The following is a 143,701-nucleotide window of genomic DNA, read 5'->3' as shown; positions in this document are numbered from 1 at the left end:
CAGTAACCATGATGACTACGGTGATGTCACAGAAGTGGGTGGATTGAAGACATGTCTCAGGAGAATCTCTGGCAGGAATTGGTGTGTGGAATATGGGGGTAAAGGAAAAAGAGAAATCAAGCAGGAATCTCGTATAGGTGCTTATGGCGTGGTTGTGATACCATTTACCAAGATGGGAAAAACTTGGGAGGTTTTTAGGTATTTTCCTCATAGTTGAGGACGTGGCAAAGGGCAAGAATTTGGTAGGGTGACGGTTTGATTAGTTTTGACATGAAGCCTAAGCAATCAGTGCAGAAAATTCTCTAAGGTTCACATATTGATTACTTACTAGGTGCCGGGAAGTTTGCTAAGTACGTTTCATGCAATATACCATTAAATCCACAAAGCACCACTCGTGAGGTATTGCCGCGCCAATGTCACAGAAGACACTGTCATTTAGATTCCATTTCTGAATGAGAGAGGAATGATGTCAGGACGAGAGCTGGGCCAGGACCTGTCTGTTTGGGAAAGCTCGCCCTCAACTACGGGGCTGTCCAGCGCAACGAGGAAGCCAGATGGGGGCTTCGCTGCCTCGTCTACACATTTAACATTTTTGACTATTTTAGGAAATGTTTTCTAATCCTACTGAAATGTCATTATAAGCACATGCTATTATAGATAAGCCCCACCCCCCAATATATATATTGGGTTGGCCAAAAAGTCCACTTAGTTTTCTTCTGTAAAAGACACAGTTTTCATTTCCACCAATAACTTTAATGATCTGGATATTTTGAGCATGTTGGCTGTCTCCCGCTATTAGCTTCTCGTGGGCAGAGGCCAGGGGAGCTGCTACACACCTTCCAAGGCATGAGACAGCCCCACAGCAGAGAATTATCTGGCCAAAGTGTCAACAGTACCAAGAAACTTCACAAACCACTTTTGGCACGTTCAATCAGTCACAGCACCTTCTCCATACACTGCGCAAGTCTTTTTTTGCATTTCAGTTGCGTTTTTACCTTTATTGAAATTATAAAGCATAATATGCCAGAAATGTTGCCTATATTCTCCCATCTTCAATATTAAAATAGCTGCACAAAAATTCACCAATTTTGATAAGTTTTTTTTTTCAATGCATGCTGATATGGCAGCTGTCACATTACCAACTAACAAAATTGTTTCAGATGAAGTTAAAGACAACTAAGGCCTGCTAGAGCCATCGTATGGAAAAGACTGAATGAACTCTTTGGTCAATTCAATATATATGACAGAGATACGTATTCAACTGGACAAGCAAAACAGAAATGCACATACAGAAATGCTTGAGAAATGTATCAGAGGCAAGATCATTATAGGACTGAGTCTTGAAATAGAAATAAGTAGGAGGAGAAGGCATTGGAGGCACATGAATAGCGCTCTGAAATGGCCTGGCATTTTCAGGAAGTAACTCATTGTGGCCTGATTGCTGTGTCCGTGGGCAAAGTGTAAATGAATGAAGGAGAAAAAAGGAGCGGAGGAAGAGAGAGACAGAGAGAGAGCAAAAGGGGTGAAGAGAGGGAAAGAGAGAGAGAGACTGTACATCATGTCAATTGCTACATCATGGAGACTTTTGTATGAAATATTAAGGCATTTAAGAATTACCCTATAGTATAGACAACGGAGTGTTTTCCTGCAGATTTTAACCTCCTCATCTTTCATCCTGGCTTTTGATGTTGGAGATGGATTAGGCTGGGTCACAACTGCCAAACCAGGGACCGAGAGACTCTCAGAGCAGACACGTAAAGATACACTCAAACAATGTTTGTTAAAGAAACATATATAGATGTACCTGTTCAGAAATTACGCCAGTAACTTTGCACTCCCAAAGGAAGCTTAATAAAATAAAACTTCCCTTGTTTTCATCAACAAAATGCAGAATGCCCAAGCACTAATCATTGCTTACTACCAGGAGGAATTCACCATATGTGTTGTCAGTGTATTATTTTTACCATAAAATTTGTAAACCTTTACACTCCTAATAGTTCCTACACCATTGCAGTGTACTTAGACCTGTTTCCCCCCATTGCAGATTCTTACCATTGATCCAGAATCAAATATCTTAGCTTCTTCTCTCCATCCTTATGCCTGTAGTATATGCATCCTCCCCTAATTTTGTCTGGATTCTGCACAAGCGCAGGTTTCGAGTAATTTAAATTTGAGTAAAACATAACCTTCGTCCCTGCCAAAACGGCAGCTGTTTTTGTAACCCCAGTCACAAATGATTTACCAGGAAGACACACCAGCCTGCAGAACGGGAGGCTGCGATCAGAATCTGGGGCACTTATTTCTGACTCACCACCAAGAGACACCCCTTCAGGGCAGTCTGTCCCTCAGCTCACTGTTCAGCCAGCTACACTTCATGTTCAAAAAATGAGCCTATCAATCGATCGCTGGGAACTGAGTTTGGGTCGAAGAAAGGCATGTGGCAGTAAGATTAAATATTCAGGGTTCAAACCCTGCTGTGCCACAGAGCTGAGTATCGTTAGAAAATAATTCTCTGGGAGGGGACACTTACCTTGATTCAGGAGCCTCTGGTTGGGTAGAATGTGGAAAGAAATTCTTCACTGATTCTAAAATAGGAAGGAGTAGAAAAGAAAGATTCAGGTATTGAACAGATGTGAGGAGCCCACTCTCCAAACCACGGAGCGAGTGGGCCCAGATTACCCAACTGCTGCCGAGTGGACGGCCGGGGCTAGATGAGAGAGGGGCCCAAGACTGGTTCTCCGAGCACCCTGGGACCGGAGCGCGCACGGCCATCCTGGGGAAGCTGCCGTGTGGTCTCAGTCCCCTCTTTGGATTCTGAGGGCTTTATATGATATCAAGACTTACCCTACACTCTGCAAAGACCCAAGAGAAAAGCCCTTGGTGGGGGCAGATCAGGTCTCTTGTGGGAGCCGTGAATAATTTCTGTGGGCCTGTTGTGACGATCTTAGTTGTATTATGTACTCATAGTTCCGTAGGGGAAAATCTACTTACAGCCACGTGCTTTGATAAGAACCACATTTGAATTTATTTTTTTGTTGAAACATGAAGAGAAAAAATTGCTACTTTTAAATCTATTTGCAGATTGCCAATTATTATTGAATCTTTAGCTTATTTGAAACAGAAAGGCCCTATCAGTGCTCCAAGGGAGATATTAATAATCCAAGTAGACATTTATTGCTACACTTGAGTAAATTTTGAATTAAAGGTTTTGTTATAAATGCTTGTGCCGTAATTGTGTATAAATAAACATCATGGGAGGGGATCAGCATGACTTTGTCAACTGCCTTTGGGAGCCACTTGACCAGTATTTCAGGTTCTGGGACAAAACTCTAGTTTACTAAACATTACCTCTCAATAACCTGCTGGACTGTGAAGGAGCCCTAACAGGAAGAAAAGCAGTCACATTCACTGTGGTTTCATGATGGAAAATAGAAATATTAGCAGTCATAAATGATTCAGTCTGTCACACTTGTTAATGGCATAAGCAGCCTTTAATATAGTTTCTCTTCTAAGACTGAAGGATGAACACCAAATTGCAGCAAATAAAAATAAGGCAGTTCTTTGAAAACTCAGGCCTCAATTAGTCTCAAAATCCTGGAAGAATTCTGACATTCTCTAGAATATGTACTTTGATGTCATCCACAATTTTCCAACATGGATCTTAAATATATTGTGATGTGGCAGTTTCTAATAGAAATGGAATCGGCAGTGCCCACTAAAGGACACTTCTATGCTGGCAAGTGGGAGGGAGACGGGATGGAGGAGCACATTTCTCTAAAGACAGGGACTGCCCATCCATTGTGAGAGGGTTCTAGGAGTTACGGTGGCGGTGATCCTTTATACAATGTGGCTGGGCTCCCAGTTTGATACAAATAATCCCAAGCAGGTTGGAGATGCTCAGCAGATAGAAACTGGCTATAGTGCATGACCTGCTGACACTATCTTATCCTAGAATTCAGCTATACAGGCTTTTATGGGAGCTATTTTTGTCAATACCTGTTGACAGTTCTAAGTTGACGAATTTTTCAGATCCTTGCCCAGGGTACATGAGAGAAAATCAGGAAATCATGGAAACTCACTGTCCTGTTGTCCCTCAGGTTCTGGGGCCCCTTGGTTGTCAGCTGCCTTTTTTTTTAGTTTTTTTCCGTTTTTTGTGTTATGTCCAGAATTTTCAATCATAAGGGGACATCTGTATATTTTTATTGCTGAGTAGAATGCTATCACAGTTTGTTATCTAGCCACCATGTGGACAGCAAAGGGCCCTGAAGCTTCAGTTCCTTGACTTGATGGCAAATCTGCTTTTGGATGGAGGAGAGGAGAGTTAACTGCAAACGCAGTGTCCATGAGATGACCACAGAGCACACAGAAGGCGTGATCACACAAGTGTGCATGGAACCTGCGCTGGGAAAGAGGGGTAACAAGACAAGGTATGGGGGGCCGGTAATGGATGAGAGGGATGTGCTAGGCGTAATGTAATAGAGGTGGTGGAGGGGTCAGATTTTGTTGGAGTTACACTCTACGGAGTTAACTGGAAAGATAGGAATCAGAGCGAGTGGTCAGAGCGGGGAACTTGATATGGAGATGTTCGAGGTTGTACAATGATTGGCGATAGAAAGGTCTAGGGTGTAATCACGTAAGTGGGTGACCAAGAGTGGGCTAGAGGTCCACACATTGGAAGGAGATAATAAGTCAACCAACTGAGAGGCCAGGATGGCAGGCGGATCTGGAGATGCAGACATTTTCACCTGTGATGACAGACTTAGTTTTACCAGCGTTGCGTTGGCCAAAAAGTTCATTTTTTTCCATGAGACGGCTCTAGTAGCGCTTAGTTTTCTTTCACTTCGTTTGAAACAATTTTGTTAGACTGTACTGCGATAGCTGTCCTATCAGCGTGCACTTTATAAAAACCTTATCAGAACTGGTGAATTTTTGTGCAGCCATTTTAATATTGAAGATGGAAGAAGGTCCACACCATTTTTGGCACATTATGTTTTACTACTTTTTGTGTGTTTCCGTTTACTGTGCAACTGAAATACACACAGAGATTTGTGCCGTGTATGGAGAAGGTGCTGTGACGGATGGAACACGTCAAAAGTGGTTTGCGAAGTTTCTTGGTTCTATTGACATTTTGGCCAAATAATTCTTTGCTGTGGGGCTGTCTTATGCATTGGAAGGTGTTTAGCAGCTCCCCTGGCCTCTGCCCACTAGAAGCCAATAGTGGGAGACAGCAAACATATTCAAAATATCCAAGTCATTAAGGTTATTGGTGAAAGTGAAAAATGTGTCTTTTATGGGTAAAAACTAAATGAACTTTATGGCCAGCCCAATGAAATGACAAGGACGGACGATAAGTGATGAAAAAAGGGGGGCATGATGGTGCTGTGGTTTAGTAACACATATGTCAGAGGAGCTGGAGTCATTCATAGATCAGTCAAAGGCAATGGTCTGGAAGAAGTAGAGGAGCAGGAAAGACACCCCCTCTCCCTTTCTACCCAGCGTCAGAGGAAGTATGAGAGGTGAAGTGTCTATATCTGAGAGGTCGAGGGGAATCAGAGTTCTCAGGGAACACTCAGATTCAAGTAGAATAAGGACGAGAAGATTGCATTCAAGGAAGACACTCAGAATAGAGAGCCTTTTGCTGAAAACAGACTGCAAGTTTCAGACAACAGTTAAGAATGATGGCGATATCCCAGGAAGTCAGCACTAGGCCAGATTGAGGAAAAAGTCCAGGTGAGGAAGGACAACCTGTGTAGTGTGGACTTCCTGCCAGGCCTCACATCAATGGCGTGGTGAGGCATGCCAAATAGCTTGAGATAGTCTCTTAAGGGAAGGGGATTAATCAGATCTAATTAAACCCACTTCCCTCAAGTCCTAGTACCCCGTAGGGGCAGCAGCTTTATTTCGTACTTACCACTCTGGCTTTGATTTTTAAAGCTTAAGTTTATACTTAGAAGGTGTTAGCTTGTTGCCTGTCCTATCACAGCTTAATTTCCGTGCCCCCAGTCCTTTACTTGAAGCTATTTTTTTGTTGCCTGAAGTAGTTTTCACATTCTTTATTATAATCGTTACAGTCTTTTAAAGGATAAATGGGTCATAATTTTATTGAGTCCTTGCATATGTATTTCTGTCACCATTTTAAAAGTGAAGATGTCAAGACAATGAAAAGACAAGCCACACACTGGAAGAAAGTTTCTGTAAAAGACATATCTGATAAATAACTATTATCCAAAATATACAAAGAACTCTTAAAACTTGACGAGAAGAAAACAAACAACCTGATTTATAAGTGGCCCTATACCTTGACACACGCCTCACCAAAGATATACAGATGGCAAATAAATACATGAAAAGATGCTTCACATCACACACCATCAGTAAAATGTGAATTAAAACAACAACGAGCTACCACTACCCACCTATCAGAATGGCCCAAACACAGAGATCTGACCCCACCAAATGCTGACACAGGCGTGGAGCGATGGAAACCCTCGTGCATTACCGGTGGGCATGCAAAGCCGTGCAGCACTTTGGAAGGCAGTTGGTGGTTTTTACAAAACTTAGCCTACATTCACCATGTGATCCAACAATGATGTGTCTTGGTATTTACCCAAAGGAGTTGAAAAGATGCCTATACAACACCTAGCAGCTTTGTTCATAGTTACCAGAACTGAAAAACAAGCAAGGTGTCCTTCAGGAGGTGACTGGATAAGCTGTCATACGTACAGATAGTGGAATCTTATTCGGTTCCAAAAAGAAATGGACTATGAAGCCATGAAAAGACATGTAGAAAGTGTAAATGTATATTACTAAGGCAGAGAGCCAATCTGGAAAGACTCCATGCTATATGATTTCAATTTTATAACCTCTGGACCTATTTGTGACACCCAAAGATAGGTTTACAGTGATATATAATTGACGTGTTCTTTTGGTATTTCTTTTTATAGCTTTTTCTTCTTATATTTATGGGACAGAAAGAGAAAGTACATTAATAGAATAAACTGGAGAATCAAAATTCAAAATAACCTTGGCAAGTTGGTTTGCTATGTGAAAACAATCACAATTAGCAGAACTAAATATACACATTTACATTTAAGTTTTAAAAAAGACTGTGGTGGTTGTGGAGACTTGATAAGCAGTTTATAGGAAACAGATCTTGGAAAATTAGTTAAATAGAAGGCCATGATCATGAATAATTTTGAAAATAAATAGGGTGATACTTGCATAACACTTTTGAATGGAATTAATGCTCCTGAATTGTAACCTTAAAAGATGGCCAATGTGGCAACTTTTATGTTATATATATTTTGCCACAACAAAAAAAATACATAGTAAAGCCACAGATACTTTGCATATTAAAAGCAAAACTGCTTCTTGAGAAGCAAATGTGATCCAATATGCTGTTCTGAACAAATATTGTGTTCATATATTATTTATTTCAGGACATGATATTACATTCTAGATTAAGACACAAATGGTGTTGGAAGTTTTAAAAATTGCTGTCATTTGAGAAAGAGTTGGAGAAATGATTTCTGATTATCCTGGGGGAAAGAAGGTTGTCCTATAAATAACTGGAGCATTGTCACGTGGAGGAGGGACAGACATTCTCCACTCTGTTCCACGAGGAAGAAGAAGACCTAATCTGGAATTCATCTGTCTATTCATTCCACAAACCAGGTCTTCCTGGTGAAGTCATAGATCCTTCTTTCAGATGTTTGAGGCAGCAGCCAAACCAAAAATGGTCAGATGAAACCTAAATACCACTGGATACCTGAGACAGACGATCTCAGACGAGGCTCTCTCATGGTTCACTGACATAAATGATCTGGCACTGGCCTAGGTAAGGAAACTCACTCATCAGATGGAGGAACACTCCATTCCAGGGCAAGGAGTTGGCCATAACAGTCTTCTTCAGTGTAAAGGGGGGACTCCCATCTACACTAATCTGATCTCCTTCTTGCTTTGATGATAGACACTAAGAAGTTCCTCCAGTCTTTATCTTTCATCTCTGAATTTCTCTTAAGACTTTTTGGAAAGCAGCCATGACATCCTTATTTCTCAAGCTGTAGATCAAGGGGTTCAGCATCGGAGCCACCACAGCGTAGAACAGGGCCACCATCTTCTCCTCTTCCACTGAGGAGGCCGACCGTGGCCCCAGGTAGGTGAAGATGGTAGCCCCAAAGCACATGCAAACCACGGTGAGGTGGGAGGCACAGGTCCCAAAGGCTTTGCGACGCCCCTGAGCAGAGCGGATGCGCAGAATGGCAGCCACTATATGGCCGTAGGAGAATAGGACCAGGGAACACGGAACCATGATCACCAGAAACCCTGAGATGGCCACCATGACCCTGTTGAACGAGACGTCCACGCAAGCTAGCCGCAGCACAGCTAGGGTCTCACAGGCTAAATGGTTGATAATATTGTGAGACAGGGGAAGCCGGAAGGTGATGATTGTTTCCATCAGCGAATTTAGGAAACCAGCCACCAAGCAGCCAGCAGCCAGCCCCAGGCACAGCCCTCCACGCATGATGACCGTGTAGTGCAGCGGGTGGCACACGGCCACGTAGCGGTCATAGGCCATGGCTCCCAGCAGGAAGAACTCAGACCCACCCAACGCCAGGGCCACACAGAGCTGGAGCACACAGCTGTGGGATGGGATGGACTTCCGGGCTGACAGCAAGTGGGCTAGCATCTGTGGGACGATACTGTTTGCATAACAAAGGTCCACAAAGGATAAAACAGTAAGGAAGAAGTACATGGGGGTATGAAGCCTGTTGTCCAGTCTGATCAGAAGAAGAATGAGGACGTTCCCCACAGCAGTCACCAAGTACATGGTCAGGAACAAGACAAAGAGGGAGACCTGAGCTCCTGGGTCACTGGACAGCCCCAGCAGAATGAACTCGCTCATCCACATCTGAGTTTTATTTTCCCGGTTCATGAGTTTCTGAGGACCAGACTACAGATGTTGCTCTAACAAGGCAGGGAAACTCGGGATTGGAAGGGTGAGTTTTAGACCTCATGGAGAGCCTACCCATCTGAACTTGACATTTTCCTACAACATCTCAGCCAAACTGCTTGAATTCACCCACAGGTGGTCAGCTGTGCAGCTGCAGATCAAGGGGAAAAGAGGTTACATTCTTGGAATTCGATTTATCGGAACATAATTTCTCCCAAACATTTATTCTTAAATGGGAGGAGGGAATGAAGTATTCATACTTACGACCCTACTCAATTTAGTTAGTCATGATAGAGGAAATCCCTGTCCTTCTGCTGAGAAAGCGCTTGTCCACGTTAAAGATATAATTCTGAATAAAGGTCAGTGCCATTTAACCACTTTTTGTTTCCCGCATTTCCTCTTTGAATATCTCTGACACAACCCTACTTACCTCTCCTCAGTGGGCTGTATCTATGAAATCCTAAGTGTTTTAAGTAAAAATATTCTTACAGTTTTTGTTACTAAGTGATTTTAATTTATTTTCTATAACTTGCCTTTTTACTTTCAGAGTGTCTAAAGGGAGACCCCCCTCTCTGCCTATGTCAAACAAAATCAACCCAAGAGGGTCTATCCAATCCAAGATTCAGGCATTGCGTAGAGAAGGTATAGAAAGCTTCTAAAATTCATCTCTTATGCCCTCAAGAGGAATTTAATGACATGTTTGTTGATGTCAGGTAATGACTTAATAATGGTGTTTTATTAAAGAAAGGACAGCCCATTCCTTCACAATATAACATCGATATGTCCTCACCAGTGAAGATAGAAGGATAGAAGATCAATCAGGTCGTAATTAAAGAGCACAATGTCATAGACTAGAGTGGTTCTTTGACCCCAAAACAGAATTTCTTTATGTTTGTTCACTTACAGAAGGAAATAAGTGACCCATAGCTAAAGTATACAGACGGAAGCCTGAGGTCTTGGAGACAATTCTGTGGCAATACATGTAAGATCGTTATTCAAATGGCTTCTAGACTATGTGTGCCGTAACTGTACATGGACAGCAGACTACAGTTGTCTTTCTTGAAAGCTTCCTGTTTCAATCTTCAGAATGATTGTTAAATGTCAAACCGCTAATGACACAGGTCGTTTGGGGGACGGAAGGTTAAAGTTCCTTATTATAAAGATAGAACTATTCAGATGGTTAATCATCAAATACGGAGAATTTAGTACTTTTTTGAATAAGATCCAAAATTTCAAGAAATGTATTAAAAACAGAGCTTCCAGAAATTGAGTGTCACACAATAGAAATGATCAACCGATGTCAGATGCCCACATTCAAGGCCTCGCAAGCTTCAGTTGCCCACACCAACATTAACTGGAAAGGTACTAGCTACAAGACTGGCAAAGAAATGCAGAATGCTTAAAGATGTCAGCAAGATTCTTCACTGTGTGAAAAGACAAAATAAAGGATTCAAAATCTTCATGACAAATAGGTAGTTTATAATCAAGAATGATATTTTTCTAGAAGGTTCAATATGAACAAGGTGTTCAGCCTCATGGCTAAAAAATCTATAGCATAGTCTTAAGTTTTTGTAATCCCTTCCTTGTAATTTTATTTTGCATCATACCTAGTTGTACATTGATTTCTTTTTGTTCTACTACATTTGACATTGGAATAGAAAATATTGTCACCCTGGCTGGTGTTGACCTGTGTACTAAAAGGTCACTGATTCAATTTCCAGTCAGGGCACATGCCTGGGTTGCAGGCCAGGTCCCCCGGTTGGGGGCATGTGAGAGGCAGCCACACATAGATGTTTCTCTCCCTGTCTTTACCCTCCCTCCTCCTCTCTCTGAAAATAAATATATAAAAGATTTTTTAAAAGAAAATATTGTCGTTGTACTGCATGGAAAACTTCCTAGTTATGACAGCTCTGATAAAAATATGGACAAGCAATGTTTACAGTGCTTTCTAGCCTCATATAAAAGGACTTCAGACACCCTCATGCTTTTCAGAGATTCACCAGTAGACAAAGAGAACACTACAGAATACAGTTGAAAGCAAGACCCACCCATCCTTCCTGACTCACTGCTTTGTTTCCAACGTATGACTCCCTACACTTATAGTTTTTGAAATATTTGGATTGAGGGAGTGTTGGGTCCATGTTGATAGGGCCAAGTTACAATGCATGTGGAAAATGCATTGTAACTATTTTCCCTAGGGATGTCATTTTGAATCTAAGTATTTGAACTATATTTTCTCCACCTGGGTTAACCTCTCCCTTTATTTTCTCCTTCCCACTTAATATCCTGATGGCTACAGATGGCATATAAACACATATACACACGCATTTCAAAAGTTGCTGACAACATAGATGTTGAAGAAATCAACAGTTATTTTGTGCTTCCTACTTTGTGTTAGATATCATTAAATAAACTAAACAACTATGCAAATCACAAAACCTAAAACCCACCAAAGGGGGTTAAATTGTTTTGAAAAAGTATTTCTGCGGTGACTTGTTCTTTAAAGGCACACCGGTGATTTGCCCAACATTGTACATTGTACATAAGACTTATTCCAAATAACCTTTCTCTGGCCCTGTCTGCCAGGGGCTCAGATGTCACTGTGATGCAGCAACACTCCCCCCCCACCCCAGGTGTATCTGCAGGCATGTGTGCGCACAGGTGGCGTGGACGTGAAGGGGATGCGTATTGGTGGGTTCATTTCCACTCTTTACACTTCCATAACCAGGACATAAAGAAAAGTCATGTTTCCTACCCATTTCCAAGACCGTATCCAAAGGGAAGTTTTGTGCTCAAAGCCACGTTGTCTTTGCTCAGCTGTATAATCAAGCAAGTGTATTTCCAAGGGACACATTACTTGTGAAAGTAGTTTTTTAAATAAAATATATGTGACACTTTTTTCAAAAGTGATCTGTTGGAGTCAAGGTAAAATATGTTTCTTCGTAAAATTGTTTCAAATAGCTTACCCAGCTCGATTGCCCTGCAAATCGTGGAATGGTCAGGTTCAATTTTAGAAAATCTTCTTGGCGGGAAGAAAATAAACAGGCTCCTGAAGGACCCCTGCCAAGCCAAAAGGCAACAATTCCCTGGGGTGGGAAGGATGTTAAGAGAAGAACTTAATACCAAAACAGCACTTTTTTCTATATCAAGTTAATATAAACACTTTATTCGCTGAACACCTATTCTGTACCAGGCATTGTATTAAATACTTCATATATCTATTAATATAATACAATATAATGTAATGTAATGTTATGATCTTCACAACACTGAACTTTGGCTTAGTATCTCTATGTAGAATGAGCAGTTCGTGGAGGAGGCAACAGGTAAACTGATTGATAACCTGGGGCTCATCGCTATGATACTCCTGTACATAGCATGACCCTGTGTATATAGCATGATCGCACCACAGGGATAGTCATTGCTTAAAGGATTCACCAAACAAAAGATTAGGAGACACATCAGAGGACCGAGTTCCTCCTTTTGGTCCCGTTCACTTCAGAATCATGGTAGACCAGAGTAGCCCCCCACCTCACCTGTGAACTTAAAGTCTGACCTTTCAGCCACGTCGCCTACAGGACAAGAAGGAAGAGGAACGAAGCACACGTCCTGCACGAGGGACTCCACTCTTGCAGTGTTTGATTAACGGACCTCTTTTATAAACTTGGAAAGGTGATCATGCTCTGCTTTGTTTCTGATATGGCGGTGGGCACACACAGCTTAGAGTACATCTTTTCTTTTTCCTCTAAGAAAAAAAAAGGGAGCTCTGATTATGAACAATATCAGAAATAGAGCGCTTATTTCTAAAAATCAGCTTGCAATACAAGATTTGAACTTAAGGATATTTTTGTCTAGCTCGAAGAATATCCCTAACAGGTAGAAGGTGAGGCAGGGCAAAGGATCCTGGGCAGTGGGGACGAGCCTTACCTGGCTGGGAAGACTTGTCCCTTCTGAGCTGATTCCCAGCGGGAGCTTGGAATCTATTCTCTGTACTAGCGAGTGCTTATAAACAGTACTTATATATTCCCACTGTTTGTGTAAATAGTTACTGTCACATTAACATAAAAAAGAGATTATGCTTCTGGTTCATTTGGCAGCCACATCAAAGGCAGAGGTAAAATGTTGAGCAGGCATGTAGTGAAGCCAAAATCGCTACAGAGGTGGAGAAAAGAGCCGGGAGTCCTTTCTGTGGCCCCAGGAATATCTCCTTTCCATAGTGTCCCCTTTGGGTCCCACACACAGAAGCCCACTCGCTCACGCCCGAGCTGTGCGCAGACGCCTTCCATGCCTACGTGTACACGCACAAATATAAAAACAAAACAGCATTGGGAAGGCACTCACTGTCCCTGAGTCGCGCACTATAAAATGGTCAGTTCTATGTTATGTGAATTTCCCCTCGAGTTTTAAAACTAGCTTCACAGAGTGGTGATATATACTTTCTCAACGTCTTCCTCAAGAATTCCAAAGTAGCCCAAATTTGAATGAATGAAGAGTAGGCAGATGAATAAATATCTGAAAGAGAAACAGTGCAAACTGGGTAAATGGAAGGAAAGGAGAGGCATTGAGATGCAGAGAAGAATGCGTATGTGAGAGCGGTGATTGGAAAGCTGTCTACGGAACTAAGTAAAAGTTAGAGGATGAGTACGAAGAAAGGAAAAATAATTTAAAAAACCCAGAGAGGAAAACAAAGAAAAAAAGAATACAATGAAGGCAATAAAAATAAAACCCAACGAGGAAGCAGTGGCAACCATGAACATGAAAGAAAATAAAATTCACATTTATAAATACCATTTTCTTGACATTTAATCAATTTGCACATTGCTGGTTATCCAATATTCTATACCCCAGGGCTGTCAATAGTTTTTGTAGCCTGGAATTCAGTCCCAGAGTGTGGTGTATGAGCCTTCCTTGCAGTGACATTTTTCTCGGATTTGGTTCTATCATGGTGGAATCCTTGATCAAAATATATCTCCCTGGGAAATCAATGGATCCCTAGAAATTTCGAAAAGTGAGGTTTATCAAGACAATTGTTCCCACATCCCCACCCACACACACATCCTCAAGGCAGTTTTTCTTTTTCGGTTACATTTCTAAAAGAAATAAAAATAAATTTCCCACCAAAAGATAGAAGACTGAAAAAGCACACATTGGGCATCACTGAATTATTTCCACACAAGCTTGATTTCTGTTCTTCGGCCCCTTTGTGATAATCCGCTCGGTAAAGAGGAGCAGACACGGCGCCAGAATCACCTCCGCGTCGTCAAAGCCCAGGGGAGACGATCGCCGACCCATCCCCCTTTTGCTCAGAGCTCCCAGAGAAGTTCTGAGGGGAGACTGGTGCCAGAGGAAGAGAACAGGACCCAGTAAAGCTCACAGAGTATAGCAGGGGTGCGGGAGACCGCACAGATTTGAGGGGGAGCAGGAGCAAGGGCTTCTGGGTCAATCCACCCCCTGCGGGCGTGGTCTCCCCCACTCCCTGCTCAGCCCCTTTCCAGCCCTTGGCCATTAAGAGGTTATCGCTAGTCTTTGCCCCCCAAGGACTTAGCGGATGGGCATCAGGCTGGAGCCAGTCACGGGGAGTGGCCCGCTCAAACTTCCATTTCAGGTAGAACACCTGCCTTCATCAGTACCAACAGCAGACCTGTTTCTCTGGGTTATTTTTTTTTTTTTTAATGCAACTCAAACATTTTATTTTCATTTTGAAAAGCCCTTTCCATTGGACCGATGCTTTATGAAAAAAAGCATATATTCTCTTGAAATCCTACCTCATCAGCTTTCACATCTGAAAAATAAAGATAATGCCATAAATAATCCCTCTTCCACAGGAAGATCCATATAGTTACCTAGCAATCAATAATAAAACTAATAAATAAATAAATAAATTAAATAAAATAACAAAAACTACTTACTGACAAATAGAATTAAACTTGAAAATATAAGGCTGTTTTAAAAACATGCATCAGCTAAATGACCTACTCAGCATGCAAGTGTGGTCACTGGGATGTAGAGAAGCTGCCTTATGTTTCTGCCCAGCCCCAGGCGTGCAATCAGACAGGGACGTTACCTTAAAAAGGTGCCCCCCAAACAGGAATTCTGTAGGGAGGGACAAGAGCCAGTCTCTGAGGGTCACCTTTCTACTGACATCAGCAAAGCCAAGGCTCAGCAGCACAGGCCTGGCACCGGGCCCTTGTTTCCAGGAGATGGTGAAAAGCAGAGATTATAATGCTAAGTGAAAGAAGCCATGCAGAGAAAGAAAAACACCGTATGATCTGACTTATAGGCGGACTCTAAGGAACAAAATCAACCGGCGAACAAAATGCAAACAGAGGCATGTGTACATGGGACGGATCATCAGCTGTCAGAGGGGAGAGGGGAGGGGCACTGGAAGAGATGAGCCAAAGAACATATATGCATACATGCATCACCCATGGACACAGACAGCAAGGTGGTGAAGGTGGGGGAGGGGCAGGGGCTGGGTGGAGGAGGACACAGGGGGGAAATGGGGGACATCTGTAATAATGTCAACAATAAAAAAGACTGTGGGTCTGGCAGACTCACTACAGCTGGGGAACTCTGGAAGCACTTGAATGGTTCTGGCTCCCTAATCTGGAGAGTCGAAATCTTTTACTTAGGACAAGCTGCTACTAGAGGACAATGATATCACGCCACCACGTTGCTAGGCTTGAAGGCGGCAGGGGTTACAGGACGTGGTTTTGTAACCCATGTTTCCAAGTAAGCGCTGAAGAAAGCCTGAAAAATCCCAGACCTACCTTTGGAGACTGGAGGAGGTGCCCCTGTGCTAGGCGGGCAAAGCTGTGTCATTTCAAGGACCTGCAGTTGGCTAAGGTAACTTTCCCTAACTTTGGTGACGACATCTCAAGGGGCCAATTACGTTTTGTTGATTAAATTTCTTTTATTTTCCCTCCCTCGTCCGGTCACTTCTGCACCTAATACCCTAACCTATATTTCAACTTTGCCAATGGAAGTTTTGTTGGCTCGTCCCTAGAGTGTGGGAAGGAGCTCACCAAAGTTTAATTTCTCAGGAGGGGCATGTCTGAGTCTTCGGTGACACCACCTGTAAATGGTGGAAATTGTGTTTCACTTTATGAGCAGGATGATGTGATTCCATCTCGACATCCCCATCCCAGTTCGCCCATCTCCACATTCCTTTGAGCAATAGCTTCGGGGCAGGCGTCCCTGGGGCGTTCCGTGGGCACGTGGTCTAATCTGAATACGGGCAGGGAGCCCTTGGTGTGCCAGTCCCGAGACAGGTGCTGCTCCCCACCTTTGCAGTTCTACCAGCGCATCCTGCGGCCTTTTGGACCTTAGCCTCTCCTGTCACTTCAAGGAAGACAACCTCCCGTGCCCTGGTTTGTACGGGGGACTCGCAGTGGTGAGAACTGCTGATACAGCACCATCATCCTGTGAGGAAGAGCACTTCCGAGGGTGTTAAGCCCCGTGCAGTGAGGCGCATGGAGGCCCAGGGTATGCCTCTGTCCCCTCCCCCAAGAGGGAGAGTGGAGAGTTCCCCTCGTGGGCCCTGCCCGCCGGGCGATGTCCCAGGAAAGGGTTTGTGGTTTCCGCCCCTTGGCTCCTTCTGGGAGCTGGTGGCCACAGGCAGCCGCATTTCCGAGCACAAGAGACAATCTGCCTGCTGAGGGCCCCCTGTGGGAGTGCTGCACTGGGAAGGGGAAGGGGCAGAGGCTGAGGCAGCTCTGGGCCTGCAGAAGACACAACGGACCCCCAAAACCTTGCTTTCTAGCCCCGACTTGTTACTGGCATTCCCCATCAAATACTACTGGGTTTGTTCATCAGTTACAGCCGACTTCCAATATCATTTTATATTAGCTTCTGGTGTACAGCACAGTGGTTAGACATCTATATCATTTACAAAGTGACCCCCCTGATAAATCCAGTGCTCACCTGGCACCAACCACAGTTACTGCAGTATTATTTACTCAATGCCCTGTGCTGTGTTTACAGCCCCACGACTATGCCGTAACTGCCAATCTGTATTTCTTTTTTTAAGTATATTTTATTGATTATGTTGTTACAGTATTGCAATGTTTCTCCTTTGCTCCCCTCTGCCCAGTACCCCCCTTCCCTCCAGCAATCCCACCCCCCTTAGTTCATGTCCATGTGTTGTGCATATAAGTTCTTTGGCTTCACCCTTTCCTATATTATTCATAACTCCCCCCTGTCTGTTTTGTATCAACCAATTATGCTTCTTAATCCCTGCACCATTTCCCCATTTCTCCCTCACCCCCCTCCCAGCTGATAACCCTCCAAATGATCCCCATACCTATGATTCTGTTCCTATTCTGGTTTGTTCAGTTGCATTTTGTTTTTATTTTTTAGATTCAGTTGTCAATAGTTGTGAGTTTGTTGTCATTTTAATGTTCATACTTTTGATCTTCTTTTTCTTAAGTAAGTCCCTTTGACATTTCATATAATAATATTTTGGTGATGATGAATTCCTTAAGCTTTACCTTGTCTGGGAAGCACTTCATCTGCCCTTCCATTCTAAATGATAGCTTTGCTGGATAGAGTAATCCTGGTTGTAAGTCCTTGCTTTTCATCACCTTGAATACTTCTTGCCGTTTCTTTCTTGCCTGCAAAGTTTCTTTTGAGAAATCAGCTGAAAGTCTTATAGGCAACACTTTGTAGGTAACTCTCTGCTATTCTCTTGCTGCTTTTAAGATTCTTTATCTTTAACCTTTCACATTTTAATTATGATGTGTCTTGGTGTGGTCCTCTTTGGGTATAGCTTGTTTGGGACTCTCTGTGCTTCCTGGACTTCTATGTCTATTTGCTTCACAAAATTTGGGGAGTTTTCCTTCATTATTTTATCACATAAGTTTTCAGTTTCTTGCTCTTCCTCTTCTTCTGGCACCCCTATGGTTCAGATGTTGGCATGTTTAAAGTTGTCCCAGAGGTTCCTAAGCCTCTCCTCACTTTTTTCAATTCTTGTTTCCTCGTTCTGTACTGGTTGACTGTTTTTTCTTCCTTATGTTCCAAATCATTGATTTGAACCCCGATTTCCTTTCCTTCACCATTGGATTTGTGTGGATTTTCCTTCGTTTCATTTAGCATAGCCCTCACTTTTTCTCTTATGCGTTTGCCATACTTAAGGATATCTGTCAAGTCTGTGAGCATCTTTATTACCAGTGTTTTGGATTCTGCATCTGTTAGGTTGGCTATCTCCTCGTTTGTTAGGTTGGCGATCTCCTCGTCACTTAATTCTCCCGCTGGAACCTTGATCTGTTCCCCCTTTTGGGCCATACTTTTCTGTCTCCTCAACTTGACAGGCTCTTGTGTTTGTTTGCCTCTGTGTCTTAGGTAGAGCTGCCGCTCCTGTTACGTTGTAAGGGGCAGAGCCTTAGATATTCATCAGTACTGGGCAACCTGTTTCACCACATTGTGGCGCTGTATGTGGGGGAGGGGTCAGAGAGGGAACAATGACGCTTGCTCAGCACTCACCCCTCTTCCAGGCACCTCTCCCACTTCCGTCTGGGCCTGGCTCCTCTCTAGCTGTTCCCCTGGCCATCGTTCCAAGACTGGGTTGGTCTGCGGACATTCTAGGACCGTGGGAGCCCTTTAAACAAGCGAACTCTACTGAGAGACTGGCAGTTTCTGCCTCTGTCCCAACCCCCACTGGTTTGCAGTCAGAAGCAATGAAGCTTGATTTTCCCTGGTTCTGGGACCGTGAGCTCAGTGCTATGGTCAGGGGCTGGGAATGCTCCCCAGATGTCCCTCCTGACTTTTGAAAACATGTGACTGTGCTTTCCACCAGCCTGCTGCTACCACCGCTGCTGCCACCACCACACCAAGTCCTCTCTGCCCCGCTCCACCCCTGCTACCTGTCTGGATGAGTATTTCTTATCTTTGTTTGCTGGACTTCCATGCAGTTTGATTTTCTGGAACTTCTGATTGTCTCTAGTTCTGAGATAGTTGTATTCCTTCTAGTTGTGGGGGGAGATGCAACCTGTCTGTCTAGGCCTCCGTCTTGGCCGGAAGTCTCCAATCTGTATTTCCCAAAGCCCTTTCTTACTTATTGTCCTCTTTGTAGATTTAGTATCTCATTATTTTATCCTTTTACCATTATTTAGTATGGTTTTAGAAGGGAAGGAAACAGACTTAGACTCATTTGTAAAATGGATTTCCTACCTTTAGATATTAGAAATTAATTTTTATGGCATACAATAGGGTGAGTGGCATTTCTTTTTCCTGTCAGTAGAGCCATTTGTGCCGACATCATTTATTTAGTAGAACGTATCTTCCTTAAGTGATTTGCAACTATACACATCTGATGTACTAAATTCCCATATACAAAAGTTTCTTTGGGGGTTGTATTTTGATTCATTGGTACATGTCTTTTTCTGCACCAATACCACACTTTCATTGTAGGTACTTCATGTTTTGCTGTACACTAGGGCAGACACTCCCGCACTTTATTACACTTTGTTCTCAAAAACTTAACTTAATAAAGTTTAAATACCTTAAATTTATAGCAAGCATTATATTTAATGGAGAATCTATAGATTTGCTTTGGATCAGGAACAAGAAAGGGTACCTGCTATCATAGCTACTGTTTGACATGACATTAGAGGTCCTGGCCTATGAATAAGAAAATAGATGAAAATGAAGATGTACCATGATTATAAGGAAAACTATCACTATTTACAGATGATATGATTACATATCTAGGGAAATTTTTCAACAGTCTATTAGACTTAATAAGAGAGAACTAGGTACAACACCACCTCATAGAAATCAAGCGCATTTCTGTAGGTCAGTAATAACCAACTAAAAAATAAAATGAAATGCCAGTTATAACAGCAACACGAATTATAAAGTACTTAGGAATTCCTGCACAGAGAGCATACACGTACTCCATGGCGCGCTCCGCCAGAACTTCCGGTCACCCCAGGATTCCTTACCCACCTCTCCTATTTTATTTTTCTCTATAGCAATTAACACCGCATACGTGCTACATATATGACTTATTTAGGCTATTTATTGTCTATTTCCTTTAACGAGAATGTCACCTCCATGAAAGTAGATTTTTGTTTGCTTTAAAAAATTTTTTTTATTGATTGATTTGAGAGAGAGAGAGAGAGAGGAAGGAAGAGACTGAGACAGAAAAGCCAATTTTTATTGCTCTACTTACTGATGTATTCATGGACTGACCGGGGATCAAACCTCAAACCTTGGCATATAAGGACGACACTCTAACCAACTGAGCTCCCTGGCCAAGTCTCTGTTTGCTTTTCACTGCTGTACCCACAACACCTAGAAGAGTGTCTAGCATATAGTATGTATTTAACAAATATTAAAACTCATGAGAGGAATGGCGGGATTTGAGGGGATGGCTCTGCATGCTGGGGCGCAAGAGCAGAAGCAGACATTTGTTGTGAGTCTTTGCAGGAACACACCAGCGTGGAAGAGTGGGGATGATGAGAAGGGAGTGCACTCTGTATATATTTTGAAAGTAGAGACAATAGGATATTCCTGCCAGTTTAAGTCATTTGCGAGAGGGAGTGGGAAATGGCCTAATCATGGTGGTGACGGCGTTATCATGAGGTGGGAATCGGTTCAGCCTATGAGGACATGTTCATATCAGTTACTTATTAAGTAATAAGAAATAAAACAATCTTTTAGGCTAGAAATAATTCAAAGCAGGCGGGCAGTGTATTGATAAGAACGCTTGTGCACTAAGGTAGGAGTGTAGACCTTTAAAGCTATTCTGGAGGGATTATCCATGTTCTAGCAACCAGGCTGCTGTGTATGTTACCTCAATAAATCCTCACATGGGTCCTAAACTTTGATATTATGACGTTCAACATGGAGTTACATGAGGTGCAGGGGAGTTGGGTCCCATAGCAAAGAGTGACAGCTAAAATGTGGGGAACCCCATGGATTACTATGAAGTCAGAAGTAATAGATCTGCAATATGTATGTGTCTTTTAAAAAATGTATGAATTTTTAAAATACAGTGTTCTATAGTACAGACCCAGAATGAGCAGTTAACAATATACTTCACTTTTTAAAAATGCATAAAAGTGCCTCAACACCGTTATAGGTGTTAAACACAGTAGAATAACTGTCCATAAGCAAGGAAGAAATAAGAGAAAATGGGATAAAAGAGAATTGAGTTTTAAACATTAATAAGAAAGGCCTTGTGCCATGATTCATGTTCCACATACTGAGGAGTATTATTAATCAATTAACTCAACTCTGCACCTGAGACTTTTTTTGAGGTCTTATTTACTAATGTTATAAATTCTAACATATATGGTCTCTATATACTTCAGGAAAGGCAACTCCCGTGATAGTCAAGAGCATCTCAGTCAGTGAACTATTCAGCCAGCAGGAACGGTGAGCCTTGGGAGGCACAGGAAGGCAGATGTGCTGCCAGGCACTCTTGGCTCTCGGGAAGCTTGTAGGCGTTGCTGCCCCAGACGGCAGCTGGGATTGTCCTCTTCTCAAAGAGCAGGAGATCAAAACGCCTTTGCTTTTGAGATTGTTCTCAGAAATTTGAGCACAATTATTCATGATGGTAGTTGAGAGAACTCAACTTTTCTAGTGAAAGTTCGTATGTATGACTGTGATTAGTATTTATTAGTAACTCAGTACATCGTGTAAGTGTCAGATTTCACACATGAGAAATGTACATGTTAATGGTTTTTTTTCTCCATGAGTATGTGCAACTTGTAGAAAACTAACTTTTCATTTTTTACAGATGTACCTGTTTTCTCTGGACCCTTGGTAGGTAACTACTGTGCCACAAATGTGGCAAAAGAGGGGAGGGGAGGGGCCCCCAGACAAGGCACACACTGCTGCTGGGCCTCACAGGCCGGTGTGTTTGCGGCCTGCATTTGATTCTAAGCAGGATCAAGAGGTGGCCCGATTTACTTTCTAAGATAAAGGTGCCTTCTGCAAGTCAAATGGCCCAGGTCACTCAAATAAATTATTGGGAAAGTAAAGCGCTGGAAGGAACTTGTAGATGAAGGAGAGTTCAAAGTCAGGTCCAGTCGCAAAATGGGCAAGACAACTACAAAGACTAGAGGTGTTTGCCTGGGAATAAAGCCATAAAGTAGTACAAGAAAGTGACCTTTGCTGCAAAGGTCAAGGTAGCAGTTATTTTTGGGAAAAGGGAGTTCTGACTAGACAAGCATACGGAGGGGCTTCTGCAGTAGCTGCCAGTTCTGTTCTTCGACTTGAGTGGTTGTTAAAACGAGTCTTGTCTTATGTAATTCACTAAGTCACGCATTTGTTTAGTGTGGTTTCTGCCTCCGTGTTTCATTTTACAACATAAAGTCAAAAAGATCATAATTAAAAAATTAAAGCTGCTATGTAAATAATAAAATGTAGAAAGAAGAGAGGGAAACAGAGCAGGCTTATCATATATTTTGTTAACAAAGTTCACGGAATCTACTGGTGAACTAGATATAAAAGAGAGGACTCAAGAATTATTCTGAGTGTATGATGGTTCCTTTTACTTATACAGTCAAGGTATATTGGGATAAGAGGGAAAGGAGTAGCCTGCGCTGGAGGAAGCAACAGCAATCATGCTAAGTGTGTTAAGAATGAGATTCCTATGCTATGGAAGTGAAGGTGGTAAACAAGCCATTGGACATTTGCATTTGGAGCTCGTGAAAAACGTCCTGTCTGGACTGGAGATAAAAAAAAAAAAAAAAAGAAAGAACTTCAGCCTTGACAGTTAATAAATGGATTCTAAACAGATCAGATAGATGGACGGACGGGTGGATGGATGGATAGATGTCATGGTTCTGGGTAACAGCACCTGGAGCATAGAACAGTGATCTACTGCAGCCAAAGCAATAGGGAAAAAGGTCCACTTTGAATAATTGTATATATAGAGAAAGCTGCATAATGCTTAGTCCTGTAATTGTGTCCTAAAAACTATTTTAAAAAATAGTTGAATATCTATACCACCACTCTATTGGGTATTTTACCTGGATTACCCATAATCTTCAAGATGATAGCACATACTGGATAGTATTCTTTTTATAATTGAGGACACTGGAGGTAGAGAGGTTAAACTGATTCTTCAGATTGCTGGTGAGGGTTGGGTCCAGGTGGGAAGTGCCTGAAACTTTTCATCGTCCACATTGCACTTCCTGAGAGAACATGCAGAAGGAATGGGAAAGGGAAGGGGAGTATGGATTCCAGGAGGATGGATTACCCAGAAGACCCCTGTTTAATAAACGAAGGCATTTTTTTTGCCATGTGTATAGCAAGGCAACAATACATAGTTAAAGTGTGGACTAATGTGGAAAGTCAGCCTTAAAAAAAAATGTGCTCACCATGATCTCCCTTATCAGCAATCTGAGGAGAAGGTGCCTGTCCATCATTTCCTCTTTGTTTGAAATGTTCTCTGGGCTGCCGGAGGGAAGCAGAAATTCTCTGAATCTTTACCTTTTTTCACTAACTTTTCTCAACGCTCTCCTTAGGGCGCTCATCACCTCCTTGTTCCTCAAGCTGTAGATTAAGGGATTCAGCATTGGAGCCACCACAGCGTAGAACAAGGCGACCATCTTCTCCTGTTCTGCTGGGGAGCCTGCCGCGGGCCTCATGTACGTGAAGATGGCCGTTCCGAAGCACATGGTCACCACGGAGAGGTGGGAGGCACAGGTCCCAAAGGCTTTGCTGCGTCCCTGAGCAGAGCGGATGCGTAGAATGGCAGCCACTATACAGCCATAGGAGAATAGGACCAGGGCACACGGAAGCATGATCACCAGAAACCCTGAGATGGCCACCATGACCCTGTTGAGCGAGATGTCTGTGCAGGTCAGCCTCAGCACAGCCAACATCTCACAAGCAAAGTGGTTAATAACGTTACGGCACAAAGGCAGCCGGAAGATGATGGTTGTCTGCATCAGTGAGTTCATGAAACCAGCCACCAAGCAGCCAGCAGCCAGCCCCAGGCACAGCCCTCCACGCATGATGACCGTGTAGTGCAGCGGGTGGCACACGGCCATGTAGCGGTCATAGGCCATGGCTCCCAGCAGGAAGAACTCGGACCCACCCAACGCTAGGGCCACACAGAGCTGGAGCACACAGCTGTGGGATGGGATGGACTTCCGGGCTGACAGCAAGTGGACAAGCATCTGGGGGACGGTGCTGTTGCTATAACAGATGTCCACAAATGACAGGACGCTAAGGAAAAAGTACATGGGGGTATGAAGCCTGCTGTCTAGTCTGATAAGGAAGAGAAGGACGAAGTTCCCCGCCATGGTCACCAGATACATGGCCAGGAAAAGGAAGAAGAGGGACACCTGAGTCTCCCAGCAGCTGGACAGGCCCAGGAGAATGAACTCACTCACCCATGTCTGGTTTTCCCCACCCATGAGCTTCTGAAGACAAACCCCGAGTTAGAAATCAATCAATCCCAGATACGGAAGGTGGTAGAGGGCTTGGTAAGGTCATTTAGACCAAAGAGCCATCTAATAGTAAATGGTGTGCTTTGCCACAGTGTTTCCTTTGAAGTCTGGGACCACGACAGAACCCTCTGATGGGGCTCAGCTTCAAGGAGAAAACAAACTTCTTCTTTCCTCCTTCCTTAAGTAGGAAAGGTTTGATCAAAATGCTTAGCTGTCTGAGTTAGAAACTTAACTGAAACACTCTTCTCTTCTTTAGAGCCAATTCCTGACCTTGGAATCTGTTCACTTCTCTGCGGGACACCAGTTTCCCCTCCTTACTCTCTCAAAATCCATACGGAATGGGACCGAACAGGTACGAACAGCTTTTTAAATTGGTTTCTTTTATCTCTGGATTCTGTATAAAAATGAAATGCTCAGTTTTCACCCTTTTAAAATCAGAAATTTGGGGGTTACCAATTAGAAGGTGACACATGTAAAACAGGTTTTCTTTAAGTGGCAAAAACAAATTGTCAAAAGTACATTTCAGAGTCAGGGACGTGAGGAAGGAAGACCTGGGCCTTCAGGCTCAGTTTTGAACAATCTTCACCGGCTTGTCTTTCCTCTGGGTGAGAAGATAAGAGGAAAGAATCTGTTATTTCCTCCTCCTTTGGAAGAGCAGCCGATCATGGTTGATAGAAGAGATGGCTGTCAAGAAACAAATCAGAATCAGGGACGCATGAACTTTCTTTCCTAATAAACGAGGTGGCCTCAAATACTTGCTGAACCTATGAGCCTGTTACCTGAGAGATAATGAATGATCGCTACACATTCCTGCTGGTTCAATTTGTATGGACCCTGGTTGGAGACGCTAATGGGACGGGAAATAACTGGAATTAACTCCATGAAATGACTGTTGATATTACGTCTTTTCTTTACTTTTAGCGCTATCTAAAATTCTGGACTATCTCCATCCTCCCACCAGAAAATTGTCTTTTCTCATCCTTGTGCTAAGCTTCCGCTGCTGTGATTCACATGACAGTAGGCGTAGCTAGTCTGACACTCAACACCATCCCCAAACTTTCCAGTCCTGCTGCTATATTAGGAGTCCGAAAGCTCGCGCTCCCGTATTCTCTCTGGAACTCTGTAATCTCATTTTCACCTTATTCAAGTCAAAAATGATTTCCAAAAACCTCATGAGCTTAGTAAAGCTATTCACAGGTCTCACTTTCTCTACCCAAAGGGCAGACTGATTAGAGGGATAATACGGGGAAAATTGAAAGTGGGCTTTGTTGAGTCCATGAGGTTTTTGGAAATCACTTGTGACTTGAATAAGGTGCAAACAGGATTGCAAAGAGTTCCAGAGAGAATAGGAGAGTGCTTGAGTTTTTGGAGTACTAATACGCCAGCAGGATTAGAAAGTTTGGGGACCTGTCATGTGAATCACAGTAGAGGGAGCATGATGCAAGGATGAGAAAAGTCCCATGACGCAAGGATGAAGAAAGTCCCATGGAGATGTCGCCTGCTTGCTGTCTGTGATCAGACAGTGCCCATGAATATGTGATGAGAATCAGACTTTGAGTTCAGGCTGTCCCAACTCAACAGTGAGGGCCGCTAAGTGCAGATAAAGAAGCTGCCAGAGATGCTTGGATTTGCCAGCAGCAAAGGGTCCATGGGCATTTGCATATGACAATCCTTCCTTTGTCTCTGAATACATTAAACCTGGTAAACCATTCCCACTTCAAGGGATAATTTATGTATACACAAGGAGAGGCGGTAAAACTACAGAATGTTCTTTCATTCTTTTGAATTTACTCTAAAACTTCCAAAGGTTAGCAAGTCACTTTGTAATATTTCTATCAAAGAAATAGGAGACCTACCTTTTTATCCCCAATGAAGAAAAGCTTGAAATACAAAAGTGTCACTGTTAAAGATCAGAGGTACAAGAGATAGACAAGTGACTTCCAAGGGGAAAAAAATCTGTGTCTTGATCACCTACAGATAATTCTTTATGAACTAATTCTAGGAAGGAGAAAGGCACAGTCTCCAATTCTGCTATGACATCTGAAACAATTTATGTAAAGAACCTCATCAGCAGAAGGCTAAAAGATTCTTTTTTTTTTTAAGTACAAGAGGTAACTGATGATTATTTAATGTATTCTCAGGTACCAAAGAAGAAGACTTTGTTGAAAAATCTGACTGATGTTAATCTCTAGGAGTTTTGAGTCTTTTGCTTCTTAAAAACTAATAATGCGTTAAGGGTTTGACAAAGAGAATGTAATCCCTGATCTTTGGTCGGTAATTTCCCTTAAAAGCCCGCAAGAGTATTGTTTACAAATAGAAATACACATGCTTAGCATATCATGTTTCTGTATCACTTTCATGTTTTGTAAAGTGCTGCTCCCTGGGATTGAATGAACTCCTTTGCCAATGAACTTGAATTTCCCAGGTCAACTCTCATGACCTGGGAAATTCTTTTGAGTAAAGGAAACAATTTCAAGTTTGACCTAATTCATTGGAGGCAGGAAAGCTAGAATAAGGACGGAACACCAATAATAAAAAGAATGATATTTTTAACCAAAAAAAAAAAAGTTAATAAACAAGATAAAATGTTTAAAAACTTTTTGAAAATGTGATATATAAACAGAAGTTAAAATAGATTTTCAAAAGGAGGTGGAGGAGTTACATCTGACAATGACGGTAATGACAACAGCACCCTATACCAACGCTTCTTCCTAGAATATCGAGTCGAGCTTCTTGAAGTTAAACATCACAAGTGTCCTCAAAATAGCAAGCCGCCTGGAAACCTTGAGATGCCCCTGAAATGTTAATTGGGCAAGTTGCTCTCCCTACTGCATTCCTACTTCCTTACGTGTACCTATCATTTCAGAATGTGCTAGTCAGCACAGACTGGTCCTCTGGGTCTAGATTTCTGGTGGGCAGGTGCTGAGGGCACAGAGCAGAGCACGGAATGTGACCTGTAACCGTTGAGCCCAGGGACACCGATGAACGCAGTCAAAGACCTGTGCCAAATGCTTCATTTCTCAGAGCTACCGGGGAGAACTTTCTCCTCGATCTGGCTACCCATAATGTGTTTTATTAAAACCAGTCACCAATGCGGGACATTTATCTCTCCAGTAACTAAATTCAGGACAGCTGTCACGTGAGATTAGGAGGAGCTGCGTGTTAAGGAGACCCTGGTTTCCTGACCCACGGTCTGAGAACCCGCTGGGGGGCCTCTGAGCGTGCCTGCCTTACCTTCAGGACAGGAGGCCAGCAGTGCCCAGGAAGAGCCGGGCTGAGCAGGATGTGCCATTTGGAAGAAGTAACTTTCTTTTCCCTCAGAGATAAAAATCTCTGCAGACCAATTATGCTGCACTTGTTAGGCTTCTGTTACTTCTTCCCAGTATGGTGATTCCCTCACCTTACACTCTCATCTGCATTTAAGAGAACTTGTTTTCCTAACCCAGAAAGAAAGCCCCAGTTTCCCTGGAGACACCTCCCAAATCTTTGTTGAACTTTTACTTGGAGGAAGTTATAACTTGCCCATGACTTTCTGTCCATGTACTCGTGATTGGCATTATTTGACCCAAAGTCCCCGATTATTCATGGACTGTGTACGAGACCTTCAAACAGTATCTTCTGTGACATGGCTCTTCAGTTGTATGTGAACTTTCTCCCCATTGCGGCTCACTGTTAGGAGGCTCCTTTTAATTAGGCATTGTCAAATTACTTGACTGCTTTTCTTTCTAAATGTCTGCCCTCACATTCTGCAAATACTACAGGAAATTATTACCCACTTTAAGCATCTCAAATTATATATCCATTGTACTGATAGACATTTAGGTTGTTTCTAGTTTGTAGCTATTACAAACAATACTGCTGCTAGGACCATTCACACGCACACACACACACACACACACACACACACACACACACACACACACACACTCATCTTTTGTCCCATATATTTATTCACTTCTGTTGCCCAGTAGTAGCACTGGCCCATCGCAGATTATGTGTATGTCCGGTTTTAGCTAATATTATCAGTTTTGTCAAATAAGTTGTACAAGCCTTGGCCAGTGTGACTCAGTTGGTTGGAGCACCATCCAGTAAACCAAAAGGTCACAGGTTTGATTCCCAGTCAGGGCACGTGCGTGGGTTGCAGGTTCAATTCCCGGTCGGGGTGTGTATGAGAGGCAACCGATTGATGTTTCTCTCTCACACTGATGTTTCCCTCCCTCTCTCTCTACCTCCCTTCCCCCCTCTCTAAAATCAATCAGCATGTCCTTGGGTGAGGATAAAAAAGAAAAATAGCTCTAAGCTTTCTCTATTTTTGGATTGTAGGTTCTTTCCATTTTAGCCATTCTGATGGGTGTATATAGTAATATTTCATTGTTACTATATTTTACATTTCTCTGATGATTAATAAGGTTGTGCATATTTAAAAATATTTATTGGTGATTTGGATATTCGATTTTCTGAGGTGTTCAGCCTTTTGTCCATTTTACTGTTGGGTTATCTCTTTTTCTTAGTCATTTTAGTTAATTTTATATTTTGAGTATTGGTCATTTGTCATTTATATGTATCACAAATATTTTCTACTACACTGTGGCTTAACTTTTCATTCTCTAAATGGTGTCTCTGATGAAGAGATGTTTTTAATTTCAATGTAGTTCTACTTATCAATTGTTTTCCATATAGTTATTACTCTTTTGTGTCTTAAGAAATCTTTGTCTACCCCAAATCATGAAGTTATTATTCCATGTTATCTTCTGGGAGCTTTAGTGTTTTCTTTTTCACATTTGGATCAACAATATATCTGGAATTTATTGCTCTGCATAATATGAGAAAGGGACCCGTATTCACTTGTTTTCTCGGTGAATATATGCATTTGTTGAGAGGTCAGTTCTTTCCCACTATGCTCTGTATTGATAAGTAAGTCTTCAATTTATATTTGTGGGTTCGTTTTGAAATTCTTATTTCCGACCCATTGGTCTATTTGTCTATTGTTGTAAAATACTACATTGTCTTTTAATTACTGTAGTTTTATAATAAACCTTGTTGTGTAGTATAAATCCTTCAACTTGATTCCACATCCTCAAATTGTTTTGGCTATTTGTGGCCATTTGAATTTTTAATCTGACTCTAAAATTAGCTCAGACATTTTCAGGGGAAAAAAATCTTGCTGAATATTTTAATTGGGTTTTTTTTTTTTTTTTCTAAAAATCAATGTTGGGAAAAGCCACATTTCTGTGCTTTTGAGTATGCCAGTCCTTAAATGAGATGTATTCTTCCATTTATTTAATATCTGTTCATTTTTCTCTGTGTACAGGTATTGTAGCTCTCATTTTATTTGTGCTTGGCATGATATTTGCCATGATGGTTTTTTTTTTTTTTTTCAGATTTAATGTGTTTTATTGATTAAAATATTACATTTGTGCCAATTTCCCTTTCCTCTGCTCCCCTCCACCCGGTGGCCCCCCTCCCTCCAGTTGTCCCCCCCCTTTTAGATTATGTCCATTAGTTGTGCATACAGTTCCTCCCAACCTCTCTCCGTCTATTCCATTCCCTCCTACCATGATCCCCAATTCCTATATCGTCTCCCTCCCTCTCCCCACTCCCCCTCCCTGTTGACCTCCCCCCAATATGCTTCCCGTACCCACAGTTCCTTTTCCACTCTCGTTGCCTGTTTAGTTTGCCTTTGTTTCATCTCCTTAGCTTCTGTTTTTTAAACCAGTCCCTTTAACATCTCATATAACAGTGGTTTGGATCTAATGAACTCTTTCAGTTTTATTTTGTCCTGGAAACACTTTCTCTGTCCTTCTATTCTGAATGACAATTTCGCTGGATAGAGTATTCGTGGTTGTAGGTTTTGGATTTTCATTACTTTGAATATTTCTTGCCAGTCCCTTCTTGCCTGTAGGGTCTCCCTTGAGAAGTCTGCTGATAGTCTAATTGGGACCCCTTTGTACATAATTCTTTTCTTCTCTCTTGCTGCTTTTAAGATTCTCTCTTTATCTTTAATTTTTGACATTTTGATTATAATGTGTCTTGGAGTGGTTCTCCCTGGGTCCAGTCTCTTGGGAACTCTCCTTGCTTCCTGGACCTGCAAGTCTATTCCCTTCCCCAAGTCTGGGAAGTTCTCCTTTATTATATTTTCACTCAATTTTTCAAGTTCTAGTTCATCTTCCTCATTCTCTGGCAAACCAATGATTCTTATGTTGGGCCTTTTATAGCTGTCCCAGAGGTTTCTGATCCTCTCATTGTTGCTTCCCATTTCCTCTCGCTGCATTGGTTGACTGCTTGTTCCTTCTCCATATTCCAGTTTGTTGAAATGAACTCTGGATTTTTTTTCCTCACCATCTGTCTCGTATGCGGTTTTGTTCCTTTCGTTATGAAAGTTTTTCGCTTCTTTCTTATCTTTTTCCTGCTCTTTTGTGAATTCTGTAAGCCACCTGATAACAATGGCCCAGAACTGAGCCTCTGACAGGTTTCTTATCTGTTCATCTGTCAGGTTCTCTATCTGCTGTCTGGTGAGTTGTGTTACCGGTATTTCTAAAGTTGCCTGCCTCATTTTGACAGATGCGTTTTGTTTTCTTGGGCCGGCTGTGGGGGCAGTGCCTGTGTACGCGTCACAATTCAGCGACCGGCGCCTGCTTGTCCGCGACCTATTTCGCAGCCCTGTGGTGCTTTCTTTGGGGGCGGGGGTCCAAGATGGATTCACACAGTTATTCCGCTAGGAGACCGGGATCCGTCCTCCCGCCCCCCTGGGCCTCACTGTTCAAGGCGATGCAGCGGCCGCTCTCCCCAGCGCCGGAGTCGCGCACCGCCAGGGGCTTGGCCACCGGGATTCCTCGCCGGGGTCGCGCACCGCCAGGGGCTTGCGTAGCCGGGACTCCTCGCCGGGGTCGCGCACCGCCAGGGGCTTGACTGCAGCCCGGATTTCTCGCTGCCCGCCGCTCCGGGTGCGACCGCAAACAGCACTGCCCTCTTTAACTCTTACCTGCCCAAATGGCACCGCTGGTTTATAACTTCATATGTTGGGCTTCCGTGTAGTTTTATTTTCTGGAATTTCTAGTTATCCTTTGTTTTGAAGTAGTTGTATTCCTCTCTAGTTGTAAAGGGAGACCTAGCGTGTCCGTCTAAGCCTCCATCTTGGCCGGAAGTCTGCCATGATGTTTTAAATAGTATATTTTACATTATGTAAAAATATAATTGGCTTTTATATATTGAATATGTATACATGAAAATGACTCATGTGGATGACGGGTGTCATTTCTTTACATTTTTTGGTAGAATTCTCCGGTGAAGCTACCTGGCCTGAAGTTCTATTTGGTAGAAGATTCTTAAATAGGGATTCACATTTCTTAGTGTGTAGCACTAGCTGATCTCTTCATGTGTTCATTTTGGTAAGTTTAGTTTTCTAGGGCTTTGTTTCACCTAACTTTTCAAATTTATTAGCCTAAATTTAGTATCTTCTCATAAAATCTTAATGTATATAGAATCTGTGGTAATATCTCTTTTTCTTTCCTGATACTGTTTATTTTTGTTACATTTCTCTCTCTTTTTTATTAGTCTTGGCAATGGACTATGATTTACTATAAAATATTTTAAGATATCACTTGGTGTAAGGGGAGCAACAACAGGGTTATCCCATCCCTTAGCAAATACCATTTAACAAGTAGCAGGAAGAAAAAATACCTCCTTCCTTAGAAGAAAAATATTAAAAACTACAAAAGGAATCAAACATCATAAATATTATCCTAAAATCTACGTGAAGAGAACAAGAGAATAGGTAGCTCCTCTAAGCTAGTTCCAGTGTAGGACCAGAAAACTAGTGCCCTAGGATACTGAAGGAACCAGAGCTATGATAGCAAACCCATTTCTAGGGATCTTGGAAAATCCTGTTGGATTAAATAAATCAATATCCAAAGTCATTGTAAATTGTTTCAAGCCATAATGGAATAACAGGGAAGGTATATATTCTCCTACCTAAACATCTAGAAAATGTAATGAAATTTATAAAGCAAGGGTTTTCATCCATGGGGCAACAGGCAGCACAACACAGTGATCCCTGAGAGACGAGGAACACAGGAGGTAAGCCACTCACGCCCCTGCTCCAGGCCCCAGGACAAGGAGATGGAACCTGAATAGAGCCTGTGGTCACCCCGAGGTGAAAAGACAGAGTTAGTTCACAGTCTGGGACAGAGTACCGAAGAGGAGGGAGCTGCACAGAAAGGGGACGTTTAATAACTGAATATCAGTTTTCTTAAGTCTTTTGCTCATGACTAATCATTGCACGTCACGAGGGACCTACCAAGGCCCAGCAAAGACCCACCAGAAAGTAGGAAACAGAATGATCTCTAGAAGTAGCGCGGGGCCCAGAACAGTTCATGTTCTCACCTGTCAGAAAGGAAAGACCTGCAACACGCATGGCATTGAGCAGAGTCCTCAGAAAACAGCAACCTCAGGAGTGGTACAAATCGACCCCACACTTGGGCCTGTTCTAGATCCAAACTTCAAAAGAAAGCCTCAAGACATAAAAAAAAAAAAAAAAAAAAAAAAAGTGCATAAATATTTAGAGGAAGGCAAAAACATCTGGCACGCAATAACATAAAATTCACAATGTCTGTAATCTAATAAAAATGTCCATGCGTGCCAAGAGGCAGGAGTGTCCAGGCCACACTACTCAGTGAAGAAGTCCAAACAAGCCCCAATGAGGGAAAAAGGCGATCGATCGGAGCATATGCAGAAACAACACAGATGGGATGACTAGAATGCAGGCACATTCACCAAGATAAAGGGAAGCCACAGGATGATGAGGAAAGAAATCAAAGATGTACAAACACATATTCAAACTACATGGATGAAAAACACAATCTCTAAAATGAGAAATATACTAGATAGACTCAGCAGAAGATTAGACACTGCAAAAGAGAAAAATAAAATACAAAAAAAGATATATTGAGTCATTATAAAAGTATTTATCAGCAGTAAAAGAAGAATTACAATCAAAGTTAAGGACATGAACTAAGGGGGGAAAAGTAAAAATGAGAACAGAAATCAGTGAAATCAAAAATAGAGAAAATTAAGGAAATTAAAAACTGATTCTTTAATAATATCAATAAAATTGACCAACTTCTATCCAGATTGATGAAGAAAGGAAGAGATAAATAATCAATATTAAAAAGATAAAAGGAGACATCACCGCTGATAGCACAGATGTCAAAAGAATAAAAACAGAACCTCTTGAATATATTTCAAATCAATACTTTGACTACGTAGATGAAATGGAAATTTTTTTTAATAGATTTGTGCTGCCAGAGCTCACACAAGAATGAAAGCATAACCTGAATAACCTTCTGTCTCTGTCTATAAAAGATATTGAATTTATAATTTAAAATCTGCCCACAATGTAAACAACAGCACAAATAACTTCAGTGGTGAACTGTACCAAACATTTAAGGAAGAAATATTAACGAAGCCTACCAGTCTTCTACAAAAATGAAGGAGAAGTAAGTTTCCCCAACTTTTTATTTAAGTATTACTCTGTTACCACAACTAGACAAAAATAGATAGAAAGCAGGCTGACAGCTTTGGGGGGTTAGGAGGAGTGGAGGGATTGAGCAAAAGAAAGAAAGAGAGGGAGGGATGGAAGGAGGGAGGGAGGGAGGAATAGAAAGAACTCGTGGACACAAATAACAGTGTGGTGATTGCAGCAGAGAGGTGTATGAGTGGGAGAGGGGATGCGGGATAAATGGTAATGGAAAAAATACAATAAAAAATAATGTAAAAATACTAGACAAAAACATTACAAATTTTTTAACTACAGGTAAAAATCTCTCATGATCTTAGATACAAAAATGCTTTTAGAATATTAGTAAAGTGAATCCAGCTATATAAAAATTAAATACATTATTTCCCACATGGGTTTGTTCCAGGAATGCAAGTTAGTACCACATTCAATTAACCAATAGTCCTCAAGTGTCAAGGCTTGAAAGACAAGGAAAAACTGAAACTGTTGCAGAATGAAGACTAAAGATAAGAAACAAGCAAATGCAGTGTAGGATTTTGGGTAACATCCTCAATTTTAAAAAAAGCAATTAGTGGGAAAATTGATAAAATTAAACTAAGCATTATATATGAGTTAAAAATGGAAATAGCTAAGAGCACCAATGTTAATTTCTTAGGTTCGTTATTGTACTATTCTATGGTTATATAAGACTTTAACAATGAGGAAACTTTCTGTGCTACGTTTGTGAAATTTCTGTGAGTGTAAAGCTAGTTCAAAATCAAAACTTTAAAAAAATCAGCCAGTGCCATTTTCCACATCAAAAGACTACAGAGATATCTATTTATATATATGATCATCTCAGTGGATGCAAGAATAATGTTTGACAAAACTCAATACTCATTAATGATGAAAGCTAAGGGTCTACAAATAGAAAAGAATTTCATCAATCAAAAAAAAAGATATCAACAAAGTTCTAATAAGCAACAACACTCTTAATGGCGAAGGTCAAAAACAATCAAAGATGTTCACTCTCCACACTTCTGTTCAGCACTGTACTGGAGGCTCAAGTCACTGCAACAAGGAAAGAAAAAGAAATAAAGGGAGACTCTAAGTGGCAAGTATGGAAGTGAAAGATGCTCAGCATCCGTGGTTATTAGGAAATGACAAGTGGAATCATTGAGGTGCCACGGCACGTCTATTGGCGTGCTTCGAACCAGAAGAATTACCAAGGCCAAGTCTTCATGAGGACGCGGAGCACATAAAACTCTCATGCAAGTCTGGGGACAATGCAAAATTGTACAGCCGCTTACCAAGAGTTTGGTGAGTTTGTGTAATGCTAAGTATCTACTTACCTTATATCCTGACAACCCAAAAATATGTGTCCACAAAAAGACTGTACCTAATGTACATATCAGCCTAATTTATGGTTGCCAAATATCCATCATCGGGTGACCATATAAACAAATTGTGGTACACCCATACAGTGGGGACGACTCAGCAACAAAAAGAAATCAACTTCTGATACATGCAAGAGTATGCATGAATCATGCCGGTATTATTACAGGTGAAAGGAGACAGACACAGAAGGTTACAATCAATATGATTACATTATTTTAACACGTGGGAAAAGGCAAAATTAAAGGCACAGTAACGAGATTAGTGATGGCCAGGGCTGCGCTGAGGAAAGGGTATTGACCACAAATTGGGACAAAGAAACCTTTGGAAACTTGTTGTATCTTATTTATGTCAGTTGTAAACATTTGTCAAAACTCATGCACTTTAAAATGGTAAATTTTTCTGTATGTAAAACATGCATTAATCAGCATGATATTAAGAAACAAAAGTGATAATGGACAAATAAATAATGTCAGAATGAAAAAAAAAGATATAACTACCAATTCAATAGGCATTCCAAGGACAATAAGCAAAGCTCTTAATAAATTTATGTCAACAAATTTGAAAAATTAAACAAAACAAACAAATTTCTGGTAAAATATAGCTTAGTAAAAGCTGACGAAATGTAAAAGAGCCTGAAAAAATCCTACAAGCATTGAAGGAATGGAACTTGTATTAAAAGTAGTCCCACAAAGATAGCTAGGTGATTGAGTTCCATCAAATTTTTACCAGAGTCATTTGTATGTTGCATGTGGAGCTAAAGTGTGTAGTTGTGTGTTACACAATGGCAGAGTCATGAGGTGGTAAGTAAGACAGTATGATCATGTCTTACTTGGCAGTGGATGGGTCCTGGCGTGGGACTTGGTATCCTGAAGGGATGACTTATTGTCGCTGGAACCACGACCATGCCATTTCACTGAGCTGTGAGCCCAGTTGCCAGTCAGCCCTCTACTGACAGTAGAAAGCTGAGTCATGTGATGTCTATAGTTATTCCATGTCTACACATAAGTTTAGACAATTTATCTTAAAGCAAAATTATCATCATTCCATAAACTGGCCCTTCTTCCCAATTTCTATGTGCATGTGCCATACAATCATGTCTTTTCATTTCCAAAATATAAGGAAAATCAGGAAAGTGCAAGGAATCGTTCAAAGTCACACTATCTCCTTCCTCTTACGTGTCTTCTTAGGACTCTCTAAATGCTCTTAGAGAACCACAGATTTGCCTTTCACTTGACCTCAGTACTAGTACTTAGCACTTCACACTCAGTGAATGCATGTAGAGTTCTTATACAGTACTTAGAAAATGCCTAAATAAGAGATAGCACCTAGTACTCACGACAGCCCTTAGCAGAATTGCATCTCTTTCAAGTTGCCTGCAATGAAAATTTACTTTAAAGACCTTTACTTGCCTTAGAATAACACTCAGTAATCTTAAAGAAAATAAAATATCAAGCAAGTTAAATCCTTTGTAGCTTTTCCAAATTTCCTTCTGACATTGGTTTCCTCATATTTTGAGTGGGAATGCCAGTTCTCCTGACCTACCTGGGTAAAGAATAAATGAAAGGTCTATAACAGTCACAGCAATAATCTTTATTAAATATGGGAATGTTATGGGCTGAATTGTGTCCCCTCACCCTGATGGTCTTCGGAGGTCATTAAGTTAAAATGAAGTCATTAGGGTGGGCCCGAAACCAATATGACTGGTGTCATTAAAAGGGGGGATTAAGACGCAAACATGCAGAAGGAAAACCATGTGAAGATGCCCAGGTCCAGGCAAGGAGAAAAGTCTCAGAAGAGAGCAACTCTGCCGACACCTTCATCCCAGACTTCCAGCCTCCCGAACTGTGAGAAAATAAAGTTCTGTTGTTAAAGCCACCCAGTCCATGGTGCTTTGTTATGAAAGTCCTTACAATGAATCAATAAAACAAAAGAAATGAGGTAATATATGTCAAAACACATTACAAATCAAAACTATTCTCATGCAAAGTAATAGTGCCCAAATCAACGATACTAAGAGTAATACTGATACCCATATATCAAGATGCTCAATGCATGATTTTCCCATTAGTGTGGCGTCCTTAGATCTTGGGCAATTGAACCTAAACGACTATAATAAATGAGATGCTTTCTGAAAGGCAACCTGAAGTGAGAATCACTGAATATTGGTCAGAAGACATGACCAATACAATCTTCCATCCACATCCAAAAAAAGAAAAGAAAAAAAAAAAAACTTCTTCTGAATTCACAGAGTTCTTTCTGTGCATACCTTGTGTTATAATTTTGCATTTTGTCCAATTTGCCCTATAATTGTGTAGGAAGCCAAACCCCACAAGTCAAGTGTTGCTCACCGCCTGTTTGTGTATGGCCTACAAGAAAAGAATGCTTTTTATTTTTTTTAAACAGTAGGAAAAAATCAAAAGAAGAACAATATCTGATGATTTGTGAAAATTATATAAAATTCAAATTTCAGTGTCCACACCTTAAGATTCCTGGTATGAAGCATGCTTATTCTTTCATATGTTGCCTCTGGCCATTTTAGTGCTTCCATGGCAGAGTAGAGTAGCTGTAAATGTAGACTGTGTGGCCCACAAAGTCTAAAATATTTACCATCTGGCCCTTTACAGACACAATGTCCCAACCACTGCCCCAGAAGATTGTCCATTTCCTGAGGTAGTGGCCGTATCTAAACACAACTTTGATACTCCCGCACTGCCTACTGCAGTTCAGTGCCTTCATCAACGTGGATGCCCACAACATGATCATCTGTAACTTTGTTAGAAAAGGCTGAGGGCAAAGGTAAAGTTGGTCACTTTAAAGGAAAAGTTCGACTGCTATGGCCTTGCAGTTGAAGATACCAAGATGAAATTTAGAGCTACTTAGGTAGAGAGTGTTAGCCATGGCTAAAGGGGGCACATTTTCTTGGAAATCATGGGAACTTTTAACCTTCATCATTCCCAAACCTCCTACTCCTGCATTCCCTCCTCTGGACTCTTAGCAATGGGCACCGCTTCTTCTTTCACAGGAAAAACAGGGGCCACTAGACACCCTTCAACTTCCGATGCCCAACTCCCAAATGCAAATCAACTGACTAAATAAAGAGAGGAGGGAAAGAAGGGAGGGTCCCCTTTGAGACTTCTTAAAGACAGCAAGAAGACCTACTACTATCACATTATTTTTCTTCCCTCCTATACCTATTCCTTTTTTAATATTTCTTCCCTGTTTTACCTTAATATTTAGCTTTGTTGGCATAGGCGATGCCAGCTTACTAGATTCACAAAGGCTGAGTAGGGCCTTGTGGGGAAGGGAGTACCAGAAGGCATCTAGTATGGAGACGTAGGGTAACATCTCAACGACAGACTGACCTATCCTGGTAACCCAAACGCCATATTAAAGCTGTAAGAAAATGGCTTTCTTTGATATGCCTTTGATATTTTACGTATTTACCTCATTATTTAATTGCTTATTTGTTTCCAAAGTTTCAGAGAATAGCTTTGCTGAATTTTCAGAAATTAGTTTTACCCTCTGAATAAGACCCCATGTATATGTAATAGCTTTATTCTTAAATTATTCATGCACTATTTAGTAGTAACTGAATTTCATGTTTTCCTTACCCAGTAATGTCCCTGTGTACAAACAACCTTTGGTTAGATCCTTATCAGAGTAAACTAGTTGATGTTTCTCCACTCGATCATGTCCATTAGTCGGAGTATGTATGTTCACATGTAGTGGGTCCCACACAAAAATATTTTAATCCACCCTGATAACAACGCTCTCCTAAGAACAGTGACTTGTACAACTGTGGGATATGGCTACACGTGCCACACATTATCTTAGGTGAGTTTTCATATATGAAAATCATGGTGTTCATAATAGAAGCATAATAAGCTTGTACAAAATTTGGAGGAACAAAAAGTAGTGCTGCAAATTAAATCCATAACTAGGTCCATGATTATAAACGATGTGACAAATCAAAACAGCAAATGGTATTTTCTTCATTCCTCACAGGCCATATGAATAAAGACTGAGTGAGGCTGAATTCAATCACAGCAGTGCTTAACTCCACAGAATGTGCTACTGTGACATAAAAATGCCTCCCCCCATATCTCACACCCCAACCTAAACACTCAGCCTCCTACCCACATTCCCAGTACACATCATAATGTCATCTCCTTCCTGGTTGCCAGGGCGATGCATTGATGCCTGTCATATCTGACTTAAGTGGGAGAACACACAAAGCGCTTCTCTAAATGATCCTCATGATTCATCAAGTCACCAGTTTTGACGTTAAGCCAGATAATTGCCATAAGAGTTTCTGCCAGGCCCCCTTCACCTCCTTATTCCTTAGACTGTAAATCATGGGGTTCAGCATGGGCGTCAAAATGGCATAAAAGAGAGAGATCAACTTCTCCTGAAGGACAGAGGGGCCGGAGTGGGGCTGGATGTAAGTGAAAATGGCCATGCCATAGCACAGGGCCACCACTGTGAGGTGAGAGGCACAGGTGTGGAAAGCTTTCCTTCTTCCCTCCGTGGACCTGATCGTCAAGATGGTGGAGATGATCCTGACGTAGGACAAGAGAACCAGACAGAACGGTGACATCAGCAGGACAATGCTAGAAACCATGATGGCGATCTCATTGGATGAAGTGTCCACGCAGGCTAGTCTGACTACAGCCAGGAGTTCACAGGAGATGTGATCGATAAATTTATTTGAGCACATGGGCAGTTGAAAGGTGATGGCGGTCTGCATGAGAGAGTTGAGACAGCCACTGACCCAGGACGCGATGGCCAACCTAGCACAGAGCCCTCCATGCATGGTGACCGAGTACCGCAAGGGGTCACACACAGCCACGTAGCGGTCATAGGCCATCACTGCCAGTAGAACAAACTCAATGCCGCCCAAGCCCAGGGAGAAAAATAACTGCGCCGCGCAGCTCACGTATGGGATTCCTTTATGTTCCACAAGAAAATGAACCAACATCTGAGGGACGATGCTTGTGGCATAAGAGACATCGACAAGGGACAGGTTGGTGAGAAAGAAATACATGGGAGTGTGGAGCCGGCTGTCCAGTCTGATCAGAAGAACAATGAGGAAGTTCCCCAGCACTGTCACCAGGTACATGACCACGAACAGGACAAAGAGTGAGACCTGAGTGTCCCAGTTCCTGGACAGGCCGAGAAGAATAAACTCTGTCACCCACGTCTGGTTGTCTGTTCCCATTAAAAAGTGTGAGGATTGTGAATCTGCAGAGATAGCCAGAAATAACAGAAGCTGTTGAATCAAAGAACAGTACGAATAACTTTCTCTGAATACCTATTGTATACAGCTGGCCAGCCTTAGCCAGATGTTTCAGATCATTTACGGGCCATCATCACAGGCTTTATCCTGATGTGCTTTATATCTTTTCTGCATCATGGGCAGGCCAGCGCCTAGACAAGGACATAACGTGGCCTATGGGAGAGCCAGCTACCACCTGGAGACAATGCAGTGCCACTGTAGGAGCTCTCCACCTTTACCAACTCACCTCAGATTTCAGGTGGGGAGAGCCTGGGATGCGACAATGGTAGGATAAACGATAAACAATGAAGAAAATCCCTATTGAAAAGTTATAAAAACTACCTTAAACGTATCAAGAAGACCCACGTTGACGAAGTGCGTAAAGTTATTACAAAAGGAAACGTTGGGAAGAGGTTGGGCTTGTGGAAAGGTCCAGAATCAGAGAATGTAGTTTAAAAACTGATTTTATCCAGCAGTCATGTGATTCTGGTTCAGTGACTAACTTTTACATATGAAACAGGATGATATTTTACAACTTGCTAGTATGTTTAAGCTCAAATGTACGTAATGTTGGAGAAAGCACTTTGTGAACTACACTTAGGTAGTAGCATCGCAATAGGATGAGTTTAGTAGGAACACGACTTCCACCTTGGAGTTGATAAGGCAGCAAAAGTGAGTTTCCCATGTTATCCATCCAAAGACTCAGACCTCAAAAATCTAACAGAACTGAGAGCTTAAGAATGATTGGGCCACTTTGGGACCTAGGGACCACTGTCTTTTCAGTGATGACCTTTAGCCCCAACTGGTTGCTATTAGGAATCTGTCCTTTACATATAGGCTCAAAATAAAGAAAATGAGAGTATGCGCACCTGACTCTATTTCTAAGAGAGGAAGGGAAGCATGTCTCTGAAGACTGCTCTTTGCTTGGGCAGCAGGAAGAGGCCTGAGTTTGTGGCCATGTACCCTAGAATGACATGTCGCTTGTTTTACTTTGTCCTGGAAGTGCTTTTCCAATAAAATGATATAATATCAATTTGGAACATAAAACAGAGACAGTTTACACTTTTCAAATTTTGTAGGACTGATTTATCCTCGTTGTTTCTCCATGCCTACCTATCACTAACTTTCCTTTTCTTGCAGGCTGCAAAATGAGGGGAAGGAGGAGGTAACAGTAGCCAGAGGGCTGAAGGGCAGAAGCAGAGCCGTCTGCATTCTTTCAAACCCAGGCTGGCATCTCTGAGTAGAAAGGTGGAGATTGTCTACACTTCAAAGCGCGTATCTGATAAAGGACCAAAACACACACACACACACACACACACACACATAAGTGGTTTAAGAAACGTCCATCTCTTCTTTCATGGTTCACAAACATACATTTTTTGAAACCTCTTTTCCAATTCTGCCCCCCAAACCTGGTCTCCCCTTTCAACAGTCCTTCCTGTACACTCCATGCATGGTCCTTACCACCACCCCTCAGTCAGCTGTTCTTCAGTCATGGGCAGAATGATCAAACATCCACTTGACTCAAAGAAGATACTGAAATTTAACTCTAAAACCTCAAGAAAATATTTAAGTGTAAAAATCTATCAGCTGTTGATGCATATATATCAGACCTACAGCAGAAAGTTGACATTTCTTTATTTTTTTTATTTTAACGTTATTTTTTATTTTTTAATGACAGTTTACTTTCAACATTATTTTGTATTTAATTTGGTGAACATCTGTAAAGTGCCATCTTTGGTAGATGCTACTGTTTTCATGGTGAATATTATACCTCCCCGTGCTCAAAGACCTGACCCATCCAAAGACGAAATGACACAAAGCTGATCATTACATCATTTGTTTCCCTGTTACATGTGCAACGTGCCTGGAGCACACGCCAGCTGATGACTCCCTGTGCTGCTGTTACCCGCCCGACACGTCTCTCCGAGACTGCCTTCGCCTCACTACCAGGGGGTGGAACTGTCAGATCTTAGTGCGAGTGTGAGCTTCAGAGCCTAAGAGTCTCTGCTTCGCATCCAATCTCTTCTGCTTCTGGGACCCGAAGCAAGTCCCTTCAGAACTAACACCTGTTCTCTCATTAAGTCAAGTTAAATATATTTCTAATGGTAAATTCTCAGGCGGCGATTTTTGGTGAAATGTGTAAATGTCTGGTATTTTGGAGCTGTGGATATGGGGCGTGTCCCAACTAGTCTATTACAATGGACAGTCGATCTCCCCGACAGGAGCCCCTTCCATGCCCAGCTCCCTGTAGCTCTGCGATACGCCAGACAGGAAAAGGGCGTTCATTGCCCCAAATGACAATATGGCTTCTCAACATAGGCAGCCTGTTAGCTGTTCCCCACATCCCCCCAAAACTCCTGCTCTGACACTGGGTGAGGCCTGAGGGAGCATGAGCTACTGCTCATCAAGAGTGATGAGAAGCCTGACCCATAGATAAAATCAAATGAACACTGACAGAACGTTTCATGTGTTGAGATACCGTCAAACCCTGCTGTTCCTAGTTTTTAATCAATTTTAATTACATTTAGTTCCCATGCTACCCTCTAGAACAACACTCCAAAACATCCAACTAAACTTTGCAAGGATGGTGGGGTTCAGGGCTTAATCCATGGCTACGTTGTCCATTTGCAACATTCATTAGAAGTATTAATTTGAAAAGACTCAGGAGGTGAGCACATCATAGAAGGATTCCTCAGCATCACAACTTGCAGAGTTCTGTTGTATTTCAGAATAATAATCCTTTCCACTATTCATGCTGACTCAAAGAGTGCGTGGATGGACAAAACTCTGGGCCAGCCTCGAAAGTCCAGTCAAGTCCATTGCCTGTATTATCACCCATTCACTATAGAGATGAGGCCCACAGCTGAAAGTCTGTGTACCATTTTTTATAACACTCCATCAAACCTTAATTATATTTGCTCTTCTTATTGGGATCCTCTACCGTCTTAGCAGGGACATGGAGAAGTCCTAAACACAGACTCAGAGCACATAAAGGTAACGCCCACAGCCTAAGGATCTTTTCTTTTATGCTGGTCAAATAAACTGGAGCCAAGCTTTACAGAGTTAAGTTGGCAATTAAAAGGGAACTTTCTATTAGAGAAAGAGTCATCTGACCTCTGGCTGAACACATGGATGCTCTCTACACTGAAGGCCTCCACCACGGCCAGGAATAACTGCATCATCCTAATGCTTGGAACAGAAAACCAAGGACCACTCGAATGGGTGATTTCTCAAAAACAGTTTTATATCCTCAGAAAGCACCTAATTTTCTATTTCCTATCTGGATTTGCTTGCCTGTCCTTTCACATAATCAGCAATTATTGAGGCCCAGTTTTCCAATATGTGCAAACCTGAAATCAACTTTGGCATATTTTATTATGACTTCATTTTGTAAATGCTCACCTTCTGATGTCTTTTCCCCTATAGGTAAGGCTAGGGCAATTCACTCAGTCTACATGTCTCACCGTGCAATCCCCGCAGCCCATTCTAGAGGAACCAACCCAGAAATGAGAGTCAGGAGACCTCAGTTCTAGTCCCTGTTCACATTCTGAGTGTCTGTGAGTTTGAGCAATCTTATATTTCTATTTTCTAATACTGGAAGGAAAATCTAAATATTTTGCATACATACTCACAGGGAAATAATTGAGATAAGAGTGATTAACAATTAATCCTTTCCAAAATGTAATAATCTCCTATAGGTTCATGAATATTAATGTCCAAGTCATTTCACAGCTCTGGGCTTGTCCCTTAGCATCTAACCCAAATTGCATGTAGAATTCACCCATTGAATCTTCAGTTTTTAAATACTAAATCATCCTGTTCCTCGCCTCCCTTCATTTCTCCATTTCTCTTTCTCTCTGCCAGCACTACAGTGTGGACTAGAGAACCCTTCGATCAAAAATGCACCAAAGTCTGTCATTTCAGGAAAGCAGAATAACTTCAGTACTTTGACCACACTGTTTAGAGTGAGAAGATTTCAACATCTGTGCTTCATACCTCTGGTCCAAAGTCCCTAAAAAATCATATCAGACCATCCTCTGTTGACACCTCTACTAGAGCCCTCAAGTATTGAATAGTGGCAGAAAAAAAATGGAGACATGTACTTCAGTCTAGGTTTAAGTTGGTTTCAAAAGAGTGCTGCCTTCCCACAAAGTGACAGACCGTAGAGTTGAGATGAAGCCTCCCAAGCTCCTTGACTTCTGGGCTAGGAACTCGCTGGTTGGACTAGCTCACATGCTGAGGGACACTGCTGGGAGGAGGTCCTCAGGTGGCCCACAGTTGGCTCAGTCAAAACCCTAATGAGGTGGAGCAGTGGCTGAATTAGCAATGTGGGCTGACAGATCCCCCCAGGAGCCGTGCGCATCAGTGTTAATTGCTACCACCACTCCCAGTGCTCTTCTGCTGCCCTCTTCTCCCTTGGTAAGCTATGCTCCATCCTCCTCAGACTACAACAATCACTGAAGCCTATGGTCATTCTAGAAGAATCATAGAAGCCATTTTTCTGAGGTTTTGGGATACCTTCCTCTAGACTCACCTTGATGTTTAGCCCTCATGCCCTCATTCTAGTGAGCAGTGACTAGACCCGCCTCCAAACCCAGTGAGAAACCAATTACCCTCTTCAGCTCCAGGGCTCCCTTACCTCTCTTTCTGCAGTCAAGAGTTGTTCTCATCCTGTGACATATGTGCAAAGGCTGCTGTGAGCATTGCAAGTGTAGATGGACCTTTGACTGCATTTCTCCTGACCCTGCTTAAGTTCCAAAAATAATGGCAATTAATAAGAAGGCTTAAGACTCCAAATAAGATCTACAAAAAGTAGAAGCTTATGGTCTCCAAAGGAAAAAAAAAAAAAAGGAAAAAGAGTATCTGAAATTCTCAATAATGAGAATTAACTTTCCATACCTCTCACATTTTTATATGTATAAAAAGTTTCACTATAATTGACAGAATGCAGGCACATTACCATTCACTGATGAATTCTCTGGGCAGACACCCTATAAGTGAATCTTTTATCCATTTGTTCATTTATCTACCAAGTCAAATACTCAGTAATTTTCAGCATCACCACTTATATATGTTCTTATTTACCCCATTGTCCATACCAATCTAAGTACTCACCCATCCATTTGCTTATCTGCTCTTCAACTCATTTATATATTCTTATATCCACATGCCAATCATCTTTTACTAAATATCTATTAATTACTACTCGATCTTTATACTCACCCAATGTATGATCCTTCTGCTTATCTACTAATTTATTCTATCATGGTACCAGAGCCCCTGATATTTCAGCACCCAGGCACTCTGACCAAGGTTCTGTGACTTTCCAGAAAATAGAAAGGGAAAGCATAGATGCTTCTCCATCACCTTAATCTCTGGACTCACACAGAATGCGCAGAACTGGTTTTATATTTTCTCTGAGGAAAGCTGAAAAAGCCACGGCTGTGAGGGCTTTGACACAGTATCCAGTAGTTCACATCACTACTGCTTTTCCCCACTCCTGTGTGGGCAACAGAGGCAGGTGCTCAGATTCCAAGCTTTGAACAAGACTCCACAGCGCTCAGACTCCTGCCCAAAACCTGGGAAATCTCCCCTCTCATTCAACCTCTGTCCTTCAACAAGTCACATCAACTCTTACTTTGAAACATGTCACATTGGTCCTTCCATTTTATTATTAAAAATGCTGATTTCTATTACATTAGTATTTTGTTCCCAAGTGCATTTCAAAGCATCATAGGCTTCATCCTACCCAGACTTACTGTCAGAAACTATTCAGAGAGCGTCCAACAAACTGTGGTCTTTGGAGACTTTCAAGTGTTTCTGATAGAATAAAACACTTTTCAGGTGTTTCGGATAGAATAAATTTGAAAATTACTGAAACAATTCATTCTGTAGAACGCTTGCATTCCAACTCTTTATTATATGTGCCATTACCCACTTCACAAAGATTTGCTCTGAAGTCCAATGACTTTAACGCCCAACTTCACTAACTCAGAGTGAAGAGTTTCAAAGTCAACCACAATCTAAGTTTTTCCCTGCTTCTCCCACCTGTGAGTCCAGCCCATCCTTTAATTCCTGCTTGACCCCAAGCAGGACATGCTCTCTCTTCTGCCCAGGAAGGTCATCCTATAGGTGTCTACCTAGAAATTCAGTAGTTCCTTCAAGAAGCATTTGTGACAGGCACACTACATATACTACTAACGTGCAGGTCTAGGTTTGCAAGAAGAGCATGAATACAAAAAAATAATTTGCTCCAAACTCTATGCAAATAATTTTGGTGCACTGCTTCCAAGTGAGTGGTCACTTCACTTAAAATTTACTTGCTTAAAAATCATTATTTGCCATTGTTATATTTTACTTACCTGTACAATTCACATCTCCTATTTATAACTTGTCTGTTAAAACAGACCTTTAAAAGTAATTGAAAATATACTACTCTGGTGTGGGATGTTTCTAGTGAGAAGGCTGTGGCGTGGGCAAAGAAACCTGTATTTCCTGCTCAATTTTGCTGTATAAATCTAAAAGTACTCTAAAAAAAATAAGAGTCTACACAAAAGAAAAAAATAAGTAATTGAGCCTGTTCTAGCTTCCACTGAGGTGGTAGGAAGCTGAAAAGAGCATTGTTCCACCCTGAAACAAAGTAAGGTTAGATAATCTACAAAACCATAATTATTCTTGGACTCCTCAGGAAGGTGAGACCGCAGGGCAGCCAAAGAGCGTGAATCCTCAGGAAAGAGAGGTACTTCCAGAGACAGACAGGATGTGGGTTCTCACTTACCTGGGCGAGAGCATGAGAGGAAAATCAGGGAACCTAACCCGTCAGTGAGAAGGCTTTTCCCTAAAGCTAACGTGTGAGTGTGGGGTACTCTAAGGATCCCATGGCTGAGAGCTACAGAAGAAAGAAAAGGCCCCATCAATTCTCAAGATTTCTTCACGGACTTAAAACAGTCCACCGAAGAAAGTCTGGGAAGGGTGGACAACCAGTCTGAGCCTCCTCCATGGCGAGGGGTAGTGAGAGCAGCCTCTACTACCTCTGCAGGAAGTAGCAGGCATGCTCCCAACACCAAACCTGTCCCCCTTATGGAACAAAAGCCTGAAGCCACCGGGGAAGAGCAGCAAATGCTATTCCCCTCAGTGACAGAGGAGGACTCAGTGCTGAGAGAAGAGAATGGAAAAAACAAAACAAAACATTCCAGGCCTGGGATTTGCATCGGGCAGGAAGCCACTCTGTTCAGACTATGATTTGGCTCCTCACACTGTAGAAGACCAAGGTCACGAAGCCCCAATCCTGCCTGAGATACAGGGGGAAAGGGCCTGACTAAGGCTGAGACAGAAGCAGGACAAGAGAGAATAAGCCCTCACCTTCCATCGGACAGAAACTGAGGAACTAGGCACAGCTGTCAGCCATGTGGGAAGACATACTCTCTGACATGCCATTCCACAGGGAGAGCTGAAAACTAAGGGACAGCAATGCTGGGAAAGCCCTCCCCCCACCAAATACCCCACCCTAGGCCCAGGGAATGCTGAGAAGGTGGAATCGGTTGCTGCCCAAGGTTAACCACAGCAACAGCTAAACTCAAAGCCAGCTCCGACCATGGCCGAGTCATTCCCACAGAACAGATGTGCCCACTGCAAAGCATAATACTGCTCATCTCGGAGTCTATTAACCTACACACCAAATATCCTGGTTTCAATCCAAATTCAATTTCAGAGAAAGGGGCGAGAAAAAAGTGCTATGACACTGAACAAAGAAATGAACAGGACCAGAATCAGATATACCTGGGTACAGGAACTATATCACACGAGGGTTTAAAATCACTTTCATACGTAAGTTAAAGGAAAAGATGGGCAGCATTGTAACTGAGGAATTTCAACAGATAATTGAAAACTATATAAATGGATTAGATGGAAATGCTAGGCATGAAGAACACAGGAAAAGAAATAAAGATCACTTATGAGTAGACTCAAAAGAGCCAAAAAACAATCTGAGGACAATGATAAGTCAATAAAAATTAGTTGAACTAAATCACGCAGAGAAAAAAAATGACGAAAAGAGAAGAGAGCCTCCAGCACCACGTGACAATATTAAACCATCTAACAGATATGAAACTGAAAAATCACAGAAAGAAAATGGAGACAAAAGGAGTTCAGGAAATATTTGAAGAGATAATGGCTGAAAAAATAGTGAAAGAAGTTAAAGAACAAATCAAATAAATTAGACCAAATAGGATAACAAATAAACAAAAAACTAGACAGATCGTATTTTATCTAACAGCAAAAAATAAAGACACACTCTTGAAGGCAGCCTGAGATAAAAAAGATTCCACACACAGAAGAACAAAGATCTAAAGCGCAGCCGAATTCTTCTCAGAAACTAGTCAAGCCAGGTGACAAGGGCGTGACATCTTTAAAGCCTCGGGGAGAGAAAACCTGTCCACAAAGAATTCTGTAGGTACAGAAAGTACCTTTTGAGAATGCAAGAGAAATAAAGGCGTTTTCAGACAAACAAAAACGGAATGGATGTTTTCAGCTGATCTAGATCACAAGAAATGTTCATGGAAGTTCTTTGGAGCTTCCTGGGAATGTATTTCCCCTTATATGGCAGGAAATGTAAAAAAACGAGAAAGGTAGGGAGCGGTGGAAGGTTTCTAGGGTCGTGTGAAAAACTAAGTGGCCAATTTGAATAGGCGCTGTGGTAGGCTCAATAATGACCCCTCCCCCAACAGAGATGCCTTTACCTGCCTCCCAGAACCTGTGACTATGCTGCCTTATACGTGAAAAGAAACTTGCAGATGTATTTAACTTTGGGATTTTTCCAAAGGGAGACTATCCTAGATAATCTTAGCAGTCCTAAGGTATAAGAGCAGTGCAAAAAGACAGTGTCAGAAGAAAGAGGTGGGTAAGGGTAGTGGAGGATCAGATTCAGAGACAGACTTCCTGCCCCGCTAACCTTGAAGGGAGGGGGAGGGGCAGGGAAGGGAGGGGGAGGGGCAGGGAAGGGAGGGGGAGGGGCAGGAAGCAGTGGAGTGGAAGCTGGGTGAAGGCAAAGGGATTATGCAATTAACGGTAGAGAAGAGTCACTAACATTTCAACCAATAGAAGAAATGAGGCTACAGCATGAACACATACTTTCCTCCTTGGAGTGTCATGTATGTATTTGTATTCTTCAGTAGTTTATTGCTTTCATCCCTTTCCCTGACATGTAATATATGGTGTGTTCATGATGGGCAGTTTTATGGCTTAGTCCACAAGTCACAGAATCATGACATTTTAGAGGCAATCTGGGGTCCACAGAAGAATTCTATTCTGGGAGCAGGGGAAGTGCTCTTCTGAAATCTCTGAGATCGCATGACTTGACGTTACTTCTCTTTCCCCGTCGCACATCTTTAATTCTGATACCATTAACGTCTCATGAGGAACTGTGGAGCAGCCTTCCAGCTGATCTCATCGGCTCCGATTTTTCTTCCTCTACTCATTTGCCGGGGTGATAATTCAAAAATGTGAATTCTGTCATGCCATACTCCAGCTGAACAATCTTTACTGGTTGCCCGTTGCTATAGAAGGAAGCAATGTTTTGGCATCTGGTGCACGAGGTGATCTGCCCATTCTTCAGCTGCCTGCCCCATCCCCACTACCTCGTCTCCTCTGCCCTGCAAGGGCAGCTTCAGGGCATGCCTGAACTCGCACATGCTCGCGCCCCTCGGCACCTTTCATGGGAGACATCAGAACAGTTGACTGAGCCATCCTGATCCCCAACCTATGTGAGACTTGTCCTGTCTTTCACTGCCATTGACCGAGGAATCTTTCCTTTCTTACATAACTATTTATTTTATAGTTATGCGTCAGTTCTTATTTAATGTGCTTACTGTTTTCTAACATCTAGGAAAAAGTTAACAGATGATTCAGAGTTGGACAACTTCAATATTTGATTGGTACCCTATAGACGTAATCGAATCCGTCTCAAACTTTTTGAATACTCAGCAGAGCCTACAACACCTTTCCCTTGGCCAGTAATAGCCGCAAGTTCAAACAACCTTTACTTAGCTTCCTGTCCGTGTAAACCAAGGCCTTCCGTGGGGGCTTCTCCTGAGTGACCACCAGCACGCAGAAAAACACGTTGTGTCCCTACGATGTAGGTCCGGCACAGAAGCATTTAATCAGCCGTGAGAGAAACACCCTCCTCAGAACAGTGACTCACACAATTACCGGATGTGGTTACATAGACCACACATTTTATAAAGTGAGCTTAAAATGTGAAGGGTCTTGTTCCCCATGGAAACCCGATAACCCCAGACAAAATGTGGATGAATAAGAACCAGTGGTTCCAAAATTAAGATCCATGGCTAGGTCCATGATTACAAACAATGTGACAAAGCAAAACAGCAATTTTTTTTTTTTTTAATTACTCTCAAGCCGTATGAATAAAGTTTCGGTGTGGGAAGTTCCACTACAGCAGTGATTAACTCCACTGAACATGCCTCTGGGACATAAAAATACCACACATCACCCCAAACCAACCACTCAGCCTCCTACCCACATTCCCAGTACACATCATAATGTCATCTCCTTCCTGGTTGCCAGGGCGATGCATTGATGCCTGTCATATCTGACTTAAGTGGGAGAACACACAAAGCTCTTCTCTAAATGATTCTCATGATTCATCAAGCCACCAGTTTTGATGTTAAGCCAGATAATTGCCATAAGAGTTTCTGCCAGGCCCCCTTCACCTTCTTATTCCTTAGACTATAAATCATGGGGTTCAGCATGGGCATCAAAATGGCATAAAAGAGAGAGATCAACTTCTCCTGAAGGACAGAGGGGACGGAGTAGGGCTGGATGTAAGTGAAAATGGCCATGCCATAGCACAGGGCCACCACTGTGAGGTGAGAGGCACAGGTGTGGAAAGCTTTCCTTCTTCCCTCCGTGGACCTGATGGTCAGGATGGTGGAGATGATCCTGACGTAGGACAAGAGAACCAGACAGAACAGTGACATCAGCAGGACAATGCTAGAAACCATGATGGCGATCTCATTGGATGAAATGTCCACGCAGGCTAGTCTGACCACAGCCAGGAGTTCACAGGAGATGTGATCGATAAACTTATTTGAGCACACGGGCAGCTGAAAGGTGATGGCGGTCTGCATGAGAGAGTTGAGACAGCCACTGACCCAGGACGCGATGGCCAACCTAGCACAGAGCCCTCCATGCATGGTGACCGAGTACCGCAAGGGGTCACACACAGCCACGTAGCGGTCATAGGCCATCACTGCCAGTAGAACAAACTCAATGCCGCCCAAGCCCAGGGAGAAAAATAACTGCGCCGCGCAGCTCACGTATGGGATTCCTTTATGTTCCACAAGAAAATGAACCAACATCTGAGGGATGATGCTTGTGGCATAAGAGACATCGACAAGGGACAGGTTGGTGAGAAAGAAATACATGGGAATGTGGAGCCGGCTGTCCAGTCTGATCAGAAGAACAATGAGGAAGTTCCCCAACACTGTCACCAGGTACATGACTATGCACAGGACAAAGAGTGAGACCTGAGTGTCCCAGTTCCTGGACAGGCCGAGAAGAATAAACTCAGTCACCCAAGTCTGGTTGTCTGTTCCCATTGAAAAATGAGAGGATTATGAATCTGCAGAGATAGCCAGAAATAACAGAAGCTTTTTAAATGAAAGAACCAGAACTTCTTAAAAGAATGCATATTTTATATGACCTGCCAGACATATATGTTTCAGATGATTTATGGGCCAAGATGACAGTCTTGTTTCCAGTATGTATATATCTACTCTACATATGAGAGAGGGGCTGGCCCCTTCACAGAAACATGGCGTGGTCTCAGGGAGTCAGTTAAATCCTGGAAATGACGCTGTGCAGTTTTTGGAAACTCCGTATCTTACCTCAGTTCCCAGGGCAGGAGGTGATGATAGCTGACGATGGAAGGTAAAGTAATAAACAATGAAGAAAACTATTGTTCCAAGTTCAAGAACTATCTTACACGTATGTAAGATATCAATTTCCAAAAAAAAAGAAAGAAAGAAAGAAAGAAACCATTTGGAAGACACAGGTGGATACTGTAAAGATGGCTGCTGTCTCATGGAAAGTTCAGCCGCCCGCTTAAGGTTCCAGTGCGGTCAGCATGAAATTCATGAAGCCAAGATGCTGGCGAGTCCTCCACGCTTTGCTCCGTGTGCATGTGCGTGTCACGCGTGTGTTGTGTGTGTGTGTTTGGGGGGCTAAGAGAAGACAGGGCCAGAGCAGACTGCAGCAGACCTCCTCCACCCCGCCAGCACACGCAGGCAGCAGACCTCAGCCAGCGAATTCCCCACTAATGCGGGCCAGGCTGTTTGGCTCAGTGCCTCTCCTCCCCCAGCTGCTTCCTCTCACCCTAGGCCCCTCGCCCCTCCTCCCTTGACGTCACCGACCTGCACTCTGTGGACTGACTCTGGAACTGGGGAGGAAAGTCTGGCCAGGGTGGGGACCTACAGAGGAAACGGGGGAAAGGGGAGCCCACGCAGACTGGGAGTTGAGCATGTCCCTCCTCACCTACTGTCTCAACACCTCTGAAAAGCACTGACGTTTAAGTGGCAGTAAGAGGATAGTGCAAGTATTCTGTTGCTAAGGTCCTCCACCCACTACACTCCCCCCCCCCCCCAAAAGAACTAAACGACCTGGGGGATGAAGATGAACAATGACGAAGACAGAAGAGGACCAGAAAGACCTAAAGGAAAGAGAATAAAAGGGGAGGTGGGCTTTAGACTTGAGGGATGCCTACTGGATCCAGGACAGAAAGATAACAAACAGGTCAAACTTGTTCAGAAATAAGCAGAGAAGGAGCACAGGCTCACGTGATGGAGATTGCTGGCTTGGTGACTGATGAGATCGTTGGCTTGGAGCAAGGTGCCCCAAGCCAAAGATGCTGGAGAAGGCAAGGAGGTGGATTCTCCCCTAGAAACTTCAGCGTGAACATAGCCCTGCTTACACCCTGATGTTAGCCAGGGAGATGCTGGCTGGACTTCTGAGCTACAGAGCTATATAATAATAAAGATAGTAAGTGTGTTGTTTCCAGAAGCTAAGTTTGTTGATCACGGCCACAGGAAATGCATGCACCGTCCAGCTGGTTAGCAGAGAATGTTACAGTGGCGTAACAGCCATACCTTTTCTCTCCCTCGTGTTTAATATCTGTCACCTATTTATTGGTTAGCAGAAAATGTAACCCTCTCGTGTTTTATTTAATCCATAAAACAATGCATGTGATATTTTTAAAAACAACTCAGTAGTTATGAAGATCAGTATCAATATAGCCAATTCTTCACTCTTAGCCCTGCCCTTAGATAAGCAATGCACGATCTTCCTTTTATAAGAATGTAACCATACGTTCCATTTTAGTGATTCTCTTAATTAAAAATATATCTAGGACCCACAGATTTTGAACTCGTCCTTGGCAATATGTGTGCGTTATCCCGCATAAAAATATATCATTATTTAGCAACCTATCACTTATTCATAAATAATCTCACAGATTTAGTTTTCAGCAAAGTGCCCGGCTACAACGTCAGGGCGGGCGCCAGTGTCTCCATCCTGAACTTTCGGCCACATCTTTGTGCTGAAACCGAAGCAAAGCCGGCCCTCTGCGGTCCGAAGGTAGACGGCCTGGCTCCGCCCCCCACGGGCGCGGTCGCCAATCAGCTCCCAGAACTTCACCCTCCTCTCCTCCCCTTTTCCCCCAGCAATTTTCCACGTCCTCGGTTTCGTCCACCGCCCAAGCTCCCCTCTCCGCTGAGAAGCTCTTTCCTCTTGAGAGCTGCCGCTGCCCCTCCTAGCCAGTGCTCTCTGCCCCCGAACCCGCTGCCGGGATCGGCGTGGCAAACGGTGAGTGGGGGGCGAGCGATCATTCTGGAGCAGGAGAGGCCTGGAGGGGGCCCTGGCGGGGGAGGGGGCGATGTGCTGAGCACCCGGGAGGCTCTCTGTGCGCTTCTGGGCCCAGGAGGGGTGGGGACTTAGCGTGGGGCCTCTGCGTGTCTCGGATGGGAGGGCGGCAGACGGTTCCACGCAGGCTTCCTTGCTCTTTACCTCCGGGATCCTACTCTGGTGTCTCCCTGTAGCTCCGTCTTTTTCTTTCCTGCCACATCGTTATCCACCCTTGATTGTCAGGAGGCGAAGACCCACTATATTCTAATTTTTATGTATGTAGGGGTGTGTGTGTGTGTGTGTGTGTGTGTGTGTGTGTGTGTGTTTGCGCGCGCGCGCGCGCTCCGCAGGAGCCATTGTGATTTGAGCTGTAAGGATCCATGGAGGCGAAGTCATCCCCCCTCCCGAGGCTCGTTCTTGAACTATTTGAGTGCGGCCTGCTTCTGCACAAGCCACCCTCCCCCACGGTTAAAGTCCTCCCCTACCCCAGTGCTGTACGTGAGGCCCTGAGGGTGCCTACGGTGGGGGAGGGCGGTGCAGGGTGCGGGAGGAGCCTGGTGGGTGCCGGGGAACTGTGGAATGTTTGGTCTGGAATGCAGTTGGCCTTCAGGTAAGTTACTGGGTAAACAGACCCTGAACTGGCCTCTCTCTTGACTCAACCTTCAATGGAGGGAGAAGGCCTTAAGTATAGGAGATAAAGACCTACCGACGGGACAATCATGGAAACTACTGGAAGAAGCGCAGGTCTAACTGAACTTAAAGGACATCATCTCTGTCCAGCTGACCATCCATCTATCTATCCATCCATCCTTTTATACTGTAAACCGTTTATCTTTCTATGGATATCATTTCAATAAGTAGTTCCCCCTTCTCTGTGGCTCCATGATTTCAGTTACCCGTGGTCAACCACGGTCTGAAAATATTAAACAGAAAATTCCAGAAATAAGCAATTCATAACTTTTAAACTGCAGGCTGTCGTGAGTAGCGGGATGAAGTCTGGCGTGGTCCCTAGCTGTCTGAACCGAGACGTCTCAACCTAAAAGCCCACTGTCGGGTATCCAGGTGCTGGGGTTCGAGAACCCTTTACACATCAGCACGTCAGCTTTTTGCCACATGGGCCTCTATGTGAACTTGCTTCCCTCAGGGTGAAGGCTGGGGGTGGGGGCCGGGAGAGGGGAACTTGAAAGCAGATTCTTTTGTAATCTAATCTCAGAAGTGACATACCATCAGTTAGCCATCTGTTCATTAGAAGGGAATCGCTAGTTTCAGCTCAGGCTCACGTGAATACCCAGAGGCAGGGGTCATTGGGGGCCCCTGTTCAAGGCTGCCTGCCACAGGGGTTATTAACAAATACCATCGCCCTGGAACATTCTTGTACGGGACTTCTGCTTCACGTGGGCAGGAGTTACGCTGCAGGATACACCAAGGTGTTGAATTACCGAGTTACAAGATTTGTGTCTGTTCAACTTGATTAGGTTATTTCCAAGCTGTTCTCAAAATGTTGAGCCAGGCTGCAGCCCCTCTAGCAATAGATGAGCATTCCTGTTGCTCTACATATCTGTCATACCTTGGTATTAGGAAATTTCCTCTTTAGCCCATCTGGCAGGCATGGGATAGCATTCCCTTGTGATTCTGATTAGCATTTCTCTGATAAGTAATGAAGTTGACCATCTTTTCATATCTTAATAAGCTATGGTGCTTCCTCTCTGTGATAATTCTGGTGTTTTTTTTTTAGTCTTTATTCATTTGCATATTGGGTTGTTTGTTTGTTTTTTTCTTATTCACTCATTCTTTTAGTATATGTGCTGCCCAAGCGAGCACTAAAATGCTTTCTTTGTATAAACTAAATGCTAATTAATCTCTTATTAGCTATATATGCTGCAATTACCTTTTGATCAGTGCTTAGCTTTTCTTTCTCTTTAAGTCTTCCTCTTTCAATGAATTATCTTGAATTTTTAAGTGACTGGTACTCTTTCTTTTATAGTTTGTCTTGTTTGAGAACATTGTTTTATCACAATAGTAAATTAATTTTACTATATTTTCCTCTAAAAGCTTTTGTAGTTTTGCATTTGGCAATTAGTCTTAGTCTGCCTGGGAACTGATTGTTCTAGTTTTTAGTCCATATGGGTAATTGTGCCATCACCAGTGATCTGCATGAATCAAGTTTTTCATATATGCATTAATTTGTTTTGAGTCCCCTACTTTCTTTCATTATCTATTTGTTTAATTCTTCACCAATATTAAATTATTTTTAACTGCTATAGTTTTATAATAAGTCTTAAAACCTAGTAAGAAAGATCCTCCCACTTCTTTATTCTTCTTCTAGACTGTTCTAGCAATTTTGGATCTTTGATCCTCCGTATAAATATTTAAATAACAAAACAAGAAACAAACAGGCAAACAAACCTGCTAGAATTATGATTGATTCTATATGTCAGTTTGGGGAGAAATGACCTCTTTAAGATGTTGAATCTTTCCATTATGAACTTGGTGTATAAGGCTATTTATGTAGCTTACCTTTAATGTTTTTTAAGGTTTTGTAATATTTTTCATTGTTCTCCTTTTTCTGTTAAACTTATTTATAAGTATATTATATTTTTGCTGTTGCAAAGATTTTCTTTTATAAAAATTATATTTTGTAGCTTATTGTTGCTGGTGTGTAGAAATCCAATTGTCTTTTATATATTGATTATATATCAAACTTCATAAGCTCCATTAATAATTTTAAATTTACCTATGGAGTATTTCAGATTTGCTACACAAGCTGTCATATCACCTGAAGATAATGACAGTTTGTTTCTTCCTTTCCAATCCTTATAACTTTTAATTTCTTTTTTCTTTTATTGTCTTACTGCATTGGCTAGTACCGCCAATATAATGTAAACAGAAGTAGAGAAGGGCATTTTGCTTTATCCTTAAGATATTAAAGAGAAAGCTTTCACTATATCAGCTTTAAATGTTGCATTTGCTATGGTTATTTCGTAACTTTGTCACCTGATAAGAAAGTTCAGTTCCTTTTTTGGTAAGCACTTTTATTATGAGGAGATATTTTATGAAACGCTTCTATAGCTATTGATCTTTACATATAATTTGTTTCTTTAAATATGTTAATATGGTAAATTATAGCATTCAGTTTTTAATATTAAATGAAGCTTACATCCCTGGAATAACGTAAAAACTTTTATGTATAGATAAAAAGATAAGCATTAGATATTTGCATATATATATGAATTGAGATTGACCTGTAATTATTATCCTTTTTGGTACTAACCTTATCTGCTGATGCTATTATCTCATAAAATAAAATGCGTAGTATTCTCACTATTACTATTCTCTGGAAAAATTTGTGCAAGATTGGAATTATCTGGTCCTTGAATATTTGCTCAAATCACCAGCAAAACCCTCAGGGCTTTGAGTTTACTTTGTCAGAAGGTATTACTTATTGATTCAATTACTTTAAGGATTATAGGACTATTGAGGTTTTCTTATGGAGTCTGTTTTCATAAATTATACTTTCCAAGATATTTAACCATTTCATATATATATATATATACATATATGTATATATTCAAAATTAATAGAACAAAATTGTTCATAATATCTTATTGTTATGTATATAAATATTTCCATCATCTAATATTATGACTTCATTCTCATTACTGATATAGTCACTGTACAGTTTACCCTTTTTTTGGTGAGAACAATTGAGATATATTCTGTTAGCAAATTTGAAGTACATAATAATACAGTGTTATTAACTATGTCTCTGTGCTGTAATTAGATACTCAGAACTATTCATCTTATATATCTGAAACTTTGCGAACTTTGACCAATATTTCTCCATTTTCCCCCTCCCTAGCTCCTAGTAACTGATGCAATTCTCTGCCTTTGAGTTTGGCTTTTAGGTTCTAGATATAACTGAGGTTCGTACAGTCTTTGCCTTTCTTTGTCTGAATTACTTTGACACTTGGCATAATGCCTTCAAGTTTCATCCCTCTTGTTGCAAATGGCAGGAGTCCCTTCTTTACTAAAGCTAAGTAAATTTCATTGTATGTATGTACCACAATTTCTTTATCCATTCATTTGATAGACACTTAGGTTGTTTCCGTATCTTGGCTATTGTGAATAATGCTGCAGTGAGCATGGGGGAGCAAGTGTTACTTCTAGGTACTGATTTTATTTCACTTGAAAATGTACCCAGAAGTAGCATTGCTGGATAATATGGTTGTTCTATTTTTAATTTTTTGAGGAACCTCTGTATATACTGTTTTCTACAATGACTGTTAAATTTACATTCACACCAGCAGTGCACAAGGGTTCTCTTTTCTCCACATCCTCACCAACACTTGTTAGCTCTTGTCTTCGTGATATCGTCTCTTCTAGTGGGTGTAAGGTGGTATCTTGTGGTTTAAATTTGCATTTCCCTGATGATTAGTGGATTTGAGGACCTTTTCATATGTCTCTTGGTTGTTTGTATGTGTTCTTTTGAGAAATGTCTATTCAGGTCCTTTACTCATTTTTTAACTGCGTGATTTGTTTTCTTGCTATTGAATTGTTTGAATGCTTTATAACCCCTTATTGGATATATGGTTTGCAAATATTTTCTCCCATTCCATATGTTGTCCCTTTACTCTGTTGAGGGTTTCCTTTGGTGTGCAGAGGCTTTTTAGTTTGATATAGTCCCACTTGTTTACTTTTGCTTTTGTTGCCTATGTTTTGGGGTCATATCCAAAAATTTTATTGCCCAGACCAATGGCAAGAAGCTTTTCTCTCTGTTTTCTTCTAGTAGCTTTACAGTTTCAGGTCAAACGTTTAAATCTTTAATGAACTTTTGAGTTGATTTTTATATGATGAGGTAAGAATCCAATTTCATTTTTCTGAATGTGGATACCTAGTTATTCCAACACCATTTATTGAAGAGATTACCCTTTCCCCATTGTGTGCTCTTTGCATTTTTGTTAAAGGTCAGCTGAATGTAAATGCACGGGTTTAGTTCTGGGCTCTCTTCTGTTCCATTGGTCTGTAAGTCTCTTTCTTTTTTTAAAAGATTTTATTTATTTAATTTTAGAGGGAGGGAAAGGAAGGGAGAAAGAGAAGGAGAGAAACATTGATGCATGAGAGCTATATCGATCGGTTGCCTCTCACATACCCGCAACTGGAGACCTGGCCCACAACCCAGGCATGTGCCCTGACTGGGAATCAAACCAGTGACCTTTTGGTCCATGGGCCGGCACTCAATCCACTGAGCCACACCAGGGTTTTAAGTCAGCTTGTCAGTTTTTATGCAAGTATCATACTGTTTTGATTACTATAGCTTTGTAGTATCATTTGAAATCAGGCACTGTGAGACCTCAAATTTTATTCTTCTTAAGTTTTCCTAGGCTATTTGAGTTCCTTTTGTGGTTCCATATGAGTTTTAGAATTTTTTTTCTATTTCTGTGGAAAATGTCATTGGAGTTTTGATAAGATTGACACTGAATCTGTAGATAGCTTTGGGTAGTATATACATTTTAACATTATTAATTCTTTTAATTCATGAACACAGAATATTTTTTAATTTATTTGTATCTACAGTTTCTTTCATCCGTGTTTTATAGTTTTCAGTGTACAGATATTTTACCTCATTGGTTAAATTAGTTTTTATATATTTTATTATACTTGATTCCATAATGAATAGGATTGTTCTCCTAATTTTCCTTTAAAATGTTTTGTTGTTAGTGTATGGAAACCGAACTGAATTTTTATGTTAATTTCATATTCTGCAGTCATACTGAATTTGTATATTAGTTCTTACAGGATTTTTGGTGCAGTCTTCAGGGTTTTCAATATGCAAGATGATGTCACCTGCAGAGACAATTTAACTTCTTTCCATTTGGATGCCCTTTATTTCTTTCTCTTGCTTAATTGCTCTAGGTTGAACTTCTAGTACAATGTTGAAAAGAAGTGGCGAGAGTGGGTCTTTTTGTCTTGTCTGTGATCTCTCAGGAAAAGCGTTCAGCTTTTCACCTTTGAGTATAATGTCAACCATTGGCTTGTAATATATGACCTTTATTATACTGAGGTATATTTCTTATATACCCAACTTGTTGAAAATTTTTGTCATAAAAAGATGTTGTATAAGTTCAAATTCTTTTTCTACTGAGATAATTATATGATTTTATCATTCGTTTTGTTAATGTGATATAGCACATCTGTTGATTTACAGATGTGGAACCTCCCTTGCATTTCTGGAATAAATCCCACTTGATCATGACCTATGGTCCTTTAACATGCCATTGAATTCAGTTTGCTAATATTTGTTGAGGACTTTTACATCTATGTTCATCACAGATATTAGCCTATAATTTCCTTTTCTTAGAGTACCCTTTGTCTGCCTTTGTACCCGGGTAAGGGTGAGGCTCAAACAATGCAATAACTTTAAAAACAGTATATTTTTATTAAGCCTCATCTTGCAGCTGTGCTGTTATTACATTTTATTTTAATTTTGTATGATTTTATATCCCATAAGACATTATATTTGTATATTTAAACAGTCACTGTTTACATATTTGCCCATGTATTTACTCTTTCCAGTATTCTCTATTCTTTCATATAGTTATAGGCTCCTATCTAGAATAATTTTTCTTCATCTCAAGAAACTCCGTTTTGTCAACAAATTTTCTCAACTTCTTTTTATCTATAATTAAATAGTCTTTAGTTTGCCTCCATTTTTTGCTGTGCATAGAATTTTAGGTTGGCAGGTTTTATCTTTTTTTTAAAAAGCAATTCCATTGTGTTTTGGTTTCCATCATTTCTTTTGAAAAGCCAGCTGTGTTATTGTTCCTCTGAATGGAAAGATCTTTTATGTCAGGCTGATTTTCAATTTCCTCTCTGAATTTGGTTTTTAGCTGTTTGACTGTGATGTACCTACATGCAGTTTTCTTTGTTTGTTTGTTTTTTTCTATTTAGGGAATGTAGAGTTTTATTTTTACTTGAGTTTTGATGTTTTTCATCTTTTCCAGGAAAGTTTCAGTCATTAATTGTTAATATATTGCTTCTGTTTTATTCTCTCTCTCCTCTTCTGGGACTCTAATCACACATAATTCATAACTTTTTACCATGTCTCATCATTCTATGCTGGCCTTTGTATTACATATACTTTCATCTCTTTATACATCATCATTTCTTCCCTGTGTCATTTTTAAATACTTTCTATTAAACTTCACCAATTCTCTGGTCATTTGTGTCTAATATGGTATTAAAGCCAACTATTGAATTCCTGATTCCAATTATCATCTTTTTATTTTTTAAAGTTTCTGTTTTACTCTTTTATGAGTTTTAAATCTATACTGAAATTTTCCAGCTTTGCTTCTGTTATATGTGAACATACTATTCACAGTTATTATAAAGTCAGTGCCTGTCTGAGAACTTGAATGTCTGAAGCACCTGTGAGTCTGTTTCTATTATCTGTTGTTTTCCTGAGTTCTTGGCAATTTATCCTGAATTTTAGCCTCCTCTAAATTTTTTTATTGGATGCAGGACATCATGAATGACAAATCATAGGTTGATGTTGTTATTTTTCAAACTGAATTTTTTTCAGGGGCGGGGGACGGGTGAAGTACCGGCAGATTAATGTCATACCATGAAAGGCTAGTTTGAAGCTTTCTTAGAGCTGGTCTGTCTTAGCTTTTTTCTTTATCCAAGAATGCAGTCCTTACTCCTAAGGTGTCATTCTTATTCCTACGCTGTGGAATTTCCTGTATCTCAACTGAAAGCAGAGTGTGTTGATAAGAATCATTTACTTCAGTGGGAGCTGACTTCCACGGCCTGATTCCCATGGCGGTGCAGCTCCTGAAATGTTCAATGAATTGTTTTAGCATTTTAGCCACTATTTTCTGCAGTTTTGCAGTGGAGAGGGTGCGGAGAGGGTATCTCTGCACCTGCATCGCGTAGGAGTCAGCCAGAGACTTAAGGAGAATTTGTACATAGATTTTTAGGGTCACTTCTCTGAGATTTCTCCTCTGAAGTTTTGCTCTTTGAGTTCCAGTGCTTTGGTAACCCGAAGCCTGTAAGACTGACACGTTCCACTTGGCTGCAGTTACCCTGCACTGTGACCTGAAAAATACCCATAGTGTGGCACTTCTGGTCTGTTTTCCTCCCTTGGGATCGGATCTTTTCAAGTCCTGCCTGTTTTGTTGCCTCGTCAGAGTCTCCCATTGTTTCCAAACAAGGTATAATATTCGGTCTCACATCTCAGATTATCAAGGACTATTTTATTTCTTCTTGTGATACATCCTTTAGAATGTCTTCAAAGCGATCTTTTATCATAACCGCTCAATACTGGTTGGTCTGAAAATAAAAATTTTAAAGATTCGTGTAATAGAAGACAGCGCCAGGGTAGCACTACAGGTAACAAAGCAGGGAGGGAAGCACTGGGTAGCGTCCAGTTTTAGGCCACATGGATGGGGCGGCTCTGAACATTGCAGAACATGTCTTTTGGTGGCATGTGTGTGCATTTCTGTTGGCTATATACCTAACAGCAGTATTACTGAGTACCCCTATTATTTTAATTTCAAAACGACTTTTGTAACATTTTAAAAATACAAAATGTCTGAAGAAAAAATATTACTGGTCAATCCTCCCCTCCTCCTGAAGTCACCAAATGTGTCCTTATTTCTTCTGTTAGATAAACATAAACATAAAAAAAATAGAATCATAAACTTTTCACTGAAAATGTAGATTGAAATCATTCCTTAAGGTACGACGAGCTCATCTTTTTTAAAGACCGCGTAATATTTTGTACTATGGACTTTTAATAAATTGTTCGTTCATGCCTATGTTGCTGAGTATTTACAGAACTTAATATCTCAAAAGATATTTCAGTACTTTAAAGATTTCAAGGCAGTCTGTATTACTCGGGGCAAAAACTGGAAAGAAAAATAGAAACTCTAGGGGAATTAAAAATAGGGAAGGATATAGGATTTAAAATTGAGTTAGTAATGTGAAGTCTGAAACCGAACAAGAGAGAGGATAAAACCTGCTGAAATTTGGGGCGATAAAGAAAACAAAATGGTTAAGGGGAAAATGTAAAAGAAAAGAGCACAAAGAGACGAAAACTTGCAATACAGGAAATTTGTAATTTAATCAGTTTTCCCCATCAAGTTGCTGTTTGGTTTTTTTGAAGCCTGATCTTAGGATGGCCTTCCTCAGCCCTCATTCATCTATTTTGTCCACCAAATCCATCAAGCGGACATTACAGAGCACCTGTTTATAAAGTGGAGAAGCAAAAGAAGGGGGTCGGGGGTGGGGGGGAAGAAACACCAGTTCTTGGCTTATGCTTACTCTGGTTTCGAGAATTGTAATGAAACCCTGAAGTAATTACAGGATGTGGTCTCTATCCCGGTTACCACTGAATCCACATTCCCGTGTAAGGTCCGCCTGGGCACCGTTTGCGGTCAGGAGAAAGCTTTTAAATGATCTCTTCATAGGGCCAGTTTGGGCCGGGGATGGATACCTCCTCAGGTATCGGGGGAACAGAGGCCAGAGCGGTGGGGATGCAGGTGAGGGGTGAGGAAGCAGGAGAATGTGCAGAGAGACCACACAAATCGTTCAGGGCTGTGGGGCCAACCATAAAGAGAAACAAGGGGTTTTCCTCCACGTTCTGGGGTGGAACTAACTCACAACTAGATGAGCAGACACTGATTCAAGGCCGGACCTGGTCAGGCATGGCATAAACCCAGGTCCTGGCTCAAATGTCAGTGCGGGATTCCATTCTTACCCGATTAAAGGGAGTCAGGACAAGAAACCAAGTTCAAGAAGGCCACACAGAGGGAGAACTCTTATTTATAAAGTGGTCGCTACCAGCTGTCTGCGGAAAGATATATTATCTATTTTTAGGTGATTAAATTGATCTATTTTCATCACAAAATAATACTACTATTAAAAAGTTTAATGAGGTGTAGGAAGAAAAATACTTAAAAGTAAGCTACTCTTTCCTGCCTGAAGTACTGATTCTAACAGTTTGATGTATGTTTTTCAAATCATTTGTGTTTCCTTAAGTAGATAAAATATTTTTAAATTCTTGTACAAAAATGCAAGCTCTCCGTTTCATTATTACCACCTTACATGTTTATTTAAAATATGAATTTAACTAATAACCTAACTTCTGGCAACGACAGAGGCTTAACTCGTTCTTGCAAACAGTTGTGTATTAGTTTCCATAAAGATTTATTGTAATTTCTCGCCCACTCCCGTGCTGGGAAGCAGTCTCACGGGCTGACTTTTCACCAGGCGGCCCTGCCGCAGCTCCCGGGCCGGCGCCGGGGGGCCCATCCCGGGTTCCCGAAACCGACACAAAGCCCGGCCCCTGCTGGCGGGGAAGGTGCGGGCGGCAGGCCCCGCCCCCGCTGCGCGGCTGCCAATCCGCGGGCAGGACGGCCCCTGCTCGCCCCGCTCTGCACCGGAGACCACCTCTGCCTGCAGGGCTCCCCCCAGCGCCGCCACCATTTTCAAATCCCTGGGCTGCCTGTCCCCTCTCCTCGTCACGTCTCTCCGGAGGAGTCCCTTCCCCCTCCGAAGGAGCCCGGTGCGCAAATTGCTGGAGAACCGGTGAGTCTTGTTCGGAGCAGGCCGGGGCGCAGCGACCCAGCCCGGCGGTCCTGGTGGGAGAAGGAGGGACCGGGCCCGCGTCCGGGGGCGCACTGGGGAGGGGGCGCCTGCGGGGCTGCGGAGGGGGTCGGGTTTGGGGCCCGGGGCCGCCGGGGCCTAACGACGCAGAGGCCCTTCCGAGATTACCTGCGGTTTCTCCGCGTCTGTTTCTGATTCCTTCGGCCGCTCTGGCCCTTAATTATTGCGTGCTGCGTTTCTTCTCCAGGAACGTAACCATCCGGAGCCTAATATAGCCCAATTCTTTAAAAACATTTTTTCATGAAGAAATACTTCAAAGCGACGGATGCTTGCAGAAAATAACATAACAGATGTGCAGATACATCAGATGCTGACAGTATCACCTTTGCTTTAGCGCTTTGTGTGTGCGCGCGCGTGCGCGCGCGTTTCTTCCTTTCTAAGAAACAAAACCTGACAATTAAGACCTCCCCCCCCCAAATCTCATTCCCCCTTCCCCAGAGGTGAGTCAGGTGGTATCCTTCCCATGTATACATTTAATTATTTATTTTTATGTAAGCAGTATGTACAGTTTTGTTTTGATTTCCCCTTTTTAATATATATATATAAAACGGTATGCGGGGGGGGGGGGGGTGTTCTACCTTTCCTTGTTATTAGTCTTAGCATCTCAGACCTGAAAGGGACTAAAGCAAGCAAGTCGCCAGCCTTCCTTGTTTACCCGAGAACCCTCAGTGCTGGAGAATATAAAGGACCTGCTCGTTGTCACTCCGGTGGCCCTACAAGGAGCAGGATCCTGAATTCCGCCTCTCTTGATTTCTCTTCCTCTGTGTAAAGCCTGCCGCTGAACTCACCTACCCACGTCCCCCTGTTGATTATTGTCCATATGAGTCGATTTGGGGAAAAGGGGTTGAAGGGAGATGGGGAAGGAAGTAAGACTTCGATTTGGGATCAAAACCCACATCAGGATGAAAAGATACACATTCTCCTGAAACATGAAGTACTGATTCTTAGAATGACCTGAAGGGTTGTTTTACTTAACAGTCATACATACACCTCACTATCTGCCAGCCCGTGATCGAAGAACTTTACAGGGATTCACTCACCTCATTTAAACAGGACAATAAATCTGTACTCTTAAGTGCTCATTTCATTCTCCCCGTTTTACAGGTAATACATCTGAGGCATAAAGGAATTAAGTCACTTGTTCAATATTACTCAGCCCATAAAATGTAGCCCTTAGATCTGAATCCTGGCTGTCGCGAGACAGTCTGGGTTTTAACCACTACACTACCCGCATATCACAGGCTAGAAGTAGCACCTGTACAGGTGGAGTCAGCGCACGAAGGGAAACCTGCAGTTCCTAGAAGGGAGGACCGATCAGTTGTCAGCTGATCGGGAGCGCGGACATACGGAAAAGAAGCAGGGCTTGAAATGTACACTGAAGAATAAATTTTAGCTACCTGTTGTTTGTTTGGAATATATTCTTATTTTTAATTTACAAAAGTAACATGTAACAATGCAAAACAAACTGCAGAACGATAAAAGTTGTCCTCCCCTATTTCTCTGATTAAACAGTATTTACAGACAGAGATGTACCCTTCCCCTCTCCCACCATAATACAAATATACACAGGGCTGTTTTTTATTTTAAGAACAAAAGCATGTTGATCAATTTCTATAGTTTTTTATTTTCCCTTTGGCAGTACTTCAAACACGTTCCTCCAACTCTAAGCTCTTCCTAAGAATTGAATAATATTCCATCGAATGGGACCTGTAGTTTGCTCAGCCTGTTCCTTCTCGGTGAATAGTCGGACAAGTTTATGTCTTGAATAAAGCGGCCGGTCCCACTGCCATCCGGATGGGGGGCGCCGCTGCAGTGGCCAGAGACAGTGCCGGCGACACAAAGAAGCGCCGTCCCCTGCCAAGCGCCGCCCCTCGGGCTCGGTCGGGCCTCGGAGGAAGTGGGGAGGAGGAGGCTGCTCGGGAGCCCCTCCTCCGCTCCCGCCCCGTCTCTGCGCTCCCCGCTGGTCGTCCAGCGCTGCTTTCAGGGAAGCCCCCGACCCGCTGCACGGTGCTTGCGCTCTGCACCCAGCCCAGCCCCTCGTAGGTTGCAGGGCGACCAGGTGAGTGGCCCTCTCCGAATGCCCCGCAGATTGGAGAAGGGCTGGTGGCGGCGGATCCGCCTGGGGCGGGGGGCGGTGCTGGAGTCCGAGAGGGACATGGACTGAAGGCGGGGGCCCAAACCCCGGACAGGATCCCTAGCTGTTTAGATCGCGAGCCTGGGGCGCTTGTTTTCGGCTCTCGGGGACCCTGACTGCGATGCTTGTGGACCTGCTTTGTGTCGGGAAGCTGCGCGCAGGCCTGACCTGGAGCAGCAGCATCGGATCCGCGGCCGGGAGGAGGCTGGGCCGGCTCAGGGTAACACAGGTGGCTGGTGACGGAGCATCACTTCTGTCCTACTGGCCTTTGATCTTGGCAAACAGCGTGCCTGGGACCAGATCCCTCCCCCGCTCGCACCCGCCCCTGGAGACTGGAGTGGGTGGAAGAGGGGCCTCCGGTCCCTCCCAAACCTCCGTGCCAGCGGGCCTGCAGAAAGCCCTGCCCACCCCGGCTTTTCCGCTCTGCGCCCCGCGGCCTAAGCCCCCTCCACTCGTCCTCTGACGTCACCGACTCGTCCTTTGTGGACTGACGGGGGCCCTAGGTGCGGATCCGCCGAGGAAACCGAAGACGGGGACCCCACGCCAGAACTTGGTAGTGACGGCGCGAGGCCCCTCCTTCAGCACTGTCCTTTGACAGAGCACCCCCAGAGGCAGCCTGATCGACAGCTAGCAAGAGGCAGCACCAGGATTTTTCAGAAAACGGAACACAGGCCTGCTCACTGCTGGGCGGGTGGTCGTCCATTTTGCTCTTCTGCTGCGAGTCGCATTTGAGAGAAGGAAGCAGATGTGAGTAAGAGAAAGACGGAGCCCCGGGAAGTCAGGAATGCAGGAGGAGGGGAGTCAGATCAAAACCAGGGAATAGGAAAAGCAAAGTTTCGAGTCGTGCTTGTTTTTATGGGAATGGGAGAGGGAATGATTTCGGAAAGTTACAAGCAGACCTCCAAAGATTATAGTCACGGTCTGTTTTTTAAGCTGGGTACTGGTATAGGGGAGTCTTTCATTTTGCTGAAGTGTTTTATTATTCTCTTACCGTCTATATCCTTCCACGTGTATTATGTATTCTAAGTGTATGAATAAAACCATTTTAAGTGAAAATTAAACAAGACTGAGCCGGCGTTATTTCAGACAATGCAGAAGAGAAGGTTGGACCCACCCTAATTCTGGCTTCAAGAAAGCCGGTGAACATTGGAAAAGGCATGGGACCTATAAAGAAAAAGAAAAAGTGTTCATGGAAGAAAACGTCCTGAAGAAGAGAAGACTTGTAGGATTGGGTGTCTCTGATGTGCATCCCTTTTCAAGGCCAAGATAGCTGTTGGCTGAAGAAGTCACCCTAGGGTGGCTCTTACACCGTCACCTTATAGTCCTCACCCAATCATCCATCTACAGAACAGCTGTTCATTCTTCTAGGAAATCTGACGGGCCTGACCTCAGACACTCACCCTACTCGGAGGACTTGAAATCAAGTTATCATGCAGGATGCAGTGCATTGAGCGACACTGGCCACTACCCTGCTTCATGTCCATATAACCTCTCTTGAGGGAAACCCCATTAGGTCCTGTGGCGTTGCTTTGTGGCAGGACTCGGCGATTTGTAAGGCTCGCTCCCTGAGTTAAAAGTAGTGCCTGCTGCACCTTCTGCTTGAGAGGGGCCTCGCGTTCCAGAAAATTGGTGGGCCTGGGGGAGAGAAAGCAGGATCCATGGAAGTAGAACCAAAGCCAAGGAACTTAAGGGGAGAAATAAAAGCGGTTTCTCCAGGTTGTGTCTGTCTGAGCTCACCACGCTCGGACAGCAAACGAGGATTCAGGCACAGAGAGGAGGCATGTGGTTCAAAAGTCAAGTGTCGGAGTTACCCACAGCTGGTCAAAGCGGGAACAGAAGCAGTGGCAAAGCTCCAGGAACACCCACAACGGAGAAAACGCAAACTTATTGGTGGGCAAAAGCACAGCTTGCTGGGAGGTGAAGGGAGATTTTAGGTCAAGTAAGATGGCATCAGCTGACCAGTCTAATAATTTATACCCTTATATATGCAATCATGAATGTATGTTTGCTTGGTTCAGTGAATTTATATTACCTGTGCTCATTTTTAATTGTAATAGTAATACTAGAAAACAATTCAAAGGATGCAAACTTGTATAAAGAGAAAAAGTACTGTTTGCCTCGTCCCTTCCTAAAGTTAGTATATTGAAATGGCCTCATAGGCTTTCTGTGTGTATAAGAAATAGGTAGTTATCAGGCTTATCTACTTGTGGTAGTTAAGATTATGCATGTCAGTCTTGGCTGGTGTGGCTCAGTGGACTGAACCCCAGCCTGCGAACCAAAAGGCCACTGGTTCAATTCCCAGTCAGAGCACGTGCCTGGGTTGCATGCCAGGTCTTGAGGTGGGGGCCTCTGAGAGGCAACCGATCAATTGATGTTTCTCTCCCTCTCTTTCTCCCTCCCCCTCTCTCTAAAATATATAAATCTTAAAAAAAAAAAAAAGAACATGGATTCCAGGGCTAGGTTTCCTAGATTTGAACGCTGGGTCCGCCATGACCCCCTATGTGACTTAAGCAAGTGACAGAGTCTGACTGTCAGATAACTTATTTTCTTTGTGTTTCTGCCCATCTATAAAATGGGAACAGAGACAATACATACCTCATGGGCTTATTGTCAGGATTAAATAATTTGTGTAAAGCACTTACAATAATGCTGGGAACCTGGTAGGCACTGTTTTGTCTTGACTACTACTGAAATTACTATTTCTACTAGTGTTACCTCCATCCATACAAAAATGGGCTTGTGTCCTATTCAGTGTGATGATTTGAAATTTTCACTTAAAATATATCTAGGACATTCTTCTAGGTAGATGCAAAGTAGATGTACCTCATCCTTTGTAATAGCTACGCGATACTTTATAATGCAGTTTATCATAGTTGGCTCGTTCTCCCTCGCAAACATTGTCCTGCCACGTACACAGCATTGGGGTCAGACCTGACTCTCGGTGCAGGAAAAGGGGGACAGTGGCAGAGAGAGAAAAGGAGCCCGGGTGTTGCCAGGCAAACCCCACTCACCTGGGTCAGCGGACCAGCCCCCGGGAAAAGAAGGAGGAGACCAGTCAGGAAAAACCCTCCTCTTTTCCCTGGTCCCCTACTTTTCAGATCTCCAAGCCACCTGCCCCTCGCTTTGTCATTGCATAGATAGTTCTCCCGTGAACTAGCTCGGAGTACAGCCAGAGAGACAGAAATGTGAGTTTCCTGCTAAGGGTGTGTTTGGAGTCTCAGTGCCAGCAGCTACGTAGGCCCAGAGAGAAGGGGTCTGAGGGGCTGTTCTTCATGGGGTGCGTTTGGGTGGCCGGTGGGGTGCCATGGCCCAGCGTTGTATGTCACAGTAGTGGGGGCTATGGGGACAAGATATGTGGCTTTGTCAGAGATCCTCTACCCACAGGAGTCATACTGGTTCCAAGAAACATGCCTTGTCATTTTCCTCCATTTCTAGTCCGTTTTTGTGGCGCTGGGCATCCTCGCGTTTGTACATCTTTGGTAACGCTGCTCTTATTTCTAAGAAAGGTTATTAGAAGAGGGGTCGGTGGTCTAAGGATGGGTACACCTTTGAAACTGAGCTGCCGCCGTCAGATGGTCGTCAGGCTGTCCTTCCAGCAGATGTGATACTGTCCCCAAAGCCTTTTGGACCTTGGACATTATTAGCCGCCTCTGTCTTCTTCACCTTCTCCCCCTTTTCCTCTCCTCCAGCTTCACCGCCTTCTTCTTTGACAATACGGGCGACATTCGTTATATTTTCCTTTGCCTGACTAGTGAGATCGAGCATATTTTTATAGCCTAATTGGCCATATAAATGTCCTCTTCTGTAAATATCTTCTCTCGGGAGGAGAGGGTTTCAATAGATAGAAAGATGTGGGGAAGGGGCGAGAAAGGGAAGAGAATCTAAAGTGAGAGGAGGGCCAGTCCAGGGGCGCCAGGTGTTCTGGAAGCCAGCCACCCCCACGGAGCGCTCACGCTTTCACTGTGGGCTGAGGTGAGGTCTGGGGGTTCTCTTCTGGAAATAACCATGGTGTTCGTTAGAGGAACAGAGGTGAGAGCAGGTAGTGGTGACTGGGAAAGTGGGCCAGTTTAGTCAAGCAGTGAGTTGCTGAGGACCCGACGAGGTTAATGGCAGGCAGTGTGACTGGAAATTGTGAACAAGGACATCGACAGGATATGGGGCAGGCGGGAGAAGGGGCACAGCTGTGACCCTGTGTGGCTTGCTGTCCTGGTTATTTACACACACTGGGAAGGCAGGGAGGGCACAAGTACTTATTAACCAGTTGTTTGCTGATTGTATTTGCTCGGTAGTTCTCTGAGGTAGAGGTTTCTCTCTTTAACAACCAGGGACATCGAGCTCAGGTAATTTACCTGCAAGGAGCTACTTTGGAGGGACAAGAATAAATGTGAGACGTCTTCAGTTGTAGTAACGGCTGCCCATCAGAGGGGCCCTTCCAGTGCGGGCTTGGGTGTCTCAGCTTCACCGGGAGCAGGGCCTTTCCATCCGTGGCTGGGAAGGCACGTGCCTATGCCAGGGCTTTTTCAGGGACCCCTGGGGATACTTGAGAACTCAGTATAACACTAATTACTATTCATACTAATTATTATGAATTTTGGCTCCAAAATTGTGGAACCTATAAAATCAGAATCAGTAAATGCTTCATCCAGCGTGTGTAAAATCTAACATTAGGTTAGGGTTTTTGTTTACTAGAATTCCCTATTATTTACTTATTTAGTATACACTTAACAAAATAATTTCCCGAGTTTGGGATTAATAAGACCAGCATGGGGGCTGTGGGATGGAGAGGGGCTGGGGGACGGCGTGCCGCACCATGGTCTTAGTTTCCAGGGGCTGCCGGAGCAAACCACCGGAAACTCAGGGGCTGACACAACGGAACGTGACCCTCTCACACTTCTGGAGGCCTGAGAGCTTTCAGTCCAGGTGTTGGCAAGGCTGGTTCTTTCTGGACGCTCTGGAGGAGAATTGGTTCCCTGCCCGTAGCTCCCGATGGTTGCCAGCAGCCTTCGGGCATCCCTTGGCTTGTAGGTGCTTCGCTCCAGTCCCTGCGTCGGCTTCTCATTGCGTTCTCCCCTGTCCGTGGGTGTCTGTGGCCAAATTTCCTCTTCTTAGGAGGACACCGGCCATTAGATTAGGGCCCCCTCAAATCCAGTGTGACCTCCTCATCTTAACTTGATGACATTGGCAAAGACCCTCATTCCAAATAAGGTCACAGGCACAGGTCCTGGGGCTTAATGCTGAAACATAACTCTTTGGGAATAGTCTTCCCTTCTATTTGTTTCCGCTGGTGACAGAAAAGCATCGAGCCCTCTTAGTGTGACCCCAAGAGCGTAAGAGGACCGAGTGCAATGGCATCTCCTAGATGGGAGACGCTGCCACCCCTGGTGAGTGCTGGAGTCATTTCACCACGTCGGTCTCATCTGCGTAACGGGAAGAATTATGCCAGCTGGCAGGGGAATGAACTGCTTGGCTTGTTGGTTTGTTGGTTGGTTTACCCATCCATTCTTCACCAGGCTGCGTCTTTGCTTTCCTCTCTGCAGACGCGCATCCAGCCATGGCGACCCCCTCGGCTGCCTTTGAGGCCCTGATGAATGGAGTGACCAACTGGGATCTCTCTGAAGATGCTGTCCCATGTGAGCTGCTTCTAATTGGAGAGGCCACCTTCCCAGTGATGGTGAATGACGTCGGCCAGGTCCTCATTGGGGCGTCCACCTATGGCCGAGGCCGCCTGGTGGTGGCGTCCCACGAGGACTTCTTGGTGGATGCCCAGCTCACTCCCTTTCTCCTCAATGCAGTGGGGTGGCTCTGTTCTTCCCCTGGGGCTCCCGTGGGTGTACACCCATCCCTGGCACCTCTGGCCAAAATCCTCGAGGGCTCTGGAGTGGAGGCGAAGATTGAACCGGAAGTGAAAGACTCTCTGGGGGTTTACTGTATTGACGCCTACAACGAAACCATGCCTGAAAAGTTGGTCAAGTTTATGAAACATGGAGGAGGCTTACTCATTGGAGGCCAGGCCTGGGATTGGACCAGCCAGGGCGACGAGGAAAGGGTTCTGTTCTCGTTCCCTGGGAACCTCGTGACCAGCGTGGCGGGCGTGTACTTCACCGAAATCAAAGGAGACACCAGCTTCTTTAAAGTGTCTAAGAAGATGCCCAAGCTCCCAGTCTTAGTGAGGTGAGTGCATTACCCACCCATGGGGGGAGTGGGTCCCAGGTTACAAAGCAGACACCTTTCCTGTGTTCAGGTTACTCCCAGGCTAACAGAAGAGAATTTGACACTCAGACATGGATTCACCATAAATCAACCAGACCTTAAAAGTACCCCGAGTCACAGGAGGGGCGGGGGCTCCATTGCTGCTGCCTCCTCAGACCAAACCACTTATCCCTCGGAGGGGAGAAATGTCTTAATGCCCCTTAGCATCTAACTTAACAGAATACATCGCTGAATCCCAGAGTTGGCATGACTCCTTCGGGAAGGTGCACAGCAAAAGGCTGCTTGCGACTGAAATGTGAGGGAAGGGAAAACAGACAGGAGGGACCCAATAGATTGTCTAGAGAGCTGTGGCAAAGGTGTCAAAATGTCTGGCCAGATGGGGTTAGGACGGCAGGAAGAAGTTGAAATAGCAGAAAAGATGGCGCAAGTTATTTATGCCAAATCTAGGAGTTAGGAGAGGATTTTATCTCTGGGGACAGAAGGCCTGATGGTGGAGAACGAAGGAGGTAGGTGATGATGCAGACAGCCACCCCCAAAGTCTCTGCCAGCATCGCCCAGCCTGGGCTGTTCCCACAGGGCTTCCGTGCTGAACGTGGCGCAGGTCGGCCGGCGCTCAGCAAACAGGAATCGCATGGATGACCGGATGGGTGAGAGAGGCGAGAAGCTGGGAGTCCCAGGAGTAGAAAAAGTGCACCTGGCCACGCCGTGTGTTGCACATTAAAAGTCCCAGCAGTGTTATTTCTGACCGAGGAGCAGCGTACGGTAGGACTGCGTGAGGAGGGCACAGCAGGGTTAGCAGAGACAGGAATGAGTGAGTAGTGGCTTCTCCTTGGCACGGAACTCCTAGAACACCCCAGAACATGGACGATGCGGAGCGACGGTTATTCAGGGCCTTGGTGGCTCATCAGATTGATCAGCCTTCATCTTACCGATGCTCTTGATCCTAAGAAATGGGAAGGTACGACTTGGCCGTAGTTCTCTATCTTACCAGTCTAGTCCTTCTTAGTTGCCTTAAAGAGTGTTTTTCTCTACCGAGACCATACGTTTTTCTGGCCATGCCTAAAGCACCTCTCATCATCAGTGATTCTGATTTGGGGTGGCTGGGCTGTCTGTGTATTTGTGTGTGTATGCACGCACACGTGTGCACAACACACATGTGAAATCAACTTGAAGGCTAACGCTTGAGAAAAAAATCCAACTTAAGGGAAGTATATAGATTCTACTGTGGACATGGTGGGCGGTTATAATGGTTACTTACTAGGTTAGGTTGCATCGCTACACCCCGACTCTTGGCTTACACAGGCAGAAAGGAAATAAAAGGTGTAAGGGTGTGTGCGTGCGTGTGAGGGAGAGAGATACATGAAATAATAGTTAAATGTGTCCATGTGCAGAACTAGTCCCACCCTCTTTTTTATTCGGTATTGATATTCCATTGGACAAACACTGGCTCTCTTGTCACAAACCATTCGCAGCCCCATTGCAGGACTCAGGGTTCCAGTGAAGGATTCCATACGCCCCGGGAGGAGCACGAGCAGTAGAGAAGGCGGGCGTTAGTAGGTCGCCCAGCTCTGTCCAGGGCTTGCTCTATAACCCTGGGTCTCAGCTAACCTCCCTAAGCCTCGTCTCTCAAGGGGGACGAATAATGACAGCCTTTCGGGTGGTCATGAGATCGGAATGAGTTAAGAACCATGCTCAGAGAACCTACAACATCTTAACTCTTTGGACCTCCTGTCTCGGCGCTATGATAGGTAAGCGTACGACATCATGAATATTACTTCCAACCATTGAAAATGACCGTCACTCATCATTACGCTGCTTTGCCCCAAATCATGTGCGCTGTCCCAGTTGTATTAGGTACTGAGACTTTTAACTGATATTTTTACCTACTGGGCCACCAAACTGAGACAGCACCATCATGATTGATTGCCACATTTTGCCCTCTTTATACATGTAACGGAACAGGTACTAGACACCGATAAAATATTTGACGCAGATTAAACCTAGCAATAGAAAACCAATCTTACAGAGATTTCAGGAGAATCAACCAAAATATTCTGTCTACTCTTTCTTTTGGATAAGAAGTCCCTTGTCTCATTTTAACCAAAATCTCAGGCTCCTATGAAAGAGTTCTAACTCTATGTTTGCTCATTTGTACATTGAGTTAGCCAGCATTTATTGAATATATTCCATATCCCAGGCATTTCTTATTTCAAGAAAATGATTTCCAAAGATCTGAGAATTAGGAGCCAGAAACATCATCAATAGTCAGACCCAGAAGAAATCATGAAACCCAAGTAAGTGTTGTAGGAAGAGCTCTCTGATGTCATGTTTCAGTAGAACGGGGAACCCAGGCTCCACTGCCGCTAACTGCACAGTGTGACCCTGGTGTGTCCTTTTTCCCTTTTAAGTGGAAAGTGTTGGAGTCCAGGGTCCTTGACCCTGTTTAACTTTCACTCCTTTGCGACTGGTATCAGTCTTAGTGATGCCTCTGCACTCAAAGTCATCGGAAATGCGTAGAGAAGATGGGTGTAGAAACGCTCCGCATACTTGAGTCTGAAGCACCCCTGGTTAAACCTGAACTGCCAGACACTATAAATAGCTGCTATATATCACCTTCATTTTGAAAGATGAAGGGATGTTATACACAAAAGCATCGTTTTGAATTCCAGATCATTAAGATTTCAGAATTTTGAAAGTTTCGTATCTATTTCGAATGAGCTCAAATAAAACAAGAACACTGCCAGGTTACTGAAGATAAACATGACTATGATTCCCTATGCAGTTTGGAAAATAACCATATCTATTAATAAGCTTATTTATAACAAGGATCCACAAATCCTTGAAGGTTATTGCTTGTTGGCTATATGTTAGGAATACATAGAATGCTGATTATAGATCATATGTCAGGATCATGGCCAGGCCTGGTTAGGGGTTATACTTTCCTAACACATACTGTGTGTTTCTTACTACATTCTTAACCATGTCTAGTAAAATAATTGTATTTACTGGTCCTCACAAAATAAACTATAAGTTCTTTTAGAGTGAATGCAAATAGGATGATACTGCACCATAGAAGAGAAATTGCTAAGTCTCTCTTCAGCTTTCTTTTTTTTTTTTTATGAATATTTTCCTTTCTTGAAATTCAAAGCATATGCTTCTTGGAGGGAAAAAATGAAATAATCCAGAAATATACAAAGTGAAAAGTAGGGCTTCATCCTCTGCCTCTCGCTAATTCTGTTTTTCTCCCCAGAGGTGATCACTCAGTTTGGATTTTTCTAATCGTCTTCTCATGATTACACTCAGTTAAAACATTTTGGGCAAGAATACTACACAGGTGACACTGTGTTTATCACAATGTATCTAATTGGGAGGACGTTATTGGCAATGTTTGAATTAGTCACTTAGTTAAATTAGAGTTTGCTAGGTTTTCCTATTGTAATAGTGCCTTTCCCCCCCATTTAACTAACTTAATCTGTGGTATGACAATATATTGTTATTTATTTGCTTCCTTTTAGAGAGAGGGGAAGAGAGAGAGAGAGAAAGGGAGAGGAACAGCAATGCGTGGTTGCCTCTCATATGCCCCAAACTAGGAACCTGGCCAGCAACCCAGGCATGTGCCCTGACTGGGAATTGAACTGGCGACCCTTTGGTTTGCAGGCCAGTGTTCAATCCACTGAGCCACAGCAGCCAGGGCAGATTTTTAATATCATGTTCAGCAACCTTTCACCCAGTGGTTTTATCATCCATTGATGATCTATCTGTGCCTTAGTCGATATTAACCAAAGTGGTTACTTCTACCACTTGAATAGCTCCTGTGCTCATTTCTTAAAGATTCATGCCAAGTATCACCTTCCCCAGACGCTGTCCCCTCCTCTCCTGTTCTAGTACAGATGCCTCTCTTCTGGGAACCCTTACAGCCCCACACTCTAGGACTTAGGTTTCTCCCAGAATTGGTTGCTTCTTTCCAGAGTCATTCTCCCTTTCCACACCCTTACATTTGTTGTTGGTTCTGTGGTTGTTTTTAAATTTCATTTGCTTTAATATCGTTCTGTACTCATGGACTCTTTTGAGGGGGGGGGGAGCAAATGCATTATAATTCATTTATAGTAGGTATTTTTTGAAGGTCGCATTGTCCCAACTTCAGCAAGTAAATGCTCCCACTAAGCTGACTCCTGAGTCCTTTGACACATCTCATCAGTTGTTTAGTACTTAATTTCTGACAGGAAATGTGGCAGGTTTACCTTGTCCTTTTCCTGTCCAGCACCTGGATTCAGTCATTTGCTTGAGGAACCCTGGTCTTTTTAGCGGTGAGTAGTATCTAGACACGAAGCTCATCTAGGTGTGCTCATTGCTGATAGACTGTCATGGTTTCCGGACCCCTAAGAGGACAGAGCCAAGAAGTATATGTTTTAATCCTAAATCCATACCAATACCCCCCAATTTAATCCAAAACCACAGAATTCTTCTTCCCCTCCACCCATTCCATATTTGTCTGTTCCTTCTCCCATAGCGGGAACACTGGTTTCCAACAACTTGTTTATACCCATTTGCTCAGTCCTACCGAGCGACAGAATAACCTCATGATCACTATTCCCATACTGTTACCAACAGCAAACTCACTAAGTTAAGTGCAAGATCTTTTTGTGGCTTTTTATTATTCTCAGAATATGCTGCACAGAACATAGAAAGTCTAAGTACTATGTTCAAAAATTACTTGGGCTGTTTTTTCATTTGGTTCTATTTTTGTTTAAAGCGAACTTTCCCTCATATCTGTTGATTCATTTTAATTTTTGAATGTGTAAACTATGAACCACATTACAACAGCAGAACGCACATTCCTTTTAAGTGCACATGAAATATTCATGAAGCAAGACCATATGTTATGTCATAAAATGTCTCAACAAGAATACAAGTATTTAAATTGTGCCTATAAGCCCTGATCACAGTGGTATTAAATTAGAAATCAATAACATAAACATATCTGGAATACCTAAATATTTGTAAGTTAAAAAACACAAATACTCTGTGAGTCAAAGAAGAAACTACAAAGGAGATTAGAAAATATTTTAACTGAATAAAAATGAAAACACAGCCTGTCACAGTTTGCGGAATGCAGTTAAAGCCGTGCTTCCAGGGAAATGTAAATGCTTTCATGAGACAAGTGAAAAATTTTAATTCAGTGGCCTAAGTTTCCATATCAAAAAGCTTAAAAAAGAAAGGAAAATCAAATTAAACCCCAAATGTGTGGAAAGGATAAGAAGATAGTAAAGATGAAAGGGGAAATAGAAAAACAGTAGAGAAAACAGTAAGACCAAAAGCTGGTTTATGGGGAAAAACAATAAAAGCGATAAGTCTCTAGGCATCCCTGGTTATGACAGTGAGGGACCACAAATGACAAATTCCAGGAGTGCACTAAGGGCCATTAGCACAGACCCTACATACATTAACAGGTTAAGAAGGGAGCCTTGTAACAACTTCATGCCAACAAAGTGGACAACTTGGATGAAATGGGGACATTTCCTGAGAGTCAAACGCTACCAAAGTTGACGGAGTGAATGAGTTGAACTTTAATTAAAAACATTTCAATACTAAATGCAATGTAGTAGCTTGGATTGGATCCTGAGAGAACATAAGTGGGAAAACTGGTAAAATTTGTATGAGGTCTAGAGTTCAGGTAATAGTATTTTACCAATGTTAACTTTTTAGTTTTGACAAATGTGTTATGATAATATGTTAACATTAAGGAAACTGGGTGAAGGGTCTGTAGGAACTCTCTGTACTATATTGTCAACTTTTGTATTTTTATTTGAAAATAAAAATTTTATTTAAAATCAACAACAATGTGGAAAAAAAAACAATTAAAAAATAAACCTCAGACCCAGATAGCATCACTGATGAATTGTATCAAATACTCACGGAACAAATAATACTACCCCACATGAACTCTTCCGGAAATAGGAGAGGAGGAAAATTTTTACACCGTGATTTATTAAACCAGTATTTCTCTGGTACCAAAACCAAAGAGATTGCAAGAAAAGAAAACTACAGAACCAGACAGAATTTTAAAGTTCTTTTAAAAATATCTAAAATAGTGTGGCAATATATGGAAAGGAAAATATGACCAAAACAAGGCTTATCTTAGGAATGCACAGCTGGTTTAACATTCAAATATCAAATTAATTCACCACATTAACAGAATGAATGAGAAAACCATATAACTCAACGCATGCACATACACACAAAGACCCCGACAAACTTTAATACCCAACATGATAAAATTTCAGCAAAGTAAAAATAAAGAGGAACTTCCTCAAAGTGGCAGGAGTCATCTTTGAAAAACTTGCAGCTAAGAATGTATTTAATGGCGAGATGCCCTAAGATTGAGAACAAGACAAGGAAGAATATCTGCTTTCACTGCTTTTAGTCAATGTTGTCCTAAAGCAATCAAGAGAAGGCATATAGATTAAAAGTTAAGTAAACCTATATTTCCTTGCAGAAAGCATGATCCTGTATGTAAGACAATTTCCTCTACAAAAAAGCTACTATAATAATTGAATTGAGTAAGGTTTCAGGATACAAGATCAACATGCAAAAATCAATTATATTTTTATGTACCACCAGGCAAAAAACAGTAATTGACATTAAAAATACGGTATCAATTAAATTAGGACCCCAAATCATGAAATGCTAATGGATACATTTAACAAAATATGCTGCTAGGACTGTCTGTCAAAAACCACAAACATTATTGAGAGAAATTTAATAAAACCTAAAGAAATAGAAAAATACACCACGTTGATGAATCAGAACACTCAGTATTTTTAAGACGTCAATTTTCCCTAAATGCCACATGGATTCAATGCAATTTCAGGCGCCATTAAAACTGATTCTAAAATTATCTGAATAAAAGGAACTAACCTAACCTAATATCAAGATTTACTAGGAAGCTAAAGTAATCAAACCACTGTGGTTTTGGCATCAGGATAGACATATAGCTAAATGGAACAGACTAGGTAGTTCATAATAGACCCGCAGTTTTATGCTCAGTTTTGGGGGGGCTTTTTTTATTTTTTTGGCAAAGGTGCCTGTGGGGAAAAGAGAAATTTTCTCAACAGATGGTTGTGAAAACCTTATGAAAAGAAAAAATGTGGATCTTGACATTTATCCCCCTCCATAGAAAATCAATAATCAGAAGTAGATGTAGACTCACATGCAGAAGCTAAAATGCACTGTTTTTCCGTGTTTCCTTCTGACCACACAGGCGCCACCGCCTTCCCTAACACAAGTGGCATGACCAGCTCTGGGATCTCAAACTGATAGAGGTGGCTCTGCCCCTTGCCCCCTAATCACCCCACTAGGTATCCAGGCCCCCATCTCCACTTTGGACAGGAATGGGTGGTGCTCAGAAAAGCTGTGGCGCGTGGAAAGGCATCACTCCTGTGGGCGGGCAATGAATGGGGGGAGAGCTGGGTGTAGACAGTCGATCTTCTTGGGTTCACGTACCAGGAGGGTCTCCCTGGGGTTGAAGCCAGTCAGCTCCCCGGCCCACATTTTGACAAATGGTGCTTCTAATAGCACCATGAACTCAGCTGTCCGTGGAGTTTATTTGCATAAAGTTAATTGCATAAAATTTTAAACAAGACTCCTTATCAGGATGAAAATATGATTTCCAACTTAGTTCTTTACATAATGCTTACAGGGCTCTCTTAACACTTAAATCCAGAATATGAAACAGATAGTGTCGGGTAAGCACAGCAAGGCTTTCTTCGAGATTTCCTTTGGAGATTTTGTATGCAAAGAAGCAGAGCAGAATTATTGCTGAGTTCCCCCGTCGTCCCTCAAAGGAGTCTCCATACGCAGTGAGGTCTGATCTGCCCACTTGGTTCTCCCAGCTCTCCTGGAAGAGCTGAAAATGGTAACAGTAGTAAAGCGGATGCTTGCTAAGTCCGGGGCACTGTTCTAAGAGCTATATACACAGTCTGTCCTTTAAGAGAACCTGTGTCTCCTTTGCAGTTGTGAGGACGATCTCTCGGAGGACAGAGATGAGCTTCTGCACGGGATTTCAGAGCTGGACGTCAGCAACTCAGATTGCTTCCCATCGCAGCTGCTGGTGCACGGGTCATTAGCCTTTGCCCTGGGGCTGGATACCTACCACGGCTGCGTTATAGCGGCGGCCCGGTACGGTCTGGGCCGGGTGGTCGTGATGGGCCACAAGGCGTTGTTCACCGTGAGTAAGCTGGGCCCCTTCCTGCTCAATGCCGTGCGCTGGCTGGACGCGGGCCGCCGAGGCAAGATCGTGGTGCAGACAGAGCTGAGGACCATGACCGGCCTGCTTGCGGCGGGGGGAATAGACACCAGCATCGAGCCCAGTCTGACCAGTGACGCGAGCGTCTACTGCTTCGAGCCCGTGAGTGACGTGGGAGTCAAGGAGCTGCAGGAGTTCGTAGCCGAGGGCGGAGGACTCTTTGTGGCAGCGCAAGCCTGGTGGTGGGCCTTCAAGAACCCCGGAGTGTCTCCTCTGGCTCGGTTCCCAGGAAACCTCCTCCTGAACCCCTTTGGCATCAGCATCACAAGCCAAAGCCTCAACCCGGGGCCCTTCCGCACCCCGAAAGCTGGGATAAGGACCTACCACTTCCGCGCCACCCTGGCCGAGTTCCAGGTGATAATGGGCAGGAAGCGAGGCAACGTGGAAAAGGGGTGGCTGGCGAAGCTGGGCCCAGACGGGGCCGCCTTCCTGCAGATCCCCGCGGAGGAGGTCCCCGCCTACATGTCTGTGCACCGGCTCCTGAGGAAGCTGCTGAGTCGGTACCGCCTCCCGGTGGCGACCCGAGAGAACCCGGTCATCAACGACTGCTGCCGGGGTGCCATGCTATCCCTGGCCACCGGCCTGGCCCACTCTGGAAGTGACCTCTCTCTGTTGGTCCCAGAGATTGAAGACATGTACAGCAGCCCCTATCTGCGCCCCTTGGAATCTCCCATCACTGTGGAGGTCAACTGTAACAATCCAGGTATGAAGTGAGGGGTGGGAGCTCAGTTTGGAGGGTCTGGGGGGCTGGGGCATGGGGACTTGGCTCATTTCAGGGACCTGATCACCTCCAGAAGGCCTTGCCCTTTTAAGGAGTTGGGGGTTGGGGCATTAGGTAACTTCTGCAAGAGTTGTCAGGGCAACGTGGAGGGGGGAGGATATGCAGAGCTCGTCAAGGGCCGTGGGGATGCTGGTGGAGATGGAGGAGGGCTAAAGTCTGTCCTCCTGTGCTCTTGACAGGCACCCGGTATTGCTGGATGAGCACCGGGCTCTACATACCTGGGCGGCAAATTATAGAGGTCTCCCTGCCTGAAGCTGCTGCCTCCGCCGACCTGAAGGTAAGGCCCCGCCCACCTCCCCAGGACACATGGAACCCAAAGGTTCTTGCTTCCACGGTCGGTGTCTTCCTTGATCCTCATAAAAACCCTACTGGCAATATGGGGCGTGTACTTTTACCCCCATTTTAAGGATGAGGCCGCTGAGGTGCAAAGCGGCTCATTGGTTGATTGACACGTATAGATCTGATACATTTCAGAGCCCAGGACTCAAAGCTAACCCTGACGTCATGGAGTTAGGGGACAGGGAAGGGGCCCCCTGGACGGTGCCCTCACACACAGCGGTCTTTGTAAACCTTGGTTACTTTCTGCCCTGTACCCACTTCCCACTGCAGCACAGGCTTTTCTGACTCTGCCTCTTCCTGGGACGCCAAAGACTGACCCTTGCTGGCCCTGTGCCCTTCATTTCTGTCGCTTGCACCTACATACACCCTAGTCACAAATTAAGTCACAGTGCTGCTCTGTCTCCCTTGAGCGTGGCTGTGGCAGGACCTATTCTGTGCCTGCCTCTATCTTGGAACGCGATTAGCATAGACCTCCCCCCCCCCCCCAGAACAATCCCAGGACTCCACCAAGGACAGGGTCACTCCATCGGCTCATGAAGGGGACCTTGGAGATCAGAGGAACTGAATCAACCCTCCATGACATCCGCTGGCCCCCCATCCCCCCAGCGGGCCTACTCTTGAGTCAGCAAAAGGGTGGGGTTCCTCCACCGCATTACCAACACCAGAGTCCCCACCATGGAACCGGCACCTTGGGAGTCTGTCTGTCAGGGACACACTCAGGGACCCTCAGAATTAGCCTCTGGTTCCACCCGGTGCCCCTCACATCAGCAGGTCAGCATGCCCCTCATGGAGCTGTGACTCCCCTGGGAGGATATTTACACACCATGTGGCCCGCCCCACCTGAGGAATGATGTAGCTTCATAGGTTTAGCACACATTTCATAGACGGCAGGAAGGCTGGGGTCACAGAGCTCAGTGCCCTTCCTGTCCCCACCTCATGGGCACTATCCCCTTCCACTGCATGCCCCCCACGGTGACTCCATGGGGGGATCTCTCTCTTCCAGGTGCAGATCGGCTGCCACACGGACGACCTGACCAGGGCCAGCAAGCTGTTCCGGGGTCCCCTGGTGATCAACCGCTGCTGCCTGGACAAGCCCACGAAATCGATCACCTGCCTCTGGGGCGGCCTCCTCTACATCATTGTGCCTCAGAGCAGCAAGCTGGGGTCTGTGCCCGTCACTGTGAAGGGGGCTGTGCACGCCCCGTTCTTCAAGCTGGGTGAGTGGGAGCCACAGAGCGAACCCTGGGGATGGAAGAGCCGGGCGGAGAAGGTCACGGGCTGTTCGGTGCAGGAAGCGAGAAATTCGGATTGGGGGGTGGGGGGAGGTAAACCTCCCCAGGTTCAGCCTTGGGGGCCAAAAAGACAGACCAAGCCACATCCATCACAGAAGAAGGGTGGAGACGGGGACATGGTGGTTCATGACCTTGGCGTTTCTCTCCTGGGGTTCAAGTTATACGTCCCAACCTAAGGGCTTTAGAAAAGGGTGTTTCAAGCCCGTGGCCTCTCTTCCCAGGAGAGACGTCCCACGAGGAGTGGAAGAGGCGTGTCCAGGAGAATCCAGGTCCCTGGGGAGAGCTGGCTACGGACAACGTCATCCTGACGGTGCCCACCGCCAACCTCCGCACGCTGGACAACCCGGAGCCGCTGCTCCGCCTCTGGGACGAGGTGATGCAGGCGGTGGCCCGGCTGGGGGCCGAGCCCTTCCCCCTGCGGCTGCCGCAGAGGATTGTTGCTGACGTGCAGATCTCCGTAGGTAGGTGCTCCAGTCCCGCGGCCCCCGTGCACGCTGCCCCAGGGGGGCTGCCTGCCTGCCTGCCTGCCTGCCTTTCATGCGCGTGGGCAGCCAGCAGCGTGAAAATGCTTTTCTAGCAGGACAGAGAGCCGTAATCCTTGCCATTTAAACGGAAAGGAAAGAGTGTATTTAACAAAAACATAGACTCAGTGACTTCCTTTCCCAAAAAAATGGCAAATTGCCTAAATGTCCAACGATTATGGAATGGTTCAGTAACACATTGTGTGTGCCCTCAATAGACATTGAGGGGGAGATTTAAAGCAGCTGTGATGGTGTTTTACCAGTGGGCCAAGGGGCCTAAAAGATTGGGGGTGAGGGGAGTCTATAGAATAAAAGAACCGTGGACCTCACTCTAGAGCAGCGGTTCTCAACCTGTGGGTCATGACCCCTTTGGGGGTCGAACGACCCTTCCACAGGGGTCACCTAAGACCATCGGAAAACACATCTATAATTACATACTGTTTTTTGTGATTAATCACTATGCTTTAATTATGTTCACTTTGTAACAATGAAAATACATCCTGCCTATCAGATTTTTACATGACGATTCCTAACAGTAGCAAAATGACAGTTATGAAGTAGCCACGGAAATAATGTTATGGTCGGGGGTCCCCACAGCATGAGGAGCTGTATGAAAGGGTCGCGGCATCAGGAAGATTGGGAACCACTGCTCTAGACCCTTGTTTCTTGGCCTACGTAGATGATCACCATAAAGTGGTGTCTGTGGGCAACTCCACCTCTGCATAAGGAGAAGGGGGCGCCCTCCATGAGCTCTTAATTTTGAGGAAAGAGCAGCATGATACGGTTCACACGGACAGGGCACTCATCCACACTGACCCAAGTAGTCAGAGGAAGAGCGCTTCGCATTGCTGCGTCACCTCCCGGGAGCAAGCGCACGCTCTCGGGTCTGAGTGAGGATGAAGGCGTGGGTCCGGAGGGAGAGGGTGAGGACGAAGGCCCGGGAGGCTCTGGGTCTGGGTGGTCTGCTGAGAAGCACACAGCTCTGGAAGCCGTCGGGGCTGCTGGGCCATTGGGGAGAAAGAAGATGGAGGGGTCTGCAAGGTGTGTGCAGAGTGCTCCAGCCCTCCCTCCCTCCCGCCCTCCCCCCTCGGGCTCGCAGGCTGGATGCACGCAGGGTACCCCATCATGTGCCACCTGGAGTCAGTGCAGGAGCTCATCAACGAGAAGCTCATCCGCACCAAGGGGCTGTGGGGCCCCGTGCACGAGCTGGGCCGCAACCAGCAGCGGCAGGAGTGGGAGTTCCCCCCGCACACCACCGAGGCCACCTGCAACCTGTGGTGCGTCTACGTGCACGAGACGGTCCTGGGCATCCCTCGGAGCCGCGCCAACATCGCCCTGTGGCCCCCCGTGCGGGAGAAGAGAGTCAGAATCTACCTGAGCAAGGGTCCCAACGTGAAGAACTGGAATGCGTGGACAGCCCTGGAGACGTATTTACAGGTAGGTAGGCAAAAACGGAGGGTGATGGGATGCCAGAGCAGCATTGCTAGGAGATATTCTGGTAACCCAGGAGGCCTCCCACTCCACCTGTCCCCCACGCCAGGCCTCGGGAGCCCCTGACAAAGCCCGCCTGGGACGGTCCCGTCAGAGGATGCCTCTCAGTGCATCATTTTGCGTGACCCGAAGCGGGCTTCACCGCCCGGGCCCCACCCTCACTCCGTGACCCTGAAGAGATGCGTGAGGACAGGTAGAAAGCACTCGGAACAGCGAACACCTGGCAGAGGCACGGGTGGCGCTATAGACACACTGACTAGCGTTGGACCCACGCTGAACTGAGACGGAAGCCAGACTATGCTATTCAATAGCTGCCTGAAACCAAACACCACACACACACACACACACACACACACACACACACACACACACACACACACACACACACACACACACACACTATGGGAGAGGACCTACTTTTTCCCTCCGGCGAGTACACCACCTACTCATTATGACTTGGCCGTGCCTCTGTTTCCACCTTGCCGGCAACCCAGGATGCCCCCGGCCTGGACATGGAGGTTGCCTTGCATTATGGTTCAGACACCCCAGTTCTCCCCCGGAGTCCCTGCCTTAGTTCCCAGCCCACTGGGCAGACGGAGAGCCATCCCCTCGGGTTCTAGAACTCAACCCCAGGCCAGGCCCACTGTATTCCAGTTCTTCCACCTGCTCAAGTTCCTGTCTTCATTTCCACGGCCATGACAATGACGGTGAGACTGCCGGGGGACTCTCCTGAAACCTGTCATTGGGGCCACTTCACCCCAGGGACAGAAGTTTCTCATCTGTGAAATAAAGTTGAGGTTATTCTATGGAACGGCTAACACCCCTTTTAATGCTACAGGTTTATACCCCAGCCGAACACAGGCTATTTCCAGTGGCCTAGAATTATGCTTCACCCTTAACTCTAGCTACCTAGACTATAATAGATACAGCCTTAGCTTCTTGCAGACCCACTTCCCCCCGCAAAGCTATTTTAGCAGCCTTGCGAATTGACAGACACCTGTGATGAATGAGGATTATGTCAGGATAGGAGCAGGAGTTCCCCAAACTCCTGGTTTAACATTTAAACTATGGAAGAGATCAGAATTTTTTTCCTTCAGCCCATTTGAAATCCTTGTGTAATCTCTTATCACTTTCATGATCTAGTGAGATATATGAATAATGATATCGGTGGCAAACACGGGTAGTAGTCATTGCAGTTATTGTCATAGCCATCACTTCTTGAGTGACGACGTCGGGCCGAGCACCGTGTCGCTGAGAGGTCCTCCTTAAGACTAGAATATGAGAACGCAGGGCATGAGGCCAGCAAGTAAATGGGAAAGAGGGCCCGACATAGCTATGAAACTGCGTTGTTTAAGGGGTTCGGTGCCTTCAGTTCATTTATTAGAGTGTTTTGGGGTCATCTTGTAGACTAGACGTCTCATCCTGCCTCTTCCTTCTCTTCCCAGCTACAGGAAGCCTTTGGGTGGGAGCCCTTCATCCGTCTCTTCGCTGAGTACCGGAACCAGACCAACTTGCCCACAGACAACGTTGACAAAATGAATCTGTGGGTGAAGATGTTCTCCCACCAGGTGCAGAAGAATCTGGCTCCCTTCTTTGAGGCCTGGGCCTGGCCGATCCAGAAGGAAGTGGCGACCAGCCTGGCCTATCTGCCGGAATGGAAGGAGAACATTATGAAATTGTACCTCCTCACACAGATGTAAGGAGTGCCCAGCAAGGGCAGGTAGAGGTTTGGGGAGGTAGGCAGAGATGGGGATTCACTCCCCGACCTCTGTCTCTTAGGGCTCTAGCCTTGTCCCCTGGGCTCACTGCCCCCTGTATCTTATTACCTAGTCTGCCTCTAGAAAGTGAGTTAAGAACATAGTGAGAACGTGCAATCAGGGGCAAGCCTTCTGTTTATGAGTCTTGTTCTTCAGCCCTCAGCCATCAGATTTCCTCCTGACCCTGCCTGGGCCAATTCTGAGAGCTATGGCCTCTGGGTCTTTGCTGCCCTTGGCTCATAGACCATAGATGGTGCTTCTCATCCTGACATCCCGAGGACTCATCCTGACATCCCGAGGACTCTGGGCTTTCTCTTGTTTTTTTGATGAGTTATTCCAGAAACTCTGGCCACAGAACGCAACTGAAACACACATTTACCATGATTTACCATGAGCTCCCCAATGACGCATGTATTTTGTGTCTTGGGTAGTTTCCAAAGAGCTTGGAAAGCAATCGGGTGAAAAGGAGCCCATAGCTAGGGGGAGCCCCTGGGAAAGTCATTTTATGGCAGTACTGCCATTTCTTTGTGTAGGAGATAAGGATGAAAACTCCTGCCCCACGGGGTTGTCATAGAGACTCAGATGGGTGGCTCTGCAGAGGTTTGTGACTATAGTCCTTGCTATCTAAGGGACTGCCTTATGTTATGCTGGTTCACAGGGTAGCAGGCTGACTACTTCCCATAGCCCAGAGGGTAACATCATCGTCTCTCTCGGTTGATTCCCTGCGTCCAAGTCCTGGTTCTTTCACCTATTAGTTGTATGACTCTGGGCAAGTTCCTTACCTTCTCTGTGGCTCGATTTCCTCATCTCTAAAATCGGGTCCGTTTCGTAGGATTATTGTGAGGATTAAATTTTCCTGCAACTAAGTATGATTAGAACAGGAGCTGGCAGTGAGTAGGTACAGAGGAAATGTCTGCTGCCATTGTAAATATCTCACTACTGTTGGAGAACTAGCCTTCACTGTTAGGTGGCTCTTACAGGTGCAGTGCTATTACTCGTGTGCCATCTTACACTTTCTACACTGGCCTCTGGAAGGAGTCTGGTAGGCTGCTTAATGAGCCAAAGAAAAGACTCTAAATCGCAAGGTTTTAAAAGCAACTTAGGGTTTGGTCTCTTTATTCAGTTCCATCTTTCAGGCAGAATTCCTTCTTTGATTAAACCAAGAGTGGGTGTCATTTGAAAACCCAGAACAATTCCAGGAGGGGGCTTGTCTTTTGTGTCCGGCTCAGTGGCAGCGGCACACAGATTCCTGCCGCTGTCAAGAGTCAGTTACTACTTGGGCAGAGAAAGTTCACATACAATTAGAAATCTTTACTTTGGAACAGGAGAACTGGATAGAGCTGACTCAAATTTCATTTAATTACAACACACGCAAAGATTTTCTTAAATGTTCTTCTCTGTTGTTCCAACTGGCCTGGGGACCCAGGCTAATGTTGTATACACCCAGCTGGTTTTCTTCCAGTTCACTTCTTTTTACTTAGTTGTTTTGTTCCACCATTATTGGAAATTGGGTGAATGCACAGATATTAAGATTTGACCTAGATCATGTCATTTCTCAATTGTAGAATTCCCCTTATTTCATAGATGTTGATGAGTGGGGTGTTGAGTACATGCCAAGTATTGGACTGGTTCCTTTTTATAGACTGTTTCATTTAATCTTCACAATAATCTTAGGAGATGGAAATTTACAGCTCCTCTTTTAGGAATGAGCCAGCCGACTGAATTTTATGGAGGGCAAATGAAGTGCCTAAGGCTACATTGCTAACAAGGGATAGAGCTGGGATTTGAACATGGGGACTCTGATTACAGTATGGATGTTAGTAACTACAGTTCTTTGGATAACCAAGTCAATGAGTAAATGAAGAAACCAACCAGCAAACAGAAGGACCTTTATGTTCCCACTTGCCAGCACTTTGGCTGCTTGTACTTACCCCTCATCTAATTTTATCACAACAAAAAGGCTCCTTGTTTATTCTGAATTCCAATTCAGAGGGAGAAGTTGAGGTAGGCTCAGTGGGGATGGTCCCTTTAGTGTCATCCAAGTTCTTTTGGGTTTCAGGTTATTCAAGTTTCAGTCATTCCCTCTAGGGCACCATGGAAGCATTCTCCTAGCTTATTGGATTTTGAATAATGGGTTCTTTTGGTAAAGTGACTTGACACCCCTTCCAAAGTCCCAGACAATGCATGTTCTCAAAGGAAGTTAGACCCTCAGTCATTAGAATAATATTTATATCTGTTCTTGCCCTCTTTAATCCATCTGCAGCAGTCTAGCCCCGGGGATGTTTTAAAAAGATAAAGCTATTGCTGTCACCCCCCTATTTAAAAGCTTCTAGTGGTACTTTGAATTTAAGATGATGAACTGAACATATTAAGTTTTACCTCCCCTCCCTCTCCAGGCCCCACTGAAATCGAAGTCAAGAAATGAAAAAGAAACATCTCAGCAAAGAAAACTGAAGACATTTGGTTATGAGTGAAGGAAACCTCAACACACTTCTGCAAGAGAGAAATGGATGAAGCATGAAAAAGAATGAAAGCGTATAAGCTGATCTGAACACAACAACCCCAGAGAGACTTTGGCCCCTGAAAAGTCAGCTACTAACAAATTATACCAGCTGTAAATCGAACCCCATCCCACTCTGCCCTGTCCCTTGTGCATAGAACACAGGCAATCAGCTATTGGTACCAGTGAAACATCTGTTGTTACTGTCGTTATTGTTATTTGTTGTTGTTGTTTATATAAAGGAATTGAATAAACTCCCCAGGGAGAGGTAGGAGGGGCCGCCCTAGAACGAAATTTCTCTTTTTGTGGAAATAAGTGACCCCCTCGCCTAGCAGCTAATTCTCCAACTGTTGAGGCCCCCTACTCAAGTCACCAAGTGTTTGCAGTCATAGAAGAGGCTTACTGAAAAAACAGGCCAAACCATACAATGGCAGAAGAAACCTATACCAACTCCTATAAAAGTCAACAGTTAATATTGAGGCTCAGAATCAAATGGTCACCTAGGAATTCCCAGACATTGAGCACTGGGCGGTAGGAGGCAGGGGAGGGAGGACCAGGGGAGAAGCATGTAAGAAAAAATTACCAATTAGAATTAGGAGCTTTGAAAACTACAACAAATTCTGGAGGAAACAGTTAAAATGGAAAAAGTAACTTCAAAATCTAGCTATGTCTTCAGAGAGCGAGCTGAGGTATGTTTGTAAGATGAAAACAGGTTGCTACAAAGAACAGAAAAACTCTGAGACTAAGGAGAGCCCTTTGAAAGTGAGGTAGGATTGTCAAAAATACTCGTGGGCAGGCTAGAAAATAAAGTGGAGGGTCTCTCCCTAAATATAGAGCAAAAAGTAAATGCAGCCAATCTGAAGGAAGGAAAGAAACCTAGACAATAAATATCTAACCATTAGGAATCTCTGGAAGAGAAAAGAGAAAAATAAAGGTGAAGGAAAAACATGACTGAAGACCAGAAAGAACTGTCTCCAGATCCAGGGGGCCCCAATAAAGCCTACATCAAGAAACAATCTTGCAAAATTTTGGAATTAAGGATAGAGGGAAGATATTAAAAGTGCCCAGAAAGAAAATAAAAGTAGGTCATCCTTACTAGCTCAGCTAAAAAGGGATGAGGACTAGACTGGCAGCAGACTCTTCATTAGCAACACTGAAAGCTAGAAGCCAATGGAGCAATGTCTTCAAATATCTTATGAAAAATGTACTCAGAATTCCATAGCAAGCCAAACTATCCAGTCAAGTCAAAATAAAGATATTTTCTGACAGGCAAGTTTTCAGAAAGTCTCTTCTCTGCACCCTACCCTTACTGAGGAAGTACCTTAAGAAAGTTCCCCAGCAAAATGAAGACGAGAACCAGGAAAGAAGAAGAAACAGAATCCGGAAAACGAAGGACCTCACCCAGGATGTGTCACTCCAGAGTGACACTCATCCCACAGGATGTCTCACTCGGGAGTGACAGTTGTCCCGCAGACAGACCCAGTTCAGCTGTGAGTATATAGTCTCAGGCACTCTGGAGAGAGTATCATTGAGAAGCTGGAATGTTTGAGAATATGGACAACGTACATTATTTAGTCAACAAAAAAGAAAAGCAAAAATAAGAAATTTGAGTCCATTTGTGAAAAGACAGCAAAAATACTCATGGAATATAAGAAGAGACTCGATTTGGCATTGGCGGTAGGTATATTTCCTTTCAAGTGCCACAGGCATGACATCGGATGTATGTGGAGGAAAATGTTCTAGTTTCTACTTGGCTCTCAGTAAACAGTACTTACGTAGCCAAAATAATGTAGGTGCTATTTACTGGCACTTAGTGTTCTGATCAACCTACAGACAAAACATGGAAGGCTTAATTTTTTATTCAGAAATGAAAGTAATTAATCCTGGCAAGTTAAGGAAAAACAAAGCAGAAAGGCTGAGAATTAGCTGTGGGCAGAGAGGCAGAAGGAAGCGTAGGGCTACTTACGTATTTAAAGTGGGGATTGAAGAAGGAAGTCTACAGTTAATGGAATGAGAACTGGAGGATGGATATGCTGTTCAAAGCTAAAGATTAAACCAATAGACGTGTTAAAAATGACCTCTATCAAAATTTTGGGGAAGGATAGGCAAAGGAAAGGTGGAGATGGTGTCAGTTAAATCCTTATCTTTTGTAATGGTGTATTATTAAAGATTGTCTAAAGTCACTATGCCAAGAAATTATTGTTCGAACATATTATTTAACACTAGGAAGTTAGTTAACAGAACATCTAAAAATAGAAATCATTAAATCCATTGCCTCTAGGGAATGGGACTAGGGTTAAGAAGGGTGGAGTGGGGAACTGTGTTTTTCATTTCAAGTCCTCTGTACTATTTAATTTTTTACCTTGTGCATGCATTACTTTGAAAAATTTTTAATAAACTCAAATAAAAATCCTTCAGTGGCTTCATATTGGCTAAGACACAGTCCAACCAACACCCTTAAAGTGGCTTGTAAGGTCCTTCCGTGTTTCGATTCCCCTGGTGTGTCCAGGCTCATTGTATCTCCCCGTTACACTCTTCGTTCTAACGACACTTACCTCCTGCAGCTATTCGGGCACATGGTTCTGCAGGTGTTCCACGGAAAACCAAGCCCGCCCCTGACCTCACCATGGGTCTGGTGATTAAGCCTACCGTCTAGCAGGTTTTCAGTATTTGTTGAGTGAAGGAATGCACGCAATATGTGTCCCTATTGCAATATCGTTTCAAGACCCTATGGAACTGCAGGCTTTCCTGCCGTCCGATTTGTTGGACAGGTTTAGGAAGTTTTAGTCTTCCATGAGACCACCTGGTATCAGGATTGCTGTCCGTCTGTGAACCTCCGGGGTATGTTCTTTGCCACTTTGCCTGAACATCATAATCTGTTTTCAGCTATTTTTTTCCCCTGTATTTGGGAGAAACAGTCAACTATCCAGTGGGAATATTCAGGCTTTCAAGTTTCTTGTGTCCGGCTATTCCTCGGTGGTGGTTTCTTCTCCATGAGCTTACTGTCTTCTGATGTCTGACTCCCACGGCCAACTGCAGCTCTCTCAGGAGTATTGGCCTCACAGCTGACCTTCAATAGTTGCACTTACTGGAATTCCTTCTGATCTCTTCTTCATAAGATTAATCTCCGATGTATTTCATTCTTACTGTTCCCACCTGGGATCACAGCCTCACCTCCTGTACATATTTAACAGGCCAACAGCTAACCAGATCTGCCCTTAGATGTTGACTATTTTTGCTGACAAAAGTAACAGCCTTCTTTCAAGACTACTTCACACCCATGTGCTTCAGTCCTTTAGAGTGTTTGGGGCCTACTTGGCTTCCACCTTGAAGTGGATTTCTTTCTTTGACCCACATTATTGGAGTCAGTCTTCCCAGTGTGGTACAGAAAGGTGGGGGTGATCCTCCACTTTTCAGAGATCTTCTAACTACATGTACACACAAACAATTCCACGTTGAATTCAGGACAGCTACAGAAATGCTACTTATCCACCTGGGATTCTTGTGGATTTAAATGCTATAAAGAAGGAGCATTTCTTTGACAGGAAAGCTTGGGCAGTTTAAATAATTACCACTGTTCTAGTCTCAGGTGGTTGATTTCATAGGTGTTCATTATATGAGAAATAAATAAAATGAATGAATGAGTAACAGAACAACCATGCATTGGCAAGTGATAACAGTGTCAGGAATCAGTGGATACATTAATACACATGTGCGGCTAAGGGCCATTAAAAAGTTACCGCTGTTCATCTGCACTATATAGGAACTCACATATAATTATTTTTAAAATATGTACATGTAGGTACTAAAAACTTATCTGCATGAAATACCTTTGTTGATATAAAATTCATTTTCACAGATTGCCAAAATTATTTAGTATAAGTTGAGATCTGAGATAGCACTGAAAGGGTGGGAGATGGGGAGGCAAAATGATCAAATGTTCAATATAAAACAAGTCCAGAGGTCCAGAAGAGGCCCTACAGATACGGAGAGAAGACTCTCCCCCTTCCTCAGCCCAACCTGTGGTCCGAGACCTAAGTATGTAAAGCAGCCTATTCCTGTGAAGTATCTGCTTTAAACAGGAGCCAAAGACCGTAAATTCCTTCCTCCCCCTCCATCAAGATAAGTAGGGATGGGAGAAGCAACTCCAGCTTCTTTTTTTTCTACATAGTGTTTCTCCTTTTGTTCTTACTCTGCATGGTCACCTAAAAATTCATTCAACAAACATTTTTGAACACTGACGACAATGCTAGTTACCATTACAGGGTCTGGACATACAAGATAAACATAAAGCTCCCGCCCTCATAGTGCTTATGTTCCAGTTTGCACATAAAAATGAGCAAATAAACACGTCAGGTAGGATGGGTCCTGTGAAGAATATAAAACTAAGTAAAAGTGGTAGCCCTGGCTGCTGTGGCTCAGTGGATTGACTGTCGGCCTGCAAACCAAGTGTCGCCGGTTCGATTCCCAGTCAGGGCACATGACTAGGTTGCGGGCTAGGTCCCCAGTTGGGGGCGCATGAGAGGCAACCGCACATTGATGTTTCTCTCCCTCTTTCTCCTTTCCCCTCTCTCTAAAAACAGATAAATAAAATAAAGTAAAAAAAAAAAAGTAAGGGTGGGTGGGGGGCTGCACAATGGGTACGTTTCTTGTTTTCTATAGAGAGGTCCAAGAGAGTCTCACCGATAACGTGACATTTGAGCAGATTCTTGAAAGAAATGATGGAACAAACCGTGCAGATAATTCAACACAGAGAGAGGTAAAATTATACTTGACACATTGAAAGCGGCAAGACAGGAGTTTCATCCCTCCAATAGTCAATAGCTACTTTTTCAGATGTAAGTCTTGGTCACAGATTTCTGACCTTAACATTATCACAGGACCCATGGACCTGAAAGAAACGCACTACTTTTGAGTACCTGTCCTCAAACTTCAAAGCCAAACGAGGCACGCTTCCACAGTACACTCCAGCTTCTCCCGTCTGAAATTGCTCTGTGACTAAGGAGAAAGGGGCCTCTTCTCACTGGTCACTATGGCCTCAGCCAAAAGGATCAAATGGGGACATGACTCCACGCTTTGATCTACTATGTTCTGGGTCCCTGTCAAGAGCCTGGTGGATCCAGTAAGAAGTGGAATTTGGAACCAAGTTCACATGGAGAAAATTGATCTGGAAGCAACTGAATAAACTGGCCTACCAACGAAAGTTTTAGTCTTACAGTTTGAGGTGTAGAGTAGTGGAAAACTTACTTAGTTATTCTTGGCTTCTCATTTCATATAATCCCTTCCCTCCCGTTGCCAAGCTGAATGATGTCCATTTGACTTCAGTTAAAATTAAAAGACACTGGATCACAATTCTCGATAATAAAAAGCCTTGAGAAGAAGGACCTTAATGTCACAGGAACTTTGGAATAAGTCAATTTGGAAAAAACAGTTCACATTTACAGAAAAAAAAAAAAAATCATTGCTGGTGCCATAAGACTAAGCACTTGGACACATTCTTTCTCTGTAGGAATTCTGTCAGAGAGAGATATTTGACCCTCCATGACTCCCAACCCCCATACACTGGCACCTCTGGCATCTTGATATCTGCAGCCCTTACAGGATTATGTGTAAAGACATATAAACCACACGGGTGTGGGTACAATTATAGGAAATTGGAGCTGTTGTGTGCCTACCCAATGGATCTGATTTTTTCAGAGCCACAGGGAAAACATTCACTCTCAGCCTTGGGCTAAGTCCGTTCCGCTGGCTTGCCGATGACTGAAGTCTTCAGTGCAAAATCAAGCTTTATGTTTAACCTGGGGATGGGATGGGTTTAAAAATATAAGAAGCCATGCTCTTATTCCTTCCTGGAGGAGGAGAGTTTCAGCATGGCCTCTCAGGAGTGGCAGTGATAGGTTCCCAGACATTCTCTGTGATTGGAATATTATCGACTCCTAGCCTATAGGTTCCACATACTTAGGATCCAAAAGGAATGCACAGGCCCAGGTTAATTTCACAAATACACGAAAAGGAATTATGAAAGTTTTTAAAACTGTGAATTAGGGCTGGCCGCCTGTCAAGAGAAAAAGCCAACTTCAGCTTCAATGCTTTAAATAACGAGGCAGACAGGAACTTGTCCTTAGAGAGGGGCCACATTATAGTTTCAATAAAGGTTACCATCACATATTAGAGAATGGAAATGCAGTGAACGGGTCTTTCATAAATATTCTCAGATGAATGGCTTTGCTCGTCATTCCTACTCTGACACAATTTTAATAAATATACCTGAGCATTTTAGTGTTAGGAGATATAATGATAACAGTACTTGTATGAACCTGGTCCTTCAAGAGGCAGAAGCCAAGAAGCGAGCAAATGTGCCGGGTTTAACCCCTGTGAGTGAGGGAGCAAAGGAAGGAAAGGCTCCCACCGTATGCAGGTCTCGGGAAGCTTGGCCAAGGCCGACGGGGAGTCCTTGAGCCAAGGTCGCCCATCAGAAGAGTCCTATGTCTCCCAGAAATCAGTACTGCCTCCCCCTGCCACGCACACACACTTAATCCCTGGCCAGGAGAAGCCCCTGGGCAGCTTGGCCTTGATGCCCAGGATTCCAAAGCCAGCAGCTGGGACCATCTGTCAGTGACAGACCCACGCTCTGCAGTTGGAGATCTGAGCGCACCATCCTTACAGCCACCACGGTACTAATTCTTCAAACAGCAAACAGCTGTTGACACCTGTTCTGGGTCATCTTAGTGATTTAGTCAACCTCCCCCATGACGCATGCACGCAGGTGGATTCATCCATCTCTGTTCCTAAATTAGAGTGTGGCTAATCCTTTCCAGACCCTTGAGGGCCTTCGGGGAAAGAACACATGGGGCACAGAGGCTTAACTCATAACTAAAAATAAGTGAAGGAGGCCCCTGAGTCTTCATGGTATCCCATAATCGGAAAGCATTTATGAAGTAACCCTGCATTTGGCTTAGTGATGCTGCCTGAAGGAATTTTCTCCTGTTGGACAAAAACAGACTGATTTACACTCACAGTTGTGACCTGGGTGTGCCCCTTGCATGTGCTGGACAGTTAAGTATCATATTGCTTATGCCCACTTATTAATTACCACCAACAGAGAGCAGTCACCGCACTGAAAGGGTGTGCGTTAGCACGTCTGGCTTATGCCAGTGCCTACCCAGCCTTGAAACTGGAAATGGTTTCATTTCCCCCTGAATCCTGGAAGGGAGACGGGGGTCATCTGGGCGGAGCTGGGATTTGGTGAGCAAGGACAGTAAGGGTGGAGTACGGAACAGAGTGAGGAGGTCACCCCAGTGTTTCCCACGTGGCACTTCTTAAGAACCTTTCTCCAGACTGCAGACCACAATCCGGACTCCTCAGGATGCCCTCAAACCCTGGCCCGAGGTCCCTTCAGAGCCCGCGCTCCGTGAGTCCTGGTGACGCATTTCAGGCGCCAGGAGCACTCTGTCTTCTCAGAGCAAGCCGTGCGCTCTGCATCTCCGCGCTGCGACGCGCCGCAGCCTTACGGGGTGGTGCCTGCGGCCCATAAAGACCACGTGGGTTTTTTCAAAGCTAAGAGCCGTGTCCCCTTCTCTGAGAGCCTGGTGAGAGAGCATTGCTTCTTCCTTTCTGTTCCCTCGTCCGTAATCCGCACCCAGTTTTGGCATCTACATAAGTTGATCTGACAGAGTTGTTTTCGTGCCTGCTCTCCTCTCTTGAATGAACATGAACTGCAGTTCTGCGGTGTCGAGAGTGGATTAGAAGTGGTATTGGGGTTGGCGGTGCAGGGGGTTCAGCTAGGGAGCCATTGCAGTAGAGAGTTCCCCCCGGTTTGAGAGAAGGCAGGGGTATGGAGATGGAGAGAGGGGACAAGAGACTTTCAAGATGTAGACAGTTCCGGAGTAAGAAGGACGGATGGCGGAACGGATACACAGCCTATGGGGTTGGGACATGGGACTTCCCGTGGGTGTGGCCTGACTCTGTGCTACAGCCTTCAGCGCGCTGCTTCCTAGTTGTATTGTATCAGCTACAGTCAAATTCTGTCACTTTAACCAGCAATATTATTCACTCCTCCCCAATGTCACAAACCATTGAAAATGCTCAGAAGTCTAATGATAACGCCGCAATAGCCCAAATTGTATGTGACCATTTCTTCCCGGAAACACATATTTTTCTTTGTTCTTAATGATACAAATAATATAACTTCCAATAGAAAATGAAAAGGGAAAGTGTTCTCTCTATTCCCAAACACTTGGAATCACTTATCAGAGGTAACATGGCTATGAAGTTCTGAAATCCTTCAAGACATTTTCTATGCATTTATACACATACAGAGAGAGAGAGAGAGAGAGAGAGGCTATGTGTCTGTATAAATCCTTTTCTATATTAACAAAATCTTACACACACTAGTCCACACATTTTAAACATTAAACTTTTGGACATTTCCACATTAGTCTTTGCAAACATATTTCATTCCTTTTAACAGTCGGAAAGTTCCATTGTACAGTTCACCTTAAGCGTAAACTATCCACGATAGTGGCTAAATTATTGGTTAGGTAATTTTGAGTTGTCTTTAGCTTAAATAATAGAAATTCATTTTCTCGCAATTCTGAAGACTGGAAGGTCACCATGCTCTGTCCTCACATGGTGTTTTTTCTGGGTGGCAGCATCCTGGGTGTTTCTTCCTCTTATTACAGGTTCACCAGCCATATTGAGTTAGGGCCCCATCTCAATGGGCTCATTTTCATTTAATCACCTCATTAAAGACCTCTCCAAACACAGTGACATTCTGAGGTACTGAGGGTCATGACTTCAACATATGAACTTGAGGGAAGGGGGAAATACAATTTAGCCCACAACAAGAAGCATTTCAAGATGTACTAAAATGTGGCTCAGTGGGTTGAGCACCAGCCTGCCAACGGAGAGGTTGCTGGCTCGAGTCCCAGTCAGGGCACATGCCTGAGTTGTGGGCCAGGTCCCCAGTCGGGGGTGAGAGAAAGGCAACCACACAGTGATGTTTCTCTCCTTCTCTTTCTCCCACCCTTCCTCTCTCTCTAACAGTAAATAAATAAAATCTTAAAAAGAAAAAAGAAAAGAAGAATCAGCACTTCACTCCTGGTTGTCCCCACTCTCAAAGAAAAAAAAAAAAAAACTGCTTTAAAATACTGAAAGTAGTTATGTTGCAGTAGAGTTCCAAAGAGAAATGCAGGAATAGTATAGCATTGTCTTAGTTTAAGAGAAAAGACTGAAAAGGAATCAGTCAGCACTGCAAAGTATGTGCTGGGGGCAAGCAGGTGAGGAGGGAGTGTGGGCTTGGAAAGGAGTCCCCCGGTCCTGGCAGGAAACAAAGCTGTAGACCAGAAGCTGCATTGCCAAGGCTTGAACTTCATTCTTGGCAAAGGAGAGGGCGGGCCATGGGGGAGAAATGGCGCGTGCTGTATATACCAAGAGGCAAGGGAGTTTGACCAGAAAGCACTGTAGTTCAGGGAAGAACTCCGCAGGAGACAGAAAATGAAGACACGGAAATGAGGGGGAACTGGGCCGTGGCACCCTGGAGGAGATGCTGTCTGTTTTATAAAGAGGACGGGCTCCAGCGTGGTGAAGAGATTGGTCGTGACAAGCCCCCAGGCAAGAGAGAGAAGAGGAGTGGGGAGAGTCCACCACATGTTTGTGGGAGTAACTGCTGATGCTTTTAAACGACGCTGATGAAGAGACAGTCAAGAACCTTTTCTATAAAAACAGGTACATCTGATAACTTTATAAACGTGTAAAACCAATGGCAGCGCCAAAGCAGGCTTTAGGGGGAAAAGGGGGGATCTAAAGCCCCCTTCTCCATAATCACCCTCAAGTCATAACACCCCCATACCACTGAAAACCAGAAAAACAAAGCTGCATCGAAGAAAAAATAGCGCATGTGCTGTGTGCAAAGCTGTGCCAAATCAGATTCGCAGCCAATCTAGCGCTCTCCCAATTTGATTTTCCCGTGCCCGCCCGTCTTAGGTGAAATTCAAGCAGCAGCCACGCGGTAGCTTCCGGTGTGATTTCTGCAGCCACGCAAGGACGTGCCTGTTTGGTGATGTAACACGCACGTTTCCTTCCCAGCAGCAGAATCACGGGGCGTGATGCGTGTATGACCCCAGACCCTGGACCGCAGCGAATCGCCCCCAGCACAGGGTGCAAGGCCAGTGCTGGCCACCAGGGGGCAGGCCCTCAACGCAGGAGCTGCCAGGCGGCGGTGACGTGGCAGCAGCGGATCCAGCCCTCGCACCCCCGGGACCCGCGGGGAGGGAGCCCGATTCCACGCGGGGCCGTCCGATTCCACCCTGGGCCGTGGGTTAACGTTGCTGCTGGGGCACTGTCGGCCCCCAATCTGGTTTACTGGGGACTTGGCATTTGCGTGCCACACCCACTGTGACTGCAACTTTGCAGAGCGCCCTCTCACACCCTGGATCTCCCAGGAACGCCCCAGGGGTGGCCGGCTGGGGAGGGACCGCAGGGAGGCGGCTCCAGGGCGCATCCCGCCCTGTCCCGCCCCGTCCCGCCCCGCCGGCCACCCCTGCATCAGTCCCTGCGCCTGAGCCAGCACCAGGACGAGGAAGACCCAATCGTGAGTTTTCAATGTCGTGGCGGGTGGGCTGAGCCCCCGGTACATTGTGCGCCCCTAGATTCCAGACGCATGCCTGAGAACCTTCCCTCAATCGGGGTGACTGTCCCTTCTTACCACCAGCTTTTAATTTTGTTTTCTTTCGCCGGTCTAACGCTATTACTCTTTGTCTCAAAACACTTTTCTCCGTCCTCTTGAGCGTGTAAGCCAAGAATTTGATAAAGATGGGTGTGTGCACGCGCACTTAGGTCCAGAGAGTTGGGGTCAGAGTTCGGAGAACATATTATTCGTCTCCCGGGTTTTGTGTTTGTTTTCCCTGTAAAAATAGGGCCGCTTTGATTCTTGAAAGACTTCCCTTGTCCTCTTCGGAGGTAATTGGCAGGATCTTGACCTCAGGCACCTGACCTCTCTCCTGCCTTTCCCACTCCTGAACTCGAAGGCTGGGACCATGCACCATGCGCTCCAGGCTCCAGCTGGGGAAAGGCTCTCTGTGGATCTACTGTCCTTGGAGCAATACCAAGAAAGAGGTAGTAGATTTAGAAAAAAAATAAGGAATTTTCCAGGAAATACAGGTCAAGCCCACCAGAGATTTCTTAGAAAACCAACGTAGCAGGAATCAAGTACAGAAAACAATGGAGATGCCAGAGGCCGGGAAATCCAGAGTGTGGCAACCGCCTTTTGCCTTACGGGCAGCGGATGAAATTGGAGGAATTTTACTGGGAGAGATGCGCCCAGCATGGGAGAGAAAGAAGGAAGAGGAACCCATGAGGTGGCTGACTTCACTGGGAAACACCAGAGAGGGAAGAAGGTGGCAAATGCAGCAGAGGGCTGTGGTCTCTGTCTTCCGTTTACGTTCTTTCCAGAGCAAAGCCTGGGGGAAGGACCTGAGTGCAGGTAGTTTTTTTGGGAAGTGAGCCCAGAACCCAGAGTGAGGAAATGGGGAGGAGGGGCGGGGGAGGAGGGAAAGGCAGTGAAGGAAGGGCACCCCCCTGAGCTACTGTCCACTGTGCACAGCTGGAGCTTGGTTCCTCCCAGGGCCCTTTGAGGACTCAAGAGGCACCTCAGGCAGCCACTGAAGCCAGAAGTGGCCCAAGAGGGCATGACACCCACACCCAAGCATCTGCTAGGCCACCCTTGTCACTTGGGGAAACTACCAAGGGCAGCAAAGAGACAGACACATTTTCTCGGTGCTCGCGGCATGTACCCAGCCCAGGACAAAGCATTTTTACATGCATTCTCTTAGTCTTCAAAAACAACGCTCTAAGAGGTATGTGATGTTTTCTACAACTAGGGAAACTGTGCCTTAACCAATGTGTCCAAGAGGAGCTGCTTTGAGGGAATCATGAGTTTAGTTTTAGGAGCAGCGAATGTTAAAAGATCTCCACAAAGCGCAGAATGCTACCCAAATGGAGGGGGCAAACTCCCCAGTTAGGATAAATTGAGAGGTGTTTCCAGCTCGTGTAGTCGAAGCTGTCAGATCACATGCAGTTTCTGAAAGGTCACCTGCCCTTTTTGTCAAGACAAATGAAATGCCGAGTCAGCTCCTGCACATCACCTGTCACACTGATCTCCGGGGCCCTCCCCAATCCACTCAGGCCCGGCTCCTCCCTGCCCAGGTCTCTCCAGCCACCCTGTCACTTCTCGTGGAGGGACCGCTCTTCTCCTGTAACAGGTCAGGGCTCAGCTTCTATGTCTGTTTCAGCTTCCAAGTCACTGCCTCCTCCATGGAGTCGAAAAAAGCTTTCCAGTCACTCGATAACACATCACGGTGTTTGATATTCATCATAACAGTTATTACAGCAATTGCTGCATCGTATTGATCTGTTTGTCTACCTATTTATTTATGGCCCCTCCCCTTCTAAAATACTAGATCCACGACAGCGGGGACTTTGTCTCTTTTGTTCCTTGCTGTGGCCCCAGTGCTGGCACACAGCGGGAACCCAAGAAACGGTCTGAATGCCTTAGTCCTTTGGGTGTTTACTCACTGCCTCACCCGCTCTGACCGTGCCACGTGTCTGCTGTTCTCTGCAGGAGCCGACCGGCCATGGCTGTGTCTCCCGCTGCTGCCTTTGAGGCCCTTGTGGAAGGAGTGACCAGCTGGACTCTCCCTAAAGAGCCTGTCCCATGTGAACTGCTTCTTACTGGAGAGGCTGCCTTCCCCGTGTTGGTGAACAGCAAGGGCCAGGTCCTCATTGCAGCGTCCTCCTACGGCCAAGGCCGCCTGGTGGTGGTGTCCCACGAGGGCTACCTGCTGGATGCCAGATTGGCCCCATTTCTTCTCAACGCAGTGAACTGGCTCCGTCCGTCTCCTGGGGCTCCCGTTGGAGTGCACACCTCCCTGGGACCACTAGTTAAAATCCTGCAGGGCTCCGGGGTCACGGCACAGGTTCAGCCAAAACCGAGAGACCCCACGGGGGTTTACTGCATCAATGCCTACAATGACACCCTGACTGCAGAGCTGATCCAGTTTGTGAAATGTGGGGGTGGCTTGCTCATCGGGGGCCAGGCCTGGTATTGGGCCAGTCAGCACGGTCATGACAAGGTGCTGTCCCAGTTCCCTGGGAACCAGGTGACCAGTGTGGCTGGAGTGTACTTCACCGACACCTATGGGGACAGAGGCCCTCTCAAAGTCTCTAAGAAGGTACCCAAGATCCCACTCCAGGTCGGGTGAGTAATGGGTCCCTGTGGGGAGCCTTCCCCAGTGACCCCATTGAAACTAGGACTAAGCTTCCATTCCCTTTACCACAAAGTCTCCACTTGCTCCCTGAAGTTCACTGATCAGTCGGTAACTATCCCACCTGTGTGCGCTCATGCCCACAAAACCATCCTGAACATAAAGCCCCGTGAATGCAGAGATGGTGCCTGTCAGGAGGGCAGCTTTATGCTCAGCGCCTGGTGGGTGCACGAGGGGGCAGCAGTGTCTGTAGGCCACAGAAATTAAGGAATAAGTATATGAATGACTACCTGTCCCAAACCATACAAGAGAAAGGTGCCTAGAATCGAGTGTGAACCCAACAGACGGCCTCGCGTCACAGACCACACTGCCAGGGGAGCCGAGTCTTGGGGACCGGCCAGCCTCAGCCAAAGGCAGCTGGAGCTGACCGACCCATCGACTCTAAGGTCTGAGAGCCCCTTGTATGGAGCCAGGCCCCCAGTTCAGATTCCTGCCTCCTTCACAGGACATCCTGCCTGAGGTTTTGGGGGGAAGTTTCCTGCCAACAAATCTTGGTCAGAGGTTCCTGAACTGACCCAGCTGGTTTGCTAACTTTGAATTTCTGCGGAAGGCTTAGGATCTGCTTCTGTGGGTGGCTCTGTCTGCCCCTGGGAGGGGCTGGCTCTAAAAACCAAAAGAAGAGCCTCTCCCTCGCCCCACCCCCAGAGGCAAGAGCTGACTGCACACCTGGCTTATACACCTGAGGAGGACACTGCAGTGACTTTTATGTGCAAAATCAGATCCAGAGGCACTTGCCACTTTAATGCCAAGACACAGAACACTCTGGAGAAAACATTAATCTCGAGTAATAGCTCATTACCTTTAACCCTGGGTACCCTACGAGGTCCAGAACATATTAATATTAGGCGCTGCTCATATGAAAGTAAATGCATACTAGAGGCAGGTTCATGCGTCTCATGAAGATTGCGTGTTACCTCATGTGCTTCTCACCTCAGTCCCCTTGAGTCCAAGGTCTTTGCCTAGGGAATCCCAGCTCACAAGCAGCACAGTTCTGTTTTCCTATTCAAGATACGTAAAGGTAGAGTCTCCGTGTAAAGACTGTGTGAAACAAGGCTGGATCCCAGAATCGCCCTCTCCACCAGATCTGACCAAATGAATGAAAAGTAGTAAGGAAGCAGCTGAAACTGGAGGTTTTGGTGCTGGTGCCTACGTCGCTGAGCACTGGCCAGTGGAGAGGCGGGTGACTGATGTGTGACCCCAGTATACAGCCTCTCCGGACACCATCCCCACCGCAGGGGTACAACGGGCAGAAAAACTTGGAAGCACGAATCCGAGAATGGTCATCAATGCCTTCCCATCTTGTAGGAGAATGAACAAACTGGGTGGGTGGGCATTGAAGAAGAAGCAGCCCTCAAGTGTAGGAGCAGCGGTGATTTCAGGATTTGGTGGGGGCCTTCGGGAGGCCAGGTTTGTCCACGTTCACGCACGGCGCTGGGCTGACCCCCTCAAGTGCGTTCCACCCCCCGGTTGGGTGGAGTAGGCCTACACTTTAGGTCCCCAATGAGTGGGGGACCAGTCCAGCAAGGACAGTAGAAGGCCCAGCTGGTCTTTGCCCTGCAGTTAGTACTAGGACCCTCAGGTGACAAGAAAGTGGAAAGAAGCAACATGCAGGCCTCAGTATAATTTGAGCAGGTGGATGGATGCGTATATAGAAACAAACTGGCCCTGGCTGGCTTAGAATATCACAAAGAATGCACCCACGTGCAAAAGATCTGCCCACCCCAGTTGTGAAAAACACCATGGAGTAACCACATACAAATCCATAGTTTTAACAGGGAAACATAAGAGAGACAAATTTAGTACGGACAGACACCAGCATCGGTCAAACCTGGAAGAAAAAGGCGACACCGGACAGAAGCAGGATTCTGCGAATGCGTCAACAAAGCTACAAAAAGAACTTTCTAAAAAGAAAAAAGTCAAATGAAATGAGACAGCATGAAGAAAAAAAGGAATTTCAGAGTAAAGAAAAACTAAGAACCAAGCACCTCAGGTAAAATCGGTCAATTTGCCACCACAAGGGACAGACAGACGAGGCCCATGGGTGGTCACAATGGCAGCAGCTCCCCTCACGCTGAACTTTCTGACAGTTGCCGGCACTGCTAGGACAGTTTATGGAGCGGCCTTCAGAAAGCCATCGTCGCCCGCCACGCCTGACTGCTCAGGTGTGACTTGGCGTGTTGCCTCAATATGACCGCCTTTCCCTGCCCGGCGTCCTCCGTGCCACCTCCTGCTATTCCAGCTCCAAAGGAACACGCTTTTCCTCTTTCATAAACGCCATATTATTTGCACCTTCGTGTCTATGCAAAGCCTGTTTTGCACAAGATAGACCTGGTGACTGCCGTATACCCAGCTGTGGGCCTCATGCAAAGACTCCGTAATTGATGAGAGGTTTCTGGTGTGTGGACCGCACTAGCTGTAGATTAAACCAGCTGGGTCAGATTCCTGTCCTTGCCAGTTAGTAGCTAAGAAACATGGGGTGAGATCCCTCAGTTTTCTAAGTCTCCTTTATAAAGCAAGAAGAACACCTTTCAGGTTTGTTATAATTAAAAGAGATAATCCCTGCATATGAATGCCTAGCATATATTAAACCTCCTTAAATACTAGCTGCTTTTATTATGTTATTATCCAGACTTAAATAATGTAAATAGGTATTATGCAAGACTTAAATATTGGTAAACAGACACAAGCCCATTAATAGTACCCTTATCTGCCCCCCGCCCAATCCCACTCTGGCTGCGACTCCACTCCGCTGGGGTCCACGCGGGCCTCATTTCCGCGCCACGCGCTCAGAGTGCAGGCCTCTGCGCTGGTTTCCACGCCTGATCTGGTCCTTTCTCCTCTATCTGCATGGCTGACTCAGCTTCCACAGCTCATCCGCATCACCTTGTTTACAAGTTCAGAATTGTGCCAGGCACTGTCTTCAGCATTTAATACAGAATGACTTACTGAATACTGGCTCCAGGGAGAGGGTGAGTCCTCTTCTCAGAAGAGGAAACTGAGGCACACTCGTAAGAGACAGGGCAGCTCAGATGGTTCATCTCACCCCGTTACGTGTTCACTTTACATAACTGCACCCTCGAAGCCGCCCGGGGTCTATGGCCATGTCTTACTGTCAGGACATAGATAGCATCATATCATCTCCCCACCAGGCACAGAACTCGGCGCTGTTGGAACAAGGCGTGGTCCTAGCCCTGAGTAACTTTCTGATTTGGCATCAGTGGTTTTAAAGGGAAGTCCAAGAGTGTTAGGAAGCAGCCAGACCAGTTTTACGTATCACCTGCGCCTAAGGTGTTGGTTGAGGATCAATCTTCAGGATTATGGCTATTCGCTTCTAGGGCTGGGGTGGCCTAAACAATGGAAATGTGTCATCTCATAGTCGGAAGCTACAACGGTGAGATCAAGGCATTGGCAAAGTGGCTTCCTTGGGAGGGCCGCGAGGGTGACCTGTTCTGGGCCCCTCCTGGCTTCTGGTGGCGTGTGGGCCCTCTTTGGCCTTCCGTGGCTTGTAGAAACACGGCCCTCTTGTTCGCCTGGTGTTCTCCCTGTGGGCTTTTGGTGTCCACGTGTCCCCTTTCGATAAGGACACCAGTCACATTGGATGAGGGGCCCAGTCTGACCGCGTTCTAACTTAGCTGATCACCTCTGCAATGATCTTATTTCCAAATAAGGTCACATACCCCGGTCCTGAGGGTTAGGACTTCAACGTATAAATTTCAGAGGGACTCAACTGAACCCATAACAGTGACCTTTAGGTATTAAGGTCCCTGTTTATGGACTAGAAAGTTTTGTTCATCAGATCAGTATTCTGTGTGTTTTTATGTATTTTAAAGAATCAGTAAAACACATTAAAGACTTGCTATGGATCAAGCAGTGTATTTGCCAGCTTATGAGCGCTATCTTTCTTTAATACGCCCAGAAACAAAGGAGCAAATGGCAGCTTTGAGAGGGGAAGTGATTTTCACAGGGTCATCTGGCTGTGGTGTCACGGGAGGAGGCAGGATCATACCCTGACCAGTCAGAACCAGGGCCCACCAGTGACCGGCTCCATTGGATGGTAGCAGTTAGTTTGATGAGCACATGCGTGTGAACCCTCAGGTTACTGATTTCATTAACGGTGGCTCTCCATATTGAAGGCTTTCTATCGTTAGCTGAGACTTCAGGAGGTGCTTTGCAGAAGCTACTGGAAGAGCACTTAAGGGTGGAAGCCAAGTCTACAAGCGAAGTCTTGTCGCTCAAGGTCTTTACATCCCAGAATAAGTCTAGAGTCTCCACAGGTAGAAGAAGCTACAGGCAGAACGGGTGACTGGACCTGTATAACACATGCCATCTTAGTTTGAAAGTCAGATGCCAAAGCTAAGACATGGCCTGTCCTCATTTTCGTGCTGAGGAGAAATCAAGGAGAAACTGTACACAAGGCACTATTTTCAATAACGTTTTGCTACTCGAATGAGTGAACTATTTTTTAACATTTTGTTTTTATTAGGAGACAAAGTTTTATAAAGATAATTCAAGTCATTGATACTCCCACTAATTAAGGTTATTACTGAAGATATTTTGATAGATACACTTTAAATACTGTTTCTGTGTCTGGTTTTGTGTTTTTTATTGGTGTTTGCTTTCTTTTATTTTTGATGTCTTTTTTTTGCAAAATCTGGCTAATTTAGTGCAGAGTATTTTGGAATCTGGTTTTAATTTTTTTCACTAAACATTTTCCATTATCTAATTATTAACTTAATTACCACATGGTATGCTATCTAGTGTTAACCATAAGTTATTTAACCAGTTTCCTGTTGTTTGATATTTAGAGTATCTACTCATTTGTTTTTTAAAAAAGAAAAGAAAAGACAGATCCTGGAATACAAAACCTTATCTGACTTCATTACATTTTGGACATTTCTCAATCACAAATAGTAAATACTTCATCAGATTTAAGTGAGTTTTTTTTTTTTTTAAGAGTGTGTGTTTGTATAAATCTTCCAGTATGATGTTAAACAATTTACCTGTAATGCGTTCCTAGATCAGTACTAGCACAAGGTGAGGGCAATTTGATGGTTTTTAATAGCCTGCCTTTACAGAAAATTAGCTCTGAGATTATGTATGAGTAGCACTACTTTCTCTAGGAATAATAGACCATTTCTTTTCATTTAATTCATTCATAAGTTTAACTATTTGAAAGATAGGAAATTCAAGCCAATAAGGCCACTGCCTCATTCTTCAGTATCTCATCAAATCTATGACAACGTGAATTATAGGAAGTACCATTATTTTATGTGTTAGTAAGAAAGTGCAAACCATGCCAATTAAACAATGATATGTCTTAGACTTGAGAACATGAACGATGTTACATACTAAAATCCTAAATGGTAGCAGTAAGAATGAGGAGACCGGCATGAACTATGTAATCTTTGCACCCAGACATAGATTTCTCTAATCAAGGAGCCCATCTCAGGGGCCCATTGACCGACTGTAGCCCCTTTGGGCCCCATCTCACTTTCCAGGTGTGGGGAGGACTTCAGTCAGGACCAGCAGCAGCTCCTGGAAGGGATCTCGGAGCTGGACATCAAGACGGGAGGACTCCCCTCGCAGCTGCTGGTGCATGGGGCCCTGGCCTTCCCCGTGGGGTTAGATGCCTCACTCGGCTGCTTCCTGGCCGCCGCCCGCTACGGCCGGGGCCGGGTGGTCCTGGCTGCCCACGAGGGCATGCTCTGCGCTCCCAAGCTGGGGCCCTTTATGTTCAACGCTGTGCGCTGGCTGGCCCGAGGCCAGACGGGCAAGGTCGGGGTGGACACAAGTCTACAGGGCCTGCGTGCCCTGCTGTCGGACCATGGCCTGAAATGCAGCCTGGAGCCCCAGCTGAAGGGTGGCTTGGCTGTCTACTGCTGCAAGGCTTACAGTGACACGCAGGCTAAGGAGCTGCGGGAGTTTGTGGCTGAGGGGGGCGGCTTGCTGATCGGGGGCCAGGCCTGGTGGTGGGCCTCCCAGAACCCGGGCCGCTCCGCCTTGGCGGCGTTCCCCGGTAACATCGTCCTCAACTGCTTTGGCCTCAGCATCCGCCCTCAGACCCTCGACCCAGGCTGCTTCCCCATCCCCAGCCCCCACATGCGGAGCTACCACTTCCGCAAGGCGCTGTCAAAGTTCCAGGCTGTCCTGCACCAGCGGGGTGGGAGCCTGGATAAGAACTGGCTGGCCAAACTGGGAGCCGACGGGGCCGCCTTCCTGCAGATCCCTGCAGAGGGGGTCCCTGCGTACATGTCCATGCACCGACTCATACGGAAGATGCTCCAGTTGTCCGGCCTCCCAGCTGTGAGCCGGGAAAAGCCCGTGGCTGGTGATTCGTGCGAGGCCGCAGTGCTCTGCCTGGCCACTGAGCTGGCACGCTCCGGGACGGACTGCTCCAAGCTGGTGCCGGGGCTGGGAACCGGGACCTGCCCTGCCAGCCTGGCCCCTGCAGAACACCCCATCACTGTGGACATCGATGGAAACAACCCAGGTACGGAAAGAGGGGAGCGTGCTGGGGGCTTTGCAGGACCCGGGAAGGCGGGGGTCGGCAGGCGCTGCAGCCCGGGCAGCCCGCTCCATTCTCCGTCCTCCACTTGGAGGAAGACAGGTTGGGGCTCTGCTTAGGGTTTAGGAAAGGTGAGAGCAGGAAGCGTGGATGGAGGTAAAGTCTGCAGGGGAGGGGCTGCCCCTGGAAGAGCTCAGCCTCTCCACTGGCTTTTCTCAGGCAACGGCGAGTCCTGGGTGAGTACTGGGCTCTACGTCCCGCATGGACAGCATGCAGAAATCTCGTTCCCTGAAGCTGCGGCCTGTCCCGGCCTGAAGGTAAGGCCAGCACACCCCCTGTCCGCAGCCCAGGACCTCAGGGCTGCTTCACTGCCACCCAGCTCATGGCAATGCCCCCGGGAGCATGGGAAGGGAGTGCGCTGCCCGTTCACAGGTATCACAGGTGAAGCAGTAAACGTCGGGGGCCCAGGGGAGTGAGGGGTGGCCCCGGAGCACTAACATCACATCCAGCACTGAGACCCGAGCCTGCAGCTTCCACGCCCACGGTGGTTTTTGCCTCCCGACAGGACATGCAGAGACAGCAAGTGTGAGAAGGAGGGCCTGTTGCACACTCACGGCCACACCTGTTTCTCCACAGCACACTGGCAGTCTGGGTTTGACCCCTTTACCTTGATACCCGAAGGGTATACTTAATCCATCACCCAAAAAAGACGCCCTACACACAGAGCTTAACTTCCTTCTGCCTCGGTTCTGAGGGTCACTCGCTTCCCATCAGGGTCTCTTTTGTGTCAGGCTCCTTTCTGGAGCACGTGTGCACTAAACCTAAGAAAGGCAAGGGCAGGACCCCAAGCAAAGGAGGACTCAGTCCATCAGACCAGGAGGAAAGCCCTTGGCAGAGGAGAAAGACAGACTCAGCGCCCCCTCCTCGCACCAGATCCCACGGTCTGTGGTCCGGCACAGTCTCCCTGAACACCTGGGCGGGTGCTCCAGGAACGTCCCTTGCGTGGGTTGTGGGAGTCCTCCTCCTGTGGTTGAATCTTGACGCTGTTGGCCTGTGCTTGAGTGAGGCTGACCTTCGGGCTGGCTGACTGTGAAGATTGACCCCAATCCCAGTGTATGGGCGGCTGTGCGGGGGACCAGCCCCATGAAGCAGAATTCACCCCAACAGGGTCTAGTGCCTCCTGGTATTTCCCTTTAGGCCTGCCACTTGTGGAGCTAACAGGGTCACACTCAGAAGTGTGTTAGCTCGGGGGCCTCTTGGGAGGAACCCCAGTGTAAGTCAATGTCAGGCGCTGCCCGTGACTGGCCCTGGGCTACCTGTTAGGAGGTAAGAAGCTATCCACTGTTCGTGGCTGCCTCTGCTGGGCCTGGATGCACATGAGAGAGGTCAAGCTGTATCCCAAAGCGTCTTTCCACTAGAACCAAGTCTGGTGGCAACTCAGAAAAAGGCCTGAGGCTCTCTGAGGGCCACCTCCAGCGGCTGGTTTCCTGTTTGGCTCAGTCGCTGAAAGACCCTCTGGTGGTACATGAGCTGCATGAGGCAGGCTGTCAATGAGTCACCAGGAATGGGCGAGTGGTCTTCACCCGCTTACTAGAGATTCAAACTTGGCACCCGTGCTGGGTCTGAGCCACTCAGCAGAAGTCTTAGGGCACACCAAGGCCAGCCACCACTTTTGAGGCCCATGGGCCTTTATGGTGGGTCACGGTTTCAGGGAGTGGTCAAGGTGAGTCCAGCCCAGACAGATTTGGCTGCACGGAGGGAGGGGTCTGCAGAGGACCCGTGGCACCAGTTAGGTCACAGAGGGGAAATGGCTCTGGTCCCAGAGCCACACAACTCAGGCCCTCCGGGTGCGTCTGACAGCCCCCAAGTCTGCCTGGACTTCCTGCAGGGCCTCCCACGGAGACCGCGCCTCAGGCCCGCCGTGGCCGCAGCTGGCTGATTCTTCTGCAGGGCGTGAGCTTGGCAGGGCCTTTGGGAGCCGGGAGGTTGGGCTGGGGCCTTTCCTCGGGCTGATGCCATACGGAGGGGTGTGCTCCGCCCGGGAGAGGTGGTGTCTGCGGGCGTCATGGAACTCAGCCAGGGTCTCTGGTGGCTGTCCCCGCAGCCCTCTCTCCAAAGCCACTCAACCCTGTCTCTCCCTGTCTGATTCCAGTCTACTGGGAGCTGCCGGGACCCAGGGTGAATGGCCGCAAACAGGAGTTTGGGCACCAGCCATTTAAGAGGGGCGCCTCGGTATCTAACAGTGTCCTGTCCCTCCCTGGAGGACAGAACCCCCTCTGATTTTCACAGCGATGTTATGTGGGCTCCTCTTCCCAGTGCTGGTGCTCAGGCTGGGGAGCCTGGCGTGGGGTTGAGACTCCGCCTCTTCAGGGGGTGTCTTTGCAGCTGAGATCTCCTTTGGGCTCTTCAGCCGCTGCACCCGGCTGCGGGGCCAGCCCTTTTCCCATCCCCCCACCCCCACCAGTCTCAGTGGGAATTCTTCTGTAAATCCTTGTTTACAAGACTTCTGTTCACGAGCCTTGAGCTGGGCATTCGGGATGATTGTTCTGTGATGTAGATGGAATTCGATTTGGTCCTCGGAGGAGGTGAGGCAGCATCTTGGAGCTCACAGAGCTTTTCTGATGCCCTTCATCCACACGGCGCCACACAGCCCCCCCCCCCCCTCCGCATCCCCCAGGGACTTAGTTCCTCCCCCACACACGGTGCAATCCCCTCTCCAGGTCCAGGTCGGCTGCCACACCGATGACTTGACCAACGCCCGCAAGCTGTCTCGAGCCCCTGTGGTGACTCACCGGTGCTGTATGGACACCACCCAGCAGTCGGTCCCTTGCCTCTGGGGTGGCCTTCTCTATGTCATTGTGCCCAAAGGCAGCACACTGGGACCCGTGTCCATCACGGTTAGGCGGGCTGTGCCTGCCCCGTACTACAAGCTGGGTAAGTGGGACGACTGTCGTGGGAAGGGCGGCGCCGAGCATGCTGCGGTCATGCGGGGCTGGTTGCCAAGGACGAGAGGGGTACGGACCGGTGACAGAGGAGGGAGAACTGTTCACGGGTGACGTGGAGGAAGGAGAACCTGCACACCCTGTGGGTACAAAGACGCCGGGGTAGAGCCAAAGGAAGGGTCCAGAGGCCAGTCCTTCCCTTCATGGCCTGGGGACCCACGTGATAATAGTTCATTATTTCAGCGTCCACCTCCTGGAGTTCAAGTTGCGTGTTTTGGCTCAAGGGGAGCTGGGGAAGTAGGTGACGGATCCATGGTATTTACTCCCAGGTAAGACATCCCCGGAGGAGTGGAGGAGCTGCATCCAGGAGAGCCCAGCTCCCTGGGGAGAGCTGGCAACAGACAACATCATCCTGACGGTGCCCACCGCCGACCTCCGGGCCCTGGTGGACCCCGAGCCCGTGCTCCGCCTCTGGGACGAGATGCTGCGGGCGGTGGCCGGGCTGGCGGCCCAGCCGTTCCCGTTCCACCGCCCCGAGAGGATTGTTGCTGATGTGCAGATCTCAGCTGGTGGGTGCTCCAGGGAAGGGGCCCCTGGTGGGCGAACCCCGTTTATTAGAAACTTTGCCTTTTGTAAAGGTCCAGGGTGGGCAAGACACAGTTTTGCCAAGAAAGGGAAAAAGACATAAAATGCACAGGCCTTAATGGCATGCAAAGGTGTTTACATCTACAAGGGGAGCTTTCACAGGACTGGTAGACGGATCTCAGAAAAAACAGTGCCGGGAGTTCACAGAGGACAAAGAGGATGATTCGGGGAGAGGCTAAAAGAGAACCATTTCCTTCAGGTATAAGTTAGAGGGAGCGGTGAAAAGAGGGGGTAAAGAGGTTCATTTCATGTGCTGATTGGTTTAGAGGAAGGAAGGGAATCTAAAGAGAGAAAAAAAAAAAAAAACAAGGAAATCTGGGTCCGACGTGGGAAGACTTTCTCTGGACCCGTTTTCTCACCTTTAAAAAAGGACAAGCTTCTGTCTGTTAAAGAGTATACACCTGAACAACTGTGGTTTACACAGGAGAGGAGGTGACGCTGTCCTCCCTGTGAGGATCTCAAATTCAGACACAGGGCATGACGTCACAGCCTCATGCGTGTCGGAAAGACACACACAAAGGAAGCCCTGATTTATGGCAAGAACGGCTGTGTGAAGTGCATTCACATTCTTCAGGGCCAGAGTGAGGAGGAGGAGGAGGGCGTAACTCCCGTGTGGGAGCCTGGGAAGGGTGAGCACTGCACTCTCTGACCAAGTCAGGAAAGCCATCAACTTTCCAACGGGCACAGAAATTCTGGAATTACTGGCTACAGCCGGGATGATGAGGAAAAGTCACCCCATGGGAAGGAATGAAGGGAGATTGGTTTGGGTGCCCCCCTCCCCATGGCTCATCCCTTCCTCTTGGGCTCGCAGGCTGGATGCACGCAGGGTACCCCATCATGTGCCACGTGGAGTCGGTGCAGGAGCTCATCAGTGAGACCCACGTGAGGAGCAGAGGGCTGTGGGGCCCCATCCATGAGCTGGGCCACAACCAGCAGCGGCAGGGGTGGGAGTTCCCCCTGCACACCACCGAGGCCACCTGCAACCTCTGGTCAGTCTTCGTGCACGAGACGGTCCTGGGCATCCCTCGGGATCAGGCCCACCCTGCTCTGCACCCCCCACAACGGGAGGAGAGGATCAAAGAACACCTGGGGAAGGGAGCCCCGCTATGTGACTGGAACGTATGGACAGCTCTGGAAACCTATCTACAGGTACTGGGAGGTGGGGGCCGTCAGACCCCTCCGTCATGTATCATCCTTCACCACCCCTACCAGCCTGGGCCCACGACCTGCCCCGGGAATTGAACTGGTGACCCTTTGGTTCACAGGCTGGCGCTCATCCCGCTGAGCCACACCAGCCAGGGCTGAAATATTCTTAGGAACAAGCATGTTGCTGTTACTTTTGGGAACTCGATGACTCATCCTTGCCCCTCCTTTCTCTTCCCAGCTCCAGGAGGCCTTTGGGTGGGAGCCATTCACCCAGCTCTTTGCTGAGTACCAGACCCTCTCCGGCATCCCCCAAGACAATGCTGGCAAGATGAACCTGTGGGTGAAGAAGTTCTCTGAGAAAGTGCAGAGGAATCTGGCTCCATTCTTTAAGGCCTGGGGCTGGCCCGTCCGGAAGGAAGTGGCTGCCAGCCTGGCCTGTCTGCCTGAGTGGGAGGCAGACCCCACACGGGTTCACGTCCACACGGAGGGGTAACGCATGCAGGGGCGGCAGCTCCACCCCCGGGTCTGGCCTCGGGTCCCCTGAGCCTGAGCCCTCCGTCCTCCGCTGTCCTCAGGAAGGTGGTGAAGGTCAAAGACACTATGAAAGCAGCTTTCTCAGGAAAACGCTCAGTGCTTCTTGGCGCTCTGCGTCCACCGTCACTCTCCCCAGGAGACTTGCTTACAAAGCTCCTGGGTTTGGTCTCCTTGGTTTGTCCCAGTTTCCAGTGCTTCTGTTTCAACCGAAGGTAAAGGTCATGTTAGCAACCCTACCAAGTCCATACGCTGTTTGTTCTTAGCACTAAACACGTGACTGACTGTCTCCTCCGGTTGCCATGGAATCAAGGTGCTGTCCGTTGACAGCATCTGGGCTGAGGGGTGCATGGATGAGCCAGGCTTCACTCTGACACGGGATTTCTGGGCGCAGCAGACCAGTGAGCCCACCACCCCTTAAGTAACCCCCGACTCGGCATTCCTGATCTTCCCCTTCATCTCATTCTGGCGCTTCCCAGCCCTTCGGCCAGGTGGGTCCTGACTGGAGGCCCTTCCCCTCCAGCTTTTAAACCCTGTTCTTGTTGCTTTCATTCCCCGTTCCATGAGCCTTGTCGAGAAGCCAGTGGCTTCTCCAAAACAGAGCTGGCTAGGGCAGGTCTTAGAATTTCGGAGTCCCATCAGCACGCCTCAACTCTGGGATAATCTCCTTGTATGTCAGTCACTAGTGTCCTTTGCCAGGTGCTTTCCACACACACACACACACACACACACACAAATGTGCTCAGGAAGCATCTGTCAATTGAATGAACAGTCCTGAACCGTCATATATAATGAGCAGCGGGTGTGTCTCGGGCATTGTGTCAGGTATTTTCCCGGAGTTATGGCATCTCCGCAACAAATCTCTGATTTAGATACAATCATCCCCATCTCACAGACGAGAAGACAGATGCTACAGAATTTTAAATAACTTCTCAAGTCACAAACCCAATGAGAGGAAGAATCGGGGCTTGGATGAAGCCCATAGCTTATCCTCCATGAAGGATTTACAGTTTATACAAAAATTTACCTAGAAAACGGATGAAAGGAAATTCAGCAAAATTCTAGGTGTCCCATGTTCACTATTGAATTTTTATTAAACACCAAATTCAACCTCCCAAAAGGTATTGGAATCTAATTTCTTCTTGGTCCCCACATGTCATCAGCCTTTGGGTGGAGAAGGGATTTGAACCCAGGCAGTTGTCCTTCAGAATTGGTATCTTTAGCCATGATGTCAGGGAGGGGTACATGGGTGAACAGTGCTGAGTATCGTAGGTTGTCATAGAGACAAAGACAAAATCTGACCTTTCCCCCCTCTCTGTAGAGGAAGCTGGAGCCCTGCTTTCTCACAAAAACTGGCAACGGCTCTGCCCCTGGTTTCTAAGGTCACAGTTATCCTGTGACACTCTCCAACTATGGCTGCTGCACACAAACTAATTTTCTGCCAGTGGTAGGGATAATCTATGATTTCTGAGACATACTAAGTCTAAAGAAATTATTCTAAGGAAATTATTCATTAACAAGAGAATACTGAATCTATTTTGTCTGGCTTTGGAATTGGTTCTTACCATTTCCCTCGGACTGTATTTTTGCCCTGTCATTAAATGTATAGGATATTGATTTGGGGTTTTTTGATGTGTGTGTGTGTTTTTGTTTGTTTTTTTTTTTTTTTGTCTTTTGTCTTTGTGGCCTCCCACCAGCGACTTTATTGCTTTGGCGAAAGCCCCGCCAATTCTCCTTTGCTATCACTGCCCGCAGCACACGGTCCGCTTGGTTTGGCCCAAGCAATAGGAAGGTCGCCCAGGCCAGGCTGCTAAGTGCAAGATGCTGCGTTCCACTGGGTGTACTTTCTCCGGAGCTGAGCAACCAGAGGGGAACACGGGACGAGACCGCCAGGTATTGTTAATCACCGAAGCTACATGCAGGAGCACGTGGGTTCATTACTCAACTTATAGCTTTAAGAAGTAGGGAAGAGATTCTTTTAAAGCTTTTATATAGTCTGTTAGGGAGGGTAGGACCAAAAGAGTTGGGGGGCAGGGGGTTTTGACGAGGGAATAGGGTTGGGGGAACGACTGTTATTTTTCTTATACGCTCTTCACTAGTATATCAGCATGTTATTTTTACTCTGTATGTTTTCTGCTGGATTCTACTGTGATAATTTTTCAACAAAGTAAGTTTAACTACCTTCAAATTTTCAACCTACGTTACAAGCTAACAAGGTCTTCCATGATTCAGTCCCTGGTAATATGTAATTTACATACACCACAGGATATTGGGACACTTTTTTCCCCTGTTAAGTATTCAATGACCTTTAAGCCGACCTTAAAGCAGAATGGTTTGAAATCTTTTTGAAATGTGAATAATTTTATCTATTAGCTAAATATTAGTAAAATAATCAGCGCTATTTAGTGCTGCATTTAATAAAGTCCTGTGCTGTGCAGGAGGGGTACCATGGCCATGTGCCATTTGGGCCCCACAAGAAGATACCAAATCAAAGGGCCCGGAGGGGTTCCATCCAGCCCTTGCTCCTCTCCCTGGGACAGGCAGGGTGCAAGTCCCGCCTTTTCCAACTCACACAGGCACGCCAGAGCCCAGCGGGGGCCTTGGGGGAAGGGACGGTACTTCGCAATATGAATTGGGATCAGGGCATCAGTCTCTTTAAGGTTTTCTTCTCATTCTTCAGGTCTTAACCTAAAGGTCATTTCCTCGGGCCTTCGCCCCCATGCCTCACACGCCTGTGAATTGCCTTACATGTCGGTCATCACATCTGTAATTATTCATTTAGTGTCTTTCTTTCCCACTGCATGTCCACTTCGTAAGGGCAGGGCCCGGGTCTGTCTGACTTACAGCTGGTTGTGGGGCCCCAAGCACAGGGCAGCCACTTACCAGTTCAGCCGCGGGTACGTATTAAATTCATAGATGCCTAACAGGACTGTATAATACGGGAGATGACGAGAGGAGGCTCCCCAACCGCTGCCCCTGTTTGCTATCTCTCAAAGGCCTCTGCAATGTAGGCCTCTTCAGGAAAACGCTTTCATTAATCCAGAAACCTTAGGGTGATAACGACCATTCTATTTTTGTCATCGGAATACCGGCTCCCTGACCGAGAGTAAATTTTCTACCAATTCTCTTTTCCCCCATTTCTAGGGAGGTAACTCAGGGAACACCACAAGCTGTTTTCAGGAGTCCCTTCGGCACTTTTGGGAAGCAATCAATTACTTAACCAAATTTTCAGGCCCTGAAATTTCTTGGGTCCTGTTTGTACTATATCTCTATGTCAATGTCTCTCCTCTCCTAATTAACATTTCCAACCAAAGTTAACTCCTGTAGAGATACTTTTCCTTCAATTAACATTTCTCATATTCTGCCATGTTATTAGGCTCTGAAACGAAAATTCATCACACAATAAGACCCACGCCAAATTAAGACCAAAAAATAATAGTAATTCAAATCCTCTTCTACGGCTTTCCAGCTCCAAAACAAGACAGCGAGGGTACCTACAGGTAGAACCTTCATACAGGTGCTTGTCCTGATGTGTTCGTTTCCATTTCTGTAGGAGAAAACATCATCCCACCGTCCTGCTCACTGAACCTTGCTCATAATTCCCGATGATCAGAAGTTATTCCTTTACGCCTCTAGGACATCTTAATTTACCACCTAAAGTATCTTCAGCCTCCTTGGCTGCCTTATCCAAAAATCTGAGCATTCTGGGCATTGCTAAGATAAATCTCTGACGGGCTTGTTTGAGATCAAAAGTGTCCCCACGCGTGTCTTCAGCTCCGTGCGGCTAGTGTGCCAACACATGACCAGCGATGCCTTAGATTGGGTCCATGTTTCTAAAGAAAGGCCTCTACTTCTCAGTTTCCTCACAGGCAGGTCATGGTTTCCCACCTTCTCGGAATTCCCTTTTCAGGTCCTTGTCCCTGTGACCTGGTTTTTGGCACTGTGCCCACGAAGCTTCTAGTATCTTCTTTTACAAGCTTGGAGAGATTCCCGGTTGCCATAGGAAGGCAGTCTGTTGCCCAGACTCAGCGTACCGACGAGCCTCCATGTTGCCCACATGACGTTCTGTAATGAGTCACTTTTTGTTCAGGAAAGCAGTGTGGGGGGAAAAAAACAAAACAAAACTGTTTTCATAAAAAATACAGCTATCACTTCTAGGTTCCTAAAGACGATGAAAGGGGAGAGCGCACTATTAAAAAATGTGAAGCAGCCATAAGGAAATAGGGGACTGAGAAAAAATTAGAATGGAAATCGCAAAGCGTCGATCCAGCTGGAGGCCCAGGGAACACAGAAGCTGAGCGGGTGGGTAACAGGGACAGATGGAGGGAAAGAAGTTCTCGCCTTGGGGGCAGCCAGGGCCTGGAAGTTTGGTATCAGAAGGTAGTTTCCTGGTCACCCCTTAGGTGTCCCAGGGCCTCATATCAAAGGGACAAGGCTCAAAACCCACAGCCAGTAAGACACACACTACATACTTTAAAAAGATATTTTTGCTAGTCTTCCCACAAATGTACGAAAGCGGCTTGGCTTGCTCTCCCTTTCACAGAGAATGACCTGGAGAAAGCCAGCTCTTTTTATGGAGGATCACAGGTAAAAGGGAGAAGTAAAACAAAAAGCCATGCGACCTCTGCTTCTGTCCTGTTCCCATCCCTTAATCGCCCGAAAGAAACTCTAGCGATGAAATAACAAAGCTTAGTGCCTATTTGGAAATCCAAATCCAGCCCAGCTGGCCCAAGACAAAGGAACCCAGGCAAGGACACTCACGATGATGAAAAACAAATTGTAGCTCTTCCGTGTGACCTTCGGGGCTCTCCCAGGCCTGCAGAGACTGGCACCCAGGCTGCTGGGGGAACCCCTGAGAGAAACGCAAGCTGGACACGTGCGACAGGAATGTCACAATTGACACTCCCTTTAATACGACCACGCAGCCTTCTCTCAGCCACGTTTCTATCTTAAATGCACTTCAGACGTTGTCGCGTCTGCGGTCACCTGTGTGGTTCTTTGTCTCCCCCTCGTGGCCATTAGGGAGCCTTACAGCTCCCGACCCTCAACAGACGGGTTTCAGAATGGTGGAGAGAGAAAGAATGATTTTTTTGCTTTTTCTGAGATCATGGTTTCTCTGAGCCATTTACGGCAAAAGCTGCTTGGTAATATCATTCTCTTGGAAAGTTGTGACAAACCAAAGCCAAGATCCGCATTCCTAAGAATATCGCTCAGTCATCGAGATCCCCCGGCTCTCAGTCAACCCCAGGGACTTTGGGGGCCTTTGGCATCAGCCAGTTTGAATTGAGTTTCTCCCACTATCTGTCATCAGAAAAGTCCGTCTAAAACATGTCTCCTCATTTTGTAAGTCTCAGTGTGAAGGCCTGTGCCTCCTGTTTCCCGGCAGGGGCCCCTCCCACGCTTTATTTAAGACGTCTCACCGCCTTTGCCACTGAGACTTCTTTTTTTCTTTTTTAAATAATTTATTTATTTGTTTGTTTGTTTATTTGTAGAGAGAGGGGAAAGGAGAAAGAGAGGGAGAGAAACATCACTGTGGTTGCCTCTCACTTGCGCCACCAACTGGGGACCTGACGTGCAACCTAGTCATGTGCCCTGACTGGGAATCGAACCAGCGACACTTGGCTCGCAGGCCGACGCTCAATCCACTGAGCCACAGCAGCCAGGGCTTGATGCTTCTTTAACATTCTCTTCCCTCACTACGCTGTCCATTTCACGAAGGCCGGGCTGACGTCTTCACTCATCAGAGCTTTATCTCCAATACGTATCATAGTGCCCGGAACATCAAAAGTCTTCCATCGCTATTTGCGTACTCAGTAAAGACCTACAAGAGTGATTACGGGTTCCCCAGCTCGTCTCCCCATGGAATATCCTACAGAGGCCTATGATACTTAATGAAATTCAAAGAAATTCTCCCATCAATCGAGAAGGAAGTTTCAGGATGACTTTAATCTTCCCTCCATTGTTTCCTGCTTTATAATTGGCTACATGAAAATTTTGGTCATATTGGTGGTCAGATTGGATGAAAGGGAAGTTCCCTTCTGTTTCCTCCCCACCCCTTTTATATCGTCAAGAATCAGTGCTAGTGAGAATGTTTTTAGCAAATATTTTTGTGGGGATGATGATGGAAACTTTCAAAGGCAACAATCAGCTTTCAATGACATTATTTTAGGCCTTGGCCTTGTATGGGCTCTGTCTTCCCTTCTTCCCACACCCGTTTCTTTTCTCATCGTACTTGAACTTCAGCCAACATTAATTTCTGAGGGTTTTTTCTTTTCCCTCAAGGGATCACTGGTCCCTGGCCCTGCTATATGACTAAGGACATTCCCCTAAGTCAGGATGGTCCCCAGATCTCTTCACATCATCAGGCAAAATAGCTCGAGTCCTTTCCTGTCTGTCCTCAAGATGGCACACTAGGCACAGGCTGCAGCCTCTTCAACCCCTGGCTCTGAAACCCTAACACAGCCTTGGAAAACCAGAAGGCAGGCTCCCCCTGAGAGATCCAGGGAAATGGTGTCACGTGGTAAAAGAAAACCAAGAACCTGCCTCACGCAAAGTGCTTTACGGAGCAGCAGTGGCCGCGGGCGGAGACAGCTAAACCTCAAGAATGCAAAATGCAATTCTAATATATCAAATATGTCCACTAAATGCACAGATTAGGTTACAAGAGAGACATTTCATGACCATGCCAAAAAAATAATTTGAAAAATCGAAGACCCAGCCATACCTAAACGTTTGCACACAGTAAAGTAAAAAGAAATGTCCTGTAACAAACTGTACAGCTACCAGAAAGAAACCTATGGCAAGCATTCTGCTCAGCAGGAAAAAAATTAGAAGCATTTCCATTAAATTCAAGAACAGGAGAAGAATTCCCGGAGGGCCTTATTAACGCACGAAGATAAGAAAAATAAGCAAACTGAAAAGGAAGAGAGAAAAGAGTAATTATTTTCAGAAAATAGGATCTTCCCTATCTGGGGGTGGGGGTGGAGCAATAGTCTTCACAGATAAACTAGTTGTGATGGGAGCAGGTCAAGAGAGGTCGAGGATGACATCTCTGCTCTTGGCTGGAGCCGTTGGGGGTTTTCGCACTGTAACTGAGATAGTGGGAAATGACAGTGGGCAATGAAGTGGAAGCATCCATCGGTTTGATACATGAGTCTAGACTTCGGAGGTCTGGAGCACAGCCTTAAGAGGAGATATTAGGAAGGCGGTTGGATAGATGAGTCTAGACTCCAGGGGAGAGGTCAGGTCTCAGCATGTACATTTAGATCTTATCGGAATAGGGCTGGTATTCCAAGTTTGAGGCTGAGAAGAGAATTTCTAAAGAAGAGGAGCAGAGAAGGCGGCTGGCCAGCATTCTGAAGCCAGCCAATGGGAGTAGGGAGGACAGGCCTGGTGGGACGGGAGGGACACCCGGACTCATGACAGCGTCACAGAACCGTGGGAAGGAAAACGTTCTTTAAAAGCAGAGGCAGGGGAAGATGGCAGCTGTCACATGCTGTCCAGGACCCGTGGAGAAGTCACAGAGAGAGGGACTGAGGCGTAACTTTGGGACCAGAGCCTACGGAGGCAGCTGTGACCCCATTGGGGTTGGTGGTGGCTGAGTCAGAGCCTCCCGGGGCACGTTGGGGAGAATGGCAGGTGAGGGGTTCAAGACAACTCACATTCAAAATGCTTTTACTACTTTGTTCTCGGGGAGGAAGCAAAGAATCCGGGAACAGGAGGTTAAAGGGCCAAGGGAACAGTTTGTTTTGTGCAGCAATGGAATACTAGGGAGTATTTATATAGTAGTGAACCATCCAGGATGGGGGGGGGGGGGAACCGTGTGTACGACAGGTGAAAAAACTACATTCTAATTAGTTTTATATGAAACCATAAAGTAGTTATCAAGCGAAGGGAAAGAGATTAGACAGCGTATAATCCATAGATCAGCCAGACAAACTGATCTTCTATCCACTCAGTTTGATTTTATTATATGCTTGACATTTAAGAGACTACTGTGTAAATGATCGTTTTCTTTTAAAGAACTATAATTAGCTCAGAGGTCATATTTATAATAGTAAAACATTTGGGGGAGGTGGGTTCCCCTAATAATAGCACCTTACTTCTCAACATATCTTTGGGGGTCTAGGATGACCCTATATTGACAACAAATTTTAATTCACACCTAAAATCCTGCACGTGAAGAGTGGAAATTTGACTGGAATCATACCTGCTCTCAGCTCACTTCATTCTGTTGAAGTTTAAACAGATGCAAGCAACTTCCAGTTTTCTCTTTCATCCTTCCTTCCTTCCTTCCTTCCTTCCTTCCTTCCTTCCTTCCTTCCTTCTTTCCTTCCTTCCTTCCTTCCTTCCTTCCTTCCTTCCTTCCTTTCTTTTTTTCTTTCTTTCATTTTCTTTTTTTCTTTTCTGGCTACTCCACATTTGGACCCTGATTTTGTTGGGATCCTGCTCAAATATTCTGAGTCTGAGTGGAAGACAAGTTCCTTCTATACAGCACACCAGCTAAAAATGCCAAAGATATGCCTGTCTTCCCCTCACCCCTTGTAGCCAGAGTGTCGTCATTCGAGTCCACTGGATGTTGAGTCCCAAACAGAGGGCTTGAGAAGAACGGGAAAGTGTGGGATTAATTCTATTGGCAGCATGCAGTGACCAGTAGCCGCAGCCGCTACAGCCTAACCAAGTCTTCTTGTGGCATATTTACTGCTGTACAGATAAGCCTCCCCTCATTGTGCTCCACTTTATTCTGCTTTGCAGAAGCTGCATTACTGACACATTGAAGGTCTGTGGCAACCCTGCCTTGGACAAGTCTATCGGCACTACTTTTCCATCAGCTCGCTTTGTGTCCCCATGTCACGTTTCGGTAATCATCGCAGCATTTCCAACTTTTTTATTGTTATTATATATGTTATAGTCACCTGTGATCTGTTATCCTTGGGGCACCATGAACCGTGCCCATATAAGATAGAAGACTTATTCGATAAATGCTGTGAGTATTCTGACTGCTCCACTGACCAGCTGTTCCCTCGTCTGTCCATCTATCCATCTACTTATCTGTCCGTCTACCTCTCCCTCCCTTCTTCCCTCTCTTCCTCCCTCCCTCCTTCCTTGTGCCTCCCTAGTCCCTGGGACACAACAGTATTGGAATTAGACCAATTCATAACCCTGTCATGACTTCTAAGTGTTCAAGTGAAAGGAAGAGTCACACATCTCTCACTTTAAACCCAAAGCCAGAAATGATTAAGCTTAGTGAGGAATGCACATCAGAAGCTGACACAGGCTGAAAGCTAGATGCCTTTCATCAAACACTTAGTCAAGTTGTTATTGCAAAGAAAAAATGTCTTGATGGAAATTAAAAGTGCTACTCCAGTGAATACACAAATGATAAGAAAACAAAATAGCCTCATTGCTGATATGGAGAAAACTTCAGTGGTCTGGACAGAGGATCAAACCAGCCACAACATTTCGTTAAGCCAAAACTTAATCCAGAGCAAGGCCCTAATGCTCTCCAATTCCATGAAGGCCGAGAGAGGTGAGGGAGTCACAAAAGAAAAGTTTGAAGCTAGCAGAAGTTGGTTCATGAGGTTTAAGGAAAGAAGTTGTCTGCATAACATAAAAGTACAAGATGAAGTAGCAAGTGCTGATAAAGAAGCCACAGCAAGTTATCCATAAGATCTAGTCAAGATCATTAATGAAGATGGCTACACAATACAGATTTTCAGTGTAAAAGAAACAGCTTTATTTTAGAAGAAGAAGCCATCTTGGACTTTTGTAATGAGAGAGAAGTCAATGCCTGGCTTCAAAGCTTCAAAGGACAGGCTGACTCTCTTGTTGAAAGCTAATGCAATTGGTTATTTTAAGTTGAAGCCAATGCTTATTCACCATTCTGGATATCCTAGCACCCTTCGGAATTATAAATCTACTCTGCCTGTACTTAATAAATGGAGCCACAAAGCCTAGATGACAGCACATATGTTTACAACATGGTTTACTGAATATTTTAAGCCCACTGATGAGGCTTACTGCTCAGAGAAAAAGATTTCTTTCAAAATATTCCTGCTCTTTGACAATGTACCTGGTCACTCAAGAGCTCTGATGAAGATGGTGTTTTCCTGCCCGCTAACACAAAATCCATTCTTCAGCTCTTAGATCAAACAGTAATATTCACTTTCAAATCTTATTATCTAAGAAATACATTTTGTAAGGCTGCCATACATAGTGACTCCTCTAATGGGTTTGGACAAATTAGAAATCTTCTGTAAGCATTCATTATTCTAGATGCCATTCAGAACACTTGTGACTCATGAGAAGAGGTTAAAATATCAACATTAACAGGGGGATTGGAAGAAGTTGACTTCAACCCAGAAGAAGGCTATAAGCAGTTCAAGGCTTCAGTGGAAGAAATAACAGCTGATGTGGTGGAAATAGAAAGAGAACTAAAATTAGAAGTGGAGCCTGAAGATGTCACTGAATTTCTTCAATTTTAACGGATGAGGGGTTGCTTCTTATGGGTGAGCAAAGAAAATGATTTCTTGAGATGGGATCTACTTCTGGAAAAGATGCTGTGAAGACTTTAGAAATAATCACAAAAGATTTATACTATTGTAGGACCTAACTGATAAAGCAGCAGCAGCATTTGAGAGGATTGATGCCAATTTTGAAAGAAGTTCTGTGGGTAAAGGCTATCAAACAGCATTGCACGCTACAGAGAAATTATCTGTGAAAAGAAGGGTTCACAGATGCAGCAAATGATGTTGTCTTATTTTAAGAGATTGCCACAGCCACTCCAGCCTTCAGCTACCACACCCTGATCAGTGACCATCCATTAACATCGAGGCGAGACCCTCCACCAGCCAAATGCTTATGACCTGCTGAGGACTCAGATGACGGTTAGCATTTTTTAGGTCCCCCGACCTTCTCTATGCTGTCCCTCTGTTGCACAGAAGCTGTTCACATTGATGCTTAGTTGTCTCTCAGGAGGATTTGCTCCAAATATAGATGTGCATTTGATCTGTTCTGGGAGGGAGCAAGTTCGGCTTCCAGTTATGCCACCATTGTAGACCTGCCTCCAATAATGCATTTTTAAATTAAGGTATGTACTTTGGGGGTTTTTTTTAGACATAATTCTATTTCACACTTTGCAGAGTACAGTATAGTGTAAGTATAACTTGTATATGCACTGGGAAACCAAAAAAAAAAAAAATCGTGACTCACTTTATGGTGATATTTGCTTTATTGTGGCAATCTGCACTGAACCTCTACAGGTGTGCCTGCACATCTGAACATCTGGGTCCCGGTTCCTAGTGTGGTCAGACCTGGTTCTCCACGCATGCCATCAGTCATGAGAGCTGTCCAAATATGGGTTGTCAATTCCTTTCCTGCAGAAGTTAGGTAAGGCTTTCTTGCTGTTGCCTGCCAGCCAGGGCCCCTGACTGCCACACTAGATATACTCACAATTGCAGCAGCCTCAGGACAAACTGACGGCAGCCCCTTCCTCCAAGAATTCTACCCAATTCTTAGAATTCTTGGAAGCCCAAATGGTCCCTACATATTCTACTTTGCATGAGGTCCTACTGGGCTCATGATGGTCTAAATCTTGGCCACCTAAAGTTGACTATGGAGTCAGACAGAGGAAAGAAAGAGAAAAGAATGAGTATGAGACTACTTATATCCAGAGTATACATCTCTAGAAAGTAAAATTCATTCCAGTTTCATCTTGGTGTACCACCTTCTCCAGTTGCTCACCAGTGCATGGCACGTAGGTTTTCAATAAGTGTTTGTCAATCCAGGAAAAAATGGAAAACCCTATAGAACAGTGGAGAAAGAGCTGAAATAAGGATCAGGAATTAATGCATTCTCTACCATCTCAATTACTCTCTGGACATCGTTTTTCTATTTGTAAAATGAAGAGGCGACATAACTCTAACTTCCTCTCAGCTTGGAAAGGCTTTGATTTGGACTAAATAGACTTAAGATTGCAAATGAGAACTTGGAACTCCATTGTGTAACCTTTCAAAAAAATTCTTTGCTTGGTGAGGAGAAACGGTGTTATATCTCACTTATTTCTCCCAGCACTCAGCAGAATAGATACAGGTTTTATAAAATTATAAATGCTACTGTGTTCACGTTTGCACACACAAGCCTGAGTTCCCACAAGAATGTGCCCAGTGCCTGCCGGAAGCCATACTGCAGCGTCTATTGAAAATGTTACCTCGGAGGGGCCAGGGGCCGAGCAAACCCACATTCCCACAGCGTTTTCTGAGGCTACCACGCTCTCCTTCTCAGGCTTAAACTCACCGATGCAAATTGCCCGGCTGGGTTTTAATTAGAGCTCTCCCTCTCCCTCGGGTGTTTCTTTCATAATCCACTTCTCCTCCTCCATTTGTCCTCCTTAGTCATAGCTCTCCTTTCCCTGAACTCCCTCCATCCAGGCCCACGGTGAGGAGAGCTGGCCATAATGAGGCCCCAGGAGCCGCTTCAAAGCCTGCGGTAAAACTTTTTAATTGAGCCCCCGAGATCTGAGAGCTGTAATTGGAATGCACGATTTGGAGGGAACAAACATTTCGCTGGCACAATCCTGTGCCCATGGACCTGCAGGACGCTGGTGCTAGAGCCCCGGTGGAGGGGCTGCTTCCAACCACTGACCGTCCTGCCCAAACGTGGGCAAAGTCTCCCTTCGACGTTTTCGGAAGCATCCCAAATCCTCTCCTCTTGTTGAACAGTTAGGATGCGTTTAATTTTCCACTCTGAGAAGCAGTTGTTTTGATGAGCATCTATGGGGGTAAGTCTTTGCATTTGTGCAAACCTCCTCAAAGTAGATTCCCAGAAGTGGCATTAGAGAGTGAAATGGCAGAAATATATTGAGGACTCAATAGAGGTGTCAATTTTTTCCTTTCACTTCTTCATACAAATGAACAATAGTTACTGAGCCTCTCTGTGCTGGGCATCTCCTAGGTGCTGGATTGTGTCTGTGACAAGACAGACCAGGTCTCTGACCTCACGGGGGGCCTAGACTAACAGTTAGGGACATAATAAAAAATAGTAACAAGTGCTATAAAAATACAAAAAAGTGGGACGGTAGAGAGTGGGTGTTGACTTACCCTTTCTTTCAAACCCTCATACAGTGACCAGCAGGTCTGGTCTGCTTTACCTTCCAGATGCATGAAGAACAGACCTCACTCACTTCTCACCGCCTCTACTGCCATATCCCCAATCCAGGTCACAACCCCCTCTGCCTGGATGCTTGCAATTCCTTCCGCCACCTCCATCTTACCTAATACCTATGCTCTACTTTCCCCACAGAGGTCTGATTGGGTCTTTTAAAGTATAAGTCAGATCATACCACTCAGCTGCAAAACACTTCATGCAGCTTCCCTGGTAAAATCTGGTCACTGCCACGGCCTTGACAGCAATCCATGGGCTGGACACTGCCACCTCTCTGCTCTCGTCTCTACCAATCCCCTCCCCCAATGTGCTCCTCTCCAGTTCCAAATGCGGCCCTGCCGCAGGGCCTTTGCACTTGCTCTTCCCTCTGTTTGGAATGGTCTTTCCCCAGCTAGCTCCCATTCTCCAGCTCTTTGTTCAAATACTAGTTTTTTAAGAGACACAATCACTGTGGCTGCAAATAAAATAGCATAGAATCCCCACGTCTTTCTTCTTTGCCTTGCTTTAGTTTTTATCATTGCACTTATCATCACTGGACCAGTTTATTTGTACATTTTGTTGTTGACTGCTTTACACAGTAAGACAGAAATTGCATAGGTAAGTGACTTTATCTGTTTTATTCACTGCTGTTTAATGAACGGATAAGTCATCACATGCAAAGTAGGTTCCTTAATGGCACTGCTTCAACCTGGTGAAAGATTTCTGGAAATATCCTGCAGGACTAGATAATGTGCCCTGTCTTGTTGGTCATTTTTATCAGTGACATGGATCAAGAACTAGTGAAGGGTTTTATAAGCTGTGTGTGTATGACCTGTGAGCAGAATCATCTTCAGCCATGTTTTTCAAACCATGCAGTACTAACCCTGAGTAGGTGTGAATATAGTCTAGCAGATTCTGAACAGAGTATTCTTAACACAAGATAATATAGCTGGACTGCAACAGAATGGGATCGAACTGGAAAAAAGTGAAATTTACCACACTAATACAGGTAAGTATTGGTTTGTGAAAGTTTGTTTTAATTATAGGTATGTAGCACTTTTTCTGACCTACTGAAATATAAGGAATAGTTATTATAAATCACAAATTGTTTAAAGTTTTAAGCATAGCGGCCTACAGCAGTGATTCTGGGAAATTGATCCAGAATTCCCAGGATATAAGGATATAATAAGAATAAAGGCATAAAACAATGGCATGGAAAAAAAGAGAGATGAAGAGAGAGAAAAAATCAATGAACCCAAAACCTAATCCTGCAAAACATGGCGAAGAAATGTGTCTCAGGGAACTTCCGCTTACGCATGCGATTCACCACAGGAGTTCACCTCTGCTTCCTGTCAAACCTCACTAAAATGGCAATTCGGGGACTACAACAGGTACAACTCTTCAAGGACTGAGGAAATGGGAGGGGGGATGGCAGCTACAGAAGTTGAGACTTTGCAGAACACACTGAGGGGCCACTGACTTAGTGGACCAAGGAAAACAGAAACCGAGGCTGGAGAACCATAGCCCTGAACCCATATTTTTAGTGCCGATTACCGGGAGGTCTCTGAAATTGGGGCTCCCCCGCCTGCACCCCAGGTGAATACGGCAGAGGCTGAGCAAGCGGACTTGGTACTCGGGGACACCTTACGACCCAAGAACAAGGAAGTGTGCTGGGCGCAGGGGCACTGAGTGAGACGTCCTCCCCCCTCCCCCTCGGATCCCTTTCTCTCTCAGGTTCTCAGGACGTGGGCGGCCAGACTTGTCCCCTACAGGATAAGGATGAGTGACTTTCCTCCTGAGTATACTGACAGGTCAGTAGAAGACACTTACAGAGCCTGACAGTTAGAGGCCTCCCACTGAAGTAGCTGGGGCACCACTCAAGGGCTGAAGCCCAGCAATCAGCAGGTTTTCTCCATACATACTGTTCAGCTAAACAGCTTCTGTTGACTCATAGATAGGAACAGGGAGCTGGGAAGCACCAGGCATTTATAAAAACTTCTAATAGGAGAGAAAGCATACACACAAAATGAAATCTCAGAAAGAAACAAAAACATTACCAAATATATATAGTGAATTTCCTTCGAGAAATTAGAAAAGAGAGTGAATATACCAAATGAAAACTATTAGGACATCACATCGCACAGGCAAAGGGAGCACCAGAGAATAAAATGTTCTTTAAAATCAGAACGTTGACATTAGAAGTGAAAGATTAAATGAAAGCGTTGGAAGGTAGTCAAGAAAATGTCCCACAAGTAAAGCAAAAAGGCAGGAAGGGAAAACTAGAGAAAATATATACTTAAAAAAAAAAAAAAAAAGAGGCAGCCAGAAGGTTTAGTACCTGAACAGGAGATCCAAAGACGAAAGACAAAGAAAACGGAAGAACATCATTAGCTAACACATAATAAATAAATGTTTTCCAGAAACAAAGGCAATGAGTTTCAGGAATGAATGGACCCCCACCAATGCACTCAGGATTCACGCTGAAAATGACTCACCCCTAGGCACGGTATCATACCATTTCCACTTCCTCTGGACGAGGGCAGCAAATGCTCTCAGAGAGAAAAAGAAAAATAGGTTATATGAAAAGTAGAGTGAAAATCAGAATGGGATCCTCCTTCTCCAAAGCAACACCGGCAGCCAGTCACAATGAAATGACCCTTGGCGAGTCTGAGGAATAAGAATTTTTTCAGCACAGAATTTCACACCCTCGTAAAGTATGAATCCATCGTGTGGCCAGAGAAAGACATTATCAGACAAGAAATGTCTCCACCCCCTTTACTTTCCCACACTCCCTTTGGTAGGGAAGTTTCCAGGGAGATGTCTTCTGACCGATGAGGAAGGAAAGGAAAAAGAGGACAATCCAGCTTCCAGGAAAGAAGAGGGATCTAAGAGAAGGCGAGGTGTCCCCAAGACAGGGAGGAGGCCAGCAGCCCCGCGTGGGGCAGGAGCTGAGGTTCCAGGAGGGACATCTCTATGACAACGGTCAAACTGACACGCTGCTCGTAGGGTTCAATGTCCTCAGCGGGTCACGCCCTTGGCTCGGTGTCCTGGGGTAAAGCAGAGATAACTACATAGAAAACAAGCAAGCGAGAACAAAAATGAGGTGAACAGGAACTCTAGGGACACACAAGTTTTACAAGAAGACAGATGTAACGATCGGTGTAATAGTACAATCCACGGCCCCTCTGCGAATAATGGTAACATAATGATAATCATGTACACGGTGCACATCATTCTTTACCTGAGTTATGGTTTCATTATTATATGGGGAGAAGATGTACCTGCTTGTCTTGCGTGGGTTTGTGTTGGGAAAAAGGAGTACCCGAAAGCCAGATTTCCATCTTCCACGGCAGAAAGTTAAGAAATGATATGTAAAACTTTTTTTAAGAAAAAAGAACAACCAATAATAGGCTCAGATGGTTTGAAGCGCACCGCCGGAAGAAGGAATTAAGAGTTGACACTGAGGAGCAGAAGTCAGAGGCAGGAAAGACAAAGTAGGAGACAGGGGTGTTTCTCAGCCTTGTCTCATTACTTTTTAACTTGGATAGAAAAATAAAATTTCAACTAAAAAAGAAGCGGATTTTCCCACCAGGAGCCCGAGGGGGACGCAGGGGATGTGGTGAGTGAGATTCATGAAACAGGCGTATAGGGAATCCGGGGGCCACAGCAGGGAGGGGCCTCCGCAGAGCGGCCACGGCAGCTAACACTGAGCACAGCCCTTACAGTTCCTATTGCACACGCAGTCGGTTCCACCTTCACGTCAGCCCTTGGAGTGAGGCGTCCTTATGGCCTCCTGATATCTATCTATTTCCAGGCGAGATAAAGAATCTGTCCAACGTTGCAAGGAATCAGTGGCCGAGGGAGGACTGGAACGGGGTTTTCTGACTCTAGACACTGCGTTCTTCGTAAGCCTGCATGCACTTCCTCCACTCGGGAACCCAGTGGTAAGAATCCCCGGGGCCCCACGCCCAGCGCTACCCTCTCTCCGCGAACCTCCTGCACGCCCGTAGCCGCTGCTGTGCGCGACACCTGCAGGGCCACGCGCAGCCTGGTGTGCTGGGCTCTGACCTCCGCGCCCCGGCCAGCTCTCGCTCTGCGTAAACGCCGCCACTCTGCTGAGGGTCCCGTGGTTTTCCTACACAAAAACTCAGCCTAACGCTTGACTTACCACCCCCGTCCCCTGCCCTACCCAGGTATCTATTGAAAATCAAGATGCTTTCTTTGTGCTCTCTCCCGGGTGTGAATTTTCTTCTTCACTCATACGCCAGGTCCTCCTTGCTTCATCCTTCAACGATACTCAAGTCTCCTTTTCCCTCCGTCCTGACACCACAGCAGATTAACCTTGGTAACATGGCCCTGTTTCCTGCAGAGAAGCTTTCTGTGTTCTCCCTCTCCTTTAAGATAAGATTGATTCCTCCAAGTGTCGCTGGTTTGATTCCCAGACAGGGCACATAACTAGGTTGCACGTCAGGTCCCTAGTTGGGGGCGCGAGTGAGAGGCAACCACACAGTGATGTTTCTCTCCCTCTCTTTCTCCTTTCCTCTCTCTCTCTAAAAATAAATAAACAAATAAATGAATTATTTTTTAAAAAAGATTGATTCCTGAACATGGCGTTTCCTAAACCGTGTGCTGAGAAATGCCATGTTCTTTGGATATTAATAGATGCTTTACTTAAGAAAACAAGGAAGGAAAAGAACACTACCAACTATCACCTCTTCTCCATTTACAGGCACATTAGCTTTGAGCCTGACTATGTGAAAACCAGCATTTTTCAAAATGCACTTGACCACAAAACACTTTTATCAGTGAAAACTCTGGGACGTCTGATGGGCACTCCTGTTCCAAGAAACCCAGCTAAGGACATTCAGCACCTCACCTCCTTGTCCCTCCCTGAAATTACTTCCCACTACGGTCCTTTGCGAATCCCTCTTGGCCTTTGCGTTGGCTCCTGACCACGCTGAACCCGGTCAGACTTCCGAGTCTGACGCCACCCCCTGCTGGCCACCTGAGGCCTGCTGAGCGCCCCAGACCTTGGTCACTGACGGCATCGGATGCCACGCACACCAGGTGGTCTCCTGGGCCCCCGTTTTATATGATTTTTCGTTCTTAATAAAAATTATTCAAACAGAGCATGAAATGCGATTTTAGAGGAGTTCTTGTTATAAGTAAATTCATGTTTAGAAAAAATCTTTACTAAATTACACATCCCGATTTCTGATGTATAGAGCTGGTTCACTGTGATGATTGAGCGCACCCGTATTTTGTCTGTTGACTGGATCACTGTGTACAGTACCATTTGGTTAATTATGTTTCCATCCCTTTATATCTCTCCTACTAGGTCAGCCCGCAGACCTCCAGTACTTATGTATCTCCCAGAGTTAGAAGCTTAATAACCCAGGTTGATTAAAATAATGAATCTAAGGTTGTCTATCGGACTAGCTCAAAGGCTTGCAAATGGCAAAAGTCCTTTTTCACCCAAAATATAAATTTCAGTTTTAAAGACCAAGCTGACTGCCTAAAAAAAGAAACACCCTCCTTTAACTTAAGGAATAAGATCTAGTCCTTAGTGGGGGCTCTTGGAGCCACAAAACTTAAAGGAAGCAAAAGAGAGTAGTGCCAGAGTCATGATCACACGCATGTGCAGACCAGCTGGGCTTTTAGGCTACTGCTCTTCTTTAAGACTCACCTGGTACTCACACATCATAACTGAAGAACCCCAGAACAATGGGACAAAGGCAGAAAATGCAGCAGGGAATGCAGGTGCTTGGACGCAAAGCGAGTGAATGCCCTGAGTTATCTGTGGGTAACATAAGGGGATGTTCTGGATTTCTTTAAAGCGTTGCAACACAAACAAAAGGTCAAAGGCCATGCGGTCAAGATAGATTCAACAAGGTTGATCCAATATCGGTCGTTGCTGAATCAAATTGTAGATGCAGGAGGGTTCATTATACTGCTCTCTCTTTGTATCGTATAATCTGAAAATTTCTATCATAAGAAGCTATAAAATGTGTGGGTGGCTGATGTTTATTAAAGAGGAAGGATAATGATGGTCCAAGTGCCTTGCTCATCAGATCCGTACCCCTGCCGGTTCTGTTCTCTCCACTGCCAACGTTTGGCAAAGGGGTCCTAACCTCGCTCTCATGACCACACCACCGGCGACTTCATGCCATCACTACCCTCAGCCTCTGAGCAAGGCCAACCCAGGATGACCTTCCATCACCAGGAGGTAAGTCAATGGAGCCGAGACTCTTTTCTCTTTCCTTCCTGCTCTCCATCTGTTCTTCTGCTCACCAACCGACCTACTTCCCTGTCATCCCAGCCAACTGCCACCTGCACACTTCTGCCCTTTCTTGCTCCAGCGCCATCAGTTCTCGTCAACTCTTTGACCAGTTGTACCCAGACATTCATAATGTTTCACCTACCACTGCAGCTGTTTCCATTGCCAGTTGATGCCAGGAACATGAACCTTTATGAACCTTTTGCCTTTCCCTGCCCTTTGCTGTCCTCCTGATTTCTCTCTGACAATGTGATATCGACCCTGTCTCTGCCCCAACCTTGACCTGCACATGCTCTTCTTCCAAGATCCCCCAGATGGTACCCTCACATGATGCTCACCATCTGGCCTTACAGAAGCAGGGAGAGGCAGGGGAATGTGTGCAGAGAGGCAGGAGAGGATCGGGAACGTGTCCTATCGTAACAACCAAAGAAGGAAGAGCTTCAAGGATACAGTGCTCGAAAGGGCAAGATGCACCAGAAAACTTTATGGAGAAGAAGTAGTTAGAAGAGGATTTGGGGGACTAGGAAATCATGACTAACCATCATTAGTTCAGGAATGACAGGGGTGGGTTTCAGAAACACAGAATTCACACAAGAAAAAGGCATAGGATTAAAAAAAAAAAAAAAACTTACCTAGGAATGTGTACAATGATGGAAAGGACAGAATGGTGACAGAATGTTATAATTTGATAATTTGACCATAATCAATTTGTGGCACAATAACATCATCAGTCATGCATGGTCCCTCTTTCTATATTCTTATATTTAATAATATGTTAATACTATATTCAAGTACTCACTCTTGTGTGTTTAACATACCTTCCTTTTTTATACTCATCGTTGTGTTTTGAGATTTATTAACGTCGACATGCTTCCATCTAGTTCATTACTTCAAACCCCCTGCACGGGATTTCATAAGTCGCACTCGAGTACGTATCACATTTTCCCATCCATTCCCCTCCCACTGGACATTCAAGTTATCACCAGCTCTTTGCTGGTTCATAGTCTGCTTCTGAGAACTTCGCTTTCCCTTCTCTCCAGAAGAGGATCTGGGGGCATATGCTTAGGAGTGAAATGGCAAAAGCGTAGAATATGGAAGTGATGCGTTTCCCTAATATTCTTGTCTCCTCAGTGAGGGCACGAACTTATACTACACTTGAGTACAGGAGAGTTCTTTCCTCTTTCTCTGGCCTTTTCATTTTTGCCAACCTCATAGTTAGAAATGGGTTTCTCATTTATTCTTGCTTTTTTTTTTTTGCTTGCTTGGTTCATTCAATAGTTGTTTAGCATCTTGAAAGGGTCAGGTGTGATTGATGCTCCATGTGTTCACACTCTGGCTGAAGTTGAAGGTGTAGCCTCCAAGTCACAAATGAAAATATAACAATAGTTCAAAAGGTGTCACATATATATTTACACATTGAACTTCAGAAAACAAGGAACAGAAATGTTAGTGGGTATGTCTTCCCACAAATTGCAAGTAGTTACCGTGAAAGGTGTGAACACTGGGCTCAGCCCGGCAGGGGAAGGAACAGGGAATCAATGCAAAGTAAACGTGGGAGCCAGGATGTGCTGCCTTCACGCAGGCTCTGCTTGCTTCCTCTCCCAAGTCTTTTCTTGTCGCCCTGCCTAGTCTGATTAGTGGAGTTTTTATTCAATCCCCTCAGAAATAGGACACTTTTGCTTTTTTTTCTGATGAAAGATAACTGGATCCTTTAGCAACTCTGAAGACATGGTTAAAATGAAGGCCAAGTACCACATCATAGCAGTGACATTGGAGGGAAAAAAAAGAGATCACATGGTTGTTTAAATGTTATTTATCTGTGACTAAAAATGATGCTGAGAATCTCTTCAATAAGTTATTATTCACTCAATTTCCTCTTCTCGAACAGCTTAATAACTTTGCCCATATTTCTTCTTGTTTTTTAATTAATTAGTTCTATTTCCTTATGTGACTCTAGATTTTTTTCTTATTGATGATGCAAGTACCACTTCCTGGACTATTATTCCTACTTACGTTGTCCTTTGTTAACCAAAATATTTATTTTTAATGTAGTCAAATCCATCAATTTTTCTCTTAAAGTTTGTATATTTTATATCTTTGGGTATATCTGGAGCAACTAGTTCATTTTCCCCCATCTCGTGAGCCTAGTTTCCTTAACACATTTATTTTTAAATTATTTTTCATTGATTTATGATGTAATCTCTAGCATCTACCAAACTCACATAAAAATACAGTTCTGTTTCTGAATTGTCAGTCCTGTACCGTATGCCAGTTGTCTTATACAAATATCAATTACTTACTAATTATTGTTTTGCAGTTTATCTTAATATGTCTAGCAGGGCTATTCATCCTCTCTCCTCTTCACCTTAGTTCAAAAGTTTCACTTTCATTAGCCATTTCAGGGCTTTTATTTTTCCATATATATTTTTAAAATAATATGCTAATTGGCCTGATGATACTTTAGGTTTGCTCTATTGTCCTTTTTCGATCATCAATATTTTTAAAAAGTTACCCCAAAATATGCAAAGGCCCCAAAGAAATTAGCTTTTCCTCCTTATAGCCAGAGCCATGGATATTCAATGAACTCAATAACTTAACCAACCTCTTCACTGCGGAAATCAGAGAGGAGGGTACTCTTCTCCCCTGTAAGAGGGTGTCCCACAGGCAACGCGCAATCTGGTGACAAATGCTTGAGGAATGTGGAGATGATGTCAGTATTTCCAGTCTCCATGCAAACACAGATGCCACACGAGTCCACGTCTGAGAAAACTCACACCAACTCTCTGAGAGCGGACAGAGGCACCGCCAACCGGAGACAGTTCCCATTGTTGACACAACTCTTTAAATAAAGCCAGACTCTGGCCAAGAGAAACATTAGGCGCAGAACTGCAAACTCCTGTCTCTACTACATTTTGCTTTAGGTCAGGCCGACACATCCTGAAGATGATGTCCAAGATTCTCTTGGCACTGTTTTCAAAATTCTAACCCGCGACCCCATGGCTGTTTGTGTATGATAGCTTCATATCTGGGAGTCTGGCTCACTAGAGAAGCTGGTCCAGACTGAGGCCCTTCCCGATGGCTTCTTACCTTTCAGGGAAACTACGTGCATGGAAAGACTGAGAGGGCCATCTACATCCTGAAAGCTCAGAGCCAGGGAAACGTGCAATAGACGCCATACTGGAAAATATGTGGATCGTGGCTTTTCAATGTTAGTGACATTTAGAATTGGCAAAACTTCTTAAAAAACTGAAAATCTCAAAACGGCATTTTACATGTCAATCATATCTCAATAAAGTTTTTTTAAAAATAGGAAAAAAGAAAAAGATAAAATAAATAAAAAATAAGAGGAGAAACAGTGGAGACAGAAAAGACAGATACCTTGCTTAAGTTTTTTTAACTGCATCAAAATGGAAGGTAGGTGAAAAAATGGCATCAAGAAGGTTTTTCTTTAAGATGGGAGACATATGAGTTTAATTACACATAGAGAAGGAATCTAAAATAGCCTAACTCACGGAAGAAGAGAATATAATAGTGGTTGCCAGGGGTGGAGGGGTGGGGGATCTGGGAGTTGCTACTCAAAGGGTATAAAAGTCCAGTTATGATGAATGAATAAATTCTAGAGATCTGCTGCCCAATGTCATGCCTATGGGTAACAATTCTGTGTTGTGCACTTCAGAATTTTTTAAGAAAGTAGATCTCATGTTGAGAGAGAGAGAGAGAGAGACCCCAGGAAACTCTGGGAGGCATTGGACATGTCTGTTCCCTTAAGTATGGGGGTAGTAACTCAGGGTTTACATCTGTATAAATTAATCAATTTGTGCACATTAAGTGTATGCAGTTTTTTATATGTCAATCACACCTCAATAAAGCTATTAGAAATAAAATATTTAAGCAAAAGCTGCTATTTAGACACAGGAGGTATATTTCTTATATTTCAGTCATGTCACCTAAGGTTCAGACAAAGTAAATTACTTTCTAAAGAATACATAGCCAAAACAAAAGAGACAGATTTGGAATAAGAACCTGGAATTTCAGAAGCCAGAATTTTGTTTCCAACTCTTTCCTTCTCCGTGGGGTTTGGGTTTCGCCCTCACTTCAGCCTCCGGTGTAGCTCCTTACACTTTATGAAAAAGGAGCAATGGGAACAGTTAGACCCCTGTTTCCCATATGGTCATCATTCCTTGCTCCACATTATCTTTAACAGAACTGCATCGGGGTGGAAGTAATTTTTTCTTATCAATAGGGGAAGTCATCCCACTATATCATGGGCTCATTTTCCATGTAAATATTCTATGATGGTGGAGATGTGCAAATTGGAAGCTTGGCAGAACACAAGTGTGTGGTGTGCTCAGCTGAAAGAGAGGGACTGGAGACTCCCCCCAGACCCCCCTTCTGTATAAACTAAACTCCTTACTCGGGATACCACTGGGATCTGCTCGGAGACCCTTTCTTTTCTCCAACTATATTCATTCTCATCATGATCTCTCCATCAGTTGCCTGACTTTAAATATCACCTACAATAGACAATAACTTCAAATTTTTACCTCTAACATGGATCTCGTCCTGGAACTGCAGATCACGTGCCCAGGTGTGAACTAGGTCACTCCACCTGGACAGCTAACAACAGATGTCTCACACTTAATATGCCCCACACTGAACTTCTGACAACTTCTCCTTCCCCAGCTTGCTCCAGCTGGGGTCTCATCTCAAGCAAGAAATAAAGTCATTCTGGTGTCTCTCTTTCACACCCCATATTCAATCCTCAGGGAATTCTTCTGCTGGCTCTACATTTACAATATGTGTAGAACCCAACTACGTCTCACTTCTATTGCTAGTCTGATCCCCCATATTCTCCCTCACCCTGGTGCCCTACAGTCTGTGTTCAATGCAGCAGCCAGAGCCGTCCTTCGACAGCATTCCAGTCCTCCAAGGCCCCGTCCCACGCAGAAAACAAGCCAAGTTCTCACGCGCTCCTGCACGGCGCCCCCTGCTGGCCACGCTCTCCTTTTAGGACCTCACCTGCGGCTTCTCTGTCCATCCTTTCACCCCAGCCACAGGGGCCTCCTTACCGGGGGGCCTCCTTGCCAGGGGGCCTCAAGCCCACCAGACCTGCTCTCCACTCAGGGCCTCTCCCTGGCTAATGCTTCTGCCTGGAATGTTCTTCCCCCAGATATCCACATGACTCACCCCTTTACCTCCTCCAAGGTTTGCATCAAATGTCACCTTACCTCTAAAGCCTTCCTCACACATGCTATTTAAAATTGCACATCACCTCCTCACATTTCCTCTCCTCCTTAACTTTTCTGGACTTATCACTTTCAAATCTACTATATAATTCACTGAACTTGGCTATTGCGTCTCTCTTCTCCCTAGAATGTAAGTTCTACAAGGACAGTATTGCAGGGGGTCGGGGAGGGGGGCAGTGTCTGTTTTGCTACCTGATGGATATACCCCAGTACCTAGATCCAAGCCTGGCACATAGTAGGTACTCAATAGCTATGAAATTGTTGAGTCAGTGACAAACGAACAAGTAAATGAGTTAGAGTAGATGACGTCACAGAGTCCTCCAAAGCTGGCGCACGTATATACACATCGACGTGCAGGATAATGACTAAAAACTCAAGAGCAAGTCTTCAGCTGCCAGACTTAGAGGAACCTGCCAAGAATCATCTAGTTCACCCTCCCGGGTCAGGAGGCCCCCTCTGGTGAAGGCTTCCTAATCAGTTTCCCGGCTCCCTGCTCTAGCCGTGGGACAAATTAGGACACTTCAGTGCAGGCGCTGGGGCTGCCACCTGGTCTGGCACGCAGAGAGGGGAACTGTCATGATGAGTGAAAGGGGGGATGAGCCCTCTAGGGAAAGAGCGCAGGGCCGGTGGGACAGACAGCCTTCTGGACAGGGGCCGCGTGTGGTGGGGAGAATTGTTTCTCTTTGGACAGCTGGAGAGTCGCTGTGTGTGTGCCAAGCCCCAGCCAGGTCCCCAGCCCCGAGGATGGTTTTTTAGTGAGCGTATTAATCACAGGTGCCTTTGCTCTTGCCCGCCCTCCCCGGGGAAGGGACTAGTACACTCCTCTCCTCTCTCTCGACCTCTCCAGGGACATAGAGCAAGCGGAGATTAGGGCAGGGGCCAGCGGCGGCTAGCCAAAAACGGCTGTGGAAGGGCTCCGGCCTGATTTCCCCCCTCCGCCCCTCCATCCCTCACTCTCCCCATTTCAAGCCCGCGTCTCCTCTACCACCGCCCACGGCAGCGCCACAGTCTGCTGTTTTTCATCCTGCCTGGGATGTTTCTAACCTCCAGTCACCAAGATCTGTGTCTCCTCCCCACCCACCTCCAGCCATCCCTCTGTGTGGGCCCAGGTAAGGAGAAGCCGGGCACGGACAGGGTACGTGGGCGGAGAAGAGAAGGAAGTGCCCAGAAGGGAGTGTGGAAATAAGGCGATCAGCACGCTTCCCAGCTAGGTTTGCGTTTCTTCCCACACCACCGCCCTCCTGAGGTCATACCCGGGACCCCGCATCCACAAAGCGTGGGGCACACGGTGTTTAACGCGCTCGCACGTGTGGAAGCCTTTCATCTGGGGCGCACTGAGGTGGGCGCAGTGAGAGGAGCCTGAGACAGCTACAGATGCCAGAACTTTTTGGTTCTGTTTCCATTTTTATTCACTATCTTTGCCCCAATGCACCTGTTCTGCCTCAGCTTTTCCCACCAAAAAAAACAAAAAAAAAAAAAAAAGGGGAAAGCCTGGTCTTTTCCTCCAATGCATAGAAATTCTCCTGGCAGGAGGCATTCAGTGATAGGTTGTTTCTATAGAATAACGTGCAAGAATAGAATCGAGGAAAATGTCATCTCCTGCAGGCAGAATACACAATATTCATGAAGACGCTATTTGTGATTGTCGCTTAGCTCCACGAGACACAAAAACGTGACCACACAACCACTTCCTGTCACAGCACTGTCGGTGGCTCCATCCATTCCTTGGCTCCTGGCCAGAGAGCTAAGTCCCCACTGCCGCAAACCACACAAGCCACAGTAGCCACCACCCTTGAAGGAGAGCTGGGCCCACCGAATCCTATCCATTCTGTCCTTTTCACCTCTGTTGCTTTTTCTCCGAAACCACAGGAGTCTATTCTGGAAACTTGGGGGTAGGCAGTAGGATGGCAAAGAGAGCATCCCGCAGGAAAGAGCTCCTGAGGCCAAAACCATGCACACAGGCCTCACAGAGGACGGGTTTCCGGAGGCCCATGGCTTTCTGGGACAGCTCCGAGGACATCAGTGTGTTCTGTCCTGCATAGGCACTGGCCTAGGAGGTCAATGCATTTTTTTCACCAGTGGGTTTGTTTCTGGTTTTTTGTTGTTGTTGTTTTTTTTTCGGTTTAATGAACCATGAAAATACCCTGGCAGAACTGTGACTGCCTTGATTTCCTCCTCCAAGTAGCTGTCTCACCCTGTTCCTTAGTTCCCAGCTGTCAGTCTGTGGCCAACAAGATACAGAAAAGCATCTTTTAGTAGGAGGGCCATTGGAGTTTCTCAAGGGACCCCTCTTGTTGCTTTGTGGCCTAAGATGCAGTTTAGAAATTAACAGTATTTCAAATCTACTAAAACTGACTTCATGGAAAATGATAGTTGATACCATTTATAAAATAAATTTAGAAAACAAACCAGTGTCCCCATAGAGCAGACATGCTAATATATTTTCAGGCAGATAAAATGACCGACGCTCAGGGCTAGAATACTTTTCAAAAATGTAACAGTACAATGATCATGCATTTATGCGTGATAAAGATGACTTTCCCAGTCCCCGAACTGGGACAGTCTCTTTGCCAGACAACTTGGATGTTGAACATGAAAAGGCTTGTTTCTGAAGTCTATCCTGCCTCCTCTGGCAGAAGCCTGGGTCAGAGAGACCAGTTCAAATGGATGCTGCTTCGTTAAAGCCGAGAATTTCTTTAAAAGGATCAAAAGCAGAGAGCAGGCTCTAAGATCAGCAGGACTCCTGAATTTGTGTGGTTCAAAGCTCCTATTTCAGATGGAAATAAAGGAGCGCATGAAGCTGAAATGATACTTTACCCAAGGCCCTAATCCCACAAGTGATTTAAGAAAAGAGAATTAACAGTAGCTCCTATTGAGGGGACTCTAAAACAAGTGCACACACTGTTGTCATTCTGAATTGTCAGGAAACCTGAAGAGTAAATGTCGCCCAACATTCAAAACCCAAGGTAAGGTACTGACCCAGAGCTGGAGAACTAAAAGCTTGTCCACAAAAGCATCCCTTTAAGAATGGCTCTTGAGGAGACACAGAAAATATCAAGGGTTTCTCAGTTTTATAACATGTATGATCACTAACTACTTCAGAAAACACCGCCAAGGGGGAAAAGCAAGAATGTCCGTGTAAGGAAAATGTCCCTTATTAAATCTATTTAAATGGTTTTTAGGGGGCAGAGATGCCAACAAGAAATAACAAAGCCTGTCTTTTATTTAGACTTTCAAAAGCCGTTGAGTACATCTTACCGGACGTAGGCATCCAGGACTCAGGAGGCAGCTTCAGCATGTAAAAGGCAGTGGTTCACAAGACAGGAGCACCAGGCCCGAAAGGAGACTCATACCCCGGGTGGAGGCTGAGATTACAAACGGCTGGGAGAGGGAGCACACCCTGTACTTCAGAGATGATATTTAGCTCCTTTGAGTAGAGGAATCATCAAGCTGATGAGAAAAAAATGCCTCCAAAAGATTAAGTTCGCATGTCGTAGCAAGAAAATGGT

General features: G+C 45.0%; 6 protein-coding genes across 6 annotated transcripts; 2 read left to right on the top strand and 4 right to left on the bottom strand.

Moving 5' to 3' along the window:
- Window positions 1-7,999: 7,999 nt before the first annotated feature.
- On the bottom strand, window positions 8,000-8,935 carry LOC150002290 (olfactory receptor-like protein OLF3). The gene has a single exon (XM_090286841.1). It carries the CDS (start codon window positions 8,933-8,935, stop codon window positions 8,000-8,002), a length of 936 nt encoding a protein of 311 aa, XP_090142967.1.
- Window positions 8,936-23,391: 14,456 nt separating this feature from the next.
- On the bottom strand, window positions 23,392-24,327 carry LOC150002289 (olfactory receptor-like protein OLF3). The gene has a single exon (XM_090286840.1). The coding sequence runs from the start codon at window positions 24,325-24,327 to the stop codon at window positions 23,392-23,394; it is 936 nt and encodes a 311-aa protein (XP_090142966.1).
- Window positions 24,328-39,515: 15,188 nt separating this feature from the next.
- LOC150002288 (olfactory receptor-like protein OLF3) lies at window positions 39,516-40,469 on the bottom strand. Its single transcript, XM_090286839.1, has one exon. The coding sequence runs from the start codon at window positions 40,467-40,469 to the stop codon at window positions 39,516-39,518; it is 954 nt and encodes a 317-aa protein (XP_090142965.1).
- A 10,721-nt stretch (window positions 40,470-51,190) lies between these two features.
- Window positions 51,191-52,144, bottom strand: LOC150002287 (olfactory receptor-like protein OLF3). Its single transcript, XM_090286916.1, has one exon. The coding sequence runs from the start codon at window positions 52,142-52,144 to the stop codon at window positions 51,191-51,193; it is 954 nt and encodes a 317-aa protein (XP_090143042.1).
- Window positions 52,145-64,704: 12,560 nt separating this feature from the next.
- On the top strand, window positions 64,705-87,881 carry TCAF1 (TRPM8 channel associated factor 1). Its single transcript, XM_090287623.1, has 8 exons — window positions 64,705-65,030; window positions 72,780-73,413; window positions 81,466-82,460; window positions 82,718-82,815; window positions 83,881-84,094; window positions 84,391-84,630; window positions 85,790-86,127; window positions 87,627-87,881. The coding sequence occupies exons 2-8, from the start codon at window positions 72,794-72,796 to the stop codon at window positions 87,879-87,881; spliced, it is 2,760 nt and encodes a 919-aa protein (XP_090143749.1). The 5' UTR covers window positions 64,705-65,030; window positions 72,780-72,793.
- A 15,182-nt stretch (window positions 87,882-103,063) lies between these two features.
- On the top strand, window positions 103,064-115,547 carry LOC150002285 (TRPM8 channel-associated factor 2-like). Its single transcript, XM_090287622.1, has 7 exons — window positions 103,064-103,693; window positions 109,259-110,250; window positions 110,485-110,582; window positions 112,986-113,199; window positions 113,537-113,776; window positions 114,664-115,001; window positions 115,237-115,547. Exons 1-7 carry the CDS (start codon window positions 103,071-103,073, stop codon window positions 115,489-115,491), a joined length of 2,760 nt encoding a protein of 919 aa, XP_090143748.1. The 5' UTR covers window positions 103,064-103,070; the 3' UTR covers window positions 115,492-115,547.
- Window positions 115,548-143,701: the final 28,154 nt, after the last annotated feature.

The sequence above is a fragment of the Furipterus horrens genome, unplaced genomic scaffold (genome assembly GCF_987537825.1).
Source record: "Furipterus horrens unplaced genomic scaffold, mFurHor1.1.pri manual_scaffold_9, whole genome shotgun sequence".
NCBI classification, from domain to species: Eukaryota; Metazoa; Chordata; class Mammalia; order Chiroptera; family Furipteridae; genus Furipterus; species Furipterus horrens.
This window is presented reverse-complemented; position numbering and strand designations above follow the sequence as displayed.

What these genes read in the sequence shown, in the direction of transcription:
- LOC150002290 (XM_090286841.1), bottom strand. Translation starts at nt 8,935, where the DNA reads ATGAACCGGGAAAATAAAACTCAGATGTGGATGAGCGAGTTCATTCTG.
- LOC150002289 (XM_090286840.1), bottom strand. Translation starts at nt 24,327, where the DNA reads ATGGGTGGGGAAAACCAGACATGGGTGAGTGAGTTCATTCTCCTGGGC.
- LOC150002288 (XM_090286839.1), bottom strand. Translation starts at nt 40,469, where the DNA reads ATGGGAACAGACAACCAGACGTGGGTGACAGAGTTTATTCTTCTCGGC.
- LOC150002287 (XM_090286916.1), bottom strand. Translation starts at nt 52,144, where the DNA reads ATGGGAACAGACAACCAGACTTGGGTGACTGAGTTTATTCTTCTCGGC.
- TCAF1 (XM_090287623.1), top strand. Translation starts at nt 72,794, where the DNA reads ATGGCGACCCCCTCGGCTGCCTTTGAGGCCCTGATGAATGGAGTGACC. An exon ending in GGTCAACTGTAACAATCCAG is followed by an intron (nt 82,461 to 82,717) that starts GTATGAAGTGAG and finishes TGCTCTTGACAG; the next exon opens with GCACCCGGTATTGCTGGATG. An exon ending in TGACGTGCAGATCTCCGTAG is followed by an intron (nt 84,631 to 85,789) that starts GTAGGTGCTCCA and finishes TCGGGCTCGCAG; the next exon opens with GCTGGATGCACGCAGGGTAC.
- LOC150002285 (XM_090287622.1), top strand. Translation starts at nt 103,071, where the DNA reads ATGGCTGTGTCTCCCGCTGCTGCCTTTGAGGCCCTTGTGGAAGGAGTG. An exon ending in CGGCCTGTCCCGGCCTGAAG is followed by an intron (nt 110,583 to 112,985) that starts GTAAGGCCAGCA and finishes TCCCCTCTCCAG; the next exon opens with GTCCAGGTCGGCTGCCACAC. An exon ending in TGCCCCGTACTACAAGCTGG is followed by an intron (nt 113,200 to 113,536) that starts GTAAGTGGGACG and finishes ATTTACTCCCAG; the next exon opens with GTAAGACATCCCCGGAGGAG.